Source organism: Natrix helvetica, assembly GCF_964273705.1.
Source record: "Natrix helvetica genome assembly, chromosome: 4".
Lineage (NCBI taxonomy): Eukaryota > Metazoa > Chordata > Lepidosauria > Squamata > Natricidae > Natrix > Natrix helvetica.
The window spans coordinates 36,563,508-36,707,686 of NC_138550.1; the positions used below are offsets into that span (position 1 = coordinate 36,563,508).

At 38.4% G+C, this 144,179-nt stretch overlaps 3 protein-coding genes across 5 annotated transcripts; 1 reads left to right on the plus strand and 2 right to left on the minus strand.

Annotated features, from left to right (window-relative positions):
* Positions 1-3,847: 3,847 nt before the first annotated feature.
* Positions 3,848-18,295, minus strand: GUCA1C (guanylate cyclase activator 1C; the record flags this gene model as incomplete). The annotated part of the gene is made up of 4 exons (XM_081953139.1): positions 3,848-4,220; positions 6,974-7,061; positions 9,872-10,021; positions 18,104-18,295. 4 exons carry the CDS (start codon positions 18,293-18,295, stop codon positions 4,090-4,092), a joined length of 561 nt encoding a protein of 186 aa, XP_081809265.1. The 3' UTR covers positions 3,848-4,089.
* Positions 18,296-29,806: 11,511 nt separating this feature from the next.
* MORC1 (MORC family CW-type zinc finger 1) lies at positions 29,807-94,608 on the minus strand. 3 transcript variants are annotated; one of them, XM_081950382.1, is made up of 27 exons: positions 94,464-94,608; positions 93,168-93,221; positions 91,624-91,658; positions 89,558-89,626; positions 83,411-83,498; positions 82,338-82,446; positions 75,735-75,894; positions 74,794-74,899; positions 74,192-74,317; positions 72,049-72,128; positions 71,316-71,380; positions 64,735-64,808; positions 63,710-63,853; positions 63,285-63,439; positions 61,465-61,590; positions 57,955-58,060; positions 57,019-57,145; positions 56,315-56,383; positions 53,613-53,822; positions 51,454-51,540; positions 48,203-48,278; positions 47,273-47,372; positions 44,810-44,947; positions 43,717-43,807; positions 32,847-32,897; positions 31,775-31,957; positions 29,807-30,354 (listed from the first exon to the last, which is right to left on the minus strand). In XM_081950382.1, the coding sequence occupies exons 1-27, from the start codon at positions 94,532-94,534 to the stop codon at positions 30,199-30,201; spliced, it is 2,856 nt and encodes a 951-aa protein (XP_081806508.1). In that variant the 5' UTR covers positions 94,535-94,608; the 3' UTR covers positions 29,807-30,198. The 3 variants fall into 3 exon arrangements, with proteins under 3 accessions (XP_081806508.1, XP_081806507.1, XP_081806509.1); XM_081950381.1 differs by lacking the exon at positions 91,624-91,658 and adding an exon at positions 91,727-91,761; XM_081950383.1 differs by lacking the exons at positions 53,613-53,822; positions 91,624-91,658 and adding an exon at positions 91,727-91,761.
* Positions 94,609-98,229: 3,621 nt separating this feature from the next.
* On the plus strand, positions 98,230-106,692 carry LOC309391979 (uncharacterized protein C3orf85 homolog). Its single transcript, XM_081952853.1, has 4 exons — positions 98,230-98,362; positions 99,027-99,133; positions 101,626-101,684; positions 105,616-106,692. Exons 1-4 carry the CDS (start codon positions 98,266-98,268, stop codon positions 105,671-105,673), a joined length of 321 nt encoding a protein of 106 aa, XP_081808979.1. The 5' UTR covers positions 98,230-98,265; the 3' UTR covers positions 105,674-106,692.
* The last annotated feature ends 37,487 nt before the right edge of the window (positions 106,693-144,179 follow it).

The window sequence follows — 144,179 nt, forward strand, 5'->3', positions numbered from 1 at the left end:
CCAAAGGTGGTTCCTATTTTTCTACTTGCATTTTCATATGCTAGGTTGGCAGAAGCTGTAACAAGTAACGGGAGCTCACTCTATTACGCGGCACTAGGGATATTCCCTAGTAATACCCTAAAACCTGAAGAATTTATGATTCTTTGTTTCTGCTTCTTCAAGAATTCTAGCCATTTATCTGAACATTTTTCTTGTTTTCTCAGCTCAGGCACAGAAAGTTCTTGTTTCATCTGTCCAGATTTCTGCCTTTTGCCTAAAAAAAATCTGGAAGAGGAGCGTTGGCAAAATGTACTAAAGTTTATTCCAGAGAAATGTGTATTCTGTCCCTTTCTGGTATTACTCTATCATGGAGGCTGCGGTTTAGTGAGTGTTGGCTGACTATTGATGGCAATTACAATGATCAGTTACATAAATCTTTAAACAGCCAAATAATCTGAGAAGACTTGATCAATTTAGTTAGAAATGAAGAGTTTTTTCTATATTTATTTATCAACAAACAATAAAAACAATACAATAGAAAACAACACAATACAAAGAATAATTACGAGAAAGCTCAGGGAAATGAGATTTCAAAAAGGGGTTCACTTTAATAATGCAGAAAATGCAGAAAAAAACCCAAGTGATATAATTTTTAAAGCTTCCTGTGATAGCAAAAAAGCAAGATATTTTTAAGATGTAGCATTCACAAAAATAAACGTGCTAAGGAGATAAAGGGAATAGTAACTATAGCCTGGTTTGGGAACATAACGTTAAATTTCTGGGTAGGAATGAAAAATATTTCTGTTTTAGGAGAGAGAAAAACAAGCCTTTTGGGTATTTTTGAGCTGCTTTCAGTAGCTTAGTGCGATGAAGATTTATTTTGGACTTTCTCACTTCCAGATTTGGGAAATTGTCAATAATATGTCAAGACGAAATAAAGAATGTGTGTCTAGTTTTCCCCCTTCTTCTTCGGCTGAGAAGAGAGGGGAAAGGAGATAATTTTAGCTTGATGAGCTTATAAATTAGCGGAATTACTTAGGTGGCAAATCTGAACATAGGAATTACTTAGGAACATAGGAATGATTTTGTCTTCTTTTCATATTCAGAAAACTTTTAAAAGTGATGTGTAGGAGTGTGCCTGCATGGCTGTATATACTTCGGCACTATTACTGTAAAGGTTGTTGCCAGAAGCCAATAGCCAGAAAAAGGAAAATTTTACTCCACATGTGAATATGTAATTTTGGAATGGCTGAAAACCATGCTTCTTCAAAAGCAATAAAAAGAAAAAGATATGCAAGCAGGAAAGGACATTGGCCTTTGCTCGAGGATTTTTAGAAGTGGTAATTTTAAATTGTTTTGTTGTTATATGTTTCATGTTATATATTGGAATTAATATTTGATAGCTGAAGTTTTGAAATGCATCTTCTTTTCTCAAATTTGTCTAATTTCATGATGAATTAAAGTTTTTTTTTAAAAATGATTTTTTAAAACTGTAATAAGTATAATCTTTATTGTCATTGTACTTAAATACAACGAAATTGGTTTTAACCTCACTGGTACAAAATTATAGCAGAAACGAAAAAAGAAAGAAGAAAACTAGCATGTGCATGGAGTGATTGTGGTTGTATTTAAAAGTCTCACAGCCCAAGGATAGAAACTATCTTTAAACCTGTTTGTTCGGGTGGCTATACTTTGATGACTTCTGCCTGATGGTAGAAGTTTAAAGAGACACTGACCAGGGTGTGAATCATCTCTGAGTATCTTCCTTACTCTGCTAAAGCAGCGAGATCTGGCGATGTCATCCAGTGATGTCAGAAGGCAACCAATGGTTTCTTGTGCCGAATTGATCACTCTCTGTAGTGCCTTCCTGTCCGCAGCTGTTAAGCCAGCATACCATACTGTAATACAATATGTGAGGACACTTTCTATGGTGGACCAATAGAAAGCTATTGTTCCACCTGATTTTTTCACAGGAGTCTAAGGAAATGACCTCTGTTGGGTCTTTCCAATCACCAGAGACGTGTTGTTTTTCCAGGTGAGATCTTGATTAATAAGCACTCCCAAGAATTTAAAAGAGCAAACCCTCTTCACAAAGCCCCCCTCGATATACAGTGGGGCAGGTTCCTCACTGTGCTTCTGGAAATCTAGCATCTCCTTTGTCTTACTAGTATTTAAATGTAAGTTGTTTTCAGAGCACCATGAGATACCTTCTGGACTTCTTCCCTGTACGCTGATTTGTCCCCTCCAGTTATGAGACCCAGCACTGTTGTGCCGTCTGCAAACTTTATTATGATGTTGGATGGATCAGAGGATATGCAGTCATATGTATACAGTGAGTACAGGTATGAGCTGAGCACACAGCCCTGAGGGGAGCCTATGCTGATCTTCAGCATGGAAGATGTAAATGACACAACCCTTACTGTTTGTGGACGATCCGTCAGGAAGTCTTTGATCCATTCACAAGTGAGAGGAGGGAAATTCAAGTCAGTCAATTTTTCAATGAGAATTCCTGGTAAGATGGTGTTAAAGGCCGAGCTATAGTCTATAAAAAGCATTCTGACATAATTCCCAGATTTCTCAAGGTGGCTCAGTGCAATATGTAGAGCAGTGGTGATGGCGTCCCCTGTCGACCTGTTGCTTCTATAAGCAAACTGGTGTTGATCAAAATTTGGTGGAAGACAGACTGGTTATAGGACCAGTCTCTCAAAGCACTTCATCACTATAGACATCAGTGCAATGGGTCTATAATCATTCAAGCTATTTATGGCTGCTTTCTTCAGAACTGGGATAATTGTGGCTGCTTTCAAGCATGATGGGACTCTAGCCTGTTGCAGGGAGAGGTTAAAAATCCTTGTCAGGACCCTGTTTAATTGGTCAGCAGAGGTTTTTACCACTTTCCCCAACACCCCATCTGGACCTGCAGCTTTGTTGGGATTTACAGCCTTCAGCTCAGCTCACACTTGATGTTCATCCAGGATAAGTGTCTGGAGGTCAGAGGGCCTTTGGGCTAGAGCCACAGAGACTGATCTTTTGACCTCAAAGCGGTGAAGACGCTATTTAGCTCCTCTACTAGCAGGGCATTAGCATTCGCTATTTTTTCATATTATAGTTATAGTTGGTTAGGTGTTGTAGCCCCTGCCACACCTGTCTTGACTTATTATCCTTAACTAGTTATTATTAATCTTTAACCCTTTAAAAACGAAACCATTACATCTTGTTAATTTACATTTGAAATAATTCCCGTAATACCAAAGTAATTAACTGCTTTTTCAAATAGTTATTTATATTTAGCCTGTTAAACTAATTGAGGTGTTAATTAGAAAAAATGCTTCTATTTTTAAATTGATTAGTGTAGATATTAAGTTACTGCAAAAACATATTTCTCCCTAAACTGATCTAAATAGGCCAGACCTGTATAATGCTTTATGTTACAAATTTCAAGTTAAACAAATCATATTTAAGCAATTTATCTATTCTCTATCTTCTAGAGCAGGATGTAAAACTCAAGGCTAGGGGGCCGGACCCAGCCCGGGTGAGGTGTCCTGGAAACAGCAAAGGACCACGGTGCTTCTGCCAGCAAAGATGGGCCCTTGAGCTCCCTTTTCACTGGGAGAGGGTTGCAGGAGGCTGTGGCAGCCAAACACGGCGCTCGGGGTCCCATTTTTGCTCGGGCCACCCCAGGCGCCCCCTATAAGACTGATGTTGAGCTGGCCACACCCACCCCAGCCACACCACCTCATCCCCCCAAGATCAAACGCAACCCTGATGTGGCCCTCAATGAAATTGAGTTTGACCCCCCTGCTCTAGAGAGATGTCTTCCCAATTCCAATTGTATTTATTTATTTATTTGGATATATTGCCCCAATGTCAAGTATTATGTTTATTTCATTCTGCATTTCAAAGATTTTTGTCATATGTAGAAAAAAGCTATTGTATGTTATGAGAAAGAAAAGGAAGGGACAATACATTAAGAACAGTTCTGAAGTAATACTCTGTCTAGACCATCCTATGCTTTGAATAGTGAATGGGAAATGTAACAATCAGTCTTGCTATTTGATATTCTATTCCTTGAGTTGTTCTTTTTGTCACAAGTACCATTTATAATATGTCTCAGACGCTGTGTCTTCTCTCACTTTGTAAAATTTTCAGTACATTGGAGAGCTCAAAGCTCTTTGAAATAATTTCCCGGAAATGTTCATCCTCTTCCACTCCATTCAAGAGTTCTTCTACGGTCAGTTCCCCTATTATAAAAACAATATGCACTTCTTTAGAGTCAAAGTTTGGTAGACTTTTTCTGTCTTGAATTAGGGAAAACACTCATAACTACTTCTATATTTATTACAGGTAATCCTTGAGTTACGAATGTAATGGATCCTGCCATTACGATCATAATGTTAACTGAAATGCATTAAATCAATGAGCTCCATCCCTCCTTTCACCAATGCATTTGTTAATCAAATGTGTGGGTTGTTACGAACACATGAAATACCTCAGGAGTGGGGAAGATCATGGGAGACCTAGTCGGGGACAAGATCACTGTCTCCAGCACCAAAGGCCTCTCACCATCATTGAGATATTTCATGCTCCTCTTCCCACCCCTTGGGGTCCCCACAGCTGCTTGGGCCTTCTTCCCACCTGTCATCAATCACACTCTTTACTTTGGGAAGATCTCCAGAGGTCAAGTTGTTGTTACAAAGCTGTTTTCCTTAGATCTCGCATTCTTACACACACTTCTGTCCTCTTTGGAAAAGTGTTTTGCACGGAGAAGAGTGTGTAAGAACTATCATGTCTTTTTAGGCTTTGTTTTGTTGTAGCTTTAGCGGTGCCACATGTGCCCACTGCATATTTTCAGCAACAGTTTCCTAATAGCCAGAGCAGAAGAGTCATTGCCAGGGTTGCCAGAGCCCTCGCAGAGGTATAGGTCGGTGCAGCCTTGGGTGTCAGGCCTTTGTCCAGCCATGCGAAGAAGCCTTGGGTTGGCCCCTCCCCTTCTCCACTGAGCCCCACCCTCTCTCTCTCAAGTGGACATTACTCTGCCCCACCACTTGTTAGAATGCCAAACTCACCCAGCGTTTGCCAATTGTGCCACTGCAGAGCTGGATAAAGAAATGGAGAGACTTGTGCACCAGCTGTCCTCTGCCCCTTGCTTGCTGGGTCCCGTCTGGCAGAGATCTGGCAGGCACAGAGAAGCGTGTGGGGTCACTCTGAAAGAGGGGCCTCTCAATGGTGGGAGCAGTCTGATCTCCTCTGGAGCGCACACATCAAGCAGGGAGCCAGTGCGCCAAGTTCTCCATTTCTTTATCCATCTCCATGGTGATGCAATTAGCAAGATCCAGGTGGGTTCAGAACTCCAGCAATTGACTTGAACTCTGGAGATCTTCCCTAGGTAAGTGAGTGATTGGTGTGGGTATGGAGGAGCATATGGAATGTGGTGGGCTAACCAAAGCAGGCCCAATGTCTGTAGAGACCTGGCAGGGCAGGAATTGGCAGGGAGCATGTTGCAGTGGCTCTGCGGTTGGTCGCAAGGGCGAACGACCACTGTGATGCTGCAACATACTTAACTTTGGAACTGGGTCATAAGTACTTTTGGTGGGAATGTTGTAACTTTGAATCTTTGCTAAGTGAACTGTCATAACTCGAGGACTACGTGTACTTGGTAAAAGTAATATACAGTGGTTCCCAAATAATATTCTCCAATTTGTGGGAAACCAAATATTCCATTCATTTGAAATTCCATTTGAATGCATTTCTGAATCCTGCAGTTCCATCTGTAGATTTACATAAGAACTACTTTCTTAGATTAATAGAGCAGACTTCTTCAATCTGTTGCTTTCCACTCCAGATCTGTTGAATGCCACTCTAATAATTAAAGGCCCTGGATGTGGAGATCCTAGACTGAGGAAGGCTGGAGAGATACTGTTTAGATATGCACAGCTATGTGACTATGCTTCGGGGTGAGGAATGGGGACAATGAAAACTGGGAAAAGAAACTCTTAAACTCTAAGGAAATATTCAGACAGTTCAAACTCCTTGCTTTCTCAGTATTGTTTTACTGAAACAATAAAAATGCAGAAGAAAAATCTATTTGTCTTTGTGGGCCTATCTACTTTGAATCTCGGTTATTAGTTTTATTTTAATGTGTCAAAAGTATGAGTCATCTCCCTTTAGCTCTGCATATTTATTCTGTTTTGATCAGTTTTATATTGGAAGGAAAAAGCTCTTAAGAGTCTCAACAGTATATATGAAACTTTTTCTTAAATATTTCTTTTTGGAATTGATTGTTGCTGCTTAGAGAGTTAATGAATATGATGCTGAACTGACAATAAACTGAGATTTATAATTACAATAGAGCTTAACTGAAATAAAAAGCAGATTTCCCTAACATACAACCAAAGCAAGAATATCTTAGGTAACAATGCAACTGAAGAATGCTTGGTAAAATTATCCTGTTCCATCTGGATAAAAATACAGCTTGCAACATTCAAACATTTTTGATTCTCATGGCAAGATTCAGCCCTTTCCTTCTAAAAAACACAGAACATATATATGGTTAAATATATTTATAACTATTTAGCTGCCAATAATCACTTCTGGCAGGGTACCCTGGATCAAATGAAAAAAATGTTTTGCAAGACAATTAATTACAATACAGTTAGCTTGGTAGAATCTCTGTAAAGCAATTTAATAAAATTTGCTCAACAAAGAATTAAAAAATAAAGACTTAAATGAACGAACTTGCTGTCTTCTATTTCATCTTGCTGCAAAGTGAGATCAAGTTATACAGTCTGAATGGCTCTTTGAATAAACAAAAACAATTTTTGCTTTGTACAATGTACATCATACAGTAATCTCATCTAAATAGATCAATTTCAACCAGCTATGATATTTCTTAAATATGTACATGTGGCTAAGTCTTTATAGCTTTATCAATAGAATGCTTTTACAAAATCGCAATATAATAAAAATAAGGATTTCAAGATTTATTTATTCTTACCATCATTGTTTACATCTATCTTCTGGAAAATCAGGTTTGTCAATTCTTCAGGAGACATCTCTTGGTTGTTACTGATGGTTTGAATAGCCTAAATAAATAAGAATGTAAGAATAACCACATTATATTGCAAATGTAAGAGGTAACTTTTGTATACCATGCATTTGAGGCAAAGTTAGAAAAGTATTCCAGTTATATCAACACTAGTCATGTTATTTAAAAGACTTTAAAACTTTAGAGACTTATTAACATATCAAGTTTATGTTAAAATGCTTATTACAGTGTTTTGATATTTTTAAAAAACTATTAATACTATGGCTATGGCTTTTAATTTTTCATTGCAGCTGAAGAAATGAAGATGGTGACTGAATGTCTTCGTATTTATCAATGTAGAAACACCATTTGTTTATTAAAATACTATATGTGGGGGAACCTATGGCGATGACCCAGAAGCTACAGCTGGCAGGTCAAAAGTATTCTGGCAGGGTAACATTTCCTCTAAAATCACTACACTAATTACTAGTAAGCTTAACGGGCCAGTTCAGAATACTGTCCAATACCTATGAAGTCTTCTATAGTTATAGCAGCAATATCTATTAGATAATTGCATGCTAACATTGAATCTGTCCCTTGAGAGTACCTTCTAAGAGCTACCCCAACTTCAGAGGTAGGCAGATATACAGAACCCTTTGAAATGCTTATCATATTTACATTTGCTCAGCTCCATCTCTTTGTAAAACTGTTATATTTTTACATTGTTATAATCTGCTATATAGAGCATTCCTGTTGGGGCACACTATAAAAATAGTAATAAATACAGTAAGAAGAAAATAGAAGCATAAAGTTGGAAAGGGACCATGTACGTCGAAGCAGGAATCCAAATCAAAACATGCATAACACTTATAAGCCTAAATTATGAGCACTCCACTGCTGAAATCTGAATGCTTGAATTGGCTTTTCTGAAGGACCAAACTAGGTATAATAACTCAGACAAAATTAAGGCCATAGAAATATGCCCAGAAATAATTCAATCTGAGCATAATCTAGGTGGTTTTAGTTCTTGCTATGATGGCTTTTATGCTGGATATTCTTTTTGTCTCTGGTTTCTAATTACATTGTTTAATAAACAAATGAATGATAGATGGCTTAAAATACCAGATATGATGTAATGCCACTGTTACTTTGTTCCCATTTATGATAATGAATGCACTGCATGAATTAAAAAAAAAACTTGGTGAAGAGTTTAGGATAGAAAATATACATTAAGTAATTTTAAGGAGTTTTCTTGTCCTGCTATTATAGAACAGTCACTCATACAAACATCAGGAGCTTCACCAAATCTTGGTTTTTCCTTCTTAAATGTTCATTCATTGTTTATGATTATTTGAACAAGAAACTGTCTATCTGCCTATTAGTGAACTGGGAGTTCACACATAATTTGTCCCAGTACCTATCATATTGTGGGAGTTTTCTTTTAATTTAAGTCTTAAATTGGATATTCTAGAAAAGAAATTAGATTAACTGTTGCCCTAAGTGGTACAACAATTTTTTTAGGAGAGATCTAAGACAGCCTAGATTGGACAGGCCTTAGTCTTATATATAGCAATAGCAATTAGACTTATATACTGCTTCACAGTGCTTTACAGACCTCTCCAAGCAGTTTACAGAGTCAGCTCTTTGATATATAGGAAAGCTTTTTCTTCTGTAAAAAGGCTTAGGAATTATGAAAATAATATAGGGAATTTTAATTTTTACGGCTGAATAGTTATTCTGTTTGCAAATATATGATTAAGAATTCTCTGCCTTTCCCTTTCATATCTATTTAAAGCAGAAAGAATGATAGTAATGGAGATACTGGGTATCTGGTATAAGAATGAACACATAAAAATTGCATTTCTGCCCTAGTTTTTTTGAATAAAAAACAGCTGTTACTCAGTTCCTCCCATGAACAATGAAACTCTTCCCCCATCTACAGTTCAGTCCTTTCCACCACTGTGGTTTATCTCTCTAAATGTGCTAAATGTTTAGTTGTGATCACTTGGCACTACCTTAGTTAAAGCAGCTCCTTTCCATCTGCATCTCTATAACTGTCTGGTTTGGATCTGCAACCCAACAAGACAGGCACAGACTTCAGAGGATAATTAGAACTGCAGAAAAAACAATTACTACCAACCTGCCTTCCATGCAGGACCTTTGTATTGCACAAGTCAAAAAGAGGGCTGTGAAAATATTTACAGACCCCTCACATCCTGACATGAATTGTTTCAACTCCTATCCTCAAAACGATGCTATAGAGCACTGCACACCAGAACAACTAGACACAAGAACAACATCACTCTGCTAAACAAATAATTCCCTCAACCCTGTCAAACTAAGTCTGCATTACTATTACTATTAATCTCATCATTCATAATACCTATCTCCTCCCACTTATGACTGTATGACTGTAACTGTTGCCTGTATCCTTACTATTTATATTGATTGTTTCCTAGTATGATTTGATTCCTTATTTGTACCCTATGACTATCATTGTTATACCTTATGATTCGTGACAAATGTATCTTTTATGTACACTGAGAGCATATGCACCAAAGACAAATTCCTTGTGTGTCCAATCACACTTGGCCAATAAAGAATTCTATTCTATTCTATTCTATTCTAATTTTTGAGTGCTATTGAGCTAGATTACTTCTCCAAAATACCAACAGCTGATAGCAGTTTTAGATCATTACAGTCTCATCTAATGGAAGTGGGGAAAGCTCAGTGTAGATACGTATTGCCTTTGTCGCTGGGAAAGCAAATAAATCATGTGACAATTTGGTCATATATTTATTACAACAGTCAAAACACCAGTAACAAACTCAAAGAATAACATCCTTGCTAATTAGTGCGTTTACTCACCATTAACATGCTTATTACTTCTTTTTTGTCAATTGTTCCACTCCCGTCAATATCATAAAGTTTAAAATACCATTTCAGTTTTTGGTCAATTTTCCCTCGTATCACCAGATTTATAGCAGCTAAAAGCTCCAAATAGTCAATAAATCCATCCTTTAAAACAAACAAAGAGATGAATATATTTGCAAAGTATATGAAATTGCATTTATTTTGACACTATTAATAATAGGAAAACTGGCAGCAAAAATAATTAAGGATATTTTGATAACTTCCTCATCCTGTTAACTTTCTTGCTACAGAAGAGTCTCCCAATCATAAATAAGGAAAAATATCAGTAGAAGGCCAGAAACAGAAAACAACTCACTGTATAACCATAGATCATGAGAATAATAATAATAATGTGGTACGGAGGCTTCCTCTCTGTATCACCACTTCAGACTGCCCACCAGGTTTTAAATAGTAGAAGTGGTAAACTTCGGAAACATCACTGCTGTTACAGCAAACCAGAACCGTTCATTATGGAAATGGCAGTTCCACATCAAGAACAGTTTCTAGCCACTGAGAAGAACGGTCTCACTGCCTGTCTACTGCAGCTCAAATTTCTGTTAAGGCAATTTTACAAAAAGCACGTTGACAGTATTCTAAGGGATGCTAGCAGAGCGTGAGGTTGATAGCAGTTGTTTGCTGCATGAGAAAAACAGCAATGTTTGAGTTGTTCGTCTCTTTTCTTGAAAAGACTAGTCATATCAAGATATCGGAAAAAAAGAGCACAGAGCTGAGGGAAAATGACCAATCCTTATTCAGTGACTATGGATGCCTACTTTGCAAGAAAGAGGAACCCTGAATAATAGAAATTGTTGGGTTGAGGGCAGGACATGTGAAGGAGCTGAGTTAGGACACAGTTTGAGCAAGTGAGATAGGTGTTTAAACAAAGAAAAATGTATTGGCAAAGCAAAGCTGCTGAGAATTCCATTGTTAAGAGGATAGATAAGTGATCTCTCACCTATTTCCTAGATCAGGAGTGTCAAGCCTGATTTCATTGAGGGCCATATGAAGGTTGTGTTTGACCTTGGAGGGCCAGGAAGGGTGTGGAGGGTGGACGTGGCCACAGTGTGCATGACATGGGACCCTCCTTCCCTTCCTTCCTTTCCTTCCCTCCCTCCCTCCCTCCTTTTCTTCTTTTCTTCTTTTTTCTTCCCTCTTCATTTTCCTTTCTTCTTCCTTCCTTCCCTTCTTTCCTTATATTTCCTTCCTTGCTATCTTTCCATCTTTTTCTTTCCTCTTTCCCTTTCTCGTTTGCTGTCCCTTCTTGCATGTTTAGTTTGTTTTGATATTCCTCTGCCAGTGAAAACAACTTGGGGAAGTGAGTGTGCTTCCCCCCCCTGAATTTTTGTGGCAGAGGCACCGCGGGGCAGTCCTTTGCTGTTTCCAGGCAGGCCCTGCGGGCCAGATCTAAGCATCCCGTGGGCCGGATCTGACCACTGGCCTTGAGTTTGACACCCCTGTCCTAGATGAACATATTAGGTGAACATTATTTTCTGTCTGATAGGATTAAAAGGCTTTTTTGGCAGCAGAAACAGCCATGTTTGAATTTTGCATTAGGCAGGGATGTGGAAGAGTTTGAAGAAGACTTTGTAGCTTTATTATTATTATTACTATCCATCACAACTGATTCAATACTTTTGATTTATTTTATTTTCAGGCATTTGATATCCTATCCTAGCTACGCTTATTCTAAAAAAAAGGTTCCAAGCTATTACCTTAAAATGTACTCACATATAAAGATACATAAAGTTACCAAAGTGGCTAATCAAAACTTCACTGCAATACATTGATGAGAAAGATGCAGAGTAGGGCAACAATAGGTAAATGGAAAAACTAAGGCTTGAATACACAGCCAAGCACTGGGTCATAAATCTCAGAAACAAAAGAAAGCATGAGGCCCAGGTGGAAATCAGAGTTTAACAGGAAAATACAACAAAGAGGCCAATGGATGGTACTGCTCAAAATCTCAGATATTTCTATCCCAAAGGACAGCATGAAAAATTAACAGGATCTGTACAAATAAACAGGATCTCTATAAAACGTAGAGAGCCTAATTCAGAAATAGAAATATGCGATTGTTATCGCTGAAATGTTATGGGCTGATATTCATGACTGGCACACGACACTGGAAAGCTACTACAGGCAGTTCTCGACCTATGACCACAACTGAGCCCAAAATTATTGTTGCTAGGTGAAACATTTGTTAAATGAATTTTGTCCCATTTTACGACTTTTTACGCCACAGTTGTTAACTGAATCATTGCAGTTCTTAAGTTAGTAACACGGTTGTTAAATGAACGTCGCTCCCCCCTTGACTGTTCGTTGGAAGGTCACAAAAAGGGATCACATGAACCCTGGACCCTGCAACCGTCATAAATATGAGTCATTTGTCAAACATCTGAATTTTGATGACATGACCATGGGGATGTTGCAAGGGTTGTAAGCGAAAAACGGTCATAAGTCACTTTTTTTTCAGTTGTAACTTTGAAGAGCCACTGTGAGTTGACCTGTACTTGTGCAAAAGGACCAGATCGAACAGAAGGAAGAAGGGTGCTGCATAATATGCAAGGAAAAATATATTTGCATATATCTTGTTGAAACAATATTGGGATAAAAGTGAAACAAAAAGAATACTGCTGTAGTTCCTGCAGCAAGCATATAATATACAGATAAGACTTTTCTACATCCAATGATGTTTTTCAAAGAGGAATGTGAATAGTAATAGTGGGAATTGCAATTGCTCAAATGTTTGCTGGAAATAATTCTACCAAAATTCCTTTTTGCTCTTGTTGAAACTTCATTTATCAAACTGTTGAAAAAGCAGCTCTATGCATCCATATTTCTCAGAAATATGTTACAGTGAATTTTAAAACACTTACTTCTGTGGAAGCAAGTGTTTTATTTTGTACTCACCTACTCTAGTGACCTAGAATTGGTCAAGCAACAGCCCGGGATAGATTGTACTGGGATCTTTATTTTCAGGTCTTTTAAAGTCTACTGTTTGCTGGACCAAATTGCCTTGGGCAATGCTAATTTACAAACTGCCACCTAAGTATTTGTTTCTTTGATTTGTATCCTCTTTCATTTGGAGTATCCTTCTCCTTTTATTTTAGAAATGTAGGTATGTAGTGCCGGGTGGTCATTTTGTTTTTCAGATATAATTCCTGAGGTCTCGTTTCTTCAATGCTGTCCCTGGTTCTTTTGGAAGAATAATTTTGTTTAAATCATAGTAGACAGGTTAGAAGCAATCTCATTGAATTTGGTGGGAAATTCACTTGCAGGATTAAATCTTTAGCAATAAAATGTATAGCAAAAATAGCTTTTTATCTAATACATATTAATTAGATGACATCTTGGATATAAAAAAGAAATGATTCTTTTTGGAAGATTCCATAGAATCTTCCAAAAATGGAAATGATTCCATAGAAACACCATTGTGTTACAGTTGAAATTGTTCAATTCTGGATATTGATAAAGTCCAAAGCAAATTTGTCAACAATTTGCAAAGAAGTATGTAAGCATGGCTGCACAAACAGTTGCATTCATACACGTTTATGTGTATGAGACAGAAAAGGAAAATACTCAAAAAGTGAATATGATGTATAGTTTAATCAGAATTAAAACAATCATGTTTTAATAGTATATAAGGACATAAACTATTCTGACAGGCATGGAAAAGGATACAATTTGTGCCTGCCCTCATTGAATTTAAATTTAAATATTTATAGTTAAACATTTTTAAATTTCTTTTATCAAATCGTTTCTGATAAAAGAGTTGAGGTGGCGCAGTGGTTAGAGTGCAGTACTGCAAGCTACTTCAGCTGACTGCTAGCTGCAGTTCGGCAGTTCAAATCTCACCTGCCTTCCTGCCTTCCTGCCTTCCGAGGTGGGTAAAATGAGGATCCAGATTGTTACAGATTGCTGTAAACCGCTTAAGAGGGCTGTAAAAGCACTATGAAGTGGTATAGAAGTTTAAGTACTATTGCTAAGTACTATTTTGTGAAAGAGGATTTCTACCATTTTTGTGAATTTCTTTGAATTCTTAAGAGATTATAGGAATAACAGTGAGAATAGTTCAAATAGTTCAAACCATCAATACTATTGGTCTGATACATAGAGCTGCTGGGAACGGCGATCCGGCAACTTCTGAAAAATTGAAAAGATCTCTTTCTGGTGCAGGAAAGGATGCTTTTTCGCATTACAGCATGCATGAAGTCAATTGGAATGTTGAGTGCACATCTGTTAAAGCTACCTTCCCCAAACAGATTGACATTAATCAGCATCATCTTCAGCAATCATCTTGTGTGCTTTGTCTTCACTTAACAACTGCTCTATTTAGTGACCATTCAAAACCACACAAAAAATGTAACCTTGTGAGCGGTCCTCATACTTTCAACTATCTTAGTGCCCTTTAGTCATGTGATCATCATTTGCAAACTTGACAGTCGGCTTTCAACAAGTAGATTAAATAGAGAAGCTGACAGTGAAATTGCAAGTCATAGATAAGTATTGTCTTGCTTAACAACTATATCACTTAGTGACATTATTGCCAGCCCCAATTAAGGTTGTTTAGTGGGTAGTACCTATAGATATAGACTATTAATTATTTGTTTATTGTTGCTCTTTAATTAATATCACAAATAGAAATAAAAAGAGAAAAACAAAAATATTAATGACAAATGTCAAAGAACACATAGTGCTTTAATTAAACAGTTTAAAAAACTACAATAAAGAAAAACATAGTATGATATGACCTAACTATAAAACGTTATAGTCCAGTGATGGCGAACCTATGGCACGCGTGCCACAGTGGCACGTGGAGCCATTTGTCAGGGCACGCGAGCACAGCTGAGTTCACCATTTTTAAAAGCAATTTTTCACCCTCCCCAGGCTCCAGGGGCTTTATAGGAGCCTGGGGAGGGTGAAAAGAGCCCCCCGCCCCCCGGAGGCTTCAGGGACCGTCCGGAGGCCGTCCGAAGTGACTTCCGGTTTGCATGGAGGGTCATTTTAAGTGTTCCGAAGGCTTCAGGGAAGCCTCCGGAGGGCCTCCGGGGGGGCGGGGGAGGCTCTTTTCGCCCTCCCCAGGCTCCTATAAAGCCTCTGGAGCCTGGGGAGGGCGAAAAAAGCATGTAAAAATGGGGGGGTCGCCCCTTTTGTGCGTGCATGCGCACTGGGGGGGGTCGCGCATTGCATTATGGGTGCAGCACGCCCACACACGACCCCCACTGCGCTCCCCCCAGTTGTGGCATGCGAGCCAAAAAAGGTTTGCCATCGCTGTTATAGTCTATATAAACTCATATAATGCAAATATTAATCTAGTACACATATACAGTATTTCTAAAACATTTATACAACTATCTTGTTTCCAACTTATACCCTGCATAAATGAGTCCCATATTTCATTATCTATAAAAAGTCCATGTCTAAAAGCAATCCACTCATAAGTGGCAAGTGCAATCAGGTCTTCAATAAGACAATTACATTTTATTGTTAATAATTGTATGCACAAATCTTTTGCACTTTATGTATTAGAAATTATAATCAATTTAAAATATACTTTATTCAAATAAGCCAAAATTAGAAATCACTAATGTCCTAGCAAAGTGAATGATAACGAAAATTAATCAATTTATCTTAAGACCAACATCAAATTAAGTTCATTGGAAATGTAAGCTGCAGGAAGAGTCTGAGAAATTTTCACATGAAATTAAATGTTAGTCTCCTGCTCAAATGCAGCAATATAATAGGCTAGTGCAGCGATGGCGAATCTATTTTGGCTTGTGTTCCATAAGGGGGTGGAGCGCAGGGGGGAGGATTGTGCGCGGGTGTGCCGCACTCATAATGCAACGCATGACCCCCGCAGTGCGCATGCGCGCATGAGAGGCGTTCCTCCCATTTTTTTGCATGCTTTTTCCCCCCTCCCCAGACTCCAGAGGCTTTAGGGGAGGGCAAAAAAAGTCTCCCCACCTCCCCGGAGGCCCTCTGGAGATTTCAGGCTTCCGAAGGGCAAAAAATGACTCTGCCAGCAGAAAGAAAGTCTTAGGTGCTCCAGATTGTCAGCGATTTCCTTCTCCAGCACATGGATAAATACACCTGGAAACATCTACCTACCTACCTACCTACTCTCTCTCTCCCTACCTATCTACTGTATTTCTCCCCCCCTCTATCTACCTATCTACCTACCTACCTAATCTATCTCTCCCTATCTCTCTACTGTATTTCTCTCTCTCTACCAACCTACCTACTCTCTCTCTTCCTACCTACTGTTTTTCTCTCTCTCTATTTCTCTCTCTCTCTACCTACCTACTGTATTTCTCTCCCTCTACCTACCTACCTACTCCCTACCTTAATGTATTTCTCTATCTCTTTCTATTTCTCTCTCTATCCCTCTATCTACCTTCCGACAGTCTTTCTCTCCCCTACCTACTGTATTTCTCTATTTCTCTCTCTCTCTCCCCCTTTATCTACCTACCTACCTACCTAACTACTCTCTCTCTCCCTACCTACCTACTGTTTCTCTATCACCCCTCTTCCTATGTACCTACCTACCTACCTACTCTCTCCCTCCCTTTCTATCTACTGTATTTCTCTCTCTCTCTCCCTCTACCTACCAACCTACCTACTGTATTTCTCTCTCTCTATTTCTCTCTCTCTCTCTCCCCCTACCTATCTACTGTATTTCTATTTCTCTCTCTATCCCTCTATCTACCTACCTACACTCTTTCCCTCCCCCTACCTACTGTATTTCTCTATATCTCTATCTCTCTATTTCTCTGTCGCTTTATCCCTTTATCTACCTACTTATCTAACTACTCTCTTTCTCTCTACGTACCTACTGTACTTCTCTCTCTTTCTCTCCCTCTCTATCCCTCTGCCTACCTACCTACTTTTTTTTAAATTTGCCTCTTCAAAACCTTGGTGCGTCTTATACTCTGGTGCATCTTATACTCCGAAGAATACTGTAAACTGTTTTTCCAGTTTCCTACCCTGAAACCCTTTCCAGGATTTCTGCAACTCTTTCAGTGCTAAGAAAAAGTAATGGCAGTGGTTCATATGAGTCACAACTAAAGAATTAGTGGTATTAATTTTTCTGCTGAAGTTCTGCTTTTTTTAAGCTTTTCTCATTACAAAGTACTATATGTTAAGATCAATTTCTAAGATTCTATTGTCACATTTTCCAAAGGGAAAAAAATAGTGAGTAAATCAAGTATACTATAAGTCTCTATAGTTGCTGGGCCTGTGAAAAAACTGCTCACAAGTCTAGTTTATATTAAAAGTTATTTGGCTAATTGTATCTTTAAATAATAATGGTTGACATTATTGTTTGTAATTTGCCTGAGCTAAGATTACACTTGACTTTAGCCAAAAGGCTGACATTAATAATCCCCCAAAGTACAAGCCAATCACTAATTCCTACAAACTTAATATGCTTAGGTTTTTTTCGGGGAGACTATTAAATAAAGTTTTATGATACATTAAGTATGATGAAAGAAACTGTCACAAATAAATTATAAATACCGTAATCAAATTTGTTTTTTAAAGTGTATCATTAAGAGAGAAAGCAAATATAAAACAAGTGAGTAAATATGATGTGAGTACATTTGGAATATTATACACAACTTTTATTTCAAAAAGAATATTGTATAGTAGTTATTGGATAGAAAAAGATAAATAAAATTGTAGTAATAAAATATAAAATCAACTGGGCATGCAATTTTAGAAAATGACCAAGGGGCCGATTATAGAAGTATGATATATGTACGGTGGCTCCAAAATTTTAAAGAATGTGACATTCATGAAGAGTAATAATATCGATGCATATTGATTTTAATACTTAATAGCTCCATACCCCCTCGAAAATTGAGGCACAAAGCTGGCATATTAAAGACAGCAATCTGGTAGATACATCTTAATTCTGTGCATCTCACATATATCAATGTATAAAGAACACAAAAGTATGAGATATCAAGTTAACAATCAGAACTATAACATATATTTTAATCACTGATAAATTAAAATTCTGTTGAACAGGCATATATATACTCTTAGCTACATTTATATCTTGAAGAATCAATTTGGAAGGAATTGTAAAACAAATGTAAGACTTAATATGCTAAAATGTTCTGTATACAATAAATGAAAAATGGCACACAATTACCTAAAATTATGCACTATAGAAACAACTCTTACCTTATTTGTATCAAAAATATTGAATACTTTCTCAACATAATTATTTGCTTGCATAGTTGAATTTTCAAGGCCAAGGACCTTCTTGCATTCATACATGGTGAGTTGTCCAGATGGGCATTCTTTCATGAATTTTGCATACCACTGGTAATTTTCCATAGCAGAGATTTCCTCCATTGATTCATTGGCACCCATTTGGAGGCAATTAATCTATGCTTCTGTCTTGTTTCTGCTAATACTTTTCTTCACTGCAGTGGCTCAAGTTTAACTGGAATAGAAGGAACTGCAACACACATAACAACTGTAAGCATCTTAAGATCACTATAGATTTAGTTTAAGTAAAAATAGAAGTGGGATTACCTTCAGCTCTACCAGTTAATATACCGTATTTTTCGGAGTATAAGATGCACTGGTGTATAAGATGCACCAAGGTTTTAAAGTGGCAATTTTTAAAAAAAACGTAGGTAGGTAGATAGAGGAAGAGAAGAGAGAGAAATAGAAATAGAAATATATATATATATATATATATATATATATATATATGTATATGTATATGTATATGTATATGTATATGTATATGTATATGTATATGTATATGTATATGTATATGTATATGTATATGTATATGTATATGTATATGTATATGTATATGTGTGTGTGTTTGTGTTACAACCCCTGGTATGCCCAAATATGGAAGGGAGCTCACTCCTCCCTCTTTCTGTCCTTCGGCTCATCACAGAAAACCATGCAGGCAGAAACCCATATTTTTATTTTTAATGTTGCCTTTTTATATTTGTGTTGTATTTGTGCTGATAAATAAATAAAGGGAGACTAGTATGGATCCATTTCAAGCTGTTTAGCTCTCATCAGGTTCAAATCCCAGTAAGGGTATGGCTAGCTGATGAGAGCTAAACAGCTTGAAATGGATCCATACTAGTCTCCCTTTATTTATTTATCAGCACAAATACAACATATATATATATATATATATATATATATATATATATATATATATATATATATATATATATATATATATATATATATATATATATATATATATATATATATATATAGAGAGAGAGAGAGAGAGAGAGAGAGAGAGAGAGAGAGAGAGAGAGAGAGAGAGAGAGAGAGAGAGAGAGAGAGAGAGAGAGAGAGAGAAATACAGTAGATAGGTAGGGAGAGCGAGAGAGTATGTAGGTAGGTAGATATTTCCAGGTGTATTTATCCATGTGCTGGAGAAGGAAATCACTGACAATCTGCAGCACCTAAGACTTTGTTTCTGCTGGCACAGCACTTGATCAATGTAATTCTCATCAATCACTCTAACTAAAGAGCTTTCCCAAAGGGAGGGAAAAGTTTTTGCACTCTGCAAACCTCCCCAAAACGGCCCGTTTTTTGCAAAAATGGACCCGTTTTTTTTTAAAAAGGCATGAAAAGCTTTGGGGGAGGGGCTTGCAGAGTGCTCCTGGTGGTGGTGGTGGGGCAAAAATGAGCAAAAAATGGCCCATTTTTTTTGCGAAAACGGGCCTGTTTTTTGTAAAACAAAATTGCATGCATAGCCTTATGGAGGCCTATAGAGTGCTGCTGGGGGCTGGGGGAGGAAATGGCCCATTTTGTATCATTTCTGCACTCCCCAGGCCCAGGAGCTCTCTGAAAGCCTCCCTAAGACTATGCACGGCCATTTTGGTGAAGGGGGTGGGGCTTTGGGAGGCCCGAATTGCTGCCACATTCCTAAACATCACGTATATACTTTCCTGATTTCATGAGGAATTTGTATAGGATGACTTCTCCTGGTTCTTATTGTTATAAAAGTCTTAAAATATTTAAATCCTATTTCTTTGAAAAGTGATTTCATTCTGATCATTCTCTGTATATCTAAGCCACTGATGACTTTTAACTTTGAGTTAATTCATCCATTGCATCCCTGCCCCACAAGATGTGATGGATAAATTCAGTCAAGTATAGGCTTGAAATGCTATGCAGGTTTTGATCTGGTACCTTGTATGGAAATTGTGAGGACTTCAGGAGGCCGAACAAGTTCAAATTAAACCCTAGCAGGTCAGAAGTACTGCTTTTCTGAAAACATCTGGGCTGTGCAAAAACATGTTCTATCCCCTCTGTGGTTTAAGAGTTTTGCTTCTTGCAGCTCCTGGTTGATCTAGTGTAGGTTCTGATTTGAATCAGATTAATGACCATCCCTTCTATTGAAGCCAATCCTGAGTCAGCACATTCTACCCATCAGATGGGATGTCAAAGGGAGCTAGTACCATGTGCAACTTACAGGCCATGGGTCCAGAGAGAAAACAACACTTTAGGAGAGATCTTCCTTGTTTCAACTGTTTTCCTGAGCACCTGCTTGCTATTAAGTGAGGACATGCATGGTCTGTGCTATATTGTGTTGATTTTTTGTTTTTGTTTTTAATGCTGTGAATCATTGAGCCTTATGGAGTAACCTAGCCTCTAAGTTGAACAAACAAACACAACAAGTGCCATCATTTTCCCCCACTAGCAGGTAATGTTTTGTGGGAAAGAAGCAAAGTCAAAGGCATTCTCTTATCCTTTAATTTGGACTACAATATATAAGGACACTGCTGTGAAAGAATGGGAAAGGAATGAGCAAGCTATTAAAGGGGACTTTCAGAAAAGTCCCTGAGAAAGAGGAAAGCATTAGAAAGAAACTCAAAATATCCTCACTTTTTTTGGTAGAAGATGGAATAAAGAGAAACGTGACAGCTTGTCAAGATTGTTAGTTTACAATCTTAGAACAATAAACATCATTCCTAGAAACCTTGCTGTGACTGTTTTTTGACCTTGCTTGCCTCAAAGATCTGACACATATCATTCATTGCTCTCATTGTTGTGGCAATATAGGGATTGGCAATAGGGCCGCCAATGTAATTATATCAGCATACTTTTATGTAACTCAAAGGCATGGATAGCATTTTAACTTAGAAGTATGTAGGAGAAAATCCATCTGAAGTACTGCAACCCAGCTCTAGTGTATCATATATGAAAATGTAGTTTCAGATAATATGATCTGAAATAATATAACCTTTTTCAAGTATTAATCATATGTCATCAAGGGATTATACCGCACAATAACACATTATTAACTCCAGCAATAGTTCTCACCTGTCAATCATTCAAGGTAGATCAGACAATGAAACCAAAGCCATGCATGTCAATGCTACATTTATTATAAGGTTATCCAGGTGAAACTCGAAAAATTAGAATATCGTGCAAAAGTTCATTTATCTCAGTAATGCAACTTAAAAGGTTAAATTAATATATGAGATAGACTCATTACATGCAAAGCAAGATAGTTCAAGCCATGATTTGTCATAATTGTGATGATTATGGTTTACAGCTCAAGAAAACCCCAAATCCACAATCTCAGAAAATTAGAATATTGTGAAAAGGTGCAATATTCTAGGCTCAAAGTGTCCCATTCTAATCAGCTAATTAAGCCATAACACCTGCAAAGGGTTCCTGAGCCTTTAAATGGTCTCTCAGTCTGGTTCAGTAGGAATCACAATCATGGGAAAGACTGATGACCTGACAGTTGTGGAGAAAACCATCATTGACGCCCTCCATAAGGAGGGAAAGCCTCAAAAGGTAATTGAAAAAGAAGTTGGATGTTCCCAAAGTGCTGTATCAAAGCACATTAATAGAAAGTTATATGGAAGGGAAAAGTATGGAAGAAAAAGGTGCACAAGCAGCAGAGATGACCGCAGCCTGGAGAGGATTGTCAGGAAAAGGCCATTCAAAAGTGTTGGGAACTTTCACAAGAAGTGGACTGAGGCCGGAGTCAGTGCATCAAGAGCCATCACACACAGACGGATCCTGGACATGGGCTTCAAATGTCATATTCCTCCTGTCAAGCTGCTCCTGAACAACAAACGACGTCAGAAGTGTCTTACCTGGGCTAAAGAAAAACAGACCTGGTCTGTTGCTCAGTGGTCCAAAGTCCTCTTTTCTGATGAGAGCAACTTTTGCATCTCATTTGGAAACCAAGGACCCAGAGTATGGAAGAAGAATGGAGAGGCACACACTGCAAGATGCTTGAAGTCCAGTGTGAAGTTTCCACAGTCTGTGTTGATTTGGGGAGCCATGTCATCTGCTGGTGTTGGTCCACTGCATGCTGACTTCATTTTCCAGCAGGACTTGGCACCTGCCCACACTGCCAAAAGTACCAAAACCTGTTTCAATGACCGTGGAATTACTGTGCTTGATTGGCCAGCAAACTCGCCTGAGCTGAACTCCATAGAGAATCTATGGGGCATTGCCAAGAGAAAGATGAGACATGAGACCGAACAATGCAGAAGAGCTGAAGGCCACTATTGAAGTATCCTGGTCTTCCATAACAGCAGTGCCACAGGCTGATAACTTCCATGCCATGCCGCATTGATGCAGTAATTGCTGCAAAAGGGGCCCAAACCAAGTACTGAGTACATATGCATGCTTATACTTTTCACAGGTCCGATATTGTTTTATGTACAATCTTTGTTTTATTGATTGCGTGTCATATTCTAATTTTCTGAGATTGTGGATTTGGGGTTTTCATGAGCTGTAAGCCATAATCATCACAATTATGACACATCACGGCTTGAATTATCTTGCTTTGTATGTAATGAGTCTATCTCATATATTAGTTTCACCTTTTAAGTTGCATTACTGAAATAAATGAACTTTTGAACAATCTTCTAATTTTTTGAGTTTCACCTGTAGTTAACAGAATCTTAGAAGTCTTAATGAGTTTTCCCTGCCTGCCCTTTATCTTTGTGAGAACTAGAGATTTCTTTAAAAAATATTTTTGTTACTAGTTTTACCCAAATAAAATCAGATGATTACATTTACATAATATAAAGATATATATACAAAAGGGAAAAAAAGAAAACATGGCAAGAACCAAGGAGATGTATTGCAGTGTAAATATTATATTTACAGTAGGTATTATATATGCAAAAGTTTGATATATATCATATTATAAACAATTGCTATTGTTATTGAGATAAAGCATAAAATCCATTAAGTTTAGTAAAATTGTGGTTTCTGCCTCTGATTCCAATTTTTCATTGTGCAGTTTCTTCTAAGTTGGTACATATATATTTCTAATTTTTTAAATATTTTATAGTATTACTAAGGTTTATATGCTATTGGGATTCCTAAAACTGCGCAAATTTCCATTTGAATATTTTGGGATATATCAGGAAAACATTAAATGTGATTGATGAAAATTAACAATCCTGAGTCCTGACACTTCTGCAAATTCCTTTAATTCCTTAATATGTTAGTTTATATAGTCTGCAAATAGATTTAAAAGATATGCCTTCTTATTTTATACCATTGATCTGATTATTGGGTCTAAGACCTATTGCCACTGTTTCTATAGTTGTTAAAAACTAAAAGTGATAAGAAACAATCTTGCTTAGCACCGCTTGAATTTATAATGGATTTGAATCATAACAGTTAATTAAGTCTTATCTGGATTTTAATTGGTCTAAAAATATCTTCATTTTATAGATCTTAGAGCTAAATTTAAATTTAATTAATGTTTTAAAAACTGTACTTTGAGATAATCAAAGGCTTATACTATATCTAAAACATATGCTTAATGAAGACTTATTAATTTTATTAATTAGTATAATAGTTTTTTGATCCGAGTAGATTTATTACAGTGTGAAATAAAACCAGATTGATTTATATGGTTAATTTTATTTGTAATAACTTTTAACTGGTTAGCTAAAAAAAGTAGTGTAGAGTTTATAATCTGTATTGAGAAGCAACAAGTGCTTATAAAATGCCAAATCCTGTGAGTCTTGTTTCAATTTAAGGATCAAAATTATCTTAGATTATTTCCAGGATTCTGGTAAAGGATTCTTGGTGCAATACATTGTACAAAAGTAAAAATTCAGGAAATAAAATACATTTTGAAATCCTTTGTGCATTCCAATTTGAGATTTTAATTCATCAATATTGAAATCCCTTTCTATTATTTGGATTATTTTGTTCTTTTTGTAATTCTTTGTCAGTAACCAATATGACCCCTGATTAGGAGTATAAATAAATGCTAGTTAATAGTATATGACCAAATTCCCTATATAGTTAGATAGATAAGGAGAAAGGAAAATTTATTGTAATGTAACCATGAGGTTTAAATGATTTAACACAATTAACCACCTTTTTTGTCTTGATAGAATCTCCAGACTTCTGATATTTAAAGAAATAATTTTATATTGTTGTAACATTACCTAATTTTTTAGAATGTGTCTACTTTCCCTAGCAGATTTTATCTTGCAACCAAAGAAGTTATTAAAATAAAATTTCACATAGCCTGATTCTATGGAAAGCCAGTATATAGCATTAATATTCCTCTCTTTCCTGCATTAATACCCTTTTCCTGTTTCCTTAGAAAATCTATTTCCACCCGTGGTCCCTCTCTCTATGCCATCCTCTGTCCTATGTCATGCTTCTATTTCCAACCTCCTTCCCCACCAATTCCACTTTTTATGGAGGATCCTTAATGGATCATCTTCACAGTCTAAGGATTTGCAAGACTTCGTGGGCTTCCTTCTCTCTGTCACTAGCCAATAAACTCTCACATTTAATTACAATAGTCCCTTAGCCATAGTTTTACTACATTATTTTTATATTTTATTATTCACTCTTATTTAACTCCCTTCTTCTAGGACTAAAAATTCAAACAGGATGATACATTTAGTACAATTTCTTTTATTCCACAGTTCAGTGCAGCATGCTTTTTTAATCTGCAGCTTGTGGTAAAGTCTGCTTTACACAGTTCCAAGGACAAATCTTAATTTGTTTTCTCTATCCCTTGTTAGAAAACTGCCACCAGTTGTGCATATAACTTTAATAAATACATAAATAAAAATAAATCACATTCAAAACTGAAATAAAATTTCATCCTCATGGCATAAAAATCATTAATTTAAGAGATTCCCCACTTACCATATTTTTGGAGTATAAAATGCACCAGAGTATAAGACGCACCAAGGTTTTGAAGAGGCATTTTTTAAAAAAAAGTAGGTAGGTAGATAGAAGGATAGAGAGGGAGAGAAAGAGAGAAATACAGTAGCTAGGTAGGGAGAGAGAGTAGTTAGGTAGGTAGGTAAAGGGATAGAGAGAAAGAGAGAAAGAGAGAGAGAAAGAGAGAGAAATACACTAGATAGGTAGGGAGAGACAGAAAGAAAGTAGGTAGATAGATAGAGAGATAGAGAGAGAGAGAAGAGAAATACAGTAGGTATGTAGGGAGAGAGAGAGTAGGTAAGTAGGTAGGTAGATGTTTCCAGGTATATTTATCCATGTGCTGGAGAAGGAAATCGCTGACAACCTGCAGCACCTAAGACTTATTTCTGCTGGCACAGCACCTGATCAATCTAATTCTCATCAATCACTTTAACTAAAGAACTTTCCGAAAGGGGAAAAAAAGTTTTTGCACTTTGCAAGCCTCCCAAAAATGGCCTGTTTTTCGTGAAAACGGGCCCGTTTTCTTCAAATAAAAGGCATGAGTAGCCTTGGGGGCTTGCAGAGTGCTCCTGGAGGGGGGGGAAATGAGCAAAAACGGCCGATTTTTTGCGGAAATGGGCCCGTTTTTTGTCAAAAAAAAATGCATTATTGTCTTATGGAGTCTTACAGAGTGCTGCTGGGGGCGGAGGGGGGGAACGGCCCATTTTTTGCTCATTTCTGCCCTCCCAAGCCATCAGGAACTCTCTGAAAGCCTCTATAAGGGTATGCACAGCCATTTTGGTGAAGGGGGCGGGGCTTCTGGAGGCAAAAAATGCTGTATCCAATGTATAAGACGTACCCAGATTTTCAGCCTATTTTTTGAGGAAAAAAGGTGCGTCTTATACTCCGAAAAATATGGTACAGTGGTTTACATTTTTTTTTGCTGCAATGTAGCTATACTGATATTAGAAAAAGAATATTATTAATCTCGTTTAGTCTAGTCCAGTGGTGGGCAACCTTTTTTTTCAACTGAGCCAAATCTCGCCAAAACCACGATTGAAATTTATTTTGAGAGCCACATTTTTAAAACCGAAAATACATAGGATGGTACACTGTTTTTAGTTTCAATAAACTCTGGCATTTGAAGCACGCAAGTTTTAAAGCTGTCAAGTTACAAGATCCTTGCATCCCTAACCCTTTAGGAAAAAACCCCCAAGGGGTCTTCAAACCTGACAGCTTTAAGACTTGTGGACTTCAACTCCCAGAATTCCTCCTCCAGTCATGTTGGCTCAGGAACTCTGGCATTGAAGCATGCAAGTCTTAAAGCTGTCAAGTTGCAAGACCCTCGTACCCCCAACCCTTTAGAAAAAAAACCCCAGGGTCTTCAAACCTGACAGTTTGAAGACTTGTGGACTTCAACTCCCAGAATTCTGAGAATTGAAGTCCACCAAGGGCATCAATCATATTAGCCCAGGGATCTGCAAAATTGGCTCTTAAGACTGGTGGACTTCAACTCCCAGAATTCTGAGAATTGAAGTCTACCAGTCTTAAGACAGCCAACTTTGAAGACCTCTGTGTTAGCCCAAAGCCTGGCGCTGGGCGGGCCTTGCTCCCCCATTGGTGGAGCCCCAAGAAGCGAGGAGGGAGAAAAAGAGACGGAGGCCAAGGAGCTTCCCCCCCGCCCCCTCCCAGCAAAAATCTAACTGGGGAGCCGGGCGGGCAGTAGCAAATTAACCTCAAAACGTATCAACGCTTGGAAGGACGTTGTGAACAAAAACCAGCGTGCAACATGGAAGTATCCCAAATGACTTAATGTTTGTAATGCTGAACTGTCCAAGAATGCTAAACCAATTTGTGATTGCAACTTCCTCGAAAGCCTTTTGAGCGCACCTGGATTAAGGTTCCCTTCCCACAACTTTGTTACCAAATCCCATGGCCACCAAATTAACTCACCCATTTCCACATATACCCAATCATAAAGTAATCAAGACTGACTGGAATGGCACACACACACACACAAATTAAAAATCATAAAGCTGAAGGTGAGCCTGTTTCTCAACCTTGACAACTTTAAGGGGTGTGGACTCCAATTCCCAGAATTCCCCAGCCAGCCATACTCCAATTGTAATTTCTTCTTAAAATAGGATAGAAAGGCTCATGGCAAGAAACTCCAGGCATCCAAACAACTAAAAGGTCAAGGCTGTGTGTTAATTCTGTTTCCCACTTATTTCACAAAGTGGGCTGATTTATTTATCCCACTCATTTATGCCATGCTGTCTTTAGTTTTTGAAACATTTTACAGACTAAGCCTTTTTTTAAAAAATGCTATCAATGTATACACAATTTATTGAGCTGGTATAGGTTCTCCTTGAGCAGGCGGCTGAATTAGAAAACCTCCAAAGTCCCTTCCAGCTCTGTTCTATTCTAAAGACTCTCTTGTGCTCAGCTCCATTCCAAACAATACTGACACGGTCAGTACTAGTTTTCCTGATTTCCTGATTAGGGAGGATCCTGAAGTCAGGCGGGGACGAGAAGCCTTGCTTCTCGTCCCCGCCCGACTTCAGGATCCTCCCTAATCATTGTGGGTCGAAAAAAGGGAAAGGGGCGCTTGTTTTGAAGTGCCCGAGAGGAGGGAGGGGAGCGGGCGCCCGGCACACAGAAGAGCTGCATTAAAAATGTATAAAGAGCCGCGTGTGGCTCGCGAGCCGCGGCTTGCCGACCACTGGTCTAGTCCAACTCATGTGATTTTCTTATAATGTTATCTTTAGATCTCTGTTTACAATTTTACCAAATGTTTCTAGGTTTCTGTGTGTTCCTAGAAGAGTAAAACCAATAAGCACGTTCAATACCATTACTTGTTAAGTTCAAATCTTTGCTTGGGTCATTAATTTTAGAGATGAGACATGCAGTCAGATTAGTTTTCAGAGTTTTCTCTGACTGCTTTAAGTTATTTTTCCAGCTGTGATTCCACAAACCTGTCAACTCAATTTTTAGTAGACTTTTGAGACGTGCTTATCTGAAGCATTATTTGTAGCCATATCACAGGCTTTGCTGGCAACCTAAACAGTATCAGTTATTTGACGTTCCTTAAATTGTTCATTTGTTCAGCCAAATCTGCCAAAATTTTAGTTCCATAGCATGTTCATACCATTCTGTCTTCAGCTCTCTTTTGTTTTATTAATTAACTAATTAACCTCCATATTAAATGTTTGTCCACGACTGTGTCAGTGGGCAGTGCTTTCCTCTATCGTTGCTTGTTCTTCATTCTGCTGAACCTTAGTTGGGTCTTCCAAATAAGCTTTGAGTCACTTCCCTTTATATAGTCTTCTTTAACATCCTTATTTTTAAATTGCTCATGTTGTAAAAGAAACCAGGGGGGCGGCATACTCAAGAGAGGAAGCAGCCTAGAGTCTAGACCAGGGGTGTCCAAACTTGGCAACTTTAAGACTTGTGGACTTCAACTCCCAGAAGTCCACAAGTCTTAAAGTTGCCAAGTTTGGATACCCCTGGTCTAGACTCTATGATGCCATAAGCAGACTAAGTTTAACCCCTCTTGAATTCTGTTAATCCATATCTAATGCTAAAATACTGCTAACCATTAGTTGACTAGATTTCTGTGCAGAGCAGAGCACATGAGCAATAAATCCATTTAATTGGAATTTAACACGTGGCTCTAGTTTTTCATGCCTGACAGTTTGAGATTATAAGGCTTTGTGATGTTACTTGTAGTAGTTTCAGATGCAGTTATAATTTAGATCAATGTATTTAGTAGTATCCTGTTGTTTTCAAGATATTAAAACATTAACTTCTTGAAGGTATTTTTTTTTAAAATTTGTCAAAAAATAATAAGAAAAACAGCAGGATTTCTAATCTTTAAACATTATGTTATTAGTTTTATCGCATTAAGTTGATTAATTTTGAATTGAGTTTTCACAAGAAAATTCTTTAGTTTCATGCTCTAAACCATTACTTCATAAACTAATGATTCATTATCATTAGATTGTCTAATCTATGAGCCATAAATTTACATGAAATGTTTTCATTGCAGTTGACCAATAGTTAAGGCTCAGAAACCAGCTTGGATATCTGAGGTTTAAAAACCACACAGAGAAACTAATTGGTGATTTCAGAGAGTAGGATTATGGCAAAGAGAAAAATATGCCATAATAGATGGAACAATTGAAACAGAATAAAAAAGCCAGTTACAGGTGATTATTTCAGTCTTCTAGAAAGAAAGCAGGAAGAAACTATAGATTGGATACTTGAAATGATTGGAAGGAAGAAGAGAAATATCCTGCAAGGTATACTTAATCTCTATTAAACTCTATCAACTCCAGGAAAAAACAGCAGGGATGAATAGAGCAATAGCAGGAAACTGGAAATCTTTGTGCCATTTAAAGCTCTGATTAGCTATTTCTCTTCTGGTAACTCTGAGCTCTTTGTCATCTTTGTGTCAGTATAATATATATGCTGTAGCATTTTCTTTACCAAAATATGATATATACATTGCAATTCCAAAACACCATTGTGAGAAAGCTAGTGTAAAAGTAGAGGGATTGGGTAAAGCATTCAATAGGTCCTATGCTAAAGATTTGTTTACTTTAAAATAATCTTAAAATATGATATTCATTACAATCTAGATATGCTTTTAAATAATTGCCATGGATTAAATGTTTCCCTTAATAAGTACATGTCAATTACTTCAGTCAATAACAGTAGTCAATCAAGCTTTAAATTAGCTTTATTTATGAGATGTAGTAAATAACATGTCATAAGAAACTTTATTTTTTATGCAAAAAAGTTATGTAATGTTCATGAAGTTATTTCAAAACAATAAAAGTAAATAAAATTATTTTAATAATTTCTACAATAATTCCAACAGTATATCCAAAAGGCTATGGACTATAGAATACAAATCATTTAGCAAATATTTTCTTGCTAAACTTCACCCATATACTTTAAAGTAAACGGTCTTCATGGACTAGTTCCAATAATTTCAAAATATAACAGGTAAATCATCAAAGGCAACTTAGAACTTTGTTAACACTATTAACATGTAAGACTTCTGCAGAATAACTGTAGATTATTTACCTTCTGTTATCTGCATATATGCATTTTATTATACATTATAAAGTGTTACATACTCTCCCATTTTCTTTATCTAGCAATGTAGATTCACTTATGTCAGTAGTAGTTACAGGAACCAATGGATGAGTGATTTCTTGGTTTAAACATTCTTCCAGGATGGTATCGACATGTTCCAGATTATTTATAACAAGATGCTGAAACAACAGACGGCAAAAATGCATTGCTGTTACAGTAACAGTTCCAGAGATAATTAAACCTAAATAGCCCCTTTGACTAAAACTATATATCACAGGCAACTGTTGTATGCAATGGTTTTCTTAGAATGGGAATTTTTTTTTAAAAAAGTCACTGGGAAAAATAACTTTTATTCAGAAATTTGGTTATGCATAACGTATGTTTGCCCTATCCCCAACTTCTGATACTTCTGTGTTCTATCCTGATCTTGTAATGCTAGATATAAACATTCATTTGGATCTGAATTTTCATTATTAATAGGGCTTAGGGCAGTGATGGCGAACGTTTTAGACACTGAATGCCGAAACTGTGTGCATGTACATGCCCAAATTGAGAGGTGCATGCACAAAAATGGACATGCGCAAACATGCTTATGCACATGCATGCACAAATATGCAGCAGAGACCCGAAGATCAGCTGCCCGGAAGTGGGGCATCCCAACACCGGCAACGCAGCAAGAAGTAAGATCTTTTTCTTTCGTGAACTTCTGTTTAGTCATTTGCAAGGAAATAGAAGGTCAAGAAAGAAATGCCACAGAGATCTGACCTGGGGCGACGGTGTACATGCCAGCAGAGAGGGCTCTGTGTGCCACCTCTGGCACATGTGCCATAGGTTCGCCATCACGGGCTTAGGGGATAGCAGCTTCATAAGTTGTTTCAACTATGTACACAGAATTTACAGAGTGGGACATCACATTCATTGTTATCACGGATTGCATATTTTATTCAGTCTTAAAGTGTAAATAACGCTAATCTCTTGTTGTATAATGTCTGTTATTTCTGTGAAATAATGATGCAGCTTTGGAGCAAAGTTATCTAAGACTGAATCACCTATATTAAAAATTCTAATAGAATCAATAGTAATATTCAAATTAAAAGAATTGAATAATCTAGGATTCCATTTTATTTTGTTACACTGTTATATAAAAATAACTAAGTAAAAATTTTAAGGATCAGCTTGTCTAGTGTTTTAAAAATCACTCTTTGGATCAATAAATACATAAAGTTGGGCATTAGAAGTATCTGACAATAATTTGGGTAATCATTTAAGTTTTAATTTATATCTCATTGGTTAAATTAAAGTATCCTGCTGATTAGTGAAAAAACATTCCTTCTTACTTTAATATTTCAAAGGAAACAACATTTGCCAAATAAATGGCATCTTTAACATTTTCATTTTCCATTGCTTATAGTTCTAAAACATAAATAGTTCATAAACCTTTTTTAAAAATTTCCTTGGGTTCCTACAAGCCTCATTTGGATTGCAGTCCTGTTGGAAATACTGAAATAAACCATATTTTCTGTGACATAGAATGATAATACTGAAATATAACTTTTGCAGAAATAGAATGAGTTTAATTGCATATAATATTGTACTTACGGGCTTCATTCTTGATAGCAATAGGGCTATTTTTCTCCGAAGATGTTCAAGCTTTTTTTGGGTTGCTTTTACTTGTTCTTTGCGTAGATACATTTTTCTTTCAATGGCATAGACTTTTTGAAAGCAATGTTCTTCTTGACGCTGGAGTTTTTTGGAAAGTTGTCTTTCATACTGTGAGAAATACTGAAATATATGCTTAAATGTTTGCAATTTACTACAAATTTTAAACAAAATTTTACATTCTACTATGCAACATTCCTCCATCTATTGAGGCAGGGCTGTTAAATTCACAGCCCACAGGCTGGATGCGTCACACGCTGGCCATGCTCACACCCACGCCGAGTTTAGCGAAAGGGGAAATAAGCCTAAAACTGAACAATGCCGTTAAAATTAAAAGCAGAGATTGTAGCTCTCCTTTTAAGTGAGAATAGGTGATCATAAACTCTAAGGCTAGTGCCCTTACATTAAAAATAAGGAATTCCCAAATGTCTTGTGTGGTTCCAAAAATTCTTATTGAATTAAATGTTATTAAATTTTGTCCTTAGCCCAGAACTTACCCAACATTATTCAAAAGCCTATAAAATATGCATCCCTGCTTCATATGATTAGGTTTGAGTGAAATACTACTCTTTGTTCTGTTGTTTGCCCCAATGTCTCAAAAAGATATCTTGCTGCTGAATTTGGAGATTTGATTTGTAGCATAATTAGCCCGGCTATATTTTAAAGCCAACTTACTATGTCAGTATTTACTTACTGAAATCTGAAAAACTTTGTTTTAGATTACAAAAATATTATCTGTATTCATAAAACAAGGATCAGTACAAATAAAAGAAGATGATTTTCAATGGCAAGACTAAGGGAGTAAGAGTTGCACATAATTCCAACATAATTTGTAACAATGCTAGCAGCTGAATAATAGTCTTACATTGTAATGAAGGCCATTCTTTTTGTAAGCATACTATGAAGCAACGCAATTTTATGAATTGCATTTCACTATTTTTTTCAAGAATATATATCTATTTCCAATGATGAAAATCAGTTCAGAAAATACTTGTCACATTTTATGTTTTACCTGATCAATGGATAAAATGACAGTCTTACTGTGATCCCAATGTCTTTTTAACTATTTTAACAAAAACAAACAAAAAGAAAAATCAGTATAAGAAAATGTTATCAGATAGATTAATCATATAAAGAATCAAACTACAGTGACTTTAATCGTATAGTTTTGCCTTTCAAAAGTAGAAATATTTCAGAAAGAATTAAATTCATATTAGACCCTAATATAGAACGTTTGGTATAGTGATTAAGGTATTAGACTAGGAGCTAGGAAACTCAAGTTCTTATCTTGCAGTATCCACAAAAGCCAGATGATTAATTTTTGGCATCCTTAGAAAGAGATAATGGTATCTTTTTAGAAGTGAATATTTTCTAAAAATATTTTCAAGAAAAATGCATGGATTCGTCTATGTAGTTACCAAGAATCAAAACTTTCTCAGTCACCAAAACACATACAAACAAAAGAAGAAAGATCTAAAAAAGTCTTAGACAAACATGGAACGGAAATAAAACAATAAATGAAATAAAAGTCGGCTTCAAATACTAAGGTTACACAGATCTCGGTCCCAATCTGAGATCATATCTCCAACCCTGCAATTTGCATTGTTAAGAAAATCCTAGGTATGGTGGGGTCCTTAACATAAGCAAAAAGACAGCTGGGAAATGATACTGCATTGTCTATTAAAGCAATACAAAATAAAACTTAGTATAGGAATCTAAATTTAGTTAATCTGTCCACATTTTTAAAAAATATAAAATCAACATTTGGTTATTACATCAAAAAGATCAGTATTTCTGTTAAAAGCAAGCAACATGGATTTTCAATGGCCATGCAACTAAGATTTACCTTTATTTACTGATTTAAACGTAATAAATATACAAGGAGACTTAGAAAAAAATGAAAATTACAATAAAATTAATTATCTTGTTTTAATTATTTGGATTAGGTCTTTATACTTTTTAATAATTTTATATTGTAACCCATACAAAGTATAGTGAATTTGTGGCATATACATTTTTACAAACAAAACAGTTTAACATTGCTAATTGCTCAATTTCATCCCCAATTTTGAAGAGATTATGTAAAATAAATTATACATGCAACTATTTATGCTCATTAAGCTACCAAACATTTGGGACTTCTGGTTCCGGCGGCTACGGCGACGGTGGGCTTCCCCTGCTTCTGGGGGGGCACAGGACGCCCCGGAGAGGTGTCCTGCCGAGGGAGCGGCTCGCGGAGGGCCCTGGCATCGGCGGCGGCTGGTGGGGGCTTCTCCGCTTCGCTCTAGGCACCGGGGAGCAGTTTCGGAGGGCGCGCATGCGCCTCGCTTCATGCCGATCGGACAATGTACTTTTGAAGGAAGCAGCGGCGGTATGGTGAGAGGCTTCCTTTCTTCATTCCCTTTCTTTTTGAACTGATGGACTTTTCAGCGTTTTTAGAAGTTAAACTTTCGGATTCTTGCTGGAGGTGCGGCTAGAGGGAGGGGGATTTCCCTCCCCCTTGGACAAGCGGCTTGAGAAGATTTTGCTTTCGCCCCCAGGGGAAGGAGGAGGGGGGAGAGCCAACTAATGATGCCTCACCCCTGTAAAAGTGACTTTCATTGGATTTAGTTTCAGAACTTATGGGTGAACTGAGAATTTCTTGAACTTTTAAAATTCTGTTATGCCTCTGAGCCCAAAGCTGGCAGGGCAAGATGGCACACTTCCGTTGTCTTTATGAACTGTGAAACCTGACTCCACCTTTAAAATTCAGGCTTCCGGTCTTTGTCTCCGTGTCACCCAGAAGAATCTCTTGTGGATTGCTATTTCCTGAACCCTCTGGAGAGAAAATTTTTCTCTATTGCTAGACTGACTAAAGAAACTCCCAGCTGCTTGGATCTTCTGCCTCCTGAACTCATCTGCCTGCTCTACTTCTTCAGCTGTCCAGTTTCTACACTGACTGATTTCTCTGCTTTATAAACTATGTCTCCAAAAAGACCACCACCTGGAAAACCTGGTGTCAGGCCTGTAATTATATTCTTTTTTGGATCTTTGGCCTGCCACACTTTCTTAGAATTTTCTATGCTGTTTCAATAGTGTAGTAGTTGGGAGGGGGGAATAGAAAGGAGTAGGATTGTAGAATGGATTGTTGACATTCTTTTGTAGAAGCCAAGGTCATCTTTTGTCTTCGCATCTCGACACCTGGCTGGAAGAAGATGGGTGTACATGCCAGCGTGGAAGATGATGATTGGAACATGTGATGGATTTGTGGGTGTGGGGAGAGATCATGAACTTTAACTGGGTGAACCCAGAGCATGTACTTCCAGAGTTGAAATTTCCATAGCAGTACTAACATGCCTGCGGAATAAATTGCACCTTAAAGGATGTTTTGCCTTGGACAATGATTTATTTCTGCATGGTATTTAGAACCCTAACATTATTTCAACTCTCTACTTTAAAAATATTTCACTAGCTCCCTCCCCCTATCAAGGGGGAAGGGCTGGTGATGGAAGATCTGGTGATGTGGGTCTCGGCATTCCCAATGCTGACCGGGACAGCGTAAATATCAGCAAAGAATTAATGAGAAGCTTTTGGTGATAAGAAGAGGAGTACGGAACTTCAAAGGCAATGGAATGCTGTTTCCAGTTTAATTGCATCTGGAGGAATGCAGGAGGAGACGCGACAAGACGAAGGAAATCTCAGACGGACTTCTTCAGCAAAATTGTGAGTGCATGCTCCCCCTCCTTCCCCCCCAGCTTAGAAGCAAGATTGGAAAAAAAAAACACCCTTAGAACGGAGGTTTGGGCTCCTTCCAGACGGCAATAAATGAAATGGCATATCACCCTGCAACTAGATGGGAGAGAGATTCCCTTTCAAAATGGGAATTTCAAAGGAGGCAGGAAGAAGGAATTTTTCCAGCATCTGTCACTTGCAAGCCACCACAAATGGGGCTGCAACCAGTAAATGAAGCAAATTGGGCAGTAAATTGGGCTTTCCTCCCAGGACTTGGATGGAAAAGATGCTACTTACAAACTCCTTTGCCATCAGCATGGGGAAATGCTCCAAGCCAGCAGAGGGCACCTACTTGGCCCATAACTCATCCAAGCCAGCAAAGGGCACCTACTTGGCCCATAACTCCTCCAAGCCAGCAGGAGGGTCCTTGGCACGTAAAACCCCCTAGCCAGCCATCATTGGTTGAGCTGCAACCTGTGAAGCAGGCAACCCCGGGATGGGTCTTAACCCCAGGTCATGGATGGGAGGGATGCCAGGGGGCACCTGCCCTCCCTCAGCAGATGGCACCATGGCAGAAAGCTGGGCAGTGGCCAACCGAGGGATTGACCTCCCCACCGGTTCCAGTCTCCCCTGCAAGGCCCCAAAAGGTTCTTACCAGACCTTCCTACAGAGAAGAAATCTCCATGGAAGAAGGTATTATCAAAGGGAGGCCTGCGGGATGGATGGCGGGAAATTGTGCGCCTGTAAGGCCCCAAGTGGTTCTTACCCCACCTTCCTACAGAGTAGCAATCACCAACATGGAAGAAGGGATTACCAAAGCCAGGCCTGCAAGATGGGAAGCGGGACAAGGTGCATCTGCAATGCCCCAAAAGGTTCTTACTCCACCTTCCTACAGAGAAGCAATCTCCACCATGGAAGAAGGGTTTACCAAGGGGGCAGCTGCAAGTTGGAGAGCAAGGCAGTGTGATGAAACGGTTCCTAAGTTTAGAGATGTAACTAGGTTCCATTCCTCGTGGGGGCCAATTAAATGCCACCATTGTTGTCAACTTGGCCACAGAGCGTCAGAGTGTTTGGCTCCAGCCCCAATGCCACAAACGTGCGCACCAACCACTACGGCGGTAAAGAGAGGGTCCCAGATGCCACCACAGAAGAGTCATCTGGGCCAACAACCTCTGGAAGAGGATCCCCAACTTAAGGTGAGGAAGTGTCCTACCAAGGGGGAGGCCTCGGAAGAGGAAAAGGGCAGACAATCTCCGGAGGAGGATCCCCAACTTAAGGTGACAAAGAGTCCAACTAAGGGGGAGGCCTCGGAGGGGGAAAAGCCTAAACGACCTCTGGAAGAGGATCCCCAACTTCAGGTGGCGAAGAGTCCTACCAAGGGGGAGGCCTCGGAGGAGGGAATTGCCGAAGAACAAACGTGTGTACCAATTGCCACGGTGGTTAAGAGAGGGCCCCAGATGCCTGCACAGAAAAGTCATCTGGGCCAACAACCTCTGGAAGAGGATCCCCAACTTAAAGTGACGAAGTGTCCTACCAAGAGGGAGGCCTTGGAAGAGGAAAAGGGCAAACAATCTCCGGAGGAGGATCCCCAACTGAAGGTGACAAAGAGTCCAACTAAGGGGGAGGCCTCGGAGGGGGAAATGCCCAACCAACCTCTGGAAGAGAACCCCCAACTTCAGGTGACGAAGAGTCCTACCAAGGGGGAGGCCTCGGAGGAGGAACAAGGCCAGCTGTGGATGATTGAATCCAAGAGCCCAGAACCTACAGCACCTGCAGCAGAGAGCCCGAAACGGCCTTGGGAAGAGGTCGCAATGGACTTCATCATGGAACTCCCAGACAGCAGTGGGCATAAAGTAATTTGGACGGTTATTGATTTGCTTTCTAAGCAGGCACACTTCATTGCTTGCTCAGGATTGCCATCCGCAAACGAATTAGCGAAAATGTTTGTGAAACACATTTATCGCCTGCATGGAGTACCCAAGAGGATCATTTCAGACCGCGGAGTCCAGTTCACAACCAAGTTCTGGAGAGAGGTCCTGAGATCCATTGGGTCCACACAAGAACTGAGCTCAGAGGTTCATCCCAGCATGAACGGCGCAGCAGAGGGAGCCAATGCGGTGGCGGAACAATACATCCGGTGTTTTGTGGACTATCAGCGAGACAACTGGTCGGACTTGCTACCCTTCGCCGAAGTGGCGTACAACGATGCGGTCCACAGCAGCAGAGGATTAGCGGGTTTCCAGATTACCAGTGGCATGGGAGTTGTTGCCATGCCTGAGTTGCCTAGAGAACCTCCTTCTTTCATGTCTTTGAGTGAATGGATGGACATGCTAAAGAAAGGATGGGAGAATACGAAGAAGGCTCTAGCAGTTGCAGCAGAAGCCTACCAGAAGCAAGATGATCAACGTCGCTCACTCCTAAACCCCTACCGTGTGGGGGACAATGTTTTTGTATCTACCAAATACATAAGATTAGAAATGCTTAGCAAGGAATTGGGTCCAAAATTTCTAGGTCCATTCCCAATAGTGAAGATAGTTAACTCAGTTACAGTTCAACTCAGTCTACCCAGAAGTCTAGGGGAAATTGACCCAGAATTTCATTGTAGTTTGTTGAAACCAGTAATTGGGTCTAACAGAAGAGCATCCACCCAAGCTCAATCTCCTCCATTAGTGATGGAAGGGGAAACACAATCTGAGGTGGAAAAAATTGTAGATTTCAGGCTGAATAGGGGTTGCTTACAGTACTTAGTGCATTGGAAGGGTTACCCTTGGTCTGAAGTTAATTGGGTAAACAGTGGGAACCTGAAAGTGGAGAAATTAGTAAAGCAATTCAATGGGAAGTTTCCTGAGAAGTCAAGGGGTTCCCCTGGGTGGAGAAGAGGTGGTTAATTTTGTTATGTTAACTTTTATGTTATTCTCTTTGCAGGAAACGTTTTTCTTTTGAGGAGAGGCCGCCTGTCAGGCCTGTAATTATATTCTTTTTTGGATCTTTGGCCTGCCACACTTTCTTAGAATTTTCTATGCTGTTTCAATAGTGTAGTAGTTGGGAGGGGGGAATAGAAAGGAGTAGGATTGTAGAATGGATTGTTGACATTCTTTTGTAGAAGCCAAGGTCATCTTTTGTCTTCGCATCTCGACACCTGGCTGGAAGAAGATGGGTGTACATGCCAGCGTGGAAGATGATGATTGGAACATGTGATGGATTTGTGGGTGTGGGGAGAGATCATGAACTTTAACTGGGTGAACCCAGAGCATGTACTTCCAGAGTTGAAATTTCCATAGCAGTACTAACATGCCTGCGGAATAAATTGCACCTTAAAGGATGTTTTGCCTTGGACAATGATTTATTTCTGCATGGTATTTAGAACCCTAACACCTGGCTTTTCTACCTCTGCACTGACATCTGCAACATCCAGTCCTGCCACACAGTCAAAGATTACAGAACTGATGCAACCTAAGAGTACAGAGATGGATTTGCAACAAATGCTTCAACAACTCATACAGGGCCAGGAAGAAATTAAGAAACAATTAAAGGAAATGAAGAAATTAAAGAGAATCAAGTCCAAATTTATAAGAACTCACAGAGACTGGACCTTGTGGAGGGTGGGGTGGCGGAGGCGAGGGGGGGGGGTAGAAGCTTTGCAGAAGGGAAACAAAGAACTTGATATCCAACAAATGAAAACAGAATTTGAGAGAATGTCCTTTTATCTTAGATTTCAAAATGTTATAGAAGCAGATGGGGAAAACATAAGGGACATCATGACTAATATCTTAGCTGAATATATACACAAAGATAAACAACAGATGGAATGGGAGATAGACCTGGTCTATAGAGTGAACTCAGCATATGCCAGAACACACAATGTACCCAGGGAGGTCCATATCAAATTTCTTAGGAAAAGCACAAGAGACATAATTCTGGGTGTACAAAGGGGGCAAGCATTGACATATCACGACAGGGAGATAACCATCTTGAAGCAGATCCCAAAAAAAATTAGGGAGAAAAGGAAAAATTATTCGCAATTGGCGAATAAATTATACCAGAAAGGGGTGTGGTTTAGATGGTTGATGCCTGAAGGGATGCTGATATTCTGGGAGGAGACAAGAATCAGAATCAATACACCCATAGAGGCCCAGGCCTTTATGGAAAAAAATAAAGCGAACCTAGAAAAAACAGAAGACTCTTCAACGGTCACACAGGACACGGGAGGGGCCGGAGCTCTGCCAGCAGGGGGAGAAGTGGCAACACTAAGAAAGCTCAGATCACAAAAATGAATAAGAAAATCACATTGTTATAAACAGACCGAAAGTAATAATGAAATTATATCTAGACTATATATCATAATATATAAGCTGATTGAAATTTTTTTTTATAGAATTAATATGCTGATTTTATACGATTTTGTATTAATGTTTTATACATAGATGTATCTTATGAGTTTGGAGGGAGGGGGCGTCTGCCATACTTGCAACTGCCAAAATTTGTATACCATTCCACCTACCCTTTTCCCTATAAATGTTTTAAAAAACCAATAAAATTTTCTGGAAAAAAAAAAAAGCTACCAAACATTTGCCAGTGGAAATTTGCAAGGCAGTCTAAGGAGGAATCCGTATCTAATTTTCCTTCTAAGGTAAGAGTCTATATTGGAGGGCCAAAGAATGGAAGAAGTATAAGCCTTCCTGATGCCTGGTGCCTTTAGAAACAAAAATGAAGATGATGAAATCTGCAGTTGTGACATGCAATATCCGTAGCAGGTTTGTTTTGCCAAAGAACCTGGCATATATTTGCAGAATCTACAAACTTTGTAGCAATCCTTGAAGAATATGTGAAAGGATGCAGCATAACCAACCTAATAAGAGAATGATTAGTTCAGACAAAGGAGATATTAGAACAGTGATGGCGAACCTGTGGCACGCGGAGCCATTTGTCAGGGCACGTGAGGCTCTGCCCTGTCAGCTGGCCAGCGCGCATGCGCGCGCTGGCCAGCTGAGTTCACCTTTTTAAAAGCTATTTTTCGCCTTCCCCAGGCTCCAGAGGCTTTATAGGAGCCTAGGGAGGGCGAAAAGAGCCTCCCCCACCCCCCCGGAGGCTTTAGGGACCGTCCAGAGGCTTCCCTGAAGCCTTTGGAACGCTTAAAATGACCCTCCAAGCAAACCGGAAGTCACTTCCGGTTTGCTCGGAGGGTCGTTTTAAGCGTTCCAAAGGCTTCAGGGACCGTCCGGGGGCTTCCCTGACGCCTTCGGAGCACTTAAAATGACCCTTCGAGCAACCCGGAAGTCACTTCCGGTTTGCTCGGAGGGTGGTTTTAAGCGTTCCGAAGGCTTCAGGGAAGCTTCCGGACGGTCCCTGAAGCCTCCGGAGGGCCTCCGGGGGGTGGGGGAGGCTCTTTTCGCCCTCCCCAGGCTCCTATAAAACCTCTGGAGTCTGAGGAGGGCGAAAAAAGGATGTAAAAATGGGGGGGGGGGGGGTCACGCGTTGTGCGTGCATGCGCACTGGGGGGTTGCCCGTTGCATTATGGGTGCGGCACGCCAGCACACGACCCCCCTGCGCTCCCCCCACTTGTGGCACGTGAGCCAAAAAAGGTTCGCCATCGCTGTATTAGAACATAATCTCATAGAAAGGAACTGATTAAATCAGGAAGCCCAAAGGACAATGGTAACAATTGGAAAGGAAAGATACAGATGATCTTCTGCAATACTAGAATTCAGAAACAATTTTCAGATTCTCTTACGGCTGTGAGTTTTCAGGAGAATAGAAGCAAAACAGGACAGTGAATATCTTGATAAAGGAGTTGTGATAGTGAATTTGAAACCAAAACAAGCATGTTTGTAGCATAAGTCAATTTGATTAGGGTTAGGAGGACTTTAAATGAATGACTAGTTATGCGCATGATACTAATCAAAGGGTCTGTTTCTGAGATAAATATCTGAGTTTCCTGGTAAGTACTAGCAGGAGATAGATTTAAGCCCCTCAGAAAAAAGGAAGAAAGGGCAAAAATGTATTTGGGGAAAGCATAGTGACTTTGATTAGGGTTAGCAGTACTTTAAATTTAATCTGCATGGATTGGAGATGAAAACCCTGAATTAAGAAATTTAGATAAAGGCTTAAGTGCTAGAGAAAAAAATAGAAATGTAAATAGTAACTATTTAAACATTGAATTAAAAATAAGAAAGAAAATTGGGTCATAAGGTTCAGGGCTGTGCATTAACTCTCGGAATACAGAACAAGATGAGTCTGAACTCTTAAGACAACAAAGCGAATATGATTTTCTAGGCATAATAGAAACGGTGCGATATCAGTGAAATGCAGCAGCTGAAGGACATTTGCTTCAAAAAAGTAGAAGCAATAGAAGAGGAGGTCTTGAACTATATTATGCTAAAAGTACTTACTATGTTAAAAAAACTCAGAATGAATGAACAAGGCAGTGCTGTAAACATATAGATAAAAAGGAGAACAAATAAAACTGTTGCTTATTAGATAGGGTAATGAAAGGCACAAAAGGCTAGAGATAACATCAGCTCTTTATTTGGTCAAGTACCGGCATCCACTTAATGAGTGGTGGCAGTTCCCTTTTTAAAGGGAAGCTGTCCAGCGCTTCAGCCAATCAGGTGTCTCTCTGTTCTACCTAAAAAGAGAGGACCTGAGTGGAGACTACTATTGTCCTTGTCAACAACTAGAGGGGGGAGTATCTAACATTGTTGATGTCTACTTTTAGCTGCCTAATGAAAGTAAAGGTACGTATGATATGTCTTCCAATATCAAATTATAAATCTTTAAAGAAAAATGGGAAGTTATAGCTATAATCCAGTCTGCAACAGGTCCCTGAACCTTCGGTGTGCACTGTCCAAAACAGTCTTATTCATTTCAGCAATGAACTATGTCTAATTACATTCAAAACTGAAGTATACTGGTGTTTCCCTCACTGGTCTTACTGACAACTTTCTCCTTTTGAAGGTTGAGGAAAGAAAATAAGACCCCATCTTTTACATGATGCTCATTAGAATGGAAGACTTAACTGAAGATGTGGAAGTAGCAGGAACACTAGTGGAAATGACCGTGTAATGCTAGCAAAAGTAACTACTAAGAAAATAAACTTGATAGGGGGAAATGCCTAAAAAAGGAGAAATTAAAAGCATAATTATGAATAATTCCAATGAGAAAACTGAAAGCTAGAAAAAGTCTATATAAAAACCTCATTGAACAAAAATTATGGGTCGTGGCTAGAGTTCTTCACAGGTACCTCATCAAACTAGACAGAGTATCAAATGAAGTCCAATACTTAGTGACATGTTCTTCAATATTTCTATTAAGGACTTGGATGAAAAGATAGCACACTACTTACCCAATGAGTAGTTGGTTCCAAACTTGGTGGGATATCTTAATACAGATAGTCCTTGCAGTACAATGGCAATTGGGACCAGAATTGTTATCAGTAAGCAATATTGTTATAAAGCACTGCATCATATGACTAAATGACCAAGTCAAGGCAATACTGGAAATCCCAGTTCCCACTGCAACCCCATGATGTGTGGGTCATTAAGCCAAAGTTCCAGCAAACCCAGTTGCTGCCATTGAGTGAATCTCATGTTGCTATCAGGTAAAAAACATCCAGATCCAAACCATTCTTGTAAAAAATGTAAGGGACTGTCTCTACTTCAACTCTCCTCATCTATCTATTTCCACATCTCTGTCCTTTTGGCTTCCCTTTGCACACTGGCCAAGGCCGCCTCCTCCTTTCATGTGGTGAACACGTCCTTCTAGATGGGGGTCTTCTTTTGTGCCAGCACAGACAGGGTCTTCTTTTTTATACAGCCAGGTTCTCCTTTCACAAACGGAGGCCTTAGCCAACACGTGGAGGCCCTGGTCAGCTCATCACAGGCTGTGCCAGTGCAAAAGACAGTGTGAATGAAGGCCTCGGCTGATATAGTAGTGGCAACAGCAGACAGTGGCAGCAAGTAGGCAAAAAGGGTTTATCAATGCCTGAATTTTGTTCAGATGTCTACAGTGGTACTGCAATAGAACTTCAAGCTTATAAGTCCCTTCATTCATCATCATTGTAACTTTGAATGGTTGCTGAACAAATGATGTTGAGTGAGACTACCAGTAATTATAGGATATTGGCACAGACGTGTTGACACATTTATTTTAATATAATTTAAATGTTCACTCACATTGAACATAGATAAAACATCTTCCGGGCACATGGATGCAATATGTTCTCTTGATTTATCACATTCAGGTAAAAAATAGAGCAATATTTCTCTGAAAAGAAAACAAAGCATTGCAGCAAAATAAACAGCCATACATAGTTCTAGAAAGTCCATGAAGGGGAAAACCTTCTCATGCACTTTTTAAAGGGAAAATATGCACATACATTCTTCTTTCTAGTGGTAAGAATGGTATTCCGAGGGACTCAGAATCCAGACTTGGTACCATTCATTTTAACTTACGAGAGTCTATTTTATGCAATTGATAAAATAAAAACATTCACAAATGGCGATACCATACAAATCTGTTAACCTTAAGGAGCCACAGGGTTCTTTATTGAAACCTGCTGAGTTTATTCAACTGAAAATATTGTCATTTTTACAACATTCCAATCCTTAAAACTATACTTCCACGAATTAACATATTAAAGCAATAATGAATTGCTTTTAGAAATCCATTTAACCAATTTGTTTTCTTACTTAAAAGAGTACAAAAAATGAATTTCTGAGTTTCTATTCCTGTCCCAAAGGAATTCTGTGTGGTAATTAGCACCTCTGGGAGCAATTAGCAGCTCAGGAGGATTTTTCTCCTAGGAGGAAAATGAATAAGCTCTTAATATTACATTGTGACTGGCTGTATCATAATGCAGTGATTCCTCGTTTGTATGATAGGTTCAAAATAGAGTGGGTAATGCAACAGAGTTTAACAAAAAAGTACAATTGTACTTTTTCAAAAATGAGCTGTTCAAATTATCATGTCTGTCTGAAAATATAATTCTTTTGATTACCTACTCAGTAAAATACAAAGGTATAATACCTCCCTCTATCCCAATTTTAATTGTGGCTTTTACTGAAACAAGCCATTCGAGAATTTTATATAGGCTATTCTTCAATACTGATTCCACAGAATGCAACTATACTTTTAAGTGATCATTTTAACTGGTGTGAAATGCAGCCTAAAATATGACTTTGCACTGTTTACAAGTTCACACACTGACTAAAGTAAATTTACATTCCTTTATATACTTTATAAACTTGAGTCTTTATGACCACTCACTTGATATGAGATGTTAATGTCTGAATCATCTTGGTTTTAGTGATGCTCTGGGAATGTTCAGTTAGGTGCGAAACTTCCACTGACTTCTCTTCCACAATAAAGACTTGATCTTTGTCTTCTTTTGTAGCTTCTGTGGATCTACAGAATAGAAACACCATTACATATATTACATTATAACATTACACCCAATGGAAGCAGATAAGAACCACATTGAAAACCCAACATTAAATTCTAATTAAAAAGGATCAGATTGTGCAGTTTTAAACCATCTCTATTTAATACTCTAGACAGCTCTTGTTATTCAATGAACACTAAGACAAATTAACAAATAATCTGATTGGGTTTAAGTTGCTATATTTATCTCAGTAGGATACTAGGTCTTAAAACAAGCCCTGCAATATTCTTTACATTTCTGAGAACTCTGTGAAGATTGTTAGGTCACTTGGGTTGGCATTGTGTTGCCTGTTCAAGATTTCTCAGTGAGCTTTGCAATTGCAATTTAGAAATCCAGATCATTTTCTCAATCTGTTTACATTTTCAATGCACAATATTTCTTGACTATATGATGCCAGGTAAATCACAAAAATTTAGCACTTTATAAAACCAAGCAGGGCATAATAGAAATTTTCAATTTTTTGGTACTACTGATACTAAAAAATCCCAAAGAAATATCTATATTTTATTGTGCCTCTTATATCGAGAATTAAATTTTTCATTACTTTCAGGCAAGCAATACAAAAGATCAGGGAGTCTCAACCTCAGATCTTCGGAGCTTTTCAAAACTGGCTGAAGAATTGTAAGAGTGGAAGATATTTTTTGTTTAAAATTGCCTATAATTATATTAACTGTGATGTAATTAAAATTCAATTTAAAATAAAAGGAAAACCAGGTTTTTGCTATGTTTTACCCACTTTGTCTTTTTTTGATCTGACCCATTTTGGGGGTAGTATGGACTCCAGCACATAAAAGCTACGCTCTATGACTTTTTAAATAAACAACAACCACCAAAAAGATATCACGTGAGAGGCAAAATAAAATAAAATAAAAATTGGAATTAAAATTATTTGAAGAAAAAAAATGACTTCATTTATGGTGATGAACTTACTTTTGGTGTCTGGAAGTGAGGAAGACTTAAGGAATTGAAGGTAAAAGAACATAATGCAAAACTGGTTCCCTATAAAACCAACAAACCAAATCCCAAGATTATATCTATAGCTCGATTATATCTAATGTCAGCCCAAAGCAAGTAAGTAGAGAAGGAGTCATTATTATTTTATTATATATTCTAACCTAACATTTAATCCTTTTATAATTAACTCATGATGGCAAACATACCTAGTACCGTTTCGTCCTCCTATTTTCTCCCACAAGTACAACACTGTGAGTTGGGCTGAGAGAGTGTGACTACCCCCAAGTAACTAATTTTATCTTTCTATAATTCATAGATACGTTAACTGCAGCCATGAAGAGAGATATTTACTGCTTGGGAGAAAGTAAAACTAGACCACAGATGCATAAATATACTAATGACAGAACTCCTAAGAATCCAAAGAAATTATTTGGACACTAGCAAAATGATATCCACTGGGTAACAAAGATTTTGAAGTAATTGAATAACAATAAGTTATTGCCATAGGTCTCCTGGAAAAGTGGGAGTGCTTACCCTTTCTATTCTATTATCTCTTTTTGTTTTTTTCTGGAGGAAGACATGCTCAAATGCATACAGCAAACTCTGAGGACACGTGAGCAGTCACAGCATTCATGCATGACTTCCAAAGAAATTGCTTTATGAACATGCATGGTTAGTGATGCTTTCAACAAATAAAATTGAAATCTAGCTTTAACTGCACTGAAAATTAACATGCATCAAGACAAACCATCAACAGTTTAAAATAATTTAATATGAATCATATACTAGTTTATTCTATGCCTATATCTAATTTTTAAAATTAATAATAATTCTAATTAATAAATAACCATAACTTTTCTTTGCAGTAGCATTTGCTTTGTACAATCAGAAATAACTTAATGGAAAATTCTGCTTGAATCCTTATATTTCAAAGCACGCTTAACTCTGATCTAGCAGAATTAATATTAATTAGATTGATGCTTTTCTAATGTATGTGATACTTTATGTATTTACCAATGTTAAGCAAATTATTTTAACCATGTTTATTATACGTAATTAAAACAATGCCTTCACTTTGTTCGGTATTCTTTGTCATTAAAAATATTGCAATGTTATATATAGAGTATGTATTTCACATTGCATTACATTCTTCTGGTTTCCCCCCCAAAACAATTCCCTCTATGCAGTAGATTTGGCTGAGTAACCAAAACTATGTAGCACAGTTTTTTGGCTGAGTTGGACTTGATTGATTCTCCTGAATCCTAGGCTAACACTAAACAGTGCTAATAGCCAGAAATCCAGAGTTTGATTACCAAGTGTTCCAGTACACTCACCTTTTTGAGTTTGCTGATATCTTATGTCTTTTTTTAGATTTTCCATGCTTATTTAGACCAAGGGAACTGTCAGCTGTTTCTTCACACTGTTCCTGTTTTTCTTCATGTGGTTTAAACATTTAAGGCAATAATAATAATAATAAAGTTATTAATCATGGATTTAACCAGATGGGCAGGATAAGAAAACTGGAGAACTTCCTGGAAGCTGGTGTTTAAAAAAAAAAAAAAAACGACTGGAAAATATAGTTACATGTTAATTGGCTATATTAGCCAATAAGTGGTACAAGAATTTGGATTTGGTCATGGCTTGACCAACAGGAGCTCATTATGATTTCCAGTTATTTACAACATGAAAAGTCTCATGTGGAAATTCACATTTTGAAAGAGGTTCCATAGTACAATTACAAAATGTGCAAATCCTCTCCCCCTCATTAAACATTACACTATGACAGTAGTGTCTAACTGCTGCAGGGCAGAGATTACTGGAAACCTTTTAGCGATGTCTTTCATTCCTGATCACTCAGTATTATTAGACAGAAAGAAAAACGTTTCCTTCCCCCTTTAATATCATACAGCAATACTATTTTAAATGCAATGCATATCATATTAGAATATGCCCATAATACCGTATATATTATGTGTGGTTGCCATATACAATACAGGCATAAAGAGTTATCTCCAGTTTATTCAGTAAACATTTTCTAATGGCCATTTTGATGTTTTTATTATACAGTATCCCAGCACTTCAATTCTTTTTACCTACTCAGAGAGCATATGTTAGCAATGAAACAAAACAGTGAAAATTCCCAAGTTCATCCTATAACCCCTCTCCCCCTTTCAGTGCATTCAAAATGTAAAACAATATCTAGAGATAAAGAATGTTAGCTTTAATCCACATGCAAGAAATTCAGAATTCAACATCAACATTACCTTTTTTCATTAAAGCACTTCCTGCAAACAATTCATCCTTTGGCAGATCTTCAGTTTCACTATCAGATGATATAATCTGCAGTAAAACACTTTGGTTATTATTCATACGCTTTAATTTTTGCATTGGAGGAATAACTATATATTTCCTTGTCTAGTCTCTTGGAGACTACTACAGGTTAAAAACAACTATTTGCTCCATTTATAAAAACAAGTAAGAGGTGAGATATTCATTATACTACAAAAATGTGCTTCCCCATGCAAGGAACTTTTATGCTTGTAGACTATTAGTTATTAAGGAGTATTGTAAAAAAAAAGAATTCCCCTCCTAATTTGATGCGAGCCAATAAAAAATTGTAACTCTTTCTTCAAGGTTTCCTGGGTGTACTATAAGTAGAAAAACAACAAAGATTTACTATCACATTTACATTTCAAATGGACTCTGGGAATACAAACAACATTTATTTTAATCTCTGGTTATTATGCATTTTATGATACAAATGATTCTTAAGTTATTCTAAAACATTTGTTTTGCATTATTTGCCAGTTGTTTTCTTTTTCATAATGCTACTTAACATCAGTCTCCAAAGTGACTCTAAAATAGTACCTTCAAATGCTAATATTCTTTTTTCCCCAGTTTGACTAGTTAGCGTAAGTGCAGTAACATAATTATCTGACAATGGTTAATTCTTTTGAGCATGTGCTAATTACACCAGCCTAATTGTTTAGGGACTGTCTTTTTCTTCATTAGAGACAGAATATACAGTATTTCTGATAAACCAAACATCAAGACAAAAGAGTCATAAGTAATAAAAATAAAGAACATTCCAAAGCAGAATTTTAAAAAGTTGGATGTACCCAACTGAGTAACATTATGCTATATTATCTGTAATGAAAACTTTATTGTTGAAAGGATGTAATAAAGAAAGACAAGTGACTGAAATGTTTACTTCCAAGTATGTTAAATAAATCTTTAGTAGTAACTAAAAACAAGAGATCAGTTGTAACTGGCTAGATGCTACCAACCGCTATAACATTCTAGAAATCGATAGTAGTTACTACTGATCTCTTGTTTCTTTCCCCAGAAGTGAAGTGGGAACTTGTCAGTTCTCTAGTGAGGAAAGTCTTTGTTGTAGGCCACTCTGGAAGGTGAACAAACATCCAGAGGTAGACAATCGTATACAACTTTTGTGTACAAGAAAACTATAAGGACAGTCCATAGTTATCAAAATCAAGCTCAACTTGAGTCTTCATTTATTTGTCAGTGAGTCAGTTTACTGCGGCCAAATACCAGTATACAATGAAGCAATTAATAACTATTTAAAAGTAAAAGAGCAGGAAAACTATAAAACACAAGCTAAAGGAAAAATACACAATATAACACCTGATTAATCATCTCAAACTGCTCAAATTGTTAACAACAACACATAATGGTATGTTCTCTGTTCTTTTTGCTATTTAGCTTTTTGCAACAATTCCACTGCGTTCTGGTCTCATTTTATTCAAGTCTGATGTAACTCCAGTGGTCTGTCAGAACATTTCAGATCCCCCCCCCCCCGAAAGCTAGCACACAGGCATCTCCCAATGGTACTTTATGTGGATAATAAAGTCATTCTGTCCCAGACTAGCCTAGGCAAGATCATTCACCACCAATTGCACATATTATGAAGTAACAATACATAATGAAAACAACCCTGCTATTTGCTAAGTGCCCCAAAAATTACAGGTGACAATAAAATGAGCACAAGTTCAACAGGTCAAAGTTTTCAGATGTCTTGAAATTGAATTTCAGACTTCAGGTTGGAGAAATGCACATCTGGATTATGTAACTCAGAAGACCCAAAGATCAGCCTCAGCAACTGAAACTTTTTACAGAACAAAAATACCTTTTTATTAGAGCTGTCATAAATACAGTATATGCCCAGTTTTGGTACAGAACATAGCTTGGCCTTTATGGTAATTGTTAAAATTAGAAATTGTGCAATCCAAATTCTTAAAAAATATCCTCCAAGTACCATGCTGGCTCTCTAATGTTATCCTGTGCTGTGAAACAGGATCAATTAGAATGAGTTAAAAATATGGTTAATCTTCAAGTACTGCTGAAGTTAAATTTTTCCCCTATAGGATTGACACTCCTGATATAAACAGACTATTTTAGTGCCATGTGAAAGTGAAAGCTTCTTGATAAATTGTACTTTATGACTTTTCATAGGAAGCTATCCTTCCTCTGAGATATGAACAGACCAAGAGAATTCTAACACAAGTTATGGATGTGGAAAGACAAGAAGACCATCTCTATTGCTAATGTTTTCCTAAGCAGCCAATCTTGTATGTTTAGCCTGGTGAGATACTTAAGAGTAAACCACATTATACTCTCCGAGCGGACAAGTGCCTTAACACTGGTTAAATGTTTGAGTTACACTCAGTTCAATGTTCTTCAGGCAGATACAATATAATGTAACTGGCTAACTTCTGAACAACATTAAATAAGTATATATAGCTAAATAGAAAATAATTTATATAACTGATATGTAACATAGTTCGGAATTGAACTGTGGAGAACTGGTGCTCTCTAAATTTGGTCATTTGCATGCAGATATTTCGTTACCCAATCAAACAGAAAATACCATTCTAATCAAAGAACTACCATGGCAAAAAACCATATCTCGCTAAATAATAAATAAGCTACTGCATATAAAAAGGGAGCAAATCCCAAGCAAACAACCAAGCTAAGAGAGGACAAAAAACTCCACAATTAACACTCTGTTTTTTTGGTTTTACAGATACAATTTACATTAGTAACAATAGTGATAATATTTCTATTATTCCTCAGCTTATGTTTTATATTAAACTTTGACTAGCTGAAGATAATAAGAATAATCATTTGATTATTCAAGAAGTGTGACAGCAGAGTATGTAGATTTTGGTGCAAGTTACAAAAATAGTGATTGATTTGTTTCAACCTGGATCTACCCAAAGCATACATCAAGATTTAGGGGGGTGGGGGACGGACACCAAGAAAACGAACATGATATATAACTCTTCCACTCAAGGAGATTCCCTCCCAGTTTTGTTCAGCCAAGCTTAATTTAGCTGTCAGTATCAATGTAAAGTTATTTCAGGTAGATTCCCTAAATCCTCAAATGCCCTCTTGGCATTTGAAAACATTTCTCATTCCTCCTTTGAAACATATTTAAAAGTAACTGTATAGGGTCAGACCGAGGAAAATCAAATCAAATCAAACAGGTTCTTACATAAATGATTTCTGGCTTGTTCTTTGATTCAATTTTCAATTCAGGCTCTTCAGAATATAACTTTTCAAAATGTACTGAAGGTGGCATCTGTATGAGAATTATTAACAATAATTAATGAAAACCGAAAGACTAAGTACTAGACTCACAAAATAAGAACTTTCTTGCTCAAATTATTTACTAATTTAAATCAATTATAAACACTAAATAAACAACCTCAACATTTAAGAAAGCTTCCTATGCTAATCTTTTAAGGCATAAATGTCCTAAACTGTAGTCAATTTCTTCCACATTCTTGTTCTGTTAATGAACTGTCCTGCTTGATTTAAAATTAGTAATTTTATTTATTAGCAAATAATAAGATAATACAACAAAAGTATGTTCTCAAATAAGCTTTGAATTTACCAACACCATCCCTCGCCCTAGGCTTCCTGTGGTCATTGGAGTTGTTTATCCATATTTAAAAATGTAAACAATACAATGTGGTATGAGAAAAACTATTTGGATATATGATTCTATCTAACCTGTCCCAACCAAATAATTCCCACATATGTGGGACAGAATCACAATGGCACAAAATTAGGATTAGCATGCTACCTATTACCAAAATTAGGCAGATGCATGTTTGCAACTGTATAATGCACAGTACGAGCAGGCTATCCACTATAAGACCCAGCAAATGTAGTCTGAGAGTGAGATGGAAAGCAGGGAGAGATGAAAGGAGATATGGAGAGAGAAAGGAGGGAGGAATGAAGAAAGGAAAAACAAGAGTATGATCTACTCAACAGTCTTTGAATCCCGAGAGGAAGGAAAGATGTGCAACATCTGAAATGCCTGTATCTTTCCCCCATCTCTCACTTCCCGTAAGCCACCTCCCTTTGAAGTTTAAAAAAATCAGAAGTTTAAAAAAAGTTATTTTAAAATACTGTTTCAGATAGGTTTATGTTCCATACGACTGCATATTAGATTGGATATAGAATGTGAATTAATTGCACTGAAAAAGCATGAGTTGCAATTATGTATGTAATTTGTAGCTAACTTGTAAATAAGTGAATAAAGAAATATACCAGTATGTATCTATAGATCTGGAAAAGCATCTCAAACTTGATTTCATTCTAACATTCCCTCTCCCTATTACCATATTTTTCGGAGTATAGGACGCACCCTTTTCCCTCAAAAGAGGCTGAAAATCTGGGTGCGTCTTATACACCGAATACAGTATTTTTTTGCCTCCCGAAGCTCTGCCCCTTCACCAAAATGGCCGTGCATACCCTTATGGACGCTTTCAGAGAGCTCCTAAAAGGGGGCTGAGGTGGGCAGAAATGAGTGAAAAACGGGCTGTTTTTTGCCCCCACCCCCACCTCCAGCAGCACTCTATAAGCCTCCATAAGGTTATGCATGCAATTTTTTTGACAAAAAACAGGCCCGTTTTTGTGAATACCGGTGCCCTTTTTGCTCGTTTTTGCCCCCCAACCGCCCAGGAGCCCCCCCCAAAGTTATTCATGCCTTTTAAAAAAATGGGCCCATTTTTGTGAAAAACAGGCCATTTGTGGGAGGTTTGCAGAATGTAAAAACTTTTTTTCCCTTTTGAAAAGCTCTTTAACTGATAGATGAGAATTTCATTGATCAAGTACTGTGCCAGCAGAAACACCTACCTATCTACTGTATTTCTCTCTATTTCTCTCTCTATCCCTCTAGCTACCTACCTACACACACTCTCTTTCTCCCTACCTATCGACTGTATTTCTCTTTCTCTCTCTTTCCATTTCTCTCTATCCCTCTACCTACCTACACACTCTCTCCCTCCCTCCCTACTATATTTCTTTCTCTCTCTCTCTCTCTCTCTCTCTCCCTTTATCTACCTAACTACTCTCTCTCTCTCCCTACCTACCTACTGTATTTTTCTTTCTTTCTCACCCTCTCTATCCCTCTATCTACCTACCTACTTTTTTTAAAAAAAAATGCTTCTTCAAAACCTTGGTACGTCTTATAATTTGGTGCGTCTTATACTCCGAAAAAATACAGTAAGTGTTTACACAAGCAGTCTATTTAACAGAATCCCGAATGAAAACAAAAACTCACATTGTATTACAATACAAATGATTAAGCTCATGTTAACTATTGTCCGGCTTTTCTTTTCAGCATTCTGAAATATATGATACCTTTGGCATATTGTGATCCTTTCTGTCTGCCACTGTGGATTTTTTTTCATCCTGATAAAAATAATGCTTCCTTTGTGAACAAGCTGTTTGCCTTGCCAATGCTTGCTTTCGACTATTTGACTGTTGCATATATCCTTTACTTGCGTTTTTCATAGCCAGGTATCTGTGAGCTTGAGGTGAATCTTTATAAAGAGTCTTCTGGCAGACATTCTTCCAGTCATTTTTTTTTTGAAAACAACAAAACAACAATCCAATATCACCTTCAAACCTGGATATGGCTATTTTCCTCCAAATTTTCAATTCTGACAGTTCCTTAACCTGGTTTTGCTGGGTTATTTAATGAAGGGTTTCCAAACCCCCAGCCTGCAAATCACTACCAGGCCTTGAGCCATTCGGAACTAGGCTGAGGAAGTGGTGGGCGAGTATGCACAAGCATGTATCACCCACTTGCGTGAGTAAAGAGCAAACACATGCAATGCATGTGTGGGCCCAGTGTTTGCGCTGACCTGTCCCCTCTCTCTCCCTGATGGTCTGCAACTCTGATTTAATACACTGAATAGCCTTCTAATTCTATGTTTCTACTGGTTATATTTGCATAGGATGAACATAATCATTTCTTTCCTATTGGATAACTGCTTGTCTAAGTAGAAATTAAAATGTGGATGTTCTATTTTTTGGCTTGATTTACAAACTGGGACTGCAAAATGAGGTTTACTCTTGGTTACTAAATCCCAATTTAACTTTGTAGTCCTGAAAAAAATAAGTTTTCTAACAGATGATTCCTCTCATGTACTTGTGGTTGATGCAGCTTTAGTTATACAGGTGAAACTCAAAAAATTAGAATATCGTGCAAAAGTTCATTTATTTCAGTAGTGCAACTTAAAAGGTGAAACTAATACAGTATATGAGATAGACTCATTATATGCAAAGCAAGATAGTTCAACCTGTGATTTGTCATAATTGTGATGATTATGGCTTACAGCTCATGAAAACCCCAAATCCACAATCTCAGAAAGTTAGGATATTGTGAAAAGGTGCAATATTCTAGGCTCAAAGTGTCCCACTCTAATCAGCTAATTAAGCCATAACACCTGCAAAGGGTTCCTGAGCCTTTAAATGGCCTCAGTCTGGTTCAGTAGGAATCAAATCATGGGAAAGACTGCTGACCTGACAGTTGTGCAGAAAACCATAATTGACACCCTCCATAAGGAGGGAAAGCCTCAAAAGGTAATTGCAAAAGTGGTTGGATGCTTCCAAAGTGCTGTATCAAAGCACATTAGTAGAAAGTTATGTGGAAGGGAAAAGTGTGGAAGAAAAAGGTGCACAAGCAGCAGGGATGACCGCAGCCTGGAGAGGATTGTCAGGAAAAGGCCATTCAAAAGTGTTGGGGACTTTCACAAGGAGTGGACTGAGGCTGGAGTCAGTGCATCAAGAGCCATCACACACAGATAGATCCTGGACATGGGCTTCAAATGTCATATTCCTCTTGTCAAGCCGCTCCTGAACAACAAACAACATCAGAAGCGTCTTACTAAAGAAAAAAAGACCTGGTCTGTTGCTCAGTGGTCCAAAGTCCCCTTTTCTGATGAGAGCAACTTTTGCATCTCATTTGGAAACCAAGGACCCAGAGTATGGAGGAAGAATGGAGAGGCACACATTGCAAGATATTTGAAGTCCAGTGTAAAGTTTCCACAGTCTGTGCTTGATTGGCCAGCAAACTCGCCTGACCTGAACCCCATAGAGAATCTATGGGGCATTGCCAAGAGAAAGATGAGAGACATGAGACCGAACAATGCAGAAGAGCTGAAGGCCACTGTTGAAGAATCCTGGTCTTCCATAACACCTCAGCAGTGCCACAGGCTGATAGCTTCCATGCCAAGCTGCATTGAGGCAGTAATTGCTGCAAAAGGGGCCCAAACCGAGTACTGAGTACATATGCATGTTTATACTTTTCAGAGGTCCGATATTGTTCTACGTACAATCCTTGTTTTATTGATTGCATGTCATATTCTAATTTTGTGAGATTGTGGATTGTGGATCATGGCTTGAACTATCTTGCTTTGCATGTAATGAGTCTATCTCATATTAGTTTCACCTTTTAAGTTGCAATACTGAAATAAATGAACTTTTGCACGATATTCTAATTTTTCGAGTTCCCATGAAGACAAAATACATCATTATAACATACTTTAAATATGTAGAATAGATCTTGCGTTTTCATATGTATATATGAATTTATGCATACATAAATGAAGGTATCAGTTTTGTTGACTACAGAATATTTGTTGCACAGGATTGAACTGTGGAATTCTTAGTGTTGTCTGAGCTAAATTGTTGATAGTTGAAAATATTTTTGAATCCCAGTTAATTTTATTTCTACTTTTCACAACCATCTAATATTTGACTAAGAAATACTGAAATAGATTTATCAAATGGAATATAAAGTGAATAATTATGTATTTTGTACATATTAATATTTATTTTTGTTTTATTTTTTCCTTCTGAGTTTAATTTAATTTAATCTAATTCATTCTCATCTACAGCTGCTCTGTTAAATTTTTTAAAAGCATAGGGATGCATTTCCATACAAGATTAAACTATGCGTTAGGTTCAGTCCTGAAACCTATCTCTGATTTCCATTGATAGTAATGACATATATTCCCAAGAAAGTTATATATAGAATTGCAGTCCAAATTACTCACATCCTTAGCAGTAGTTTTGCTGTCATTTGTATGCTTACAAAGTTTATGTGGTTGAATCAAACGAAGTTGCTGTAAAAATGACACAAAAGTAAGATATCTGTTTTTACTTTTTATTCTTTTAAATAAGAACTTTATTATGAATGGAGAAACTCAGGGGGAAAGGTTCTATTATTTGCCACCTATTATTTGTCATGCTGCATTGTAGGAAGATAATGTGTAGTCTAGTTTTTCTGATTTATGTGAAGTGGGTTAGATCAGCGATCCCAAATCTTTCCGACTTTCTGGACCAGGTGGCAGAGTGTGAATGGTTATGTGTAAGCACCAACGGGTTGGCGCATGAACGCTCACTCACAACTTGTGCAAGTGGAGGTACACACATACATTTGCTCACCTGCCACTTCTGCAGCCCATTCTAAACAGGCTAAGGCCAGGGGTTGGGGATCCAGGGGCTGGGGATCCCTGGGTCAGATAATTTTTAGATGATCCTGGCAAATAATCCTTTCTAGCACTTTGATACATTTGGGATGCCACTTCAATTTTGCTTTCAAAATCATCAATCTTCCAAAATACCAAAATTTTAATTATTCAAGATGTACGTAGGATTCTATACGATTTAATTAAAAAATGGTATTATTTAATTCTGCCCAGATAAATTCTTGGAACAAAATATATTCATCTCTAGGATAATTTATATAATAACTCACCAGTTTTTCTACTTTTCTTTTATTTCTCTGAATGGAATCAATTAGTAGCTTTTCTTTGTCATTCAAATAATGAGTTGGGTTGAATGTGCCCAAAGGGATTTTGGGCAAATTCTCTGGTATACTGCACCTATCAAATTGCAAGAAAAATACATTATTTATAGAAATAATTATGGTCTTCTCTTTATGTTTTGTCTTGGAGTTCCTGATTTTGCAAATAACTTGGACACTGATAGCTGAATAGCTTTGCACATGGTCATTGAACATGGTCATTTGTGTTTAGTTTTTTATATGTGCGTATATATAGTAACAAACAAATGAAAATACAAATCAAATATGTACTTTACACAGTATTCTGTGTAAAATGTTTCGTATTAATATTTTGTTGTTCTGACCTAGATTTCCATGAGCTATGTACAATATGGTGCATTTAATATCTTAATATTGTCTTTCCATGATTTCTAAATTCCCTTGTGTTATTACTGTTTGAACAAATATTGCTCCAAATATTTTGCTCTACCTTTTCTGGTGGTAGTTAAACATTCAATCAAGAATATTTTCTCAATAAAGGTAAATATTTTGCTAATTACAAAGAATGGAAGCTTCTTTGAACACTTGCTCTTCACCACAATTCCTATAGTCTATGTTTATAATTGTAATATTCTTTATCAAAATGACTTGAAGACATATTTTAAGTGATTTGCTCGTTGAGTACTGCTTTTGACTTTAGGAACATGCCTATTGTGGACTTAAATAGCTGTATATTATAAACCATAAATACAACAATCTTGAGACCCATAAAACATAGTTGGTATGAATATAAAACTAAATTACAAGTCTGATGTCTTAATAGGATCATGCATACTTAATGGAACAGTGCAGAGGAAAGGAACTCTGCTGTTGGTGAGAATGCAGATTTACTGTAATATCACTACTTACTTATTTTCTAGAGAGTTGGAACTTCTTCCACAGTTCCAGATGTCATGATTAACTTCATTATTTATATCAGTATTAAGTGACAAGAATCTCCATTTGAGGCAAACATCTAATGAATTAACAGAATTAATCCTAAATTAATTATAAAGTTGATTTTACGTGGAGCGTTAAACCTCTTATCATTTATTTTATTAGGAACTTGATACCTATATCGCAAATCTGAAAATGTTACTTAACAAATAGGTTTCTCCTTCAGAATATTATTATTATCTGAAATTAGCTTAGAAACATTTGAGTGCATAAAGTAGTTTCCTTCAAATTGAAATCAACACCTGGTAATCACACCTGTGTAGTTTCCCTGAAGTCATTGTCCCTTTTTTATCTAGCTTCAGCCAGGGATTTCCATCCAAATATTAATCAAAACCTAAGCTGACTAAGTACTATCAAATATGCAATACTACTCACAGCTGAAATCCATATTTAAAGAGCATATTTTCCCAGATCTCTGGATTTCACTTAGTCTTTGAATGACATGCCACGAGTTATCCCCAATAAAAGTCAGTGGGGAAAATACCAAAAGAAGGTTAGGACAACCAGAATAAAAACTGCATTCAATTTAAATTTAGATTTTATTTAAAAAAGATTAGAGGTAAACTAAAAGTAGATTAAAAGTAGATTAACTAAATACATTTAATTTAATTAATTACTTCCTCACTTAGTAGTGCTTGTTTATAGACCACAATTGGAACTGACAACATTTTCCCAGATCTGCAGAATGAGCCCAGAAACAAACTGGTAACCCTGAAGAGAGATCCTATATAACATGTGTTCTTCTAGAGACACACATAGCTACTTATGCAACTGCATTTGGCATCATCTGAAGTTTCCAGAAATTCTTCAAAACAGCCACATATAGAGAATATTAGAATAGTCTAATTGGGAGGGGGCTAGGTAACTTTGAGCAGAGTTGTCCAATCTAGGATTGGATGCAACGGATGCACAATGTGAAATTGTACAAAGCCTGTTGTAACCACGATTGCCACTTGCTCTTTGAAAAGGAGACAAGAGTCCAGGAGGACCCAGGTTGTGCATAATGTCTATTTGGAGCCGCACAACCCTGTCTATCCCCAAAAATGGCAGATTGCTGGAACTGGCAAGCCCCCAAATCCAAAGACAATCAGTCTTGCCAGGGTTTATCTGAAGCCCGTTGTTCATTATCCAGATCCTCACAGCCTCCAGGCTCTGGGATGATGTCTATGGCATAATTTATTTTGTCAATGGAACAAATATGTAATTGGATATTATCAGCAAACTGATGACACCATATCCTGTGGTGATAGATGGGGATCACACAATGGCCTATTGTAAAAGTCAAATAGGACCAGAGAGAACATCTAACGCTATGACTCCCCATATAGCAGGGAGTGAGAGTGGGACTCTTTTCCCCAATTGCCACTGACTCAAATTGACTCCAGAGAAAAGAAGCAAACTAGCCCAATATTGTGTGCTGACTCCCAATCCCTTGAGTTAATCCGGAAGGATACCATGGTTGATGGTATCAAAAACTGCAGAGACGTCAAGTAGGGCAGCAATGGATTTAAAACATATATCCCGCTCTCTTCAGACATCATCCTTAAGTATGACAATGTTGCTTCATCCCATATCCAGATGTTAATGATGACTGAAAAGATTCAGATAATTCACTTCATCCATTCCAAAATTCTCAACCACTTTCTCACTGGCAGCAGTTGACAGGGCCAAATTCCATCCACAATTGGGTTCCCCCAGCTCAGAAAAACTGAATCCACCACTGCCACTGGTCACTAGCTAAACCTGGCAGCCAATCAAAATCACTCCTCCGTCTCTCCAACACAACCACTGACAAATCCCACTAAACAGAAAATCCAAAGAGAAAAAATGCCAGTTGCAAAGAAAACACAATACATATAAGGGCTGCAGGTCCACCGAGTGGTATGTACTTTACATCGGCACAGCCAGGTTAACACACATGGCCCATCCTATAGCCTGCTCCTCCTGGAATGTAAGAACAGAGCCCGAACAACTGTAACAGATCCAAATCTAGGCCCAAACCAAACCCAGCCTTAGTCCAGACCTGAGCATTCATTAGCCGCAGTGGCACAATGGTTAGAGTGCAGTACTGCAGGCTACTTCTGCTGATCACCGGCTGCCAGCAGTTTGGCAGATCGAATCTCACCAGGCTCAAGGTTGTCTCAGCCTTCCATCCTTCCGAGGTTGGTAAAATGAGGACCCAATTTTTGGGGAGCAATATGCAGACTCTGTAAACCGCTTAGAGAGGGCTGTATGAAGCGATATATAAGTCTATGTGCTATTGCTATTAGAAATGCTGCAAATCCTTTGAGGACAATCCCTCTGTGGCTCCTACCATCTCTGCCACCTTCCAGAAGCAAAGTCTTTTCTTCTAATTCTTCTAGGATATCTTAGTGCTTTGTAACTTTGAATAGTTGCTAAATGGGACAGTTGTTAAGCAAGGTTTACATGTAATGATTTTGCCCTTCTACAGCCTTAAATATTATAATGTTTTGTTGTAATACTCTGGGAGTTGTACCCAAGGTATTCAAAAGGGATACGTGTAATTCTCAGTCACAATCACATAAATCTCTGTGATACCAAGATCATGGCACTTCTGATTTCTTTACTGAAGTTTAGTGACCATATCTGTATAGTATCCTCCACATGCAAAACAGGGAGGATAATCCTTCTCTACAACAAAATTTCCTGAACTAATTCACAATCCCAGCCAATTAAAATTGTGCTTGTGCCCTCTGCCTCCCCACACAGATATACTCTAGGAATGTTTTCCCCCCACAAGAGAAGGTAGGATCTAGAGATCTAGATTGCTAAAATATAGGCACATGGTTGACCAAATAAAAATCAGAAGTTGGCAGCAAAACATAAATCTCATGAATTACATAGAGTTTAGGTAGGAAAATGGATAGTAAAAAATCTTAAGCTGCACTTTGAAAAAAATAGAAGGCTGAACAAGATCCTGTCAAAATAGATCAAACAATTTTTTAAAAAATCAATTTGTTTGTATATCTCTCTTCCATCTCAACATCCCCAGGAATGCTACCACATGAAGAGATTAAAAGGGGAAAAAAGGTTTTTTATCTGAACAGTTCTCAACGAATAGTACACTTGCCTATAATCCTTTTTTATTCTACTGTGAGGCCAACAAAGACATTTGTTATATGCTGCTAACTTCACAATAAAACATGAAGGAAATCTTTTACATCTGCTGCCTCATAGTTTGCTTTAAAAGGCAGCAAAAATGAAACAAAGGAAGTGTTTACAAGAGGACCTTTTAGTGAAGGAGGAAGTGAAAAACACAGCTGTATGCAGCACCTGTGAAGAGGAGAGTTCAAACTCTCTTCTTTGAAGTAAAAGGGAAAAAGAGGCTGTTTAGAAACATTCCCTGAATTCTATCTTTACTCCTTTTTTCTCCTTTCAAACTGCCTAGCTATAGAAACTCACCACATTGCACAATGTAAGGAATTTCTGCTGCTCGTCTTCTTTTATATTGAACTGTCTCAGAAGGTCTTTCATACCATTTATCACTTAGGTACCCAAAATCATTCCAGAACTTTTCTCCTTTTTGACCTTTGAAAATAAATAGTTTCAATATTACATTATAGATTGCAGTGAGAGAACAATCATAACCTCTATCAGATCAATTTGAGTTGGAAAACCATGAAGATTGCTGGGTTATAGTCCGGAACAAGGACAAGTACAGGTCAAAAAGCAGTAGTGTAATGGCAACCTGGGCAGTTAAATAGAGTTCAAGTTCATAATTTTGCTTTTCTTGAAGACAGTCTTGTTTAGACTGAAAAAAAGCATCTTGAATTGACAATGTTAAAGGGAATCAACATAACTTAACCTTTCAATCATATTTATTCTGCTATTTCTTGCCTGATCTCACTAATTCTAAACTCTCTTACACAACAAACAAAATGACCACAATCTACCTGTGTTTTATTTATAAATTTCATAGTATACCAACTTTCCTCTAGAGGCTTAAGATGAAATAAGTAAAGGTCTTCTATAATTGCGTCTTCACAACAACAATAATCCTGTCACTACAATGAGCTCTTGTTAAGTAAAAACCTTGATCTATCACACTGAATACAAGCCATAAAAAATGGTGGGGAAGAAGATTGTGCCTTCAAGTCAGTTTTGATTCCTGATGATGGCCAAGGTAAGTCTGGACAGCATTTCTTAGCAGTATTTTTGGAACTGGTTTTCCAGTGCCTTTTCCTAGTGATGAGAGAAAATGACTAGCCCAAGGTCAGCTAGCCAGTTTTATGCCTAAATTTATAGAAGCTTTGTGCCTTTAACCATTACATCAAATTGTTGCTCCATTTCTATCTTTCTTTATTTCTCTCTCTCAAAAATTCTAATTTTTGCCTCTGTTTTTTCTCCCACAGTATACTTCACCCTACACTGATCTTGTAAATTACTGAGAGATCGGTGAATCAAATTTTGGCAGAGTTATGTCTCACTGGTTTCACCAAAAAAGGAACAATGTTGCTTGCTTAGCATTATAGGAAACATCTACTGTATGTTAGGACCCAGTGCACTGGATGAGGATGGGGAATGGGGTATGTTAAAACAGGCAAGGTGGGGACTCTGACAGTGTCATCCAAAAGGATAGACACCAGATCCTTTATTTGTGACTTACCTATCTCTATACTATCTAGCAATCACCAAAAGTGTTTCCTATTTTTATCATAAGCGGTTATGATATTAACAGTTCAGCCTGATAGAAATATTGGAGCCACAGACTATTGGCTCTAAAGGAGCCAAAATAAGTGATCTTTCGGAAGAAATAACGTTATTCTACCCGTCTATTCCACATAACTGAGTAATATAAGTCTGAATAATACTAACAAAAGATATTCCACGAAATAATTTTTATATTACATTACTGGTATACTGTATTATCTACATTCAAGGAGACATTATATATGCATATTACCTGAATATTACTTACATATCATTTCTGCCTTTCCCACCCTTCGTTTCCCCACACCGAGGGGGCAAAATCAGAAATAGTTTTTCTTTTCTGCCTTATTCATTTCCCCCATCCTTTAAGGGCTCCTACTTGCCTTCGAGTGAATTACAAGTAAAAGTGTTCTTTGATAAATGTGGAAAAGGAGTGAAAAGATGTCATCAGGGTGTGTGTGTGTGACTGTGAGTCTCATTCAGGCCCTCAAGTGTCTCACTGAGGCAGAATGTCTTAACAGAAATAACATGAGGCTATGGTGTGCAAATCATCTTCAACCGTGACTACTTACCCATCCCCATGTCTTTCCAATATTGAAAAAGATAATTTTCCATTGATTTCAACAAGTGCCTGTATTCCTTAATGTTAGCAAAAGCCTGCTTGTTGTGGGTGGGCTCCATAATGTCTAATGGTACATCTATAATTCCCACAGCTCCAGCGCCAAAACTGCGGAGATGAAAATGGGTTTTAAATATGAAACAATGGATCACACCTTTGGTCCTAAATGCTTTTCTTTATAACAAATTTCAGAAATTATGTGCTCAGTTTTTTTTTTAAAAAAAAAACTTTATAATTTTTATTTATAATCAGAATTTTATATATAAACTATCCAATGAAATCAAATAAATGCATTTGATTTTTTAAAAATCAAATTTAAAAAAGTATTTTTTAGCAATACAGGAAAGTGATTCTTACATGTTAAAGAAGAAAACTTACAATGGTCCTATGTTTTTCTGTGATCCCAATTTCTCGAACATTCTGATCAAGCGATTATTGCTGTAAATAAGCATTCCATCTTGACCTCTGTTTTGAATGTTTATTCCAAATATTATAAATAGTCTTTTTGGTCTTTTCAGATTTCTAAAGAGAAACAAAATAAAGAAGGGGGGGGGAATCCTCCTTTTAGTACACACCCATGGACTTGCACCCTCCTCTCTTTCTAAATACATACATACATACAATATATATAGTGAAACATCAATGGCAGAGAATCTAGCTTGGCCCAGGAGTCTCTTGCTATCTTCAGCAGTATTGGAAACACTGGAATTAAGAAGTGTGATTAACTGGTATACTAGTTCTCTACCATTTGGAAAGAGTGCTGGAATACTGTACCAATGTGTCAACTGTAGGAATGGAGGAAAACCGAGCACTAGGTAATGACATTTAAGAAACTGAGGAGTCTAGTCCAGCTTTAGGCATGAAAGCCGGCTGCTAACGAAAGTAATTTTGCTCCACTAAACTCATAGAGTTGTTGTTGTAGGAAAAATAAAAGAAAGGAGTATTACATAGGTTCAATGCCTTGAGTTATTTATAAAAATAATAAAGACTTAATTAAAAATCAACTAAAAAAAATGCTGAACAGACCAAAAATATGTCATTTATGAAGTTCAGCAGGCCCCATATCTAGATGGTGTTGAACACATAATGATTGTGCTCCCATCAAACAATTGTATAAACTAAAAGATTTCAAACAGGTGCTACAAAGTCACATTATCGATGTATGAATTACAAAAACTGAAATAAAGAAATTGAGGCTATTTTTAACACTTAATCGGAATAATTATTGGTCTCAGATGTACTGCAATATCTGCAGAATTGTGAAAATACAATAAAGCTATGATAACTAGTTTGGCTCTAAGAACTAATTTTTACAACTATTTGTGATATAAGGTAAACTATTTTGATTTTCTTCAGTTGCAATACCTTTTCAAAAAAGTAAATTATTATGTGTCTTAACTTGCCTTTTTTTCTCTTCATTTTTTTCTCTTACTCTCTTTTCTTCCTCCAGAGCTTCTCGTAATGCAACTTGCAAATACTTTCCCCCACAATATCAGAAAGGAAAAAGAAATTATTCCATTGTTTATGACTGAATGTGGTTATTTTGAAGAACATTTTGAGGATAAAGAAGGGATAGGAAAGCTACAGCCGTCAATTGTACATCGATGATCCAGTTCCTGTCTTTTGTGGTTTGGATATATATTAAAAATAAAATCCAAAACATAAAATAGACAAACCTAGACCCTCAAATTCTACCAGAAAACCACTGTTGCCTCTTTAGTTTGTCAGCTTCAAAAAGGTTTTCTGCTCTGGGCTACACTAAAGGACATATAGATAGCATTTCGTTCTACTTTAGCATGTAAGTTAAGGAACAAATTAGGCAAATTTCATTCTTAGATGTTGCCTTGAATTTGTAGAATGCAACCTATACATTAAATTAGAATCTCATTCTATTTTGGAGGAAGCATACACAATATATAGTCTATAACAATCAATGAAGAAACATAGCATTTTTTTAAGGACTTAAGAATTCTCATGCACTTCACCCCTTTTTGGGATGCAAGAGTGACTGACGGTAGTTTTATGTCTGGGGATGCATAGGACTTTAAAAAAAACCAATTGCTAGAGAGAGACCTTGAAAGCTGCTTTGTTTTGTTTTTCATGTGTAGAGAAATTAGGAAAAAAATCCAGATACAGCAATGTATCCAAAGTTTCTTCCTCTGTCCTACCTCTCAAACAACTTCGTTTTTTTCCTAATTCTCTTCTAAAGCTACTGTATTTGGTAGCAACCACTTATTATATTTTTCGGAGTATAAGACACACCTTTTCCCCTCAAAAAATAGGCTGAAAATCTGAGTGCGTCTTATAAACTGAATACAGCATTTTTTACCTCCCAAAACCCCGCCCCCTTCACTAAAATGGCCGTGCATAGCTTGTAGGAAGCTTTTAGAGAACTCTTGGGGGTTGGGGAGGGCAGAAATGAGCAGAAAACGGCATGTTTTTTTACTCAATCCCCCCCCCCCAAGCTCCCAGGAACACTCTATAAGCTTTCTAAAGGCTATCCATACCCCCTTTAAAAAAATACGAAAAATGGGTTAGGGCAGTGATGGCGAACCTATGGCATGTGTGCCACAAGTGGCATGCGGAGCCATTTGTCAGGGCACGCGAGGCGCTGCCCTGTCAGCTGGCCAGCGCGCATGCAGAGGCTTTATAGGAGCCTGGGGAGGGTGAAAAGAGCCTCCCCCTCCACCCCGGAGGCTTCAGGGACCGTCCGGAGGCTTCCCTGATGCCTTCGGAATGCTTAAAACCACCCTCCGAGCAAACCTCCGGGTTGTTCGGAGGGTTGTTTTAAGCGTTCCGAAGGCTTCAGGGACCGTCCGAGGCTTCCCTGATGCCTTCGGAGCGCTTAAAACCACCCTCCGAGCAACCCGGAAGTCACTTCCAGTTTGCTCAGAGGGTTGTTTTAAGCGCTCCGAAGGCTTCAGGGACCGTCTGAGGCTTCCCTGATGCCTTCGGAGCGCTTAAAACGACCCTCCGAGGAACCCGGAAGTCACTTCCGGTTTGTTCGGAGGGTCGTTTTAAGCGCTCCGAAGGCTTCAGGGAAGCCTCCGGACGGTCCCTGAAGCCGCCGGAGGGCCTCCAGGGGGTCGGGGGAGGCTCTTTTTGCCCTCCCCAGGCTCCTATAAAGCCCCTGGAGCCTGGGGAGGGCGAAAAAAGCATGTAAAAATTGGAGGGGGTCGCGAGTTGTGCGTGCATGTGCACTGGGGGGGTCGCGCGTTGCATTATGGGTGCGGCACGCCCGCACTCAACCCCCCTGCGCTCCCCCCACTTGTGGCACGCGAGCCAAAAAAGGTTCGCCATCACTGGGTTAGGGTTAAATGAGCAAAAAACGGGCCATTTTTTGCTCATTTTTGCCCCCCCCTGCCTCCCAGGAGCACTCTGCAAGCCCCCTAAAGGCTATTCATGCCTTTGGGGGGGGGAATGGGCTCTTTTTTGGGAGGTTTGCAGAGTGCAAAAACTTTTTTTTATTTTGTCTCTTCAAAACCTTGGTGAGTCTTATACTCTGGTGCATCTTATACTCCAAAAATACGGTACTCTGCTTTTTACCTACCAATTTTCCATCTCCTCTTTCCCCAATTTCCCCCACCCTCCTCCAGCTTTTGGCAATGGGTAGTCCTTGACTTACAACTACAAATGAGCCCAGAATTTTGGTCATAAAACATTGTGATTGTAATGTGACTGGACTTGATTTTATGACTGTTTTATGATAGTTAAGTGAGTCACCATGGCTGTTAAGTGAACATGGTGGTCATAAATCAGAATCCAGCTTATCCAATGGGTACTCTTTTAGCTGCAAAGTGGCAAAAAAATTATCACCAAATGTAAATCACATGACTGTGGAATGCTGTAACTTGTCTTAAGTGTGAACTGATTTCCAAGGGCCCAAAATTCAATCATGTGACTGTGGGGGGAGGAGAGATAGGAGAGGCAATTGAAACTTCAAGGACAGGTCGTAAATAACATTTTTCAAGTCTATAGTAACTTTAAATAATCACTGAGCAATTGGTTGTAAGTCTTGGGCTTAAATCTTTATCTATCCCTTTTTAAATCTCAACAGCTTGTTGCTGGACATACTTCCCTCCATGTCTTCTTCCCCGACCATTTTTGGTTCGAGGTTTCCTGGAGGGCTCCAGCATCTCTCTGTTCGCTTCTATCTTGGTTTTGGGGTAAAATACATTCCTCTGTCTGGTTCTTCATTTATCTTCTCCCTGGGAAGCCTTCAGCTAAAATATTCTGCTTCTTGGATCAGGAAACAGCAACTGCCCTCTCAGTGACCCAGCATAATCACACAATGTCTCTCCAGCTACCAATTTCCCTCATAGTCACTTCAAAGAAAGCACTTAACTGCCTTCAGAGTAGCACAGGTTCAAATGTAGCAACATGTATTTCCATCTTTCCCCTCTTTCTGGCTCATACCAGTCTCATTTCCCTCAGTAACAGAGGAGGAAAACTAGCCCTCACTTTTAAATTCCAAAGTCTATATATAATGCTGTTGAGAATGCTGCCTGCATCTACTCTACAAAAATCTTGGCTAGCATAGTTGTCCTCCAAGGCTGTACCTGAGCTTGTTCTTCAGAATCCTTTCCTCTATTAGAATTTGCCTATCCTACCCGGGGTGGGATCCTACCGGTTTAATAACCAGTTTGCTGAATTGAGCGTGCGCTTTGTGCACAGTTTACAGAGAAATCGCCTTCCGCATTCCACCTTCTGGAGAAAAACAGCTGAGGTGCGGCAATCACTCTGCCGCCCATCAGCTGAGCTTCAGAAAAGGGAATCGTGAGTATAGCACAGGGGCAGGGCGGGCTGAAAGTTGGAGCGAAACGGTTCACTCCTAGCTGATAGTCAGAGCTACCGGTTCACCCGAACTTGTATAATCCCACCCCTGATCCTCCCCTATCTGGCTGGGAGAAGATGTTGTCAGTACCCATCCCTAAAGAGACTAGAAGAGGGGGAATTTTGAAAATTACATTCTCAGAAGCAGCTGCTTCACAAGGAACAGCTTATCCTTTGAGAACTGCTCTTTCATCTTTTTCTATTTTCCACAATGCTTTGGAAGACTGAATTTGGAAGACCACAGAAAATTTTTGAAAATACTAGGATGCAATGTTTTAAGGCATTATAACTAATATTTTAAGGCTTTAGTTGCTTAAGTAGGTTACATACATATAATTGCTACGAATACATAAATACAAAATCAATCCATGCTGCAAATGGATGTATGATGTTAGCACTAAGAATCTAGTTAAAGAATCCCTTTATCCTTTTAATTGAAGATGAAAGGGACTGTATTTGGCATTTCCTCATATAAACTGTCAAAGAGCAATGGAAATTCCACTATATTAAAATAATATTTCTAGTAAACTGGCCACCAGAAAGGTTCATAAGACATTTTAGTTGTTAATTAACAGAAATATTTTACTTTCTTGACTTGGAGTATTTAAGACTATTTACGTATAGCACCCAGTACATGGTGGACACTACATATATATAGCTGAAAGCTTTGAATTATTAGAAGACATAGCCCTTTAAGCATAAAAATTCAGCACAGTAGGGATTAATAACAGGATTTTCCCAAAGAATATAAATAATGATTTAGAGAGGTATAATTAGGCTTCAATTACCATGATGAAATCCAAAATGAAAACTGATTTCTTAACGTTGTTTAAAAATAAATGAACTTAAAGCTAAGATAGGTTAGTGAAAACTTGGCAGTAGTAAACAGGTAATTAACAAGATGTGAAAATTTTTCCTACTGTTTAAAGGTCATGCCAGGCAAACTTTCAATAAACTGGAATTAACAATGTTAATTGCCTTTATTTTTCAGCAACTAACCTATCTAACGATCTTAACTAACCCAATCAGGAAGCGAGGATGAATGTAGTTTATGTTGATGTTTTACACTGTTTTAAAGTTTTGGCCCTATTTCTCTTAGAATTTGTATTACGTAATGTTTTTAATGCAAACAGAAATTGTGTTAGATATTTTAGGGCCGTGATGGCGAACCTATGGTATAGGTGCCAGAGGTGGCACGCAGAGCTCTCTCTGCTAGCTCGCGAGTAGTGTCCCCAGGTCAGATCTCTGTGGCATTTCTTTTGTGAGCTTCTGTTTCCCTGCAAACGACGAAACAGAAGCTCACAAAAGAAAAATATCTTACCTCTTGCCACGCTGCTGGTGTTGGGATGCCCCGCTTCCCACCAGCCAGCTGATTTTTGAATCTCTCCTGCATATGCACACATCCATGTGTGCACAACTGCGCATGCCCATGCACACGTCCACGCATGTGCTCTCACCTCAGCAATGCACACATTTGTGTATGCGTGCACCTTTCAGTTTGGGCATGCAAACAGTTTGTGCACTCAAGTGTCGAAAAGGTTCACCATCACTGTTGTAGGCCATAGATTAAAAACTAATCCAAGTCCTGCCATATTTTGAAAAGTAGTTGCAACAATACTGACCCAGAATATCAACCTCTTTAATTAGATGCGTATAGTTTTAAAAATAATGCTTCCACCCACCCACCCCATCCTCCGCTTTCTATTCAAACTGCTGGCTTCACAGATTGTGTAACAAGCATAGTGGAGAAATCAATTGTGTATTACTTGTAAAGAGAAATCTGTTCCAGTGATACACACATAATTCCTCCAAAATTGGATTATTTCAACATGGTCTTTGCACGCAGCCCTTGCACCAGAGCTAAACATAGCAAACCTACATGGTGAATAAAACTGCTCAGAGATGTCACATGTAGAGTACTACTACATTGAACTGATTATTTCCCAAGCAAATCAAAGTATTTACTTTAGTATAAACTTCCTTACATGATTTAATTACCTGGAGCCATATAATCTGCTCCATACCTCAAGTCTTCAAAAGAGTAACTTTTCTATACCTCATGCACCTAATGTTGATAGTAAATTCTCTTTTATATTTCAGTGTACAGCCTTCTCTAGTAAATATAAAATCTCCTTATCCCCACTTTACTTTATTTAGGCCTTTTTTGAGTTTATAGAAAGTTAGAGGTTTATGCATTATTATTATTTTTTATTTATGTGATCAGCTGCCCAAAACCATTCGGGAATTAGCAGCATATTTGTAAATAAAAGGTAAATATAAAATAAAAAACATATAGAATCATTTAATTATACCTTTTTGACTGAAACTCAATTAAACCCTTAAATTCATAGTTTGCAATACAGTTTTTCAAATAAAAATTTATACATTTTATAGATAGCATATATGTATCCGCATATATGATGGTCGGATTCAAAAAGATCTCCTGTATGGAGAATTAGTGCAGGGAAAGCACCCCAGAGGGAGACCACAGCTGAGATATAAGGATATCTGCAAGAGGGATCTAAAGGCCCTGGGAATGGACATTAACAGCTGGGAAACCTTGACCTCTGATTGTTCAGCTTGGAGGCTAAAGACGCAGCATGGGCTTCTCCAATTCAAAGAGACACTTGTTCGGCAGGCTGAGGCAAAGAGGCAACCCCGGAACCAGTGAAATCTGGGGGCTGGGCAGGGGACAGAAGGTATCTGACCTCAGTGTGGAAGGGATTGCCACTGCCAAATTGGACTTTTTAGCCACACCAGGTGCTGCGTTAGGACCTCTTTCCAGAGCACGATACCATAATCTTTTGAGACTGAAGGATGCCAATGCCAATATGTATCCAAAGACATATCAGAATCTTGCTTGCAAAAAATGCAGGTTCCGCAAAATGGTATAAATATGCATTTAAAGAAGCAATACGTACAAGTATACTGAAAACCAGAAAATATTTTTCGGCATAGAAAATATTTTGGGGAATATGGCCATCTACAAGCCAATGTAATACTGAGAAGAGTTCCTTTCACTTCTCCAATTCCATATTTATCATTTCAATTCATTTAAGTGAGCCTTATACTGGGGATACAAAAAGGATACTGATCTCTGAAAAGAAAACTTTAGACAAATATAATATAAATGTTATTCCTGGTTCAATACCTCACTATCTTCAGACAAGGAAGGTTGTTTTAGTCTGCCTTTTACTTCTGTCACAGCATTTTCGGCTACAAGCATAAGCAAAATAATTTGTTAAACTATTTGGGAGAAATGCTTCTTCAATCTGTGTGACATACAAAGCAAAACTATTGAAGTTGACTCTAGTTGGCACCTGATTTATGATCATTCCATGAACAAGGGTAGCACAAAGGTAGCACATGAACAGAGGGTCTCACTGCTTTGGGATTGATCTCTGAACATGCCTAGATTCAATTCAAAGTTAGTTTTGTAAGGGTGAGAAGCCGAAGTAAAACAGATGAAACGTTTCCATTTTGCATATTTTGTGATGCACATGCAATTCTGTCTTATTTGCAACTTATTTTTTAAAAGTAACATTTTTGTATTCTATTATTGCAGAGGTATTAGTTACTGATTTCCCAAAAGATGCAGTGATTTCTCTTTAGCCCATACTGTTTTTTTCCCCTGAGGGTAAAAATTAGGTACGTTTCAAAGAACTAAGGGATTAAAGAAGTTCCTAAGTTTTTTAAAGCTTATCCCAGTAGCTGCCAAGGGTCTCCTCACAATGGAAAAAAGTCTGTCAACTATTTTTCTTTATTGTTACAGAAGAAATAATGCTGTAAAAAAACCCAAGTTAAACATTAAAAAATATGTGTGTGTATATGTGTGTGTGTGTGTGTGTGAGAGAGAGAGAGAGAGAATAATGAATACTGCATACCAGCCTTCAGTTCCATTTGTGCCTTCTGTAATTCACGAGTGGCAATTTGTTTGAATGAAGATGATATATATGGATACATCCTATTAAAACATAAATTTGACAGAATTAGTATGCATACCAGGACCAGTCTTGTGTAATGGTTAAGGCACCTGGCTAGAAACCAGGACTATGAGTGCTTGTCCTGCTTTAGGCACAGAGCCAGCTGGATATTTTGAGCCAATCCCTCTCAGCCTTAGGAGGCAGGAATGCCAACTACTTCCAAAATCTTGTCAAAAAAATTGTAGGCACCAGAAAATTGCCAGGAGTCAAATGTATCTTATTTATAACAATTCTGTAAATTAAGCCTTGATTATTTGCATTATACAGGTGAAGGTATTTATGTATTCCTATGCAGTTGGAGAACCATGCCTTGTTTATTCCTTTTCCCAATATTTCTATACTTTTTACTTATTGCCTGGGATATATGCACAATAGCAATAGCGCTTTGACTTTTATACTGCTCCATAGTGCTTTACAGCAGTCTCTGGGCGGTTTCCAATGTCAGCATATTGCTTCCCACAATCTGGACCCTCATTTTACCGACTTCGGAAGGATGGAAGACTCAGTCAATCTGAGGCCCATCAGGATTGAAAACAGGCTATCGGCAGAGTTTGCCTGCAATAGTGTACTCTAACCACTGTACCATCAGAGCTCCAAATAAATGATAATATAAAATAAATGAAGGTATCTGTAGAACTCTGTCCACAGATGTGCTCTATACATAATTGTTTAGAGGAGAATGAAGACAAGTTTCCTACAGTAAGTCAAATTTCTGAGGAATTTCTAGAGGCCTTCAAAAGCCAGCCTCATAGTCCATAACTGGAGCAGGATTTGAAGCTAACAAATATTGTTAAGTGGGTTTCAGGTTTTTTTTTTCTCTCTCTAAAATGACTATGCAAAACATAGTTTTCGAAAAATTAGAATATCGTGCAAAAGTTCATTTATTTCAGTCTGCTTCATGATCTTGGGAAGCCTAGGTCAGAACCACCTCACCATAACCAGTTCCAGGATATTAATTACTAAACTTCAAAATCCACGCTGTATTTGTAATGGTTAAATGAGAAAGACCTTGAGAGAGGAGGTGAAAAACTGATGCTTAGGGAATAGATAGCTAAGCGTTACAGCTACTTAATGGGCAGGCAAAGAGACTCAGAAAGGATACACGCTACCTTCTCAGATTTGTAAGGAGCCCGAGATTTGTACTTTGAGATTTTCAAGATTCTGATAATGTAGCTTTAAGTAAGATAAAATTAGTTAATCTGTTCATGTTTCCAGTATTATAATATTATAATACTGTCACTAACAAAGTGGCAGTATTATAATATTAGAGGTTCATTAGAAAATAAAACAAAATATGAAATTTGAATTATTTGCCTTATTCAGCGGTATTCTTTCAGAAACATTTCTAAACCACATTCAGAATCCAAAGCAATAAGAGTAAACCAAACAAAGCCTATCCCTGTTGCTAAAGTGATTATCTGATTTAAAGTGCTCCAGACTCTAGGTCCCAGTTGATTTACTGTTAAGAGTGATTTTAGTTTGTCTTAGATTATGAATTATTCCAAATCAAAATCAGTTTGTCACTGGGGCTAGAGAAGTAAATCAATCAATGAATCAGAATAGACCAGAAGGGACCTTGGAGGGCTCTATATCATCTCAGATAGATGGCCATACAGCCTCTTCTTAAAAACCTCCAATGATGGAGCACCTACAAGCTGTTCCATTGGTTATTTGTCCTCACTGTTAGGAAGTTTATTCTTAATTCCAGGATGCTTCTCTCCTTGATTAGTTTCCTTCTATTGTTTCTTGTCTTGCCTTCTGATGCTTTGGAAAATAAATTGACCCCCTCCCCCCTTCTTTGTGGCAGCCCCTCAAATACTGGAATACCGCTATGATACCCCTAGTCCTTTTTTCGAGACTGGCCAATCTAATTCCTACAATCGTTCTTCATACGTTTTTGTCTCCAGGACTTTAATCATCTTAGTTTCACTTCTTTGCATTTTTTTCCAGAGTCTCAACATCTTTTTTGTAATGTGGTGATCTAGTGCTTTCAAGCACATTGCTTTGATGTGTTCCTTTATAACTGTAAGCAAAGCTCACTCACCTCGGCCTGTAAAAACAGAAAAGCAAATGCTTGGTTTTGACTTTCTCAGCTTGAATGAATATCCTCATTCGTGGGTTGAGGTACAATATAGCTGTATAAGCTCTTAGTGATTTTTCTTCTGGATAGCTGGTGTATAAAACATTTAAGGCCAAATAAATTTCAATTAGAGAATGATGCTGGATAGAGACAATATAGTGTATTACCAATGTGAAAGAAAACATACAAAGCAGTCAGAAAAACTGCAATTCCTTCCCAAGAGAGGAATATAAAACTTCTTTTTGGATTTTGGAAAGGACATACTGGAGTCAACTAAGAACAAAAATATTCTTCATATGCTTGGCTAAACAGCAAGGTGCAACACGGCCAATAATTTGAAATTTCGTTTATTTTTCCAAGATAATAAAAATTGGTTAATGAATATATTTTCAAAAAATGTATAGTACTATGATGGGCAGAAACTTCTATGGAAAACATAGATTACAAATAGATATGTAATACATATGTGATCTCTAGATATCAGATTTCCTAACAAATTTGTTTGCTTGTAAAAAAAATTAGCTTGCACAATATTAAGTCATACTTTTTTTCCCATAATAACTTACTTGTCTGGGATCCTATCAGTCAATATATCCTTCTCATCTGTTAGAATATCAAGTTCTGGCTCCCCATTCAATGCGAGTTTCAGATTGTATATCACAAGCAGAGTTCCTAGGTGTGAATATGTAAATAACAGATTGTATCGGGTTTCCCCCCCCAAATTTTTTTTACGTCAGTGAAGATTCACTATAATGGATAAACACAATAGCTTTATCTTTTTTCCGAACTATCTATGTATGGGTACATAGTACCCTACATTAAGATCTTTCTCTTTGGGCGCAACTCAGTTTTTAAGAATATATATAATATATAATAGAACAGAGGTCTCCAATCTTGACAATTTTAAGACTTGTGAACTTCAACTCCCAAAGGTGGTTCCTATTTTTCTACTTGCATTTTTACATGCTTTCGAACTGCTAGGTTGGCAGAAGCTGGGACAAGTAACAGAAGCTCACCCTGGGGATACATACAAGCTGACTAATGGTTAAAATTTCTCAAGATACTGATGGGCTCAGGATATGCAAAATGCCTTCTCTCTGATTCTGAAGTCTATATTCCATTCTAAGGAGGTGCAGGTTCAGCTGGATTACAAGTTCAAGAGCATAATTTATGGGTAAGAGTTCCAGAGAGGTATCTGTGAAGTTCTGAACTTCAAGATGCTTAATATTCTTTATTACACTTGCTAATTGCTAGAAAAATATCTATCTACCTGTTGCAGCCATTGCCTAGATCAGTGTTGAAACAATAATGCCATTATCTTTAGTCTATTGGTTTTTTTTGTTTTGTTGCTAATTGCTACAATCTCAATTGACCCATATTAATTCTGCTGCTGCGTGCCTTGGTCTAGTTTACATACTCATGCTACTGTTTAAGGCAATGATCTGCAGAAGGCAGAGCAATATTGGTATATGTGGATTTAATATTTAAATTTAAGTGGTAAACTCACCTGTTTTTCCATAAATGGCATTAAACTGCTTCACCAATTCCTCTTCATTATTAAAAGGAGAATATTTGCAAATTATGGACAATTGTGTAGGAAATTTATCAGGATCATCTATTGCTGGAGTCTTTGTGTCACTTGACCATGAAAGAATTGGCACTATGACCTATAAACAAGAATATTAGAGTACAGGTTGCCTTAGACAACAGTTCATTTTGTGACTGTTCAAAGTTACAACAGCCCTGAACGAAGTGACTTTTGACCTTTTGTTCACAGTTACAACCTTTGCAGTATCCCCATGATCATGTGATCAAAATTCAGATGCTTGACAATTGTTTCATACTTATGACCACTGCAGTGTGCTGGAGTCATTTGATCATCTTTTGCAACTTTATGACAAGCAAAGTCAAGGGGGAAGCCAGGTTCACTTAACAACTAGGTTACTAACTTATCATCTGCACTGATTCACTTAACAACTGTGGCAAGGAATATCATAAAAAGGAGCAAAACTCACTTAACAAATTCTCACTTAACAACAGAAATTTTGGGTTTAATTGTGATCATAAGTCGAGGACTACCTGTAATTGACCCTGTTGAAATACTAAACACAGCAAGTTTTTTTAATACTATATCATGATTAATAAAGGGTAACTATATTAATTACAATTATGTATCTGAAATATATTTACAAGCTAATGATAGTGATAGAATTTGCAGGTTTTCCCCAAGTTAAAACTACTACATCAACAAGGGTGCTTTAATTTTTCAGTTTTTCAACGACATCATTTGGATTTCCATGTTAATTGCTAGGATTCAGAGAAGGGATAGAATGAAAATCAAAATAGCTATAACTATGTGCAAAAATGAAGAGTTACTACTTGAAAACACTGAAACCTTGGCAAATAGTTGATTCTAATAAAAGAAAATATTTGCAGTTCAGAGTTGAAATGAGGGGTCCTTGGTGCTGATTTTGGTTGCTTTCTTGGAGACATTTCATTATCCAAACTATGTAACATCATCAGTGTTAACTAGGAGTTTGTTTACTTTATATTCTAGTGGCCCTGTAAGTGTTGGTGGGAATGGTCTTGGAGGTTCTTTGGTTAGGATGTTTATTGTTAGCTTGTTTGGGGACATTGTTTACTTCTTGAAAGTTGGTCTGATGTTAATTTTGGAGTTAATCTATTGTCTACTGGATGCTGGATGGGAATGGTTTTCTTTGTTCCCTTTTTGGCTTGTTGGTTATTTTGTTTTGCATTGTATGTTGATATTGTATATATCTATACACTGGTTAATTTGTCATAGTAACAGGCTTTTAGAAATTCCCTAGAATTTTTGGACTTGGCTTGATCTAGGATGGCCAGTTTCCCAGTTGAAACTATGGATTAAATCTGTCTTTGTGTAGTGAAATTAAACAATTTTTATCATGTCTTCTGCCTGTTTGTCATACATAGTAGCTGTTTCCATCATTACACTATTTATTTTAGATGACTCCTGTTTTTTCTTCTTCTGGGGCTGTTGGGTCTTTTGCTTTATTTAGGAAGTTTTGCGCTTTATTTGGCTTGTGTGATATACTGACGCCATATGGTTGCAGTAATCTTTTGGTGGCTTCTGAGTTGTTCTTGATATATGGCAGCGTTATTCTTTTTATGGCTTGTGTTGCTTGGATTATATTGTGTTGAGTAATCAGGCATTTTTTGATAAAGTTGTATTGATATACATTTTGTTGAACGATGTTGTATAGATGCTCTATTTCCTTTTTCTGTTGTTCAGGGTTGCTGCAGTGAGTTGTGGTCATCTAAATAAAGTTTTTACACAGCTTCTCTTCTGGGAGGTTGGGTTATTGTTTTGATAGTGGAACATTTGGTTTGGCGTGGGTGGTTTTTGGTACATTTGTGTTTCTAGTTTGTCATCATGGTCTCTGCTAATCAGGATGTCTAGAAGGTAGTGAGTTGTTTTATTTTTCTAGTAAACTGAATTCCTTTGAACATTGTTGATGGTTTTTAGGGTATTCTCTAAATAATCCTTTTTTTGTTATAGTGACGGTGTCATCTACATATCTGATCTGTATTTTGGTTGTATTTGTGGGAAGTACTATGGCTTCCAGACTTTGCATAATTATCTCTGCTATAAGAACTGAGAGCAGTGATCCCTTAGGTGTTCCATCGAATTGGAGGTTATGTGGTTAGGCAGAAGTTCATGAGATCTACAATCTATATTCAATATTTGAATATATGGTTCAGTCAAGTGTGCTGTGGAATAATGTGGTCATAGATTCTTTGACTAATTCTGGATCTACTGAGGTGAAAAGGGCTGTAACATCAAATGAGACCATAATTTCATCCTCATCTATAGTCACATCTCTGATTATTTGAAGGCACCATAATGGGAAGTTAATGGACTGTCTGCTTCCCCTTGTGGGGTTCCCAGACTTTTTGTTAATTCTTTAGATAGGGGTCCCTAGCAATGATACAATTAGGTGGAAAGGTATATTAGGCCTATATATTTTGTATCATCCATAGAAGGATGGGAGCTTGTGTCCACTGCTTCTCATCTGCCACTGTTCCTGCTTGGTAATTTGGTAATTTCTTGGTGAGGTCATTGAGAGTTCTCTTAATGTGGTTGTCTGTTTCTACTGCTACTATTATGTGGTGTGTAAGCCAAACAAGCTAACAGTAAACAGCCAAACCAAAGAACCTCCAAGACCACTTCCACAAACATCAATAAGGCAAGCCACTAGAATATAAACTGAGAGAAAACCCCAGCTCTCAGTTTTAGCACTAATGATGTTACCTAGCTTAGGTAATGAAACATCTACAAGAAAACAACCAAGTTCAGAGAGCACTAAAAACCTCTCATATTTGGTTCTATTTAGCAATTAAAATTCTGTGGCTATTGGGCATATAACTGTTCCCTAATAGGAAGTATAAGTATTTTCCCAGAAAATCTGGGGATCTTATTATTGGTTAACGACACATTTATGATTTCTCTGACTTCAAAAAAAGTCTTTAACTTGTCGTAAATGCCTTAAAGAGTTTTCGTTCAATTAAAACATTATTTTCTCAGAGAAGAAGTGCTGTGTGAGTATCCTTGGAACTCCATTTTTAATTAACTTTTAATTATCCAATTAAACAGCTTAGCAAATTTATATGACTATATTTAGAGGCTAAAACTATTCAGTATATTAGTCACCTGTAGATGAGATGGATGGCACACCAGTCAAACAAACAGAGAAATAAATAAGGAAGTAAACATTAACCATTTTAAAGTTAACAAAAATTTAGGAATAGAAACAGGAGGTTCGAGTTCTAACAAATCAGTTAATGAAAAATATTTCTTGAACTCTTAGAAGGAAATGACTTTTAAGATTCCCTTTTAGGTCTACTGGAGTCAATAATTTTTTTTAATGAATGTGTGGTTTGTCTATTTTTCTATAGAAAAGAGTTAAGATTTAAACATGTTAAAATGTTACTACAGGTATTCCTTCAAAGTTACGAAGGACTCAAAAGAAGTTACTCATCACCTGTTCTCAAAGTTAGACTGCCACATACCCACCCCCTCTTCCCCAGGCATGAGATTGCATTCTGGTTATTTGGCATCTGGATTATATTTATAACCAACTGAATTGTCCCACAGTCAAGTAATCCCTACTTGTGACTTTTGGGATGTTTTCTGGCAGAAAATGGAAAAAAAGTACCCACTGGATATGTTGAATTTGCTTAACGACCACATGGTTTGCTTAATGATCACACAGTTCACTTAACAGCCATGGTGACTTGGCTTACAGCCATCCTCAAAACAGCTGTAAAAATTACGTCAGGTCATGCGGTGACCCAAATCGAAATGACCAAACGGGGGGCAACTGCAATGATCTGTAATCAAAAGTTCAGGCCCAGTTATGATTATTAACTGATACCATTAACATCTGGAAATAAAGAGAGCTTCACTTCAAATAAGCAATCACACATGTGGGTACTATAGATATTTCCCCTTTTTTTCTCTTGAGAGTTTGTTTCAAATCTTTTGGGTTTACTGTACAGTTTTTGTCTGTAATGCCTCAAAATGTTTATCAGCCATGTGTTCCACGTGTAATAATTATACTATTCGAACACAGTAGTAGCAAGACAGGCATGAAAAATATGCTTTGGGAACTGTTTGCAACCTGGGCCATAGATGGTTACTTTCAATACTAAGAACCTGACCTATATTTGTGTGCTCAGCCTTCTCTTTCCCACATTTCTTCAATGGGTTAAAATTAGATCCTCGGGCAAAACATTATTTCTAAATGGGAACATGATTTTCTGCCCTAGAATCAGATGCATGTTCAAAACATCCCATCAATCACTGTCACAGCAGAGTGGCCAGGCAGAAATAACAGACACACCATCCTCAGAGAAGCACATATTTAGTCATTATCCACTCTTCCATTGTCATCTGTTTAATGAGAAATGAAGGGGCAAGAGTTATGACAGTAGCCGTCATTTATAATCATTACAGCAATTTGTTCTAAAACTTTCATACAAGTTTCCTTATATTAAGGAACTGCTCCTTCTGGATAGGAGGATATGGGACATAGATATTCCAGGATAATGACATTGTCTTCCCCGGTGCAGAAGTATGTTTTTTAAAAAGTTGCACATATTGAGGTGAGAGTACAAGGCAGGGTTAAAGATAGAAAAAACTGAAACTGTTAGGTTCCTTTCCTAAAATCTTACCCATTTCAAGTAATTTGCAAAACCAGATTTTTAATGGTAGATTTTAATTAAAATGTTGAAGGCAGAAAAATGACTCTTTTGTCTAATTCTGGAGCAAACTATTGCCTTAATTAAGATTCAATTGCTGATTCCATGTGATAAAGTCTGTTACTTTAAACTTGCCAGGGCAGAAGGGTATCTCAAATAAAATGAAACAGAATCTAGAAGCGTATTTTACTATGTCTACCTATTCATTCAAAAGTATTTCTCAATTATAGGAAATGACAAGAATAGAATACAGATTTTTAGAGCAGCATTTGTACTTCTGTTCAGTGCTGCTTGGAGTTATATTATAATCAATTTTCAATATGAGGCTAATGGTGTATGCAAATAGCACGTTTTATAAAACGATCTCTGCTGAGGCTAATCCTTGAATTCTGATATATTTAAATTATTCTGATATATCTATTTTTGCGGCTAAGACTGGGGTTACCAACACAGCAAATTTGGGGCATAAATGTGTCTTGAAAATCTTATTGCCAGATTTGCTGCTCTTTCTGTGATGGGTGAAAATACACACAATAATGTTTACAAATACAACTGGATGTTGAGGGTTAAATATCAGTATCATCTTTATCTTTGAACACCTAAGACTGTGATGGCATGCAGAATCCTCTCTGCGGGCATGCCAGCTGTCGCCCCAGCCCAGATCCACTGCGCATGTGCGCGCACCTCCTGCCAGCCAGCTGGTCTTCAGATCTCTGCTGTGCATGCGTGGGGGGAGTGAGGCACATGCAGGGATGCGCATGCACAAGGGGCAGGGCACATGCATGGGGGGCACTCACATTGCATTTTGGGACTTTGCGCGGCACCCCTGCACCACGTTTTGGTTTCCAGTTGGTGCAGGAGGCCTTCCGGGCCCAAAACGAGGCATGGTTGCGGGCACGCATTCCCCCCCGCACCCTGAATTGGCTTCCAGGGTGGTGCAGGAAGCCTTCCAGGCTCAAAATGGGGCACAGGGGGATTGTACGCATGTGCATGGGGGTCACGCAGACATCAGCGGGGAGCAGGGCACATGTGTGGAGGTCACACATGCATGCATGGGGAGGTGGGGTGCAAGGGGGAGTCACACACACATTGCATTATGGGTGCAGGCATGTGTGTGCGCTTTCATGAACGTGCATTTGGCACGTGACAAAAAAAAGATTAGCCATCACTGACGTAAGACATATATAAACCCATAAGTATTCTTATAACATAAAAATTAAGCATGAGTGATGCCTAGATTCTATCCCAAGTGGGCCAGTGGACATGGCTTAATCCATTTTATCTACTGGTAATTGCAAGTTTTAAGTCAATCTTCCCCCACAATTACATCCAATTTATGAATGGGAAATTCCCTGATCAGGCTGTCATTTTTGTAAATATTCATGAGAGTGCTACCCACATTCCAAATTTTCCCATATGCAATAAATATTTTTATAAGCTTATTTTAAGTATTATGTGGGATTGGGGAAAAAAGAATCAGCTGATTTATAACGATCAAAGCCCATGAATGAAACATACAAAGTGGTTGCATGTTACAGAGACTCTTTTTTGGATACAAGTTAATTCATATATTTTGTGGTGGAGGATTCATTGGGATTTTAAAATGTTTTTCATTTACATAAAAATGACCTGGAAAAGTAACACAAAAGCAACATGAATAGACACTGCATTTTTATGTAAGTAGGAAGGAATGACAAAAATATAAATGCAATATATAATATTTCTTTAGGTTTCTTTGCACTTCAGTGTTAGTGCTATTTATCCACGGTCATGTTTTAATTACATAACAATATCTGAACGAACTTGATGTTCTTACCAGGACATAAAAATGGGAAATAAATACTTCAAATGTAGTTATGAAGAAGCATACCTCACTGAGACCTTCTGTTTCACAGAACGTCTGAGAGAAAAGAAGACACGTCATTGTATTCTCTTTTTTGGTAAATAATATCAAGTCATTCCCTATACGCATTGATCCTCTGTAGTAAAAATATAGGGGGGGAGAAATCATTTTTAAAATATGAATTATTGAATCGGAACAATGAATCTGAATAGTTTTCTTTTTTTCCTTACTTTATTGATTTAAAAAACGGATAATACCAGACGGATTCATGTAAGATATAAATGCTAGAGCCAGAATTTAATAATATATTTAGTTAGTTTTCTTTACTGTCTCCTTTTTCTCACATACCCCTTTCTGAATGTTTTATTTTCTCTGTTACTGTCAGAATCCAGGGTGGAATGTCAGGATTATCCTTTTCAAATTGTAGCTTTGAATTGTATCCTATTCTTTTCTATGCATTTCCCCATTCTCTAACAACTGCTTAATTAGCCATTCAGTCTCCTTCTCATCACTTATCTACTCACATACGGCAGAATCTGAATAAGGGTGAAGGTTGTTTTATGGTGATTTAAAATTGTAGCCACTTATTACAAAAATGTACGCCCATCCTATCCACACACATGGCAAGTTTCTATCTCAGTACTTACGATAAACTGGCCTTGGATTTTGATTTTTTAAAAAACCAAACAAGTATATCTATTAAAGCTCCCCCCCTCCCCCGCCCAGGTAAGTATTTATGGAACAATGAAAATTATGTTTTGCTTTGTTGATGTTAAGGTTATCATTGTATTTTGCAGCAATATAACATAAAATCTATTTTGCTTTCACACTGATTGCAACATTCTTTTATGTCCATAAATACATTTGTTACCTATTTTAAATAACACATTTTTCCAAATATAACAGCATTGCTTATATATTGCTTCACGAGTTTGCATATAAAGATATTATCAGTGATAGTTACTGTTAGATTTGGTGCAAACGTTTCATTTTCTAGCATTTAACCTGCAAAACTTTGGCATTTTATATATTTCTTCCTGTACTCCAAGACAACCAGAATAAAAATGATATAATAAAATGTTGAAAGAAGTCAGTCTTACGATTTCAGTCCATTGCCATAACGTCCAATCATTTTAGGGTCTTTTCTCTTAGAAGATCTTCCAAAATATACAATATCTGTAGCTTCACCTAAAATAGGTTTATGACATAGTTTCAAATGCTGTTCAAATTTCCTGTTGTGTTAACAGTACATATTTTTTTAAAAAAAATCATACTCTAACATATAAAATTTGGTTAGATTGTATGATATACTTCATTAATCGTTGTAACTGTCTAAAGTAGAGATTTATATATATATATGTATGTATGTATGTATGTATGTATGTATGTATGTATGTATGTATGTATGTTATAGGTCCATATTTAAAAGATTATGTCTTATCTCAAATTACTTACCTAGTGGCTATAATATGTGACATTCAAACCCAATATATGACAATCTGAACTTAATATCTTGGTCCTTCACCACTATGGTCTTAGCAACTCTTTCTAGTCCAAGAAATGTGTCAAAAACTATTGGTTTACAAAGTTAGATGTCTTATATTCGGTATGCCTTCACATAGCAGATTTGTCTCCATTTCTTTTTAAAAAAAATATTTTTTATTGTTTATATCATTCATTAGCTTTCTATTTTGAGCAGTGTGCTCTCTAGGTGTCCAGGATGTAAACATGCAAGCATACAAACATCATCATTGTCGTTATGATCACATATACAAATATGCAGTAATATATAAACAAATATGTGATAACATCAATCATATTATAACATATCTTATCTTCCATTATAGATTATATAACTGTCAAACATATTTACTCCTGTTTTTTTCCCTCCTATAAACCAAATTTCACCTAATTCCACTCCTCTAGTCTCAATATTTGTCATTGAACCATTTATAGAATAGTTCCCATGTTATGAAATAGTCTAAATCTTCTTTTCTTTTAATTTTTAGGGTTAACCTAGGACAGGGATGGTAAACGTTTTTCTGCTTGGGTGCCAAAAGGGTGCGAGTGCGCGATAGCGTGTGCATGCGTGCCCACACCCATAATGCAATGCCTCCCACGCATGTGCGTACAACCCTCAATGCATGCACACAGGCCTCACGAAAGCTTCTGGACTTCCGGTAGGCCTGTTGGGTCATTTTTCGCCCTCCCCAGGCTCTAGGAGTCTTTCTTGAAGCCTGGGGAGGGCGAAAAACGGTCCAACGGGCAAACCAGAAGTTCATTTCCAAACTTCCAGTAGGCCCATTGGGTCCGTTTTTTGCCATCTAGAGACTCCGAAGGCTTTCCTGAAGTCCGGGGAGGATGAAAACGGCCTCCTCCGCTCCCTGGAAGGCCAAAAATCAGCTGGCCAGCACACACGCTGGAGCTGACATAGGGCAACCCCTTAGGTGCCCTCAGATATGGCTCCGCATGCCACCTGTGGCACACATGCCATAGGTTCGCCATCACGGACCTAGGGTTATAACTCCTGCTGACGATATTATAATAAAAAAAATTTTTGGAATGTGTAGAGATTTGTCTCTATTTATCTGTATATCTGAATTTGAAAAAGCTTAGAAGGACCACATCTTACCAGAATTCAAGATTTTCAAGAAATCCCAAAGCAGTAGACTTTATAGTGAAGAATGGGGGGAAAAAATCTAAGCCATGGCAAACTGTTGAAGTACTATATTTTTGCCATGGGAAACAATATGGAAAATAACTTTGTATTATGCAAAAAATGCTATTATAATAACAATAAATCCCAAAACACTGGAGCACCTCCCTGAACACTATTAGCATTATCAAAATCACCACTGGTCAATTGCAAAAGGCAGCTTTACTTTGAATGGCTTACATCCTGTGTAACATACCTTTAACACCATCAAGTAACATCTCCCTATCTAAGTACTTGGGAAGAACTCGACAAGTGGATAAAAATGCCAAATCTGGCTGAATATGTGATCAACTACAATAAGATCAACTACCAGTAACTCTGTGTAATGTTGTTGGCAGATGATAACAGGGTATGGTTGTCTGACATGATCAAATCTGCTGAAGGGTTGCAAAGACCATTTTCAGGTTTTGATGGGAAGCTGCCAACGAGACAATGAAGAGGACTCAAACAGGAAATTAACCTTGAGTCAGTGAGCAGTCGCAAGAGACTAGGATTAGGGACTTCTCCCTGTCCCTAATTCCATGGTACCTTATCTGTTCCCAAGAACTCTAGAACTTCCCAGGAAGTTCCCAAGCAGTCCAGAGAGATTCCTGTATTATACCTGTATTATTCCTACATCCTCTAGGTAGAATACAATAAGTTAGTTAACCTGAACCCTACACATGTGGACCTGGTTGCTTGCATATGACAGTTTCAAAGCCTTGGTGTAGATTGCCCTACAGCCGAGCTGGCGAACTATGGCCCATTTATGACTTGTGGACTTCAACTCCCAGGATTCCTGAGTTAGCCAAGCTCAGGAATTCTGGGAGTGGACGTCCACAGGTCATAAAACGGCCATAGTTCCTCATCCCTGTCCTAGAGATTTCAAAGCCATTAGAGAACAAAATGAGCAGAACGCCTTAAGTACTGGGAAAGGAGATAACATTAGGACGTCATGCAGGCTAGTTCCCTGCCTCCCCCCCCCCCCCCTGGTTGAATAAGAGGGTGAGAAAGTAAAGCACAATTAAACTTGCAATATTCTGATACTTATAGCCTATCTGAATATATATCTAATCTGGCTGTGTAGTTAGTTTCCTTGTCTTCCTTGTGATTTGGCTCAAACGTTTCTTATGAGAAAGTGGAACTCAGGATACCTTTTGCTGTCTCTTTTCACTCTGCTGGTACTCCAGGCCAGTGGTGGGCAACCTTTTTTTTCAACTGAGCCAAATCTCGCCAAAACCACGATTGAAATTTATTTTGAGAGCCACATTTTTAAAACCGAAAATACATAGGATGGTACACTGTTTTTAGTTTCAATAAACTCTGGCATTTGAAGCACGCAAGTCTAAAGCTGTCAAGTTACAAGATCCTTGCATCCCTAACCCTTTAGGAAAAAAACCCCAAGGGGTCTTCAAACCTGACAGCTTTAAGACTTGTGGACTTCAACTCCCAGAATTCCTCCTCCAGTCATGTTGGCTCAGGAACTCTGGCATTGAAGCATGCAAGTCTTAAAGCTGTCAAGTTGCAAGACCCTTGCACCCCTAACCCTTTAGAAAAAAAAACCCAGGGGTCTTCAAACCTGACAGCTTTAAGACTTGTGGACTTCAACTCCCAGAATTCTGAGAATTGAAGTCCACCAAGAGCATCAATCATATTAGCCCAGGGATCTGCAAAATTGGCTCTTAAGACTGGTGGACTTCAACTCCCAGAATTCTGAGAATTGAAGTCCACCAGTCTTAAAACAGCCAACTTTGCAGACCTCTGTGTTAGCCCAAAGCCTGGCGCTGGGCGGGCCTTGCTCCCCCATTGGTGGAGCCCCAAGAAGCGAGGAGGGAGAAAAAGAGACGGAGGCCAAGGAGCTTCCCCCCGCCCCCTCCCAGCAAAAATCTAACTGGGGAGCCGGGCGGGCAGTAGCAAATTAGCCGATCACGCCGCGTGGGCAGTAGCAAATTAGCCGATCACGTGGCGTGATCGGCTAATTTGCTACTGCCCGCCCGGCTCCCCGGTTAGATTTTTGCTGGGAGGGGGCGGGGGGGGGGAGGGAAGCTCCTTAGCCTCCGTTTCTTTTTCTGCCTCCTCGCTTCTCGTCCCCGCCCGACTTCAGGATCCTCCCTAATCATTGTGGGTCGAAAAGAAAAAAGGGAAAGGGGCGCTTGTTTTGAAGTGCCCGAGAGGAGGGAGGGGAGCGGGTGCCCGGCACACAGAAGAGCCGCATTAAAATGTGTAAAGAGCCGCATGTGGCTCGCGAGCCGCGGTTTGCCGACCACTGCTCTAGGCTATGGAATACGACAGAGTGAATATTTCATCCCTTGGGATAAGTTACCATCCAAGTGATATTATAAAGAAATTCTGTCATACGGAAAGGATAGCTGCAGTTGAAATACACTTCATTTTTAAATGAGTGAGGATGACTGAAGAATGGTCCAAAAATAAATTTCACACAGTTTAATCTATGCAGTCACCGGCCAGTGTTTGGTTCACCCTCCTACAACCACTACCTAGTAAAGTCTTTCTCTCTCTCTCTTTTGCTGGAACAGGGTTCAATATAGCATCAATATAAGTTAAGATGCACTAGACCAGTGATGGTGAACGTTTTTCTGCTGGGTGCCAAAAGGGTGCCCGTGCACAATAGCATGCACATGCATACCCATGCCCATAATGCAATGCCCCCCGTGCATGCGCGCACAACACCCCATTCTCCTCCCTGCGCTTGCGTGCAGGCTTCACTGAAGCCTTCGGACTTCTGTTGGGCCCATTGTTCGCCATCCACAGGCTCTAGAGGCTTTCCTGAAGCCCGGGGAGGAGGAAATGCTGAAAATCAGATGGCCAGCATGCGCATGCGCGCTGGAGCTGACATAGGGCAATGCCTTGCGTGCCCTCAGATATGGCTTTGTGTGCCACCTGTGGCATGCGTGCCCTAGGTTTGCCATCACGGCATTAGACATTCTGTTTTACCTTGCATAGAATATGACAAGAGCCAGACGAAACTAAAAAATGGAATTCTGTACGATTGGTTATTAAGTATTTTGTGCGCCATGCCTTGCAAAAGGTATTATAAAGGTAGAAAGAGCTATCAGACTGGAACTGGGGACTAGAAAAATATCTGTGACAAAAATAAAAATAAAGAATGAGCTTTATCTTTAACATGTTTAGAAATTTGAAGGCTCCCTTTGAACACTTTCCTGACCCCGCCATATTTTTTTTTTCAAATTTGAAATTCCATGAATAGCAGAAGAAAGTTCCTATTAATACAGGTAGTCACCAACTTAGAATAGTTTGTTTAATGGCCATTCAAAGTTACAACAGCACTAAATACGTGACTTATGACCATTTTTCACACTTATGACCATTTTGGCATCCTCATGGGTCATGTGATTTACATTTGTATGCTTGACAACTGACTCACATTTATGACGGTTGCAGTGTCCCGTGGTCCCCTTCTGCAACCTTCTGACCAGCGAAGTCAATGAGGAAACCAAATTTACTTAATAACCCTGTTACTAATTTAACGATTGCAGTGAATCACTTAAGACAGGGGTGTCCAAACTTGAGAACTTTAAGACTTGTGGACTTCAATTCCCAGAATTCCCCAGCCAGCATGGCTGGCTGGGGAATTCTGGGAGTTGAAATCCACAAGTCTTAAAGTTCTCAAGTTTGGACACCCCTGACTTAAGAAATGTGGCAAAAAAAAAATCGTAAAAGAGGGCAAAAGTCACTTAACAAATCTCTCACTTAACACCATACATTTTGGGCTCAATTGTGGTCGTAAGTTGAGGACTACCTGTAACCCCTCTCTGGAACTGAGCAGGTTGCGTTTTAAGACATTTACTGATGATGTGTAATGTGCCTGTATAATATTGCTTATAATTAAACTTATGATTTTTATTGTCAGAGCAAAGGCACCTGCAGGATTGGAACTTTTCATTAGATTGAAAGCAACATTGCTACAAATCAATGCTGCTTTCATTATTTGCTCCTTGTCTCTTCTATTTCAGTGAGATTTTCTTCCCTTCAGATGATGATCTCCAAGAATCATGGGATCATGTAGCTGCAGTTGTGACCATCCACAGCTCTATTTTTTTTAAAAAAAGGATTATTTTTACACTTGTGCTAAGATTGTAGTGTCTAAATAAGGTTCCGCTCATTTAGAACATAAAAAATATAACAATATTTTTCTTTTAAGTTGTTTCATAGCGAAATCCAGAAATGAGCCATGGGAATACCATTTGGAGTTGCAGAGGGAGTTTTCTCTTGTTCAAGTCTGTTTGTGAGTCTTTAGTCAAACTTGTAGGCTGAAAAGAACTACTTTTCATATGCAAATCCTACCTTTCATTCCACAACTTAAGGTAATGTGCCTGTCTTTTTAGTCACAACATTATTGAGGAAGGCGGCTATGGTTAAAAACCATGTCTAGGTCGACATGTCCAATCAGAATTATGGCTGAATTGATAGTAGAACATGGATCTTTCTTTCCCATTTCCCATGGGTCCACAAACCAAATATGACTCTGAAACCATGACATCACACTCATGTTCAAGGAAATAGTACTTACAAGGGGACATGCCACATCCATCATCTAGAAAGCACAGGATAAATCCTCCCCTCAGTTGATCATTATTCACTGAAAGAGAACACATGGAAAAGAGAAGTTTTGTTCTTAGTTCCCTCCGCAGTAGTATCTGTAGTGGTATTTTTCAACTTTGGCAACTTTAAGGCATGTAAACTTCAATCCCAACAATTCCCCAGCCAGATGTTGAGTGAGGAATTCTGCAAGTTGAAATCCATACGTCTTACAGTTCCCAAGGTTGAAAAATCGTGTTTTAGAGAAAGCCAACCAGGCACACAGAAAAGGCAGGTCATGTTACCTGCATACTTCTCTGCCCCTTTCGGAAGTAGCAGAACTTATATGAAAAAAACAACAACAACAACATCGGAGTGGGGAATCAGAGGGAAAGGAAATCCAAGGAACTTATTGATCTCTTCCCTATTTTTTATAACTTTATGCTTATGAAGGTTGCAATAAAGTTATTTCCATTTCTTCAGCAATGGCTTAAATTTAAATAAATCAAGCTTTGTTCTGGCGGTATTGCACATCTACTTAATCTCAACTAAGATGCAGCAAACTCTATGCATCCCTACAAAGCCTAGGCTATACCACTCTTCACCACCACTACCCCGGCAACCATCTAAAAGTTGATATAAAATTATAAATTGGCAGAGGGAGAAAAACACACGAGGAATAAGTCTAACAAATACGTTTAGTTAGTTTAATTATAATGAAGCCCAAGTTAAATGAAATGGAGCTGTTTCTGGTAATGCCCATTTTATGGAATTAACACAATACTCAAAAGACAACTGAAGTCCTCAGAGAATAAAAGGCTGCACATTCCTCTCTCATATTTAGCCAAAACATGCTTATTAATAAATAAAACATATGCCATCAAATTCAGTGTGATTTTTTCTTTCCCTCATCCCCATATATGTAAGATCTTTACCTTCTCTTTCTTCCAGTTGATAAAAAAAACCAACAAGTGCCAGATTAGTTTTATCATGTTTACAGTTGTATGTATTACCGTTTAATAAACGATTATATATTTATAAGCCGAGCTCTCTCTCTGGGTGTATGTGTGAATAACAGTGATGGCGAAACTTTTCGGCACTCAGTGCCCAAACTGGAACGTGCATGAATGCGTACGTGCCGGAAAACTGAAGACCAGCTGGCTGGCGCACGCATGCCTGTTTTTTGACCATTTTGGGGGCTGTTTTCAGGCCATTTTGGGGGGGCGTTTCCAGGCAGTTTTTCAGGTAGTTTTCAGGTCATTTCCCAGCCAGCACTCCAGTGCCCACGAAGACCAGCTTGCCCGAAAATGCCCCAGAAAACAGCCCAAAAAATCCTCCGGTTTTTGGATGTATTTCAGACCAGTTTCAGGCCAGCTGCTCTTTGTAGGCGCCAGAGCACCGGAAAACAACCTGAACACCAGCCTAAAACCAGCCTGAAAATGGCTTTCAAAAAGACCCAAAACTGGCCCCCAAACAGCCTGTTTTGGGGGCATTTTCCAGGTTGTTTTCTGGCACTTTGATGCCCATGAAGACTAGCTGGCTGGCATGCATGTGTGCACCAAAAACCAGAAGAGCAGCTGATGACGGCATGCGTGCCGACAGAGAAGGCTCTGCATGCCACCTCTGGCAGGCGTGCCATAAGTTCACCATCGCAGGTGTATACAGTGCATTCATAAAGTATTCAGACCCCCTTCACTTTTGCCAATTTTGTTCTGCTGCAGCCTGATTCTACAATTGAAATTCATTTTTTCTCATTCATCTATACTCAGTGAATGCATTGTATATGTGTGCCTGCATGTGTATGTGTACATGTATGTATATGTATATAAAAACATATATGCTACTAGATCTTTAGGTTAAAGACAGGAACATCATTATAACTTCTATCCAGGTATAGGATAGATCTTCGCCTTGTTAAATAGGAAGAAAGAAATCTTCCAAATCACAAGGGAGCTAATGTAACTTTAATGCAGTATTCAATAAAACAATGCAATCAAGGAAAGAAGTCACTGAAAAGTACATATTTAATATCTAGAGTATATATATATAGAAACTCACCAGTATAAATATCAAGTCTTGTGGCACCAGCATCTCTGAAAATATTGTTTAGATATTCAAAGTATTAAAAAAAAAAACAGAGTAATAATAAGTATAAACTCACCAGTATAAATATCAAGTCTTGTGGCACCAGCATCTCTGAAAATATTGTTTAGATATTCAAAGTATTAAAAAAAAACACAGAGTAATAATAAGTATTACCTTTTTACTTAGAATTTATGTCCTGGAAATGCAGAACACTATAGTTTAAATTGTATCAACTCACATTAATATGAGTTGCCACTAAATTGTAAAATAAAAACACAATAAAATTTAATTGAAAAGCTACAATAAAGTGTAAATTATAAGGCCACCAAACCAGTGGATTAAACATACAGAAAGCCAAAAGAATTTGCAGTATTGGGACTACGCTGTAGGCTGAATTCTCCTCTCTGCATCTGGAATTCTAGTTCAAACCCCAGAAAAAGAGGCTAAAAGATTCCTCTTTCCCAATCTGGAGAAATTAAATGATTGTTTTAAAAAAACTATGCTAAGGCTGTGAACAAGCAAACCAAAAAGAGAACTATCTTCCTCTTGCATCTATTTACCCTGCCCAACTGTATCATAAGATTTTGACTATGTTGAGATACGCTGAAAGGGGTACTGGATTGCTTGCCCAAACTCAAAGGCAGTTTTTAAAGAAATGTCAGTGCACATGGCACATAATGTGAGCAGTTCTATGGTGAAAAAAAACCACCAAAAACAAAGCACTGGGGAAGTGAATTTGCAGTTGATTTGACATAAACTCCCATTCCTACAATTTATAAGGGCATTGAAAAATAAGAATGATGTTTTGTTTACTATCATCTTCATGGCTGATTATTTTATCTTGCATACTGTGCCCTTTCTGGGTTAATTTTTATGCTTCATGTTCAATAATAGTTTTAAACTAGTTTGTACATCAGCCAGAAACTGCAGTTAGAAGCGTAGTAAATAAGCCTTAAGAAGGCTCACTATATACGAGAGATATACAAGACTAAAGCTGATTTCTTAAATAACAGCATTTAATTAAATGAAGTAAAAGAAACAACCAATTAGGGTTTTTTTGTCAGTCCATACCACCTTGGCCAGAAGCTCCATTACCAGGGTTGGAAGGATCCAGTCCCTGACCTCCTGAGTCAGTGAGAAGGTCCAGCCTTCAGGTGTATGGTAAGTAGCTACTATTGCAGTAGAGCAAGATTCCCCACTACAGGCATGGTGGAATGTCAATTGCTAGAACTCCCAACCAGCCAAAATAATGTTGGATATTAAAAAAAAAACCTAACCCATCTAAATGTAAAGTCTTGGAGAAGGCTATAGAAGATATTGGTTTTATTCAATTTTTCACTGAATCACTGTTCTGTTGATGCAAAATCTTAATGAAGCTGGTCTAAGCACCATATTATTGTCTAAATTGGGGGAAAAAACAAAATAGCAAAAAACAGGCCACTGGGAAAGGCACTCAGGTACCAGAATGAAAGGTTTAGCTTATTATAAAACAGGGACTTTAAAAGCAACATATTTACCGTGAATTGTCAATCAATTCAGCTATTGCTCCAAAAACGAAGTCGTGTGTTGTGCTAGAAAGAAGCATTAAGGTAATTTTAACACAAAAGAAGAAACAAAACACAGGGATGAATTACACATGCAGAAAACGGCAATACAAAAAAGGATTTGGAGTGTGTTAGAACCCCACAGTTTTTGAAATATGAAAAAGTCAAAGGGGATGGTGAGGGGAGATAAATACTGCTTTGAGAGATATTGGTGCATACGTGGGAAAGCAATAGCAATGAATTTTCTATACGCCATGGCAAAATAGAAACCTTTATTGGCCAAGCGTGATTGGATGCACAAGGAATTTGTCTCCTGTGCATAAGCTCTCAGTGTACCTAAAAGCAACAAGTGATAAATCATGATCATAATCACAAAATATGATCATCATAAATCGTAAGATCCCCCCCTAACTAGCAGACAAGAAGAGGGACCACATGCTTAGTTCAAACACTAAGTTTAGGATAGGGGAAAAGCACATCTTTTTAACTGAACCTTATAGATCTTCAACATTTCTTTTAGTTAATGTTTCTGGTTTATTCTTAGTCCTTGTGATTGATCTTACTTCTTTCATTTTCAGGCTTACTGTTAGATTTGTTTCTAACCAATCTGATTAATGATTGCAATACAGATTGACTAGGTTCCCTAGGATGTCATTCCTAAAATTAAAAACCTGGTCATACATACCTGAGAATTGTTACCACTAAACGCAAGAGGACTTACCGTTGACCTGAGTAGTACTACTCAATAATCTTAATGTATAAAACATGCAACTCTGTTCGGTATTAAGACGCAACTTCTTAAAGCATTTATTATCATGAAATATCGTGGGCCCTAAAAGATGTAATCCACAAAAGTTTGAGTGCTGGCAAAGGTACCCATCTATAGGATAACACAAATTCATGAACTTTTATTCCATCCAAACGAGGAGGACTCATTCCCAAGCAAACCCCTTAGGCGGAACGGCACAGAAACAACTCCTTGCCCTCTGTTTGTCTAGTTAAGTATTCTCCATACTTGGGACATTTTAAAGATGTGTGGACTTCCAACTCGCTGGATTGCCCAGTTTGAAAAACTCTTGGACAACGGTTTGACCCGCGCTTCCTCGGGTTTAAGAATGAAAGATTCTTTATAGAAAAGGGAGCCGTCCTGCAAACAGTTATCAGTATTATTCAAGAAAACGGACTTTCCCCCGCTTTACTGCCAATTGAAGGCAGAGCCCAATGAAGGTACCGACGCCCCAAAAAGTGGCTGCCTCTTGTCTCACTCACGAGTTTGCATGCAAAAACTCCAGCGTTAACTCCGCCCTACAGAGACCCCCATAAACAGCCGCTTCGGCCATCGGCGCTGCCAAGGAGAAGCAGCCCCCAACAGCGTCGTCGGCCAGAGTCAACAACAGAGCCAACTCCTTCGTTCGCCGCCCACGTGCAACGCAGCGCGACCAGGGCGTGGCTGCGAAAGGGCTACGGCACAAGGAAGGGCAAGAGAGAGAGAGACGGACTGTAGGCGCCCTCTTGTGGAGAAAGCGATGTGAACAACCTTGCGGGCGATGTGCGGCCGGCGAAACTTTAGGAGTCCAAACTACTGTACGGAACGGTTGTTCATTACTCTGTACAGTAATTCTCATCAACCACCATCGCGTAAATTATCGCTGTACTCTTATCACAGAGAGCAACTTTAGTGTAGTGGTTAAGGCGCTAGGCTACTATCTGGGAGTCTGATTTAGGCACAGTGCCAACTTAGTGACCCTCTTTCAACCTTAAGGAGGCAGTAGTAAACTGCGTTCAAAACGGTTGCCAAGAAAACGGCAGGGATTTCTTCAGACGGGCGGTCAGGGGTCGAGGGATTCAAAGCTCGCGTCCACAACAACCCGCCCCTGCCCCGCCATCCATCATATCTGTGTAGTAAGGTGCATTGGAACTTGGGTGGTTTGTAAGTAAGACTGAACGACATTGTATCCAAGCCCATCGTTTCAAATGACAGCTTCAGAGATGATGGCTTGCAGTTAAGTGAATTGCAGCTCCTCTGAAAAAAGCACACCTATTGAAAGGTTTAACAGTTGTAATTGCCATTCTCTAGATTGTAACTGCCATTCTCTAGATTCAATTATCTAGAGCAGTGATCCCCAACCTTGGCAACTTGAAGATGTCCGGACTTCAACTCCCAGAATTCCCCAGCCAACTGGCTGGGGAATTCTGGGAGTTGAAGTCCAAACATCTTCAAGTTGTCAAGGCTGGGGAACACTGATCTAGAGAGACAGCTCCTCTTTCAAACAGTGAATGAAAAGCCATCCGTCAATCATTCTTTGATTCAGATTCCTTTGGTGAGCAACATGTTGTATTTGATGGCTGAAACAACCCCTTTCATCTCCACTTTTATGTAATAAAGAAAACAACTATAATTTGCTGGCAAATGAATGCATTTGCAGTGCAAAGTAACACTTCAGATTTGCTTGTTTTTTTGTTTTTTGTTTGTATGATGAAAGAAGACTTCCATTTGTATCTTGTCAATGCAAAAGGCTAACAGACTCCCATACTGGTACCATAACAAATATTTCCTAAGAATTGAGAATTTTTAGGGCTATTTCAGACATCAGATTCATGTAGCAGGATGCGAGATCCTACTCGCATATTTTCCATAACCTGTGTGGAATTTCTTTCACAATATTCAGTGAGGGAAAAAAAAGACACCTGGTATGGATACACATATACTTTGAAAATGATTCAAAAGAGGATTTTTGAAAAGAGCAGAGATATGCCTGAAGCATCCTTTCAAAGCAGATTCAAAAACCATGGCTGCTTTGAAGAAGTCTGGAAGCTCCACACTGACAAGGGCCAAGGTCAATTTTCTGTATTATTTTCAAATCATTCACAGTTGTAATATCTATAACAATTGCTATATTCTGACCTATTTTAATAGGGTTTTTTTTTCCTATACATGACCTATATTAGGATAATTTGCTGAGTACTCCATGGTAAATGGACTTAATCAAAGGTGGGAGTCAGACACCAAAATACATAAGCACATCCTTTTTCCTCTGACTTTGGCCTTGTCTTGTCTGAGGCAAGGTCTAGATTAGTGTTCCTTAATTGTAGCATGTGTGGACTTCAACTCCCAGAATTCCCTAACCAGTATAGCTGATTGTTGAATGATCTAGATCTGAGCTCAAGGAATTCTGGGAAACAGTTCACAAATCATAAAAGGACCATAGTTCTGATACCCCTGGTCTAAATATTAAAGATCATGGAAGGGTTGCTTCCCTTTGATAAATGCTTGAATTCAAAGCACCCATTTGGTAAAGAGCCATCATGTCCAGCTTCCGCCGACCCACCCGGATGCTTCTGCGCATGCGCAGAAGAGTTGTGTGCGCATGGGCAGGAGCAAACCGGAAGTAAAATAAATTGTAACCCACTACTGTAAGTAGGACAGTGGAAGTGTAGAAACCAGTTGTATTAATGCAAACTGGCTCAAAGAAGTGGAGTGATTCGTTCTGACAAAATCCTTTCATGAATCTTGTGAGGAAGCTAAAATTACCCCAAGGATCACAAGATGCCTTAAAGCTACAAGTTGCCCTCCCCAATTTACCACATGAAAAAAAAAATCCAAAATATTCCAGCCATTATTTTAAAAGATTTTTTTTTAAAAAATGGCATGCTCTTAATAGCTTGATTGTAAACGTCTCCACTCCATGCTTGCTTAATATCTCATCCATATTGGCTTAGTATGTAGTTGCACAATAATAAATATGGAAGGCAGATGATAGGTAGAGATGCTGATAGAAATCTGCAACAAGTTGGTCTGTACATCCTCAGGTGGTGGAATGATGAGCAGGTAGGAGGATATGGAAAGGAGAGTTATACTGGATTCCTTAAGTCAGTGTTTTTCAACCAGTGTTCCGCGGCACACTAGTGTGCCGAGAGATGTTGCCTGGTGTGCCGTGGGAAAAATTGAAAAATTCGAAAGATTTTTTTTAAAAAAAGTCAAATTTTCGCCCACTAGGCGGGCGCCGGACTGTGTCCTGGGTATGGGGCGTGGGGTTTTTGACCCCACCCTCGGCCAGCAGGGGCACCGATTGGCGCTCCTCAGGGGAACACCCTCCACTTTTCTGATGTCCGGGCTGTGATTGGTCCAGACTCCAGCCTGGACCTATCACAGTAGGACATCATCTTCCGACTTCCTTCCCGCCCAAGCACAGTGTGCGCAGCAGCGGAGAGAAGAAGACGTCGCGACTTGAGTCACCAGGAGGACCGGAGCAGGAGGAGATGGACGGAGACCAGGACTCGGCGGGAGTTGGCACTGCAGAGAGACCGCATCCGGATCCAGACCAGGCCGCAGGTGCAGCGTGACTAAATACAGAGAGAGACTGAGAGCTGTTGACGAAGAGCTAAGTGTGTGTCTTTCTTCGATTCCAGCCAGAATATCAGCTTTGTGTTCAGCCAAACAGGCCCAGGTTGCGCACTGAATAAAGTATTTTATAATTTTTCATATTTCTATTTACTTACTATTTCATAATAAAGTAATTATAAAATACTTTCTTTGTGTTTATTTGATTCCTATTCAAGAGAATTACTTTATATATAGTCAATATAGGAACAGAGTTAAATTTTTTAACATTTTCTAATGGTGGTGTGCCTCGTGATTTTTTTCATGAAACAAGTGTGCCTTTGCCCAAAAAAGGTTGAAAAACACTGCCTTAAGTTATCCTAACCTAGGTAGCTGTAGAAGAGAATCACCAACACTAAAGGGTGCTGCCTATGGTTTCCTTACATTGGGGAACAGCAAAAGGGGACCATATTGGCCTTCATTTCAAGAAGGAATGTAGTTTCCCCCAGCTCTGCTCACAAGGCAAAAATACTGGAAACGTGTTTGCGATAAAGTTTAAAGTTTAATGGGTCCAGTGTCCATTCAAAGAAGGGGAAAAACATGTCTTATGTGAATCAAACCTTCCATGTAAGAAAGTCTAAAGGGCACAGAGAGGTCGATGGAACATGAAAATGTAACAATGGACTCTGCCCTCTTTCTGCACAACTGTTCAGACACAGAGTAAATGATTGATAAAGCAAAGGGAATCAAATGGTCAAAAGGATACAATTTTTACTATTCCAAGCCAGAGAAGTCGCCATGGGTATTATAACGCTTTACGTGGTGACTTGTGTTGCTCTGCTTACAGGTAAGCTTTTAAAACACATTGTGCTTGTTCTTGAAATCTGCGTATTAATTTTGGTTGAATGAATTACTGAGATTCAGGAAGAACTGCAAGGAAGTGCTCTTAAACCTATAAAATTCAATGGTTATAATTGATTGCAACTGGAAGTTATGGTGACTCAGACGAGATGTATTTTTTTTCCTTTCAAAATAATGTTTGGTTTTGAGGCTGGAATGCTAATAGGATTATAAAAGGCAATCTAATCTATTGATATTGACATTTCTTCCAACAATATCATGCTTAGTAATATTAAAAACTTAGAAAAATTTTCCTTCGCATGGTACTCTGGAATATAACTAACATGAAGTATAACTACATTTTTTGCTATGTTATGTGACCATTAGCTGGTGTGATCAAAAGATATGGGTAGAATCTAGCATCCAGGAAAAGGCCCAATGAGGTGATATGTATTATGGCATTATCTATGATTGATGGAACATACATAATTCATGTCATTTGTGTGATGACAACTACATGACACATATGTCAATTGCCTCCACGCAGATGCCCATGGCAGAGCATATCTGAAGATCATCAGATTAGAGAAATCTGGCATACAGCAGAATATTTTAGATTTTGTTTATGCTCCAAACCCATAACTGTCAAACCTGTGGCTTTGTCATTTCAGTGGCTTGGGGACTACCATTTTCCTCTCAAGAAGAAGATAATGAATTTTTAGGACTTAAAAGGATACCCTACCCAGCCAATTGGCATGCAATTACAGTGCCTGAACAGGTACCGACCTTTTTTAAACATCTTTAAAATCTATGTTTATTACTCAATTCACTTTTTTCCCTGGGGGAGCTTAAGGCTGGATGCTGGCCTAAAACCTTGTGATGAAGACTTGACCAGAGAAAAAATGACTCATCTAAAATAATGCAAGCAGTTCAAGGGCTGGCTGGGGTTTGAAACACAAAACCATACTCCTGTGGTGGGATTCAATTTTTTTTACTATTGGTTCTGTGGCCGTGGCCTTGTGGATGTGGTGTGGCTTTTTTTTTTAAACATAAATTTTTATTAGTTTTACAAAATTTTCAGGAAAAGGGGTAATGGGTAAAGTTACAAATTTTGACAGCTACATTATGCAGGAAATGTTACTCCTCCCAATTCTCATAACTTTCACTTGTTAATACATTAGATAATTACTACTTAGCAATATTTTGACAGCATATTTTTACCTTATATTTTCCAGTAATTTCAATCTATTTTATATCAAACAGAAAAAATTCCCTGTATTAGCAATTGCATTATTTTTCTAACTCACTTTTGTGATCTAAGTTTTCTCAATGTTGCCTCTTCTCCCCCCACCAGCAAGACTCCGGCACCTCCTGTGTCTTGTGTATCTCGTGTGGTATCATCAGTTTTGTCTAGGAGCACTTTGTTTTTTTCCATGATGGCCTCGGCCTCCATAGTTGTATTAATTCTAACTCTAGTGCCCTCCCAGAATATCAGCATACCTTCTGGCAGAAGCCGTGGTGTGGCTTTGTGGGTGTAGCAGGGGAAGGATACTGCAAAATCCCTATTCCCTCTCCACTCCTGGGGGAAGGTTACTGCAAAATCCCCATTCCCTCCCCACCCCACTAACCTGCTTTCCAGCTCCATTCTCCTGTTCAGGGAAACAAAAGAAGATCAGCTGGGAGGCTGGAAGACAGCAGGGGCAGAGCCAGTCTGTTTGCTGGTTCTCCGAACTACTCAAAATTTCCGCTACCAGTTCCCTAGAACTTGTTAGAACTGGCTGAATACCACCCCTGCCATACTCCCATTCACAATCAAATTCTGCTGAGATACTAGCATGATTTAAAAAGTAGAGTTCATCAGAGATTATTTATAGGACTTTGGATCTACTTAATTTTTCTCTTCCATGATATCCAGAAATATCAAAATAATAAGTATTTTAGGCAGAATTGTAAGAACATTTCAAAACTCTCAGTCTGAGGATCATGTTTTACAACCATAACTCATCTAGGATGGGTATGGTACCAAGGGATTTAAATTATGATCTTTATGTTTAACTACGCAGTTAATGGGTTTTTTTTGTGTTAGAAGAGTGGTTTCTCCAGTCTTAAGCTGTGCAAAAAAGAAAACGATCATATATTCACTTTCAGTCATTGAGTAGGAAATGAGGGTTTCTAAAAAATCAGAAATCAGAAAGAAATCAGAATATAGTGCAATCTAATTTGGTGAATGTGAAGTCTTTATTTTTAAACATATATTTATAATGAAGAATAATTTGTTATCCTTCTCACCCTTGTAATTTTTCATTTTTTTCTCAATGGCATTAAGAAATAGTTTTCCCTAATATAGCAATTATAGAAATACCTTTCTGAGGATGAAATATTAAGAAGCATGTTCACCCAGAAAGAAAAGTAGACTTAGTCTCTGTTGCCCCAGGGCACAGGAGTGGAACAAATGAATTAAAACGATGTGGAAGTAGAATTAGAGTAGAAGTCAGGAGAAAGTTTCTGATTGTAGGAGTTGTCAGCCAGAAGAAAAGATTGTCACATTGTGTGGTGCATTTGCTTTTCATGGAAACAGACATGTAATGGCCATTTATCAGAAATGCTATATTTATTCATTCAATTCAATTTTGCAGGGAATCTTCCTGAGCATGGACGTCAGAGTAGCAATCTTTCCTTTTCTACTCTGATTCTATGAAAATGTTGTATTTTACTTAAATGTTAAGCTTAGTTCTTCGCGGTCTCAGTTTGTGTTTTTTCTCCTATACTTCCATGCAAAATCAGCATTAATTTTGCAATGCTATGCTCTGAGATAGTGTGTCTTCCCTTTCCTTCCATTTTGGGTTGATGTTAATTCTGTTTTATAATAATAAAAAAAATAACTAAACTAAACTAAGACCAGATTCATCCTCTGAAAGACAGACAGACAGATAGAGAGAAAGAAAGAAAGAAAGAAAAGGAAGGAAGGAAGGAAAATGGAAAAAAGAAAAAGAAAAAAAATACTGCAAAATTGCAGAAAGCTAAATGCAGGCCTGCCAGTCACACTGGTTGGGAATTATATTTACCATACTAGGATGGCATTAATTGCAGAAGACAATGTGCTTGGAAGTGTCCAAATTGTTATTATTATTCCAGTTTATATCATGTCTTTTTGCTCAAAGCTACATGCCTGACTTATAATCTTTAGCCTCTCTGAGATTGTCAATATTCATAAATATCCATATAATATTTTTTCCTTGTTAAACTAAATCATATTTTTATTCTAATCAGATGAGTGAATACTGGTTATTACTGAAGAGATCATCACAGTATTCCATGGACAAAGTCAGGTAATTCATGGAACTGGAAATTTTTGAAAGGGTTTCGGTATTTACAGCATTTAATGGGATGGATATTACATAATTGATTGGATTATATGAAACTGGATTAATGGGATGGATTATATGAAAAAAAAACAATATTTAATACTATTTTTGAAATATGTAATTTAGAAATGATTGCTATCTGAACCAACTATTGCTAAATAGTCTAATAAATAGCTGTGTTAAGTACATGGGGAATTTTAAAATTCTTGTTTACACTGATGAATCCTTATATGAAGAATTGTGGGTGTTACACGATGCCATGCAAGATGAGAATTTGGCACTGGGGGATAAGAGTTGGCAGGGCATTCCTGAAGGAGAAATTCCCAATGATTTGCCTATGGCAAGACTTTTGTACTGTTGGCATGAAACCTTGGAAAGAGTTTCATTATGATGTAGAAGGCTATCGATTCACTGACTTTCTTTTAGCCAAATAATTGTGAAAAAACCTTTTTTAGAGCACTGAAATTTTTTTGGAATTTTTTGTTAGCTTTAAAATGATTTCTGAAGCAAATTCTTTTTTAATAGATTAATAATAATAATAATATAATAATAATAATAATAATAATAATAATAATAATAATAATAATAATAATAATAATAATGGTAAAGGTAACAGTTCCCCTTGCACATATGTGCTAGTCGTTCCTGACTCTCCCCTGATAACTTCCCCCTGCTTATGGATGTGATAGACTGGATTAGCGGGGGAGTGGCTGAGGCGGCTGGTATGGGCATTGATGCCAGCAGAAGATGGCTTCGGTAGTTGGCGTGGGTGTGGTTGGAGTGGGGGGGGGGAGCTCCTGTGTTGTGCCCCCTCTGCTATCATCACCGTTGCCTGGGCCACCGTACTGTGCCATTTGGCCATTTGGCCCCTCCCCTTGTGATACTATGGACTAGGTTAACGGAGTGCGGCCCCGGCGACGGATATGAGTGCGGCTGACATGGATGGAGCTTAGTTGTTGGAGTTGTTGGAGCAGCCGCTGCTGCCACCGCTGTCCTCACTGCCACCATTATTGGCCGCTTCACGAACCCACAGTTTATCATCTGCTGTGATTTTGATATCTGACCGTTACCCTTACATATTGTCTTCAACATCGACCATGGCTATGATGGACACAAGCTTCCTGCTAACCCCTTGAACACTGTCAGCTGCCTCCTCATGGATATGTCATCTCCCCGTTCCTTCTCCCTGTGATGTCACTCCGTTTTGGTTGATGCCACACTCTCCTCTATATTATACTGTGACAGAATTTTACTCCCCCTTTCCCGGGGATGGCCTTCTTGCTTATCAAGGCACTTCCTTAATGACGGATCTTGGGATCCTGAGAGATGGCATGCGAAGAAGAGGCTTCTTAGCGGTTTTTTTACAGGGTTTTTAAAATCAAATTTTAAGGGATGGGCTTGATTCACATGGGTTGATTCGGATGGCTCAGACACACTTGGGAGGGGAGTCTGCCAGGACACAGGCCAGAGCTAACTAATGGGCGCGAGTCGGGAGTGCTGGAAAGGGTTGGGATTCTGGGGGAGACATTAAACCATTCCATTGGGTGGGTTGCTATCTCTACTGAATGTGGGAGGGGCAGATACGGTGGAGTCCTAGGACCAAATTATGTCCGGGGACGCAAGTTTGCTGTTTAAGAGAGATCACGCGCTCTGACCCTCATTGCCCCTCTCGCACCCCTGGGTGCTCCGGATTACAGGACCAGGGTCTCTGGCTGGTATCGCTTAACCCCAGGTCCATGGTACATAAGGCTACCCTCATTTATGACCTCATACAAGAGGGGAGAGCAGACTTGGCGTGCATTACGGAGACCTGGTTGGGCCATGAGGGGGGTGTTCCCCTCATTGAATTATTCCCTCCAGGCTTGCCGACATTTCACCAGCCGAGAGCCCAGGGCACAGGCGGGAGGATGGCGGTGGTTATTAGGGATGTCTTGGACCTCAGGAGGTCACTGTGCCTCAGATAGGTGGGTGTGAGTCCCTTTTTGTGAAGTGGGGCCTTGGAATCCAAGTGGGCCTCTTTGTTACATACCTGTCTCCCTGCTACATTTCATCAGCCCTGCCGGAGCTGCTGGATGTGTTAGCTGGATTGGTGGTTGATTTCCCCAGGCTTATGGTCCTGGGGGATTTCAATCTGCCTTCCATTGGCGAGACAGCTGAGTCAGCTCAGGAGTTCGTGGCTTCCATGATGGCTATGGACCTAACTCAGTTAATTTGAGACTCCACTCATAACGGGGGACACACGTTCGACCTGATTTTCATCTCTGGACAGTGGATTAATGATCTAGATTTAGGGGATATTTCTATCCAATCCTTGTCATGGTCAGATCATATCCTCCTTAGGCTTGACTTCCATACTGCCACTCCTTGCCGCAGGGAGGCAGAACCGATTAGATGGCTCCACCCCACAGAGAAGGCTCGCCCCCTGGGGGTTGCCAGCCAACACTGCCTGGCCGATGGCACCCTGAGGAGACCAACTCTGTGGAATTGTACTGGATGGTGGGATGCTACTGGTGGCAGTAGGTAGTCTCGCAAGTACCCTGGGCCTAAGCCATGGAGCACTTTAAAGATCATAATTAACGCATTGAATCGCCCCCGGAAAACAACCGGCAACCAGTGCAGGCCGTCTGAAAGGGGTGTAACATGGGAGCACCTATGCACCCCCATGACAACCTGTGCGGCCACATTCTAGACCAGCTGAAGCCTCCAGGTGCTCTTCAAGGGCAGCCCCATGTAGAGAGTGTTACAGTAGTCCAGATGAGAAAGGACGAGGGTGTGAGTGACTGTGCATAGGGCATCCCGATCCAGGAAGGGGCGCAACTGGCATATCAGGCGAACCTGGCAAAAGCCTCCCTGATCACGAGCGTCAGGTGTTCTTCTAAACTAAGCCACATATCCAGGAGGACTCCCAGATTGCGAGCCCTTTCTGAGGGGGCTAAAATTTCTCCCCCTATCATCAAAGATGGTACAAGATGCACAAATTGGGATGACGGGAACCACAGCCACTCAGTCTTGGAGGGGTTGAGCTTGAGCCTGTTCGTCCCCATCCAGATCTGTACAGCCTCCAGGCATCGGAACATCATGTCGAGGGCATAATTCCCGACCTCCAGTCCTTCCGGTGCGCCCTAAAAAGTTGGCTTTTCCAGCAAGCCAGCCTGGCCTGAATAAAATAAATTATTAATTTTAATTGTTAATTTTAATTTAATTTCTAAATTCATTGTAAATATCTATTGGGTTTTTTGGATATTCTATTTAATCCTTCTTTTAAATTTTGTAATATATGTTTTTATGTTGTACGCTGCCCTGAGTCCTTTGGGAGAAGGGTGGTATATAAGTCCAATAAACTTAAACCTAACTCTAAGGGGCGGTGCTCATCTCCATTTCAAAGCCGAAGAGCCAGCACTCTCTGAAGTCATCTCCTTGGTCATGACTAAATGCCGAAGGCGCACGGAATGCTGTTACCTTCCTACCAAAAGTGGTTCCTATTTTTCTACTTGCATTTTTACGTGCTTTTGAATTGCTAGGTTGGCAGAAGCTGGGACAAGTAATGGGAGCTCACTCAATTATATACCTTTCTGATTGACAAGCTCTGCATCTTAGCCACTGAGCCACCGCATCCCTTGGAATAATAAATACTATACAATTATTTTGTATGAAATTATTTTGAGTTAAGCTTTTTCCATTTGTTATGATTTCCACCATGAACTAAAGCAAATTGGACATGATAGTCTTTATGCTAATGGAAAAAGCTTGTTCAAAATTCCCAGGTGTCAAAGGCTGGATCATGGTCACAATGAGCTTTTCACCTATTCTTAGGACCAATGGAAGCAAACACCGTTTTGAAAAATATTCCATTGTTTAATATGATTTTTAACAAAGCAATTTTGTTTTTTTACAGGGACTACATTAGTTTTTACAAGAATATGTTATGGCAACAGGAAGAACATAAAGCTTGATCGGTGACTCCAAAAATTTATGAATCTATGTCCATGGTATTAATCAACATGATTCTTCCTGGAATAAGTGTGTGAGACAAATGCTATTATGTCTAATTGACAAGGATCCAACATAAATGTCTTAATCCTGTCCTGGAATAGATAAGGTTATATCCTGTGAAAAAAGTGCCCAGGCCTTCAGATACTATCCTGTATGAAAGAAATTACTTTTATGTTGTCTTGAATAGGATTTGTTGTCCAACGGGCCCTGCATGAGAAATATACCTATTGTCATATGTAAATCAAAAGTAGTTGTTATAGTTTTTCAATGTGAGGAATGTCCTAGTGAATGTAATATTGATTTTGGAATCTTGTTTGTGAACTGGTTTATCTTTGAGAATTATTCACCACAAATTAGATTTAACTTGAAATTGCCCATATGCCAGAAGCAATATGGGAGTGTAATGTTAACCAAGCATTGCTGCTTGCTTTTGCATTGTTTAATTGAGAAATTGAGAGATGTAGGCAACACAGACTCTACCTATCATTTCATTTATAACTCCTTCACTTTTGTGAACATATAAAAAATCCAGTTACATATATATTGTACCACTTGACCTATCCTGATGCCTGTAATTCAAAGCAAGAAGGAATCTGTATATTCAAAACATTCATTCATCACTGGATCTTGACCCTATCTTTCCATGGTTTGCCCTATAACTTTTTAAAGTACCCTACTTGAATTTCATTCACTTTACATTTATGCTTTTCCTGACATACCAATTTTTCCACTTCTGTATAACAAAGTGAGAAAAAAATACCCTCTTACATACAGCCATTTTTGGTTCTTTCAAGAACCATTAATTCCATATTACAGACCTGATATTACTTTAGCTTCTAGGAAGGGAACTGTATTAAACTATGGAAGAAGAAAAAAGGGATATGGTACGTACAAGTTTTTAAAAGACATAAACTTTGTGATTTGCAGTTCACAACAAATTTAAAAACTTTAAAAAAAATATGTCGAAAAATAGCAACTATATCCCTGTTTTGTTTCCCTTTTCTTCAAGATGTCCCTTGTCTTAATATTTCTTTATCTATTTTCCTCATCTTTAGTGACTATTCTGCCAAGGTTTATCTACTTTTTCTAGTTCAAACATGTATGTATAACTTTTAATTGCTCCCGTGCATTTTCTCTGCCAAACATGATATTTGTCATTGACAAATTAATTTTTAGATCCTTGCTTGTTTAACCAGTGTATATAATGCTTCTACCTTCTGTGTTTCCAATAACAACATATTGTGAGATGGGTTGGGCTGGGCTGAAACAGAGTGACTTGCCCAAAGTACTGAGCTGGCTGCTTTCTACTCACAATTGCTGCTAATCACAAGTCAACAATTTGGCAACATTTGCATATGAAGTAGATGTACATTCATGTCCTCAATCAACCAAATTCAATTCAATTCAATTTGGCAACATTTGCATACAAAGTAGATGTACATTCATGTCCTCAATCAACCAAATTGTAACACCTCCAAAATCATTTTTGTATGTTTATAGGTTTCTTAAATAATCAAGGAAATATACACATTCTTATCTTATTCCCTGGTTAATGTTGAACCATTCATTAAGCATTTTTTCTCCTTAGGTACACTTTTGTTCCATCATATATAATTCTTAATACATTCAGCAACTAACCTTTGTGCAAATATTGCCTACTCATTCCGTCATATGGTTTCTCTAAATTAATCAGCGTGCAACCTTTATTTATCTATCTGGGAATATTAATCTTTCACGAAAATAGATGTCGCATAGCAGAATCTATAAAGTTTGAAATAACACTGAAACAGCAGAGAAATCAAACAATCTCTTTGAAAATTCAATTACACACAGTAGGTACTCCACTAAGCAGGTGTTCAGTTAAAAAAAAAGAATGACAGAATCCTTCTACATTTTCATCAGTGTGTGATGTTTGCATAATCCTTTTGAACAGTTCTGGTAAACTACTTCAAGAGCAAGTTACCTCTTTAAACAGAGAGGAAGAATGGGGACAGGTGGATTCATTCCCTACCCTTCTGTCACTGTTTCCATCACTCTCCAAGAACTGAGTAGTGTCCTATATCGTTTTCTGTGCAATTCACAATTCTAGACAATAATTCCTTAAGACAACTGCTGGGCTAGTATCTTCAAATTTATTTGTATTTACTAATTCATTTGCACAGTGTCAAAGAAAACTTATTTTTCTCTAGACTAAGTTTGCGGTCTTAGATCTCCTTTTACCTGGGAACAAGATAAACTAATTTAGACTTCATTTGAACAGTTATGAATACATACAGTAATTCTAACAGTTCCTGGCACATCTTCCTCTTTATCTACAGATAAACCAACCTACCTTTGTTCTCCTATTTTTCTATTATCCCATCAATATCATTTTGTTTTTGTTTCAAAAGATGATGCTATTTTTTTTAACCATAGGCTGGAATTGTAAATCATAATTTTCTATTAGCAATAATATATGATTTTAAAAAAGATTTTAAGTGTCATGAAAGTAATTGCTTAAGTTTTTATCAACAAAGTAAAGGTAAAAGTTTCCCTCACACATATGTGCTAGTCATTCCCGACTCTAGGGGGCGGTGCTCATCTCCATTTCAAAGCCAAAGAGCCAGCGCTGTCTGGAGTCATGTGGCCGGCATTACCAAATGCCGGAGGTGCACGAAATGCTGTTAACCTTCCCACCAAAGATGGTTCCTATTTTTCTACTTGCATTTTTACGTATTTTTGAACTGCTAGGTTGGCAGAAGCTGAGACAAGTAACGGGAGCTCACGCTACATGGTGCTAGTGATTCAAACCGCCGAACTGCCAACCTTTCTGATCAACAAGCTCAGTGTCTGAGCCACTGAGCCACAGTGCCACCGCGTCCCTTTATCAACATACCTTAATGGCAAATCCAATTTTTATAGCAAACATTATGGGGCATAAACAGATACAGGTTAAAAAAATATACCACTGTCCCATTGGTGATAGCAGAGGGGAATGCTATCAACTCTACTAAGATGCATATATTAATAGTTGGATCTAGGGAACAGCAATATATTCTGAATGTTCTTATACATTATCCTTTGCAAGACAGTTATATGAAATGTGTATTCTTCCTATTTTTAGTTATGTAAATAGTACTTTGATTCCTGGCTCTATTCATAAGAAAAGATCTGCCTATCTAAAATAATTTCTGACTACTAGGAAGTATAAATAAGAAATAAAAATACTGATAGCTTAGATCAGCCAGTATCAACTTTATGATACTTCCTCCTTCCTCTGAGGTGTGTTGGAGTTCAGTTCCAACATATCTGAAGGGCACAAGGGTGAACAACAGGTTTTTAATCAGTCCATTGAAATCAGTCAATTAAAATATTATTTAAAATACATCTAAATGAAAATGGCAGCACACATCTTTTTCATATATATCTTTTTTTTTCTGAAGCCCTCTAGACAAAGCAAAAGATACTATCTTCTTAAAAGATATGCCACCTCCTGCTGCTCAGTCCAACAGGCACATGAATCATCCAAAAACAAATAAAAAGCTGCTGCCTTCTTCATAATGATTTATAGTCTAAAGCTCACCTGGAACTTGACTTAAGCAGATGCCGTTGTAAGAAAGATATGCTATTCTCTGCTTAATACCAGCCTCTCCTCCCCTTCTAATGATCTCTTTCGGTGGAATTGCAAACTAATAAGAGGCTGGGATCTGATCTGTCAAGCACCAGGCACTTTGAGAGGATATGTGCAAGTGTACGTCTAATCTGTGAAAAAAGATTTCTGTAACTAGATGACACATGTTAAAAAATAAGTTGTCTTGTTGAAGATAATTTGCCATCTAAATTTGGAATGAGTAACCTGAAAACGAGAGGTGCTGCTGGACACCTTCTGTTCATAACTGCCAAAAAGATGGGACAGGAAACACAAAACTATTACTAACGGCCATGCTATAGATTTATTGTGGCACAAAAACAAAGACAGAAAGAACTTCAAACCTCCTACAGAGCGTGTCATCCCCTGCCGCCTCAGGCGGAGGTCCCGGACGCTGCCCACGAACTGCTCCACCAGTGAGTCATCCAGGTCAGTGAACTCACACGGGATCGCAGCCGTTCTCAAAGATTGAAGGAATTGGCTGACTGATTCAGCTTCCTTCTGTACGCATTGGCAAAATGCGTAATGGCGTGCGATCCGTGAGGGTGCTGGAGTGAAATGATTTTTTAATTTAGTGATTAAATTGTCCCAGGAGAGGGCATGAGCCGGCAGTGGCATGGCGAGAGCCCTGCCAGAGTTAAACATGATCGGACTGCAGCAGCTGAGGAAAAAGCTGACCTTGCGGTCCGAGGGCAGTTCATAGTTGCCGTTAGTGATAAAGAACCACTCGAAGCGCTCCATAAACCCGGCCCACGTTTCGCCTAGGGTTCCATAAGGAGCGAAAGGAGGCATTGATGCCATGGTAGTGTCCGTGGAACGGGAAAAGGAGGCGAGAGCGAGAGAAAAAAAAACGTAGCCTCGTCGGCTGAGGGAACTCTGTTTGCTCCCTCTAGGATGCTGTTAGCTGGCCTTCAGTATCCCACCCTCATTGCCAGTGTAAAAGATCGGCCGAAGGATGAGGCAGGACGAGTTCTGAGGCAACTCAATAGCGTTTATTCAAACAAGCAAGTCCAAAAATATATATACAGATGGAGTTCAGCACCTTTCCCTGCTTGACAGCTATTTATACGAAGCTGTCAAGCAGGGTAGCCAATAGAAACGTCCTGAGCAGCCCGCGCTCAGCCAAGCCGCGTCTTAGCCAATCAGGCGCGTCTTGGCTGTTGCTGGCCATCAGGACATATGTCGAGGACAGAACAATACCCATGTAAACTTAGTGTCAGATAAATGGTGCCAGATATATTGCATATGTAACACTACTCCAGCATGACATGCACTGGTTACCAGTGCATTTCCAGGTGGAGTTCTGGGTGGAAATCAAGATGCTGGTGGTTACCAATAAAGCCCTACATGGCTTGGAATCAGGGTACCCGAACGATCACCGTTTTTCAAGAGTCTACCCGTTTCACTAGGAGTACCATGTTTCCCCCCGAAAATAAGACAGGGTCTTATTTTCTTTTGACCCCCCCGAAATAAGACCTTGGCCTTATTTTCAGGGATGTCTTATTATTTTTGAGGTGCGGGAGGCAATGAGCATGGTCACCTCATGGCTGCTGTTGTGTTGCAACATTTTTGGGGAAGGCTTATTTTCAGGGGAGGGCTTATTTTAGTGCATGCACTCAAAAGCCCAATTGGGCTTATTATCTGGGGAGGTCTTATTTTCAGGGAAACAGGGTAGGTCAAACAGAATGGGCATGCTCAGGGGTAGGCTTCAACGAGTTCTCTGCCTGGTTGCTGGGTGGGCGTGGGCATGGTGGGCATGGCCTTGTCAGCCTCCTGCACTACAACTGGGGGGGGTGTTTTTGTTGTGGTCTCGAATGAGGAGACAGAGACGAATATAACGCAACACTGTTTAGGAACACTAAACTAGTCGTCTGACAGCTATTTATACCAGGAGCTGTCAGACGACGAACCAATAGGGACAAAGGATTTCTCCCGCCGGCTGGCCGGTGCGCCTGGGCCAATCAGAGGAGCCCCACTCTCGACTGCCCTCTGCTGGCCAGGCTCACCGGTACACAACAGTTTTCACCCTCCCTGGGCTCCAATGGCTTTCCTCGAGCCTCTAGGAGGACAAGAATAATTTTCCCTATGCTCCGGAGGCCATCCGGAGGCCAGAAGTGGGCTGTTTCCAGCCCTCCAGAATTTCCAGGAGACCTGTTTTTTTACCCTCTCTGAGCCTCTGCCTGGGCCCTGTACTTACATGGCATCCCAAACGGAATGTGTTGGGACTCTTGGGAGGGGAGAGGTGGAAGGGGTGGGGGTGTGGCAGGTTGGAGGGGGGCAGCCAGGAGTGGGATTTGTGGGTTCTTTGAACTGAGAAGATTCTTAGCTAGAAGTTCTCCTGAACCCATACAAATCCACAGCAGCCCACCCCTGGGCGTGCTGAAAGTAACATCAGCCAAAGAAAATCAGCTGGTGGAGACTAGAAAGTGAGTTTTTTCTGCAGTGGCAGATTTTTAATTTTTTTTTTAAAAAATGTCCTTTTTCAGTAATTAAATGTAAATTATTACTACAGATTTTGTAAAAAGATATAAGGGGAATGTTTTGATTCTACTTGCAAACCAAAAATAATCTGATCACATGTACAGTCATATCCATTCTAATAAGTAGTGATTTCTAAGTAAGCAAAGGCAGCAGCAAAATCTCAAATTTATTAAATGCCCTACATCTCAGGAAATGGTCAAACCTCAAAATAAGTAATAATAACAATCTCATTTCCTTTCAATCCTTGCAAACCAAAATGAGGTTTAGAAATTATGAATAACTGTCCATCTTCACTAGCATTCTGGTCAAAGGGCAGCTCTTTAAAACAAGATGAGATTTATACACCATAAATATCTCTGTAATGAGATTTATTCAGGTTTCTGTAAAGTATATCTACCTTTTTGCTAAAACTTGACAGCACTAGTAAATAAACCAGTGATTTGAAATAGTCTACATGGCAGCTGCTCGTCAGTTTTTCCAAGATAATTTCCAGATGTTTGGGATTACAATTTCTACAATCACAGCTATATAGGTAGTCATAGGTAGTCCTTGACCACAACTGAGCCCCAAATTTTTGAGACATTTGTTAAGTGAGTTTTGCCCCATTTTGCGACCTTTCTTGCCACAGTTGTTAAGTGAATCATTGCAGTTGATAAGTTAATAATTAGATTGTTAAGTGAATCTGGCTTCCCCATTGACTTTGCTGGTCGAAAAGTTACCAAAGGTTGCCACGTGACCTTGGGACACAGCAATGGTCATAAGTATGAACCAGCTGCCAAGCATCTGAATTTTGATTGCATGATCACGGGGATGCTACCAAGGTTGTAACTGTGAAGAATGTTCATAAGTCACTTTTTTCAGTGTAACTTTGAATGGTGACTAAATGAACTGTTATAAGTTAGGGACTACCTGTATGATGCTGAGGGATGATGCAGTATAGTAATGTTAAATCATCCACAATTCATTCTTGATTTAAATAAAATTCATGCTTTGAATCCGTGAATGCTAGGCGTTTCAATTCTGAAACACTTGAATAAAGGATTGCTTGTTTAGTTTTTACCAGGGACGTGCGGTCAGGGGAGGCAGGGGAGGCAGAGCCTCACCGCTCTCATCATGAAAAAAAAATGGAAAAGGGAAAAGGCGTTGAGGAGCCTCGGGGAATGGGACTGTGTGAGCCGCGGTCCCCTTCATGTTGACTCAGGAAGGCGGGGAATGGGACCACGTGTGGAGGACAGAGAGAGGTGCAGGAGGCTCCTCTAGCCTCAGCCTCCCTCCTGCACACATGGTTCCATTCCCCACCTTCTGTCGGGTTCTGATGCCGGAGCTCATGTTCCAGGGCGAATGCGCGTGCATGAGCGGCTCCCTTCCTCGCACTGAGCAATGGCAGGTTTATGGGAAGTTGCTCGCGAAAGCAGAAAGTGCGACAGACTTTTCAGACCGTTTCCCTGCCAGCTCGGTCGCGAAAGGACCCTGGAAACCGAGTTGTGGCCGGCACCTTGTTAAGAATTCCCCACCTTCCTGATGACATCACCAGCCTCACCAGCCATAAACCTCACCGCACATCACTGGTTTTTACACCAATAATGATCGAATATTTCTAATTTGTAATAATATTGTTCTGTTTTGATTAACTTACTGTCCCACTTTTAAAAGAGTAACCAAACTCAGAGAACAAGATAGTGCAAGATTTGTCACCTGTAGCAGCTTCCAGCTGTGTGAACCTCAGTTCCCAGAATATCAGCAATGGCTTTGTTGGCTGTGGAATTCTGAGACCACACATCTGGAAATTGTCAAGATTGGGATAGATCAGAGGTGGTATTCAGCATCTTCTGACCAGTTCTGGAGAACCAGTAGTGGAAATTTTGAGTAGTTTGGAGAACCAGTAAATACCACCTCTGACTGGCGCTGCCCCCATCTATTCTCTGCTTCCTGAGTCCCAGCTGATCGGGAGAGAGTGGAGATTTTGCAGTATCCTTCCCCTGCCATGCCCACCAAACCAAACCCACAGAACCAGTAGTAAAAAAAAATTGAATCCCACCACTGGGATAGATAGAATGTTGCATGCTTTAATGTTGAAAAACTTACTTGTCTTTTCCTTATAAATTCTTGAACAAATGGGATGTTAACATTATCAGAGCATATAGATTTGTAAGTGGAACGAAATAATTATTTTAGAACAATTTTGTTAAGGCTACCATATGTGAACTGCAAAAAGCCAAAGAACCACCCACAAAGGGCTTGTTTTTGTAGCTCTTTGCTGCCATCTAGCAGTATTCATCCTCATGTTGGCAATTCAGATATGATTTCCTAAATTTATCTTGCTTCTTTACTGCTAATCATAAATAGAAACTGTAACCAAAAATAGATGATATTAATAATATACCTTGAATAACATGCCTTTCTTTGTTCAATACTTAGCTATAATCCTTTGCATTTAAGATGAAAGTTTCAGAATGGATACAAAAACTAATTTGTGCCACTCTCCAAATGGAATGCAGGGCAGTTTGGATATGAATCTAACAGGGAATGGAGTGTTCCTGGTCTAAGTTTCTTCTTGACATTAACTGATGTGGTTCTCAGCCTGTGGGTCAATGGATCCTTGGAGGGTCATGATGTCATCACGGGGCTCTGTGAAGGCTCGAGGAAATGTGATGATTTAAATCTTGAGTTAAGCCTTGGTGGTCTGTGGCCATGGTCCAAGGCCACAAAAGGTATTTAAATGTGAAGAAAAGGTTGAAAAACAAATTGTTTAGATCAGGGGTGTCAAACCTGCGGCATCACATGATATATCATGACTCTCTTTCTCCCTTTGCTAAACCAGGTGTGACTCTTTCTCCCTTTGCTAAACTGGGCGCCAGTGGGTGACACATCTTGCCCATGGCCCGCGAGTTTGATGACCCTGGTTTAGAGCTTTTCTGGAGAAATGTTAAATGAGCTCCCAAACATCTCACAGGTTCTGCAAGATGATGTGGCAAAGCAGAACCTCTCTCATGTCATTGCACTTCCACAGTGGTGCCTGTAAGCCCTTTTTTTTCAATTGGCAAGACATGCCAACCAAGGAGATGTGACTTTTTATGTGCCAGGATTTTGCTCTGAAAATCCCAAAACTAAATCTCCTCCCCTTGATTACATCTCCATTCCCTGCCCAGACCTGCCAGCCTTGAGGTCAGCTGACATATGACAGCAATTTCCCAAACTGCCAGAATCTGGAGAGGTAGCAAGAAAGATAAGGTACGGGGGCTTTGGTGCTCGCTGAGCTAGTTTGGTTTTTTGCAGATTTTTCATTATCCAACTAAAGTAACATCACCAATGCTAGTTTGGTGGAAGTGGAGAGAGCTAATCCTTGATATGGGAAGAACATTGAAAAAAACAGACTTTAGTGCTGCCAACAGCAGGCTGTCTCTGAAAAATAGTCTTCAGGAACTGGAACGAAGTCTCCGATCTCACTCACTTTAACCTGCTTGTCACTGTTGCATTGTTGGCAAAAAGAAAAGCTGAACTTTGACACTGAAGTATAACTAAAGAGAGTGTTCTCCATCATGGGCTGGGGAGAAGACAAAGGTGGTATTACAAAGTTATTTCTTTAAGGATGATTAATGGGACACCTTCATTCAGTGCTTATCAGGATTTTTTGATAAGTCTCATGTTTTTTAAGAGTAAAGAGAAAACAAACTTCAGAATGCCATATATACGATTACTATAATGAGGAAGATTCAATTTTAGAGAATACTGTTTCTGTTGAAAGGTTTAGGCTGCATTTGACTCCTCTGGTTGAATGAATTCAAACAGAGAAGTAAAAATGGAAATAAATGTTTCATTAATGCTGTAGATATAATATATTAGCACACAACTCCTAAGAATTTGAGGGTTGTTCGTTAACATGCTGGAGTGATACTATGGGAAAGATAAATTGAGATGAATATGAAATGACGCAAATACAAAAGGGAAGACAAGCTTTAAGTTGAACGGTTAGAATCAAAGAAATACATAACTATCCCTGGAAGAGCTGTATGTTATTTCTTAACAAGATGGCAAGGATTTGTCTATTTATAGATGTCTTCAAATTGAGTTTGACTCTCAGGGACTACATGGTCACACTTATACAGTTTTATTAGCAAATAATGGAAGTAGTTTTATATTTATTTCTTCAGGATGCTTTTTAATTCCCCTCTAACTAACATCCTGGAATACCACACTGACCTATCTTAAACGAATCTGGCTTTCCCAATTGACTTTATTTATTGGAAGGTCACAAACTGCAATCACATGCCCAAAGGACATGGCAACCAGTATAAATTCATGCTGGTTGCCAAGAGAGCAAATTTAGATCACCTCACTATGGGGATCCTACAATGGTTGCAAGTGTGAGGACTGATCGATCCTAAGTCACTTATTTTGTTGTAACTTTGAATTGTTGCTGAATAAATGGTTGTAAGTTGAGTACTACCTGCATGAAATTTGACACGTGGAAAAATAGAAGGAATGCAGTTTTTACACAAGAAAGTGTAAGACAGTGATGGCGAATATTTCTGTCCTTGCGTGCCAAAGTTGTGTGCATGAGTGCAATAGTGCACGTGCCCCACACTCACAATGTAATGTGCTCTGCCCACCTGCGCATATGTATGGCCCCCCATGCTATGGGGGCAGTTTTCACCCTCCCCAGGCTCTGGAAAGCCTCCAGAAAATGGACTCCTCTGGCCCACCAGAGAGACTGCGTGCTGGAGCTGATATATACGGCAACGGCTCATGTGCCCAAAGAGATGGCTCCATGTGCCACTTGTGGCATGCGTGCCATATTTTGGCCATCACTGGTCTAAGATAATGAAATGGTAAGCAGTAATCTTCAGAGTCAAAACCAGTGGTGGGATTCAAAGTTTTTTACTACTGGCTCTGTGGGCATGGCTTGGTGGGCATGGTATGGCTTGGTGGGCATGGCAGGAGGAGGATACTGTAAAATCTCCATTCCCACCCCACTCCAGGGAAAGGATATTGTAAAATCCCCATTTCCTCCCGATCAGCTGGGACTCGGGAGGCAGAGAATAGATGGGGGCGGGGCCAGACAGAGGTGGTACTTACCAGTTCTCTGAACTACTCAAAATTTCTGCTACGGTTCTCCAGATCTGGTCAGAACTTGCTGAATACCACCTCTGGTCAAAACCATTATTTTTTCATTTCTTCCTTAAATATTTCATATCTATTTCTTTAACAATAAATATTGGCTGTAAGTTGGAAGAACACTGTCAAGAATGCACATTTTGGCTTGATCATTGAATGCAGAATTTTACAGCATTATAAAACATGTTTATAATTTGTTTAGACCACAAGGAGCTGCTCATCTAATATGAATAAGGTTTTAAAATTATTGAGATTTTTTTTTAAAAAAAATATGCATATTATGAAATTAATGGGAAGATTAAGCCATTGCCACCTCTTAAATTCAGCTACACTTTATTTATGGATGTCTGAATTTAATTCAGGAATTGAGCAAATGAAATTGTAGGAGGAGGATGTTCAGTGTTGATGTTCAACAAGATCTTCAGAAATATCTAGAAATCCTTAATGTTTGCAAAAACCTTGTGAGATATACATGGATAGTTTACACTGCTTGTGATCAGTGGGTACATTGTTGTACACAAAAATATGACTGAATAGGTGGCATATTTCAATGGCACTTAACTGACCTTGACTAATTTTAACAAATTAAATAGAATTGAAAGAACATGATAAAAAATTACTTGTTGCCAATAAAAATATACAGTTATGCCCACAAAAATCACAATGAGATATTTTACCTTTCCCTCACATTTAAATATCTTATATCTTGAAAAGGCTGGACTCAATAATTCCTAGCATGAGAGACCACCTTTAAATTTAAAGATTCAATTTGGAAAAAAAAAATCCTCCCAGAAGTGACAATGACAAATCAATTCTATTTTTTTGCCATAGAAATTATGTTGACATATTTAGAAGAAGTTGAACATGAACTACATTTGGAATTGAAGCATAACTTTGAGATGTTAAGAAATTTGCCATCCTCACTTAAACCATTTGATAGCTTGAATAATTTGCCTTTAATCTTGTAAGTGTTATGCATAACTTTCTGCCCTTGAGTTAGTTATGCACTGCAAATATTAAGTTGTATATTTAGTTAGCATTTATTTCTTTATAAATTTATTATAAATTAATGCATATAAATTATAAATTTACTGTGTTATTTGTGAAGTTATACAATATTTATAAATATATTTAATATGTTTAATTATTCTTGCATCCTATTTGAAGAATCACATTTAATGCAATGCAGTTATATTCTGTCTTTCATTTGAACACTCAAGGGAGCCTTTTAATATAAAATGGGTTCTCTGTTGACAAAATGTAGTTGCTTTTTCATGGCTTAATATGTTGTGTGAACCCATTTATTGTGATTTGTTAACTGTGGCATGTGATGTAGTAGAAAGGTAGGTAATCATAGTTTACTCAATAAATCTAGTAAAGCAGTCTCTGATGCATAATGTGAGCAGATCTAGAAACTGACAATAAGCGCTACATCAGATAATGAAATTTGTTTTATTATCTGCATTTTAGATTAGCTGAATAATGCATATGTGAAAGCTCAACAAAGATTAAATAAACTGACTACAGATTGATATCTTAGTCATCTATACATTGAAATGGATAGGAATTTGATATTTTCAATCTAAATTTTTTTTTACTGTTTATATTTAGGATTTTGATAGCATTTCATGGCTTGTTTGAGTGGTTGTGAGTCTTCCTGGCTGATGTTTTATGTTATTTTTGAAGTTGTTGTTATTTTTTAACTCTGGCCATCTTTACTGTTTTTATTATGAACTACCCAGAGCCTTGTATACAAGATGGGAAGCCTAGACATTTATTAAATAAATAAGTCTCCTTTCTTTGATATTGCCATTTATTCAACAGGGTGTATAAAATATCACACAGAATCTATAATTTCATGTCATTAAAATACTGATTCGGGACCATCCAATCAAAGGTGGTATTCAGCAGGTTCTGACCAGTTCTGAAGAACCAGTAGTGGAAATTTTGAGTAGTTTGGAGAACTAGTAAATACCACCTCTGACTTAACCTGCCCCCATCTATTCTCTGCCTTCTGAGTCCCAGATGATCTGGAGGAAATGGGGATTTTACAATAACCTTCCCCTGGAGTGGGGAGGGAATAGAAATTTTACGGTATCCTTCCCCTGCCATGCCCACCAAGCCACACCCACCAACCCACGCTCACAGAACCAGTAGTAAAAAAAATTGAATCTCACCACTGCATCCAATGCAGATTAGAGCCCTATATGGAAAGGAAGATGTCATATATTGAAGAAACAGTTATATATTCTGTCCTTGTCTATTCATCCTATATATATAATGAATTAGAAGATTAATGCATTCAAAATTAGACAAAAAATTAAAAAAATTGTGTTGTTGATAATACTACTTTGTTATCTGCAAGCTCTAATAATGTCAAGGAGCAGAGTGAAAAATATGAGATTATGATTAAATATGAATAACACCAAACTAATAAGGATAAGAAGGTTACGCAACCAGTATTGACAGTAAAGACATCAAACTGGATGGACACAACTTAGAAAATGCACTGCTAAGAGACCAAGCTGAGTTCAGATCATCTTGGACAAAATCTATTTATGTGATTTCCATAAAATATCCCTGATTTGATATCAATCAATCAATCAACCATTTTTTTTAATGAAAATATAATAAACTCTCCTTTTTGGGTATTATTTATTCTTTTTAACTTCTAGACTTTGTAGTTTGGAATGTAAGAGATTGAAACTTGATTTCCTTTTTAATGTATGTGATTGGGGAAAAAAGAGTTGTATGCTGGCTTGCATAGCAATTTCTTTAAAATGTAGCAGTAGCTTTTTTCCTCTATTCATTTTGCTTGAAAGATTTATCAAAATGGATTTTTGTCAATTTCCATTTTAACTGTTGGATTTGAATGGTCACCTCAAGCTGATCTATAAAAGAATGAAGCCAGAAATCTTTGTCAGAAGTAGAGAAGCAAATCCTGGATTTTAAAAGGCAGAGTAAATCCTGTTAAGCATTGTGGAAAAGCTGATTACTTAATCATTCTTTCTTCTGTGAAAATAAATGTTTTTATTTCCATAAAGTGAATTCAGTTCCTATTAATGCTGCATATATTCAGATAGCTGTCTATTCGGTTAGATTTCAGTTATTAAAAGTATTTGTAATTGCTCTTTCCAGTTATAAGTTCTTTCTCTGCAATACTACTTTCTTATATATGTATATAGATTTCATTAGATTTTTGAACTCAGAAATATCTTTAATTTCATCCCAATATGCAGTTCCCAGTTTATATGGATTATGTATGTATGTATGTATGTATGTATGTATGTATGTATGTATGTATGTATGTATTTAGCCTTTCTATTAAAAATCCGCTCAAGTAACTAAAAATGGCAAACTATGAACAGTTTTTAAAATTAGACTTGTAATTGGTTATACAAATTTAGACATCCCAATTAAAAATACTTCCTTATTACTGTTATTATAACTATTCCACATTTTTTGTGCCAATAAAAAGTTATTTCAAAAAAGTGATTATTATTGATTACCTAATTAATATAATGAAACAAACTAATACAGAGTACCAAACCATCAGAAGCTCATGAGATGAGTGGCTGCCTATATGTAATAAACAAACAAAGAATGAGTAAGTTGTGGGAATTGCTTGGAAATCTAACAGGTTGTGGCATGGATGTCTAAAAAAGCTAAATAAATCTTTTCCAGATGTATTGGGACTGCAACTCCAAGAATTCCTCAGCCAATGAAGCGTTCATTGTCCTGTTGAAGACTGGAACAAGGTATAGATAATCTTTGACTTACAATCATTTTTTAAAGTGACTGTTCAAATTTACAAAAAAAGTGACCAATGACCAGCCCTTGCATTACTGACCATTGCAGCATCCCTGCAGTCATGTCATCCAGGCACTTGTTATCCAGCCTTATTTATGATGCCTGCAGTGACCCCGGGTCACATGTTCACAAATTGTGATTTCTAGCTTGCTTCTAATAAACCAAACCAATGGTGAAAACTGGATTCATTTAACAACTGACAAAAACATGACCAAAAATATAGTAAAATCAGACACGGTCACATGATGACTCATTTAATGATCACATCATTCAGCAATGGGAGTTGTGGTCCCAACTGTCGTTGTAAGTCAAGGACTATGTTTATAAGGGCAGTTGCAGTGGTGGTTGCAGATTTCATTCCAACCGGTATGGTGCGAGCAGGCGTCTTGGCGCTTCTGCAAGCCTCCACGATGCTCCAGCTGCTCAGCGGAGCATCGTGCAGGTGCTGTATGCGCTGTGCCTGTACGCGTAAGCACTGAAGACATAAAAGGATGGTAAGAAGCAAGGGCGGATGGGTGGGCCCTCCGGAGCACCGTACCGGAACGGTATCTGGTGCTCCGGGCTGGCTCCGGTACGCCTGTACCAGGGCATACCGCCTCCAACCCACCACTGGGCAGTTGTATCACATAAACAGGAAGACATTGGTAGTAGTTTGCATATATGTTATATATGTTTACTACCTAAAATATGCTCTGTGTCTGGTCCCAAATTAGAATTAAACAAGGTGTTTCTTCCAAGCTGAGTCCTTTATTGTTTCCCATTTATAGACAATATCTCACCAGATTGAGAACTCTGCTATCTGCATTTATAATATGGTTGTCTTTACGCTCTTTGTGTCACACATAATATTTTTGTCTCTTACTGGAATCCACCCTCTCTTTCCTTCCTCCTCCTTACTACATTCCATCCCAAACTGCCTGCTCAAAAAAAAACCTGTTTATAGTTGCTGATCTTTGGAATTTTAACCTGAAGTGAGCAAATATCTAGTCCGATGCTGAATATATCTTTAACAAATTGAAATCTCTGCTTGCATCCTTAGTTTCTCTTCAAAATACCAGAACTAACTTAATAGTCCCAAAAGGAGTTGGAGGCTGTTAATTTGATTTATAAACCTGCCTGAAACCAGGAATAATTACAAGGATCTTGTATTTTTATACTCCACTACTTCAGCAAAAGTAGATATCCAATGATAATTCATAGCTTGATGTATCAGCAGAGTGACTGATAACAAATAAAAAATGCCACAAGAATATAGATTTTTTAAATTCTGTAAAAACTTTTTAAATTTCTGTTTTCTATCTATGCTAGTAGAAATATCCTATTAACTTTATGATAATGAAGATAGTTTTTATTTAAATGTAATGAAGGATTTATGGAACATGGGAAAAGGATAACTCCCAAGCTTTTCATTTGCTTGTTTACAAAAACTGATACACTACGCTTGTGAACATTTCACACAAATATTCTGAACCAGTTTGAAAGGTGTTCCAGATCTTCATTCCCCTGATGCTAGTAATATTGGAAAGCTAAATTGAATGGATTCCAGATCAATGAAGTATAATCACTATAAAGCTAGTTTGTTCCTCTCCTCATTGGGAGACTGTGTGGTTTCATTTTCCCATTGAAGGGAATTCTTGTCTTCCGACCTGAAGATCTGATAAGAAAAATCCGATCTTGACAACCTTGCAACTCCCCTTCCATAAGAGTTTTATCAGTAATGCCAGGCACCAGACTACATATTGTTCCCTTTCTTTTCCTTCTCTCTCTTTTATGTGGAGCCTTGTATGGAGTTTTTGCATGGAGTTTAAATTTTCAAATTAAGTATTTTATTTGAGATAGAGATTCTGCTTTTATCTTTTGATATACTGTATGTACTAAAGCATCGGCTTTAGATGAGGAACAGGGTTTAAAATCCATATTCTTTGCAAATAATGAGATAACTAATTAGCAAAATGTTTTAGATAAAAGTCTGGAAAATGCTACATAATGCATAAAATAAATAAAAGACAGCAAGGAAGAATTGCAGCTCTGCAGCCTTTATCAGGACTTATTTTACTTATAAACTTCTCTGAACCAAGAATTAGAAACTAAAAAGCAATCACTGATAGATTTAAAAAATGGATCAGTGAAAAACATTCTTCGTAGCATAGTTAAAAGGACTAACATATTAAGAGAAGCTTCAAAGGAAATGAAGATGAGAAAGAAAAAAAGTCTGAAAGAATAAGAAGAGGCAGAAAATGGAAGAGCAGTTGAATTAAAAAATAGAGGTGGTTGGACAGAACAGGATAGAACTTTATTTGTGATGGTGCCTTCTTGAAAGAATCTGTTGAAGGGTGTTAGATACTTGTTCTAACTACAGTGGTTTCCACCAAGGTCCTCTTTTCCGGCGGGAACAGAGGTTTAATCCTATTGGTCGAAGGATCTGACAGCTCCCTATAAAAGGGCTGCTGTCAGACTCAATCTTCGCTGGATTGTTCTCATTTGTTGTACTTAATAAAGAGCTGTTGTTACCGTTAAGCCTCTGTGTGCCTATCCATTACCCAATCTAACAAAGATCCTATGACCAATCCTGTGAGATAAGTTAAGCTAAAAAGTAAGTTAAAGTTGCTGGCTATCCTATCACCAATGAATTTAATTATTGTGAGTCCTGCTTACTACAACAAAACCACATTCACCTTTAAAAAAAATTACTATATTGCCAGTGTTTCCCAAGCATGTCCATTTATTTAGATATATATGTATTTATATTATTAATACTTGACTCTTAATCAGAGGTGGCATTCTGACAGTTCGCACCAGTTCGCGTGAACTGGTAGTGGCAGCGGCGTGAGGCTCCACCCCCCTGCCCACCCACCCATTTACCCACCCAGATGTCATCACGGACTAGAAGGTTCTGTGAATGCCCAGATGTGTGTGCGTGCTTCTACTACCGAACTGGTAGTGAAGATAAGAGGATACTATTACTGTTCTCAATGACTGGATGGTTCACAGACACAGAATTTTTTTTTCATAAAAATAAAATATAACAATAAAAATAAAGGAGCAAAAAGATGGGAAAGCTAGGCAACGATGAAAAATATGCCTACGCTATTCATAAGGGCTTCAACCACTTTAGCCAAAAACCCCGGCCAAAAAGATAGGTCTTAAAAGGCTCTCCCAAACTTGAAAGTTTGGGAATCTAAAATATCTCTTTTTTGTATGTTTTAATAAAATTAAACTATGTGGGGTGCTTGTAAAAAATATCCTTTTGCTTTTGCAAAAGAAATGCTACATGTAAGAAAGCCTGTACACCCCGCAGCCATGTAAGGGGAGAAAAATCTTCTATATAACTGTTTAGAAGTAAGCCAAGTCATCATGTTTGCTTTCTTGCTCTGTTAACTAGTGACCTCCACTAGTGAGCTCTTGTTTTCATCCGGGTGTCTTTTGAATCTAAAATATCTCAAAATGCTTGGGATTCATTTTTTTTAAAAAAAGTTCAATTGGCTGAAGCAAGCTCTGAGAGTACATCAGCAGTGAAATAAAATAAACCTTTTATCAGTTAGCTTTTGCTCCTTTTTGAATGTACTACCGGTACTAAGCTCAGGGGGCTGCTCCCACAGAGGCAGACACCACTTGAACCTTCACGCCTATTATCTTGTTGAATTATATGCAGGGCTTGAGAGAGAATGTGTGTAACTGTGAGTGGATAGGTAATGGGCATAATTGTGTGATGTGCCAAGGCCTTTTTATTAAAACACCCTTAATACAATAACTCTATCTCCAAAGAGGTCTAGTCACCTGGCTACAGTTAATCTCCGCCTGGTAGCGGGCTTCTTGCCCAAAATGCAGTCACAAGAAGATACTCAAGCTTGCCAGGCACTGCAGCGGATGAAGCTGTAAATTGGAAGAACATTATGTCTTAACCAGGAAAACAAAAAACAGTACCTAACAAAACCCAGCAGGAATGAGACTCAGGTTTTCTACTTAACAGGGTTCAGTCCTTTCATCTTCAAAGCTCAACCCCCACCCTTTACAAGCATTACCTAATTAATCCTCACTACACCCTGGGGGAAAGGGAAAGAGTTATGTTCAATGCTATTATTTCACTGCTAGTCCAATTAGGCATAATTGTGTCTCATTTAGGCTGACCATTTAGAGGGCAAAGCAAACAGAGGCAGCAGCAGATTAGAGAGCATTCCACATAATATTGAGGAGAGAAAAATCAGTGTGATTGGCATCATAATTTGTATACTTCCCAGAGAACTAGACGTGATTCTCACTACTTCGTACACAGTGAAAGGACTGAATCTGTAAGCTGTATAAGACTCATTTTTATACGTATTTTCTGATAAAACGTATCTTAAGAACCTGGAATGCAGTAGATGTTTCCTCATGAAAGTAAGGACAGTAAAAATGTGAATGTAGATTTAGTTGATAATTCCAGTACTTACATCCGGACAAACAACTTTGGTGTCCAGATATATAATCAATGCATTAATAAGTGTGATGTGGCAGAGTGCTTTTGAGTCAGCATTGATTGCTGGTGACTTCAGAAAGTCCCTGCCATTTTATTTCAGAAGTTGTTTGGTATTGCTTGCTTCTGAGAGACAATGACTGGTCCAAACGGCATATAGCTTGTACCTGAACCTCCACACTAAACTGTTATAAAGAGTATTTAGGAAAACCAAATTTTGAAAAGTGCATTAGAACCATCATTTAAGTATACCTTTTTCTGATTTCATCTTCTGATGTCTTCTTTTCCATCATAGAATTATAATTCTGCTACCTTTACATAAAAATGTTATATATTTTCAGAGTTCATATCATCTTTATAAAGCATAGCATACATCATGAAATATTTATTTTCTTTAAGAAAAGAGTGCTCTAGATTAAAATAACGTTTAAGAAGAAGTATGTGTAAACCAAGGTATTCTTGAGCAATCACTAAAATCCTTAAATCTGAGGCTTTACCAATAATCCCTATTCAGAGAAATAGGAATAAACAAGAAAGCAGACTAGTACTAATTTATTTTTTGTATATAACTTATTTCTGGAAGAGAGTAAATGTATTCCAGACTGTATTTTAAAAAAATATTTATTAACTGACCACACTTTTTCAAAAATCTGCAGCTCTTGGACCTGTACATGGAACCAACATTTCATTGGAGAACAAAATCTTCTGAATAGTTACTGCGCAGGTCATAGGCCTTATCAGCAATGATTTACTGCGCATGCTTCTTAACACGTTTCTTAATACATCACACATTCCAGAGACTTCTTTACTTTTGTTCTTCTGTTCGTCTGCCAAGAAGGTGGGTGACAATTGCTCTTGCCAAAATGTAACAATTAGATATTTGTTTTCATTTTATTTTCATATTAAATTTTGTTTTTAATTAGAACATGTTATCGGGTCTTATTTTTTGCTTTTTCTGAAGATATACTTTTTAGGAAAGCCGACGGTCTACACTTCATTAGCTCAGGGTGAAATTTCCCCTGACAGTCCCAAAGGTTTTTTTTCAAGAGGCAATTGGACTTTCTTTTTTTTCTTTTCTTTTTCATCTATCTCCAGTCTACCACACAGTCCTTTCAGCAGTCTCGAGAAGGCATATCCATTGGCACTACTCGGGTGACCTGAGGACATAGATAAACCCCCAAGTGGCCTCAATGACTCTCTTAAAGAATGCAAACGATCAACTATCTGCAAGGAATATAAATCCTTCCATTCCCCACCATGCAGTCAGAGCTGAAGAAGCTTCTTAGATAAGAAGCAAAATTTCTTCAAAGACAAAAAAGAAAGCCCAGTTGCATCTTGAAAAAGCACCTTTTGGACAACCATGACCTGAATGACTAAGAATCTCCATAGACATTTAACACCACAGATTCTTTTTCCATTTCAGAAATCATGTTGGCCATTGTTTTGCAACTTTCCCAATAATCCAGATGGAGCATGGTTCCAATGATACAGGTGGGAAAAATAGCAGCTATATTGACAAATAAATTGAACAAAATTGTACAAAGTCTATAAAATATAAAGGATGAATTCAAATCTGTAGAAAGATATATTTAACTTAGTATCTAAGTCACTTTGTGATGACTTGGGGATTTACTGAAACAATTTGTACATTTACCACAATTTTCTATGTGTAAACATTTGTGTGAAACTAAATATCTGAATCAAATACTTAAATTAAATAATTACCAGCCTCCCAAAATTATTTTCTATTGTTTAGGGATATATCCCAATGGCATTTTAGACAACTATAAGAATTTTGATTGATTAAAGAAGAATGACATTATTTATAGTGAAAAGTCATTCTGAATTTTAAAAAATGATTGAACAGATCTTTATACCTTGATATTTTTTCTTTTGAAAATTCATAAGAATTCCCACTTGATTTAAAAATAGAACCAGAGACAAAGAAAGAATAACTAATAGGTGTTTTGGAAGTGTACACAAATGCCTTGAATACCACCACCAATAGATCTGTCATAAACTTAAGAACATAAGAAATTATTCTGGGAAATACTTATATTCCAGGAGTAAATCCATGCTGCAGATTTATACGCTATACAAAGAGTGAATGCTATGCAAATTAATTTACTACTAGGTTACTAAGCAGGCCCAGACCTGGTTCATTGTTGGATGGATGCCTACCAGGGGATATCATGGCTTTATGCTAGAGCTAGACCAAAAGTAAAAACAACTTCTCTGAAAAGCCAAACCACATATCACTTCTATACTGTTACCAGAAAAACTTCAAAGACTATTCATGAAGTCAGCAGAAGTTGAACTTTACACAAAAAAGATGTTGCTTTTTTTTTACTACACAGAAATGGTACACTTGTGAGTACACCTGTGGTATACACGTGGGGCATTAGTAGTAAGAATCCAGGCGCCAGGGGAAAAGGATTGTAGAGATTGTGTTCTCTTGTTTCGGCAATCCCTAAACCAAAGAAGAATTGTTCTAGTGCTGTTGACATTTATAGTTATCAGCTGATAACATTTGGAGAAGGAGGTTGGGCAAAATAGAGATTCATGGGACTGATAAATGGGGGATGTAATCCCTGCATCGTGCAACAGAATTTTTACAAAAGCTCATCTGGACATTCTGGATTGTTTTTGTACTTTGTAGATGCAGTTGGGCTATCACTCCTTCATTTCATATGAACATGAGCGCTCTCATGTTCACTATTTTATTATTGGTAAGATAAGAACATATGCAGAATTCTGCTTGTTCTATTTCAGAACTCTGCGTTATGCAAGTGACCTGTCAGATCACTCTAGGAAGCTTAGAAGTGTGAAAGGAAGATGCTCTCTTGCTTTCATTACTGCTCTATAGAAATAAATGTTTAAATTACAGCTGTGACATTTCATAGTCATGGCTAAAACCTTTCTCCGTGATAAAATAATGGAATCCACTTTAAATCTGCCTAAAGTGATAGTCATTAACATATTTAATAGGTGAGAATACCAAAGTTTGTCAGACCTGACACCAGACATTTAATTCTAATAATTGAACCTAAACTCTAGCATGATGGTGAATAAATTGCTTAGTTATAGCATACTGTCCATTTCATCTGCTGTTAGATTGATATGATATTATGATTATTTCAAACATATGTGAAGAAGATACAACAAAGACAACATATACAAATATAATGGGGTTGAGCATTAGGAAATCAGGAAACGATGGCAGACTATTATATCTGCTCTAAAGAAGAACCTTCATTGGATTGGATATGGAGTGAGTTAATATATCTGACAAGTTTCCATGTTGTTCAGTTGAGCCAACTTTGGACAGAGTTTGGGATGAATCATCTTTTGTTCTCAAATTCTTTTGTAATAACTGTCCTAGCCTGAGTGAATTCCAGAGAGTAGGTCCTTCATATTACCTTTGACAATGAATATATTTGCTACTTAAATATGTGAACTTGGCAAACATGTTCTGAGCAGCTTGAAAATATGTCTTTACATTTTAGCACAGGAGTATTTTCACAATACTAGAAAACTCTACTATTACATTAAATTCTTTAATTTAATCTTTGTATCTTTAACAGCAGGAAGATGGACTACCTTCTAGAGACACAGTTCACTAGAGGGAACCTAATGTTATTTCCTTTGTAAAATGATCATTTAAAAAAGAAACTTTTGAAATACCTTTGTACTATAGGTTGATACATTTTTCATTTCTAAAATCCAAATGACACTCATAAATAGGCTGAAGATAATCATAATAAAATCTAAGTTGTGTGCGGTTTTGTTGAAGAAAGTATAAGCTATCTAATAAAAGCATATCCATTAATTAGACACTGCAATATTTTCCGGATGACCAATTTTTACTAAGGTGATTGGTTGATATTTGCTCTCGTGGTTAATAAGGGACAAGGTCAGAGAATGCTAATGTTCTTTGATAAAAGTTTAGTTCAAATATAAGTCAACTCAGAGAGTTGTCTCATCTTTCTATCAATCCCTGAAAAGTGTGGCACTATTAAATCAGTTTGATTCTTATTCTAGCTTTATAATACAATGCCCTTCTATCATTAATTTAGATCATCTATAATATCCTAAGGCCAATGTGATAGAACCAATGACAAATTCTAATATAATATAAACAGAACCAGAACCTGTTAAACCACATTTAATAGATTATGATTTTTGTCACATGAATAATAGTTGAATTTTTGCTGTAATGAAATCTTTGATTTTATACATTTAGAGATATCCTTCATACCAGTAGATGTACCTTTTTAATATTCAGCAAAAGCAACCAGTTATTAATACGGGTTTTTCTATGTGACTTTTCTCTTTATATAATCAACATTTTTAAACATGTGCACACATTAATATTTCTTTCAAAACCAGTAATGTTTCATAAAGCACTATCTGTGTGGGATAGAGACACAATATTTTAGAAAACTCTTTGGAAGATTTGAAATTTCTATTTGCGCATTAGCTTTGTTTAATAGGAACCCTGATGGCACAGTAGTTATGTGCTGTACCACACCACGGCTGTTAGGAGCCTTTAGTAAGGCTTCAAAGCCAGAATTAGTATTCCTCTGCAATTCCCTTTGCCAATACCAGCATACCCCCAATGAGTTCAACAGGCTACTCAAGAAAAGCCAACACCAGTACACAGCACAAAGGCAAGGGAAGTCCATGACGCAAAAGCAAGTTTTAGAATTCAAGAGGCACGATCCGAAGTTCAAGGTACAGAATCCAGTCTGAGGGCCAAGGCAAGAATCATGAAGACTGAAGAAACAGTAAGGAAACAGACACATTATTTCCAGTGTTGTTTCACTCCACTCGCTGAGCTAAATAGCTGTTTCCCAGTACAGTCCATCAAGAGGAATGAGGCTGCTACCTCACAGGTAGCCTGGCTGATGTTCATTGTGCCTGCCTTCTCTCAGCCCTATGTGATCTCGGATTGGGAGGAAGAAGCAATACAATACAATACAATACAATACAATACAATACAATACAATACAATACAATACAATACAATACAAGCAGTTATTCTCCATCCTCGCTGATCAACTGCAGCTGCTCCCCTCTCCATCTGAAGCCTCTGGGCTTCCCAGCTACAGCTATGCCTCTCCTATCCCTAGCTTAGCTGGCTGCTCATCCAGTCACTCCACTGTGCTCCTCTGCTCCTGGTTCATAGCTGCCTGCAACCCCTGGGCATTCCTCCACATCTCCCTGAGTCTGGCTCTTTCTCGTTCAAACTAAGAGAAATGTCTGGTGAAGTCATCACAGGTTAGTATGCAGTATTTCAGGAAAACTCTGCCCACAGTCTGGAGTTTTATCCTGATGGGTCTCAAGGTTGACTCAGGCTTCCTTCCTTCTGAGATCGATAAAATGATAACGCTTATTGTTGGGGGCAATATCCTGCATTGTAAACTATCTAGAGAGTGCTATAAAGCACTATGAGATGTTATATAAGTCTAAGTGCTATTGCTATTGCCAATAGCACAGTATATACTAAGAATAGATAAGAATAGATAAATAAATGAGTCTTGCCTATTCCATAAAAAGAATGGTTTAATGACACAATAGCATTCCTTCCCATGTAGGAAAGTATTAAGAAATGCTATGTAGGACACAACATGCTGACTAAATGGACTGGGGAAGAAATTTTGATATCTACTTTTTAGAAGTAATCGGAGGCAATGGGAAAATAGGTTTGGAAACCATAGGCAGTTTTTCAAGATATAATCTCACCTCTGAAACCACTGTAGCAGCAAATCAGTGCTAGATTTTCAAAAGGCTGTACTTTTGTGAGCATTTTTTTGGATCAAAATTTAATATCTCCTGGTCAATGGCCTATAACAATGAACAGTTCAATTTCCTCACTTATGAAGATGTCATAAAGTCTGATTGTCCTGTCAGAAATCATGATGCTAGATGTATCAGAAGGGCCTTCAAACAATACATGTATCATTTCTGTGTGTGCACATCCTATCAGTGTTTAAATTACCAAAAGCCAAAGAGTTCTATCTTCCTTATTTTTGTGATAATTTTAGATGTTCCTCAAATGAGGAACATAAGGTCTTATGAAAGTCAACTCACATTACTTATAGGTCTTATGAAAGTCATCTCACATTACTTCCGAAATCAAAGCAACAATTATTAGGGGTAGGCCATTGCCCATAATTTGGTTTATGAATAATAGAATTACTTGAATTTTGTTTTCTTCAAATTTAATAGATTTTCTCTTTTTTAAACACTTGTACTCAGGAAAATCTAAAATACCTTTTTTAGCTTTTATTTATTTTTTATTATATTTATATGCTAAACCTTTCACCAATAATGCAGCATTTTTGTTTATGGATTGACATATCCAATGAAGTAACTCTTCTATTCCACAAGCTATATGCTTGCATTTAGTAAAATAAGTCAACTTGATATCGTATATAAGTACAGTAATAGAAAAAAGTACACAAAGATAAAGAAAGTAAAGATAAAGAAAGTACACAACTAATAAGAAATCTTCCAAAAATACAAAACACATACATATTATATATTCTATATATATATCCCCTCCTCTGTAACTCCTATACCAGATCAAGGAATTTTTGTGAATTTTCCCTCACAAATAATGTTGAGATGTAATTAGGAGTAATTTTAATTTTATAGGAAAGGAGGGCAACAACTTTCTGTAGGAAGACAAGGTATTTTTAAAATATCCTCAATTGCAGCAGGCAGCATAAGAATGATATGAGCATATCATAAGTTTAGATCCTTATTTGTTTTCCATTATGAATATTTTTCCAATAAAATACTACAATTAAGACTAGCAGAAACTACATGATATACTGCATATGTTAAAACTATACAAAATTCATATGGCTGTAACATGGTGTTTTGCTGCTGGTAGGTCCTCAAATCTTATTGGATTTTAATCCTATACCAGTGATGGCTAACCTTTTCCGGTGGGAGTACCCAAAGCGCATGTACGCGTGTCTACAAGCATGTATGCATGCCCAAACCCCCAAAATGCAATGCATGCACCCCCCCATACATGCACCCCACCCTAGTGTATGCACATGACCCCCATGACCCTCCCGCTCCATGCATGTGACCCCCTCGCATGTGCCCTGCAGAGACTCAAATACCAGCTGGCCAGGGGGAGGCACATGCATAGCAGACCTCAACTGGGGTGACTGCTCGTGTATCATCAGAGAGGGCGCTGCATGCCACCTCTGGCATGTGTGCCAAAGGTTCGCCATCACGGTCCTATATAAATACTAATACTTGAGCATTATGGTGGCTTAGTGGTGAAGAAGCTCGCCTCCTTCTGGAAAGATTGAGAGTTTTCCATCCTAGGCAGTAGCAGATATCTCTCTCACCTATGCCCCCCTCCCAATATCTGCTGTGAACTCAGTATAGCATCATAAAGGTCATTCAGCCAATAAATGCTCAGCTCCATCCAGTGATTAAGTGATTAAAGGGTTGTAAAAAGAGAGTATTATATATATAATTATGCTTTTAAGCAATGTTTATTGAGATATAAGGTTAGTAAGAGTACTGGAAATTACCTTTGTAGAATTCTAATGCATTATATGCAGCTAGATTTCTCTAGGCTCCCCAGGGAAGGAGGATGAGTATTCAATTCATCTTCGGTGTGTATGTGACCTAATTGACGGAAGACCACCTTCAATGACCTCATGTCTCTTGTTCCATTCTCTGAGTGACAAACAAGTGGTAGTAGTGCTTTGATTCCACAAAGAGCCATAAGAACAAAAGAAGGCCTATTCATCAGTGAAGATTATATAACTGTGAATTCTCATGCATGAATGGCTTAGCAGCAAACAGACACAGGTTTTTCATTAGCATTTGCTTTGTTTCTCCCATTCCTGAAATAAAGCCCAACAGATGTGACTGTATGTGACTGTATTTGTAGAACAGGCAGCGCACACATTAGAGGGAAAAGTCAAGGCTACTTAATTGAAACATATGGGATAACAGCAGTGACACTTGGCAGGTATCTGGCACAGTTTGATGGTTTTCTTTTGGCTTCCAGGATGCTTATCAGAGTAATTTTCCAGTATGAACAGCATAGCAAGCCAACACAATAGGGCTAGTTGATCCAGTCTCCTTGATTTGAAACCTAATGTGATTGAATATTTTAAATTCTTCCATATGATACTTGATATCAGAAGATCATGAAAATAATAACTATCATGCACTGCGCAAATGATAAAATATGGTGGTCCAGACAATAGAAATGTTGAATACCTTAAAGAATAGCATAGACTACTAAGATTTCTAATAAAATACAAAAGTATATGGGGAATGTAAATGATTTATTTGCAAACAACAACTATCCTATTCAAATATTAAAGTAGAATAAAGCTTCTACCCTTTTATCTTCCCTAAACTACTATCTTATGTAAACCAAAGTAAACGCCTTAGAAAAGACTAGAACTACCAAGCCAAGCTCTAAAACCATTTGAGTAGACCAGAGATGATATTCAGCAGGTTCTGACCAGTTCAGGAGAACTGGTAGTGGAAATTTTGAGTAGCTCAGAGAACTGGTAAATATCACCTCTGACGGCCCCTCCCCATCTATTCTCTCGTCCCAATGTCCCAGCTGATCTGGACAGAATAGAGATTTTACAGTATCCTTCCCCTGCCACACCCACCAAGCCATGCTCACTAATCTACGCCCACAGAACCGGTAGTAAAAAAATTTGAATCCCACCACTGGAGTAGACTGATGCTACAAAGAAAAACTGGAAAAAGCTTGGTGGCAACAGAAAAAGAAAAGGGAAACAAACAATAAAAGAAAGCTTTTCTTTCAACACAAATCTAAAGTTGTTTTAAAATTAATATTTAAATACATGATAGAATTGAACTTTATTGAGGAATTCCTTCAGGAGAATGATGCATTTTTTTTCATTAGAACTAATTAAATTGAACCAATTCTGCAAATCCTACAGGAAGGTGCCTTATTTCAGATTGCTTCTTCATCCAACTAGGATGCATCTTTGTATTGGCAAACCAGGCTCTTCTTGTAGTGTTATTGCTAAAAACTTACCGTATTTTTCGCCCTATAAGACGCACTTTTTTACTCCAAAAAAGAGGGTGAAAATCTGGGTGCGTCTTATACGCCGAATGTAGCCACCTGGGTCATCTAAAAATGGGGCAGGCAAACACCAGTGAGGAAGAAAGTGATGACAGTGACTGCGTGGATCTGTCCTTCCTCATTTCTGATAGCAGCGAAGAAGAGGAATTCTTGGGGTTTGAATAAAAACATTACAGCCTTATTTTTGTTATTTTCACTGTTTACTGACTTTACTGACTGTTAATGAGAGTAAAGATAGTTCTTAATATGTTACATGGTTGACATAAAATTGTTCTTAAACTGCTGTTAACTTTATACAGTTGATATAAAATATTTTACTACAGTATTTGGTTCAGAATCTTTTTTTTCTAGATTTTCCTCCCTTAAAATTGGGTGCGTCTTATTCCGGAGCGTCTTATAGGGCGAAAAATACGGTAATTTTTTGCTTGCAAAGCATCTGATTTGATATCGCATAATGATTCTGTTGAATCCAACTCGTTTTCTATTTTAAAAAAAACACACTAGGAAATTAAAATTCTAAGCTAAATATATATTTGGTCTCATCTAAGGTGTTCTGGTCCTTTTGGTCTGATCTAATGATTTAAATGAGCTCGGGGTCTAGTAAACGACAAGTGAGACTAATATTAAACTTTTCCTTCCTTAGAGAAACTTCTTTTTATGGAAATGTTGACATAGAAATGTTTGCATGTTTATATATTGTGAAAAAAAGTAACCGTATTAAGAACCAAAGCAAGTGAAATTAGTTGAAATAAAGTATTTGTTTTGCATATGCAAATGAATTGATCGTTGACTTCCTCAACCGCCCCAAATAAAGACAGATTACAGGTTATATACTTTTTTTTTGCTATATAAAAAAGACTAAGAAAACATTGTAAATCATACTATGACCTTTATTGCTGGAATGCTCTGATAATACCATTTGGGGTGACCTTACCAGGGCACCTCTGCATTCTACTAAAAAGGATACTATTTTGTTTGTAGATATAATCATGATCAACAATGCCATTTATTGTGCTCATGTACTCCCTTCTTTCACATCATTAGGAAAGACAACAATCTGCTTTTCATTATCTGTGTCCTTGCTAAGGTCACATTTCTAACTGCCTGCCTTTGCTTACAAATGCACATATTTACCCATTCCTTTCTTCATGTCCCCATGACTAAATTTCTATGCCACGTAAATTCCACTTTTAAAACCAGCTGGGAGAAAAAGGTAGTGACTCAGTTGAAATAAAAAATAATTAAGCGTAGCAAATATAATCATATTTGTTAAGAAACAGCTTTTCTAACCAAGATATTCTCAATAACTAAGGATCTCACATGTTTGGTTTGATTCAGTTCTACTGCTTTAGGAAGGTTATTCTGTCTTCATCTTATCATATTAATATAATCAACCTCAACTTCAGTTGCTGGTACATTAAGATTGATCACACACTATTTTTAACCCACCTCTAGCAATATCATATAAAATTGATTTTGTTACAAGAAAAAAGAATATTTTATAATATAAAGGTGTAGATATATTTAATCCTGCAGTAAGAGCCAACCCAGGAAGCCTGTCACCATCACACCTCAAACATAACTCTACTTTGTAGCCAATCTTTCCAAAGTTACATCACTTTTCCAGTTTTTGATATAAATGGATCTTCAAACTGGGATTTGAGCATGAGGATTTATCTGTGTTTTATTTCTAAATATAGAAACATCTAGGGTTTAGAAGTGTGTCCTCCCCAGCTCTGTCTGTTCTTATTAAAGCATTTAGGGAAAAAAAGTATTTGTTTTGGTTTTATTTAAGTGCAACCTTTCCTAACCTGGCAACTTTGAGATGTTTGAACTTCAACTCCCACAGTTCTTAGCAATGATCACCTTGGATAAGGAATCCTGGATGTGGAAGTTCACACATTGCAAATTTATTCAGGTTGGAAAAATTGATCTAGTGTACTATAGCATGAAATCTTTAAATATTTTTAGATAAGTTATGGTTATAGAATTGTCATGCAGGTTGCTCAGCGGGGCATGGAATTCTCTTGGCTTTAATATTAGGAGCTCTACACATTTAAATCCTAGTTCTCCAAGGTATTGCCTGCTTTAACACAAGTTTGTTTAATTCTTGCAAAATGCAAATATTATTTTGGCACATTCCTGTTAGTAAAGGGTTCTGTTCTAACTCCTGGGTCCTGGAGTACTCATCATGTGCTTTCACAGAAGCCAATATACATACCATCACACATCTGAAGATTTCTTTCTGGCTTTCATTGCACCTTATTTCTCAGTTTATAGAAAAAGTAAACTTTTTATACATGGCTGTAATATTATTTTAAATATATTTTTTAAAAAACTATTGTAATAATTCTGGATTTTTATGGTTAATATTTTACATCTGGCAAGTAAATAAAGATTCACTCATGATGAATATTGTTGCTTGATCTGAGAAGCAGTATCTTACAACAGGGGTGTCAAACTCGCGATGACACGTCGTCACATGATGTATCACAACTTTTCCCCCCTTCGATAAACTCAGCATGGCCAGCATGTGATGCATCGGCCCATGGGCTGCGAGTTTGACACCTCTGCCTTTGAGTCTTCTTAGTAGAAATAAGCAGTACAAGGCAAGCCATTGTGATTTCCTTAGATTGTTACCGTAGCCATTTAAGGGCAGAATTACCATATTAAGATTTTAAAAAGCACCTGCAAGCCAGGTTTTATAGGTAGATGGGCAACTTTTTGTCCAATTTTAAACCATGTATGCAAGAGATAAGTTCTGATCTCTAATACAAGCTTTCTCTCCATTTACTGCAGTGAGGTGCTTATGACATAGAGAAGAGATTGCCAGAATGTTTGGTGATGATCAGTTCAAAAGATACTCAAAATATATCCTCCTTTTTTTGGGTTTGGCTTGACCCATTGCTGGCTTTAGCTCTGCACACTATTTGCCTCCCAAAGAATTATCCTAAGTGAATAGTTAGGAAAATAATTGTCCTTCCATGGTATACGGACTAGAGCAAAAGCTGCGTAAAGTGGGTTGACTTATTTTGAAGGAATAGTCAATTCTTTATGTATCAGGCAAAAGAAGTTAAAGGATTAGGATTCTGACACATGTAATAATTCAAAGTTACATTTACAGTGATACTATATTTCAAAGCAAATACCAAGGCAACTATTTATTTAACTTTTAGCACTATTACCCTAGATTAAACCACTTAAAGCAAATAGCTTGATTCACCTTCCCACCTTCCCACATTTGTATCCCTCTTAAAATCTTGTCATGCCTGGTCCCTTATTCCAGGCAAATTAAAAAGTCTTTTCCTCTGTTCCATTTTTAACCGACTTCAAGTATATTTATTGCTTGGGGAGTGACCATTAATTTTGCACTGTGGAGCTGGGTGTTCCATTACTTTGTACCATTTAGTTTTGCTGTAGTCTGCAGCCCCAAGATTAATAAATATATATTCTGTTTGGTCTTCAGTCTGATTCTTCCTTCTAAAGCAATGACCTTGATGTATTAGTCAAAGCTCCAGTTTAAACACCTTTCTCAAAATGGAGATCAGAGCATCCCTCTATGTATTTGTGGTAGATAATTTCTCCCTTGAGCAATGTAGACTACGCATATAGAAACACAGTACAACATTCACTACTGTCCAATATAGAGAACCAATTGGAAACAGGAGACCCAAGACAAATTTATTTATTTATTTATTATTAGCGTTTATATACCGCCCCCTCTCCCGAAAGGGACTCGGGGCGGTGTACAGTCCGTATTAAAATACAACAGATTAAAACATAGAAACAACTACAGAAATACATGTATAAGAGGAGGATAAAATATGCCAAACTGTACTGCTAATAAATAAATCAATACAAAAGTTTAAAATATCAGATTAAATTTAAAACACTATCCCTTTAAAAACCAGTAAGAATGTGTATGCCAGGAGGTAGACGTTATAAATTATGCCAAACCAGCCAGTCGGAACAGGTGTGTCTTCAGTTTCTGTCGGAATATTAATCATGGCACCAATTTCTGCTTGAACTCCACAAGGATAAGACAATACAAATGTCAAGGATGCCATTTACTTCTCTTTTTATGAAGTAAAAGTTATGGAAGACTTAAGGTTTCCTCAGGTGTTCTGAATAACAACACATGAAGAAGGTAGAGACTGGTACATCTGCTCCAAGTTTATTCTCTCAATCCCATCTCTTGATCTAAAGAGGAAAGATTTACAGTGGCGGTTGCAGCTGTATTAGTTGGAGGTAGGTATAATACTATACAGAGTTGGAAAGTTGATTGTTTAGAATGCTGTAAATCTAAGGTACTGTATAGGTTTTTAAATTATGGTAATAGTCCCCATTTATTTTGCATTGGACAGACCTCAGCTTCAATTCGATAGAACTTGTCATATATTTGAAAGGTAGTAACTTTAGAAGAAGGTCAACACTTGTTCCTACTCTACAGCATAGTGCACATAAACATCGATTTAGGTTACAAGAAGACATATTATGGTTGCTAGGGGAAGAAATTTCTAAAGTAAAAGCATTTTCAGAGTGGAATTACTTATTTAGAGAAGTTGCTGTTCTCCCTTTTACTGGATATGCTGAAATAAAATTTAGATTGCATCCCTCTAGGATGCTTTAATTTGGAATCTTGCAGTGGCAGTAACTTGGGCTCGATGTCTAAACTGAAAAGCTATTTAGAGCTTTGTTTTCCAAATGAAAAAAAATGAGAAGGGATGCTCTGAAGTTGTCAATAGGTATTTGAATGTACTCCACATTCTCCAATATTTTTGCCCCTCAGCCTGTTTTTTTTTTTTTTGCAAATGTTTCATTACCAAACTAGATAAGGTTAGTAGGACTTGCTGGCCTTTTTACATGTCAGTTGTCCTACTTGTTTTAAACATGATTGTTGTAAATTGTATTCCTTTCTCTGATAGGCCTACCCGGCTTGGCTGGCTGCATTGTTCCATCTTAGATTATTGTTCTCCATTATATTGGTCCTTGTCATTTATGTGTTGATCGCTGAATGTGTGAGAAGCAAAGATGTTCTCAAGGATGTTTGTGCTTCCTTCTTAGTCCTGTCTTTGCTTTTGTAGACTAGTTTATCTCTGTGTTTGTTAATGAGTAATGTCTCAGAATGTTAGGTTTCTACAAGTGCTGTAATGTTTTGGGGTTTCATTTGATCTAATGTCAATTGAATCTGTGCTGAAATTTATCTTGCCTTCTGATCGCCAACTGGTGTTCTTAATTTTTTGCCTGTTTATCCTCCATGGTGGCTTTTCCAGCCCTTGCTTTATATATTGTAAATAATTTCTGTCTTTTTTAGTTGGGAGATCTTTGGGTTTGCTTATGAAGCTTTGAAAATTTTGTTACTTTGCAGGATATTGCAATGGCTAATGGTTGGAGTAATCTGTTGATGGTTTCTGACATATAATCCTTCCATGAATTGTATCAGTGATCAGTGCACTAAGGCCCGGTATGAGCGTACTGGTGGTAACTGGGAGCAGCCTGCTCATGTTCCTTACTGCTTTTTGAGGCAAACGGGCCAATTTCACACGCATGCACAGGGTGCGGCACCTCTGCCGAGCAGCTGAGTGTCACTGGGCAGTGATGTGTACATGCGTGCGCCGTGCGCATGCCTACTGAGGATGCCCGGCCCTGTCTCAGTGTACTAGTTGTGACAGGATCCGGAACCCACTACTGAATTGTATTGATTATGTTCTAATTGGTAGCATGGAAAGGCATTTTTATATGAAATTATCTGTATATTCATTGAAGAATGCTGTAAAGATAGTTGGTTGTTTTGTTTATAGTTCTGGATTGCTACGATGTGCTATTGTAGAGAGATAGGAATACAACCTAGATGGAAATATATAAGAACTGCTATTTAGGCAAAAGGCTAAAGATATGCAAGCCTCAGGCCTATGCCCTGGAGATGCAACTGACCATACGAAGTGGTGTTCAATGATCAAAAAGTGGGCCCTGCACTTACGGGAATAAGCTAGGAAAAAGAAGATTTAGGCAAAAAGGCTAAAATATTTTTGTAAATCCAGACAAAAGACACATTTGTAAGCAGCTATTTTAAGTCCCATTTAAATTGCTGAAAGGAATTATAGTATGAAGGAAATTACAGGTGGCAGTTCTTAACTGGACACATGACTTCTATCATTCTGGATTATATTCAATAGTCCCATTGAAACAGAAGAGACTGACATTACTTTTGACTAACTTAATCAGGTTTATGCTCTTTATCGATTAATGCTCTTAATTGCTGAAATATTCTTATTATAAGACAGGTAGAAACTTATAATGGGCCAAAATATACTTCCAGAATAAATAAAATAGTTGTAATAATAAGTTGTTCTTATTAATGTGACCGCATAAAGAGTAAACAAAGTTGCATATTTTCATTCTTTCAAAGGAAATGCTACATGCAGTCATATAGGATTATAAAAGAAAGTTTGATTCTTTGATGGCACGAAGATTGCTCCACTTTACCAGCCAAGAATGAGAGGTACCAGAGAACAATACAGGTGAACAAATAGATTTTATCTATTCTTTTTGGTTTTATACATACCCACAATCCTCTTTCTAAACTCTGGAAATGATCCTCACTAACATTAAAAGTATTGTAAAGAGAGTAATCTCTAACTTAATTTGAAATAGACTGCAATGAACCTATGGCACTTCTCAGACAAAATCTCCACTAGCTCAGAATGATTTGATTCTCCAAGGACGGTGCCCACTGTCGGTTAGATAAATGTGATGTATTAACTGTCTGCATGATAGTGTTTCTTCCAGAGTGGTTAATGTTTCCTCTTTGGAAGACATCCCCTTTTTGTAAGGGTTAGGACAAGTTTATTTCTTTTTCGCTCCTGGAATGCAGTCATACTGCAAATGTTTCAGATCTGTTTGATGTTCCCATTGTGTCAAATAGCTATACATTACTCTTCTTTATCTTCTGGCAGGCAAGAGCATCTATCTGCATTTGAAAGCATTTCCCCCCAAAACAACAGCTGAATCATGTCAGTCCTAGGCAGAAAACTGTCTTTTAGTGGCTTGATATTATCACTGTCAAAACAGTCACTCAAAATCATACAAACTTGTACAATTAAGGTATTATAGTGAAGCCTGAACGCAAGGATTTTGTAGCCATTTTTTATTTTTTAAAGCATCCCCTAAAAGTGCTTATGATTACTTTCATTGGCATGTTTCTGTGATCATTAGATAGCAAGATTCAATCAATCAATCAATCAAATTTTATTTGATTAGCCGCAACCCTCTCCCGAAGGACTCGGGGCGGCGTACAGTCAAAAAGATAAAATACACATAGGACACACATACATACGAAAAAACAAGGACCATTACATTTGTGCATGGAGGAGAGTAGACCTGCAAGTGAAAGACAATAAACACAGCTAAAAACACAGTTAAAACACAGTTTAAAATCCCCTAAATAAAATTGCTGAATTAAAAACCCCTCAGGAGCGTAACGAAGTTATGGTTGGGCCAGGCCAGATATTTGAGAAAGGTGGGTCTTGAGCTTAACACGGAAGGAGCGGAGGTCTGTAGTGGTCCTAATATCCGGGGGGAGGTCATTCCACAGGGCTGGGCCCGCCACAGAGAAGGCTCTGCTCCTAGGCGCCGCCCCATGACATTGTCTAGTGGACGGCACCTGGAGAAGTCCCTCTCTGTGCGAGCGAATAGGTCGTAGGGATGTATGGGGCAGAATACGGTCCCGGAGGTAACTAGGTCCTGAGCCATGGAGCGCTTTAAAGATCGTAATCAAAACCTTGAAACGCACTCGATAGACCACAGGAAGCCAGTGCAGCTCGCGCAGGTGTGGTGTCACGTGGGAGTACCTGGTGCTCCCCATAATCACCCGCGCGGCCGCATTCTGGACCAACTGTAGTCTCCGAGTGCATTTCAAGGGAAGCCCCATGTAGAGAGCGTTACAGTAGTCCAGGCGAGACGTCACCAGCGCATGGGTGACTGTGCGTAGAGCGTCCCGGTCCAATAGGGGGCGCAATTGGCGCACCAGGCGAACCTGATGGAACGCCCCCCTGGCCACAGCTGTCACATGTTCATCCATGGACAGCTTGGCATCCAGGAGGACGCCCAAATTGCGCGCCCGCTCCACGGGGGCAAGATGAATGCCCCCAATGGCCAGAGATGGAATTATCTGGTTGAACCGGGGAGCCGGGACCCACAGCCACTCCGTCTTGGAAGGGTTGAGCCTGAGTCGGTTGTCATCCATCCAGACCCGTACGGCTTCCACACACCGGGACATCACTTCGACGGCCTCGTTGGGGTGGTTCGGGGTGGAAATGTACAGCTGAGTATCATCAGCGTACAGGTGGTATCCCACCCCAAAACCACGGATGATCTCACCCAGCGGCTTCATGTATGTGTTGAACAGGAGTGGCGAGAGGACCGACCCCTGTGGCACCCCACAGATGAGGGGGCTTAGGGTCGACCTCTGCTCTCCTGCCAACACACGTTACGTCCTGCCGGAGAGGTAGGAGCCGAACCACCGCAAGACGGTGCCCCGGATCCCCAACCCCTCCAGTCGGTGCAACAGGATACCATGGTCGATGGTATCAAAAGCCGCCGAGAGGTCTAATAGGACCAGGATAGAGGAACAGCCCCTATCTCTGGCCCTCCAGAGATCGTCTACCAACGCGACCAAGGCCGTCTCAGTGCTGTGCCCAGGGCGAAAGCCGGACTGGCGCGGGTCTAGATAATCATTCTCCTCCAGATGTCGTGGAAACTGAGAAGCCACCACACTCTCCACAACCTTCGCCAAAAAGGGAAGGTTGGAGACAGGACGATAATTGACCAGCTCCATAGGGTCCAGGGAAGGCTTCTTGAGCAAGGGTCTCACCACCGCCTCTTTCAAGGCGGCCGGGAGAGACCCCTCACCCAACGAAGCGTTCACTAGGTCCAGGAGCCAGTCGCGTGTAACCTCCCAGGATGCCAGTACAAGCCAGGAGGGACACGGGTCCAACAAACATGTGGTAGGTCGCAGTCGCCCACGCAATCTGTCCAAATCCTCGATGACAACCAAGTCAAACTCCTCCCAAAAAGGTTTCTCAAGACTCGCCACTGGCGTCTCGACTGGGCCACTGAAGGGGACCCAATCCTTCCGGATTTGAGCGACTTTATCCTGCAGGTATTTCCCAAACTCCTCTGCCCTGCCCTGTAAAGGGGCCTCCCGTGGCCTCTGAAACAGAAGGGAGCAGGACACCCGAAACAGGGCGGCAGGGCGGTTCTCTGCGGATGCAATGAGAGCGGCACAATATTGACGTTTGGCCGTTCTCAATGCCACTAGGTACGTCCTTAAATGGGCTCGTACCTGTGCTCGGTCAAGTTCGGTTCGGGAGGATCTCCAACGACTCTCTAGGCATCTCTTGCGGCGCTTCATCACCCTTAGCTCCTCGGTAAACCAAGGGGCCAGGGTGGATCGTTGCCGCCGGAGAGGCCGCAAAGGCGCCACCCGGTTCAAGGCCCCGGTAGTCGCATTATTCCACGCGGTCACCAGGTCCTCTACCCGGGGGCGGGTCAGGGCTGCAGGAGGTGGCCCAAGCTCCGTCTGGAACCTGTCTGGTTCCATCAAGCGCCTGGGGCGGAACCATCTAGTGTTCTCCGGTTCCGCCTCCCCGCGGCGAGGAGTAGCACCAGGGAAGTCAAGACGGAGGAGTGAGTGATCTGACCATGACAGAGGAGTGATGGTTAAATTCACTCCTCCCAGATCACTCAACCACTGGCGAGAGACAAAGACAAGGTCCAAGGTGTGACCTCCCTCGTGTGTCTTAGATTATTCCTATCCAAGAAAAGGCAATGTAGTAGGAACTTTGTAGAAGATGTGCATGCGTGTCT

Bases quoted from the DNA above. Each gene is read 5' to 3' on its own strand.
- MORC1 (XM_081950382.1), bottom strand. From the start codon at position 94,534: ATGGCCGAAGCGGCTGTTTATGGGGGTCTCTGTAGGGCGGAGTTAACG. The intron at 82,447-83,410 runs GTAAGACTGACT...TTTTTACTACAG, and splicing joins TATGGCAATGGACTGAAATC to AGGATCAATGCGTATAGGGA. The intron at 48,279-51,453 runs GTAAGAACCTGT...GTTTTACTGCAG, and splicing joins ACAAGCCAGAAATCATTTAT to ATTATATCATCTGATAGTGA.
- LOC309391979 (XM_081952853.1), top strand. From the start codon at position 98,266: ATGGTCAAAAGGATACAATTTTTACTATTCCAAGCCAGAGAAGTCGCC. The intron at 98,363-99,026 runs GTAAGCTTTTAA...TTGTCATTTCAG, and splicing joins TTGTGTTGCTCTGCTTACAG to TGGCTTGGGGACTACCATTT. The intron at 99,134-101,625 runs GTACCGACCTTT...TATTCTAATCAG, and splicing joins CAATTACAGTGCCTGAACAG to ATGAGTGAATACTGGTTATT.